The sequence below is a fragment of the Budorcas taxicolor genome, chromosome 3 (assembly GCF_023091745.1).
Source record: "Budorcas taxicolor isolate Tak-1 chromosome 3, Takin1.1, whole genome shotgun sequence".
NCBI lineage: Eukaryota > Metazoa > Chordata > Mammalia > Artiodactyla > Bovidae > Budorcas > Budorcas taxicolor.
The window spans coordinates 26416762-26560940 of NC_068912.1; the positions used below are offsets into that span (position 1 = coordinate 26416762).

General features: G+C 42.9%; 2 protein-coding genes across 2 annotated transcripts in view; both read left to right on the forward strand.

Moving 5' to 3' along the window:
• Window positions 1-40658: 40658 nt before the first annotated feature.
• On the forward strand, window positions 40659-103749 carry VTCN1 (V-set domain containing T cell activation inhibitor 1). The gene is made up of 7 exons (XM_052638027.1): window positions 40659-40773; window positions 74851-74893; window positions 76559-76623; window positions 88545-88892; window positions 93889-94167; window positions 97292-97460; window positions 103648-103749. The coding sequence occupies exons 1-6, from the start codon at window positions 40659-40661 to the stop codon at window positions 97414-97416; spliced, it is 975 nt and encodes a 324-aa protein (XP_052493987.1). The 3' UTR covers window positions 97417-97460; window positions 103648-103749.
• Window positions 103750-135200: 31451 nt separating this feature from the next.
• The window catches only part of TRIM45 (tripartite motif containing 45), a 9506-nt gene continuing 527 nt past the window's right edge, over window positions 135201-144179 (forward strand). The window contains exons 1-6 of the mRNA XM_052637184.1: window positions 135201-136018; window positions 137627-138360; window positions 140042-140171; window positions 140786-140900; window positions 142922-143048; window positions 143924-144179. The exon at window positions 143924-144179 is cut by the window's right edge and continues 527 nt beyond it. Of these exons, the coding sequence (XP_052493144.1) occupies window positions 135531-136018; window positions 137627-138360; window positions 140042-140171; window positions 140786-140900; window positions 142922-143048; window positions 143924-144072 (1743 nt within the window). The 5' untranslated portion in view covers window positions 135201-135530 and the 3' untranslated portion in view covers window positions 144073-144179. The remainder of the gene's footprint in view (window positions 136019-137626; window positions 138361-140041; window positions 140172-140785; window positions 140901-142921; window positions 143049-143923) is intronic.

The following is a 144179-nucleotide window of genomic DNA, read 5'->3' on the forward strand; positions in this document are numbered from 1 at the left end:
AAGAGCTCCTCCAACCTTGTGAGTTTATGATTTCTGGGCAGGCAGACAAGAACAGCAGCATAGGTTTGGAGTGAGCTGTGTGAGAAATGAATTGTTCTTTGCACAAATGAATAGAGTATAATAGCAATAAATCTCAGAAAGAACATTTCAAAATTATCTTCAATGTGTCATTGTCTGTACAGTTTCATTTTTGTATTGTTTTTTCTTACTTTTTAAGTAATGCCTCTTGTAGGGGGTTTATAGTGTTCAGTGTTCAGTGTTCAGTTGAAAGTGGTTCAGCAAATGTTATGTCCATTTGTGCTATCTCCCATACCCCAGGACAAGTCATTAGAGGCAAGGACCTAAGGACATTTGGCAAGGTCAACATGACTAAATGAGGAAAGGAGAGGATTTTTTCTAACTGCTAAAAATGCAGAAAGAGGGTGTTTCAAAAGTTGGTCTGTTGATAAGAATTTAATGTGTATTTGTCCAAACCATTAAAGTTATATGGTTAGGTTACCAGGCTAGATCCCAACCTAAAATATGAGAGAACATTAAAAAACTTTATTTTTATGTAGGTAACCTCATCTATAACATCATTTTCTTGGGGGAAAAAAGTCCATTTTGGGTTCTCTGCTGCAATGCTGTGGACCTGTCTCCCTCAGCTTAGCATTAGAAGAAACCTGCAGTGATGGGGACAAATGTGGGAAGTTGTCTTCAGACACCCACAGTTCATCCAAGCTGTATATCTGCCTTCTCTTAGAAGGAACACTTATTCCAAACTGGGGAACAAGGGAAAATTACCTTGAAGGGTGGAGTTCTGAATATCGACTCTCACCATTCTTATGTTTAAATTACTTTACAAATTGAATACTCACAACAGGCTGCCTGTCTTTGCATTTAGTTTACAATTCTGTTTTGTGACTATGATTGAGTACTCAAGGGTTTTTTGCTCTGTTTTACAATTAGTAAATGATTTTATGTTCCTTGATGATGATAAATTTGTTTTTGAATTTCATTATAATATCTGAATTGATTATCATCATAGACAAATAGGTACTGACAAATAGATGTCAGTATTTTTCTTATGGTAGAAATGAATGATACAAATTTTTTGAATTACTATGTTGTGGGTTTCTTTTTAACTTACAGGAAGAAAACAAAACAAAACAAAACACAGAATGACAAAGTGTATTTTGAACCAAACAGGAGTTCAGTCATTCATACTACAAACATTTATTGAGCATTCTGTCCTCTGGATTGAAGATGAATAATTCACATTTCCTGCACTCATAGAACTCATGAATTACAGGAAATAAAACAGATAAATAATTCTACTCAAGGCAAAATGAGTAAGTACCATAAAGAAATATTAATAGCAGAGTTCTTTGGGCAACATAAAAGGAGGAAAAAGCATTTCAGCTGAGACAAGAGAAGTTTCCTGGAGAAACTGGTGCAGAAACTGGTCCTTCTTAAAGAAGAATCTAAAAAGTAATGGGCAGAGAGCCCACCAGGGGGAGAACGGAAAACCATTGGTGGTTTTTGGAAGGGGAAGTGGCATAGTTTAGCTGAGTGGTTTAGAAGGCAAACATATACAAGTCCAATGATGATTGTAGTGATTCAGATGAAGTCAAGATGCTTGAACAGTACTAACGGGTGTGTACAGAGCACACAGATTTAAGATATGCTAAGGAATCAGGGCTTCCCAGGTGGCGCTAGTGGTAAAGAACCCCCTGCCAATACCAGATATGTAAGAGATGCAGGTTCGATCCCTGGGTCAGGAAGATCCCCTGGAAGAGGGCATGACAACCCACTCCAATATTCTTGTCTAGAGAATCCCATGGACAGAGGAGCCTGGTGGGCATGACTGAAGCGACTTAGCACACATGCACATATGCAAGGAAACAGAATCAACAAAATTTGGGGATCCTTTAGAAACACAGATTTGAAAATCAGGAAAGGCAATTACTGAAATTACAAAAGAGTGGTTTTCAAGCTTATCAAGCAAGAGAGTTACCTAGAGAGCTTAAATATCAACACAGGTTTCAGGCTCTACCTTGCGGACGTAAAGATTCAGTGAGATTTAGGTTTGGTCCTAGGAATCTGCCTGTTTAAGCAGCATCCCAGAGGATCTGGATGCACTGGGGCACTGATCACACTTCGAGAAACATCTCTATGGAAACAGAGGTCACCAAGAGGGTAAGCAAAGCCCAAAAAGGGGCTGACCTGGCTTTTTGGAAAATGAGGAAGAGAATCTGAGACATGGAGTTCCTCCCTTTTCCCCTCTGATTCTCCAAGACCTGAGATTAAAGTCACCTTCTGGGAGCTCACTCTTCTAACGTAAAATAACGCATACGATAGACACACACAAAAATAAAATGGTTTTAAACAGTGCCATGGAGAAAATGAAGCAGAGTAAGGGCTTGAGAATGGTGGGGTTTGCGGGGAGAGGGAAAGGAGGGGGAAGGAGAGTAGGGGCATCACTTCTGGACTGAATCATAAGGAGAGGCTTTCAGAAAACGACAGGAGTCGAGGTCTGAGAAGAGGACGTGGCCAAAGGAGATGCGCGTTGCAGGCATGGGAGCAAGATGGGCAAAGATGACGAGTGAGGAAACCACCTTGTGTGTTCAGGGAATGACTGCAGGGCCAGGGTGCTGGAGCAGAGTGAGGAAGGGGGCAAGTAGTGAGAGCTGAGGGCAGAGGAGAAAGCCGTAGTCAGGCCACAGAATAAGACCCTGTTGGATTCGGGAGTTAACTCTAAGGTGTGGGAGGACCTCCTTGGAGGCTTTGAGTAGGAGAGTGTCATGATGTGATTTACTTTTTGGAAGAGTCACTTTGCCTGCTTTAGCCATAGAGTGTGGCTATGCGGGATGAGCTGGAGGCACTGAGATGGTTTCAGATAGACGCTGCGGCAGCTGGGACATGGATGGTAGAAGTGGAGAGATGGGGGCAAACCTGTGTTCTGAAAGGAAAAATGACGTAACTTGCCAATGCATTAGCTATGCGGTAGCTTTTGGAGTTTTTTGCTTGGTGGAAGGAACAACTGGACACATGAGATGAAGCTTATGTCATATGGCGGAAGCTCAGGGAAAGGAAACCACAGGGGCTAGTATCTCAGCATTGCTAATGCCTCAAACCATGATGGCACGTGGTAAGCTCGTAATAAATATTTCTTGACTGAATTATTGAAAGACTCGATGCTAGAGAATAGCTAAGAAGATCAGTTCAGTTCAGTTGCTCAGTTGTGTCCGACTCTGCAACCCCATGAACTGCAGCAGGCCAGGCCTCCCTGTCCATCACCAACTCCCGGAGCTCACCCAAACTCACGTAAGGAGTGGGAAAAAATCCCTTGGTGGGATTTCGAAGTGTGTCGGGGCAGCTGGTGGGGGTTGGAAGTGTGTCCGGGCACCTGGTGGGGGTTGGAAGTGTGTCGGGGCAGCTGGTGGGGGTTGGAAGTGTGTCGGGGCACCTGGTGGGATTTCGAAGTGTGTCGGGGCACCTGGTGGGGGTTGGAAGTGTGTCCGGGCACCTGGTGGGGGTTGGAAGTGTGTCGGGGCAGCTGGTGGGGGCTGGAATTGTGTCCAGGCACCTGGTGGGGGTTGGAAGTGTGTCCGGGCACCTGGTGGGGGTTGGAAGTGTGTCCGGGCACCTGGTGGGGGTTGGAAGTGGGTCGGGGCTCCTTTGGTGTCACAGTGACCAGCACCAGTCACACCTAAACTCCTGAAGTCACCACCAGGCGGTTTCAGATCCACTTACATCTGTGCGTGCCTGCCTCATCCTGCAGGTTTTTCCGCATCCTTGGGTCAACTGTGTGCATTTCAATTGGTATTATCGCAGCAAACGCCTATATAACAAAATTTACCATTTTAATCGTCTAAGTGTATAATCCAGTGACATTTTGTACATTCAGTATTGTACATTGACAGTTTGTACATTCACACTATTTCCAGAATACTTTTATCATCCCCAAGGAAATCCATGAAGCAGTTTCTTCCCATTTCTGCCTACCCCCTCCCCTTCCCTGGCAACCACTAATCTGCTCTCTGTCTCTATGGATTTACTTATTCTAGACTTTTCATATACACCAACTCACGAAGTCTGTGGCCTTTGTGCCTCGCTTCATTTACTTAGCATAATGTTTTCCAGGCTCATCCATGTTGTAGCACGTATCAGCACATCATTTCATTCTGTGGATGAATAATATTCAGTTGTATGGATAGATCATATTTTGTTTATCCATTAGTCCATTGATGGATATTTGACTTGTTTCTATCTTTTGGCTACTGTGAATGGGGCTGCTATCAACATTTGTGTATAAGACGTTTTTATGCCTGTTTTCAGTATGTGTGTTGGGAGGGTTGTTGAGTTATATGGTAATATTTTTTTAATTTTGTTTATTTATTTTGGTTTCAGTAGGTCTTTGTTGCTGCATGTGGGCTTCCTCTAGTTGTGGCGAGCAGGGGCTAATCTTCATTGCAGTCGCACAAGCTTCTCATTGCCGTGGCTTCTCTTGCTGCGGAGCACTGGCTCTAGACAGGGGGGCTTCAGTAGTTGCCTCACATGGCCTTAGTAGTTGAGCCTCAGGCTTAGTTGCTCAGCAGCATGTAGGATCCTCCCTGACCAGGGATCAAACTCTTGTCCCCTGCCTCGGCAGGCAGACTCCTAACCACTGCACCACCAGGGAAGCCCTTTGTGTTTAACTTATTGAGGAAATGTCCATCAACTGAGCATCTTTTAAGACATACTTTCTGATGTCTTTCTTGACGTGTCCTTTCTCCTCCCATTCGAGCTTTCGGTTTTTTCTGTGTATTGCCACTGTTTCTGATGTACACATGTCTCCTGGCACCTGAACTTGAGTTTAGCTACCTTGTGCTAACATTACCCGTCTTCTGTTTAGTGGATTATAAACTCTTTGAGGGAAGAACTCAAGTCTTATTTTTCTCTGTATGGTTTACTGCAACTCCATTTACCTTTAGTAAATTTACAAACTCTCAATAAATCTTTGCTGGGAAAATGACAGTTCTCAGTGCAGAAAAGAGTTTCAAGCAGGGTGACTTTTCATTTGGGTAATGAAGAACTTTAGATGCTACAAAGTGGTAATTGCTGTTTTTAACTGTAATTGCTGGGGCTGTAATGGCACACCCAGGTTGCTATTACGTTTATACAGACATATAAAGAGTGGGTATGTGTGTATATGTGTGGGGAAGAGGAGGCTGTGTTGTTTATGTTGAAGCTTTTTGACAGTTCACCTACATCTGCAAAATCCCTGCAAAATCTCCCTACCAGCCAAGTGACCTCAATCAAGGTAGAAGAAACTTCTCCGAACTTCATCTTTAAAAAAGCCTGAGTTGTTGGACTTCTCTACCGCTATGCTGATATCTGAAAATGCCGCCTTTGATAAGCCATAGCTCTGCCTAGAGAGACTGAATTTTTGGCAATCTTGCAAAATCCCAGGGTTTAATTAAATTGCTTTCAAAGTAGCTTTACTTAATGGGTCATAGGACAAAACATTGAATTAACACAAAGCATTTCCTAATGGAGTGAAAACAAATGGGAGGTGGCTTTTCGTGTGAGCTTCCTGTAATTGGAACTACCAATCAGATGTGCCGCATGAAGGCTCCCTGATGGAATGCTTTTTGTCTCTGAGTCAGCACACAAAATCAAATGCTGAAAAAGTGTTGACTTTCCAAGTCCAAAAGCAGATCAGATAGAGCCGCATAAGGCATGGCTTCCACTCACAAGGAGCTTATAATCTAACTGAGGAGGTGAGAAACAGACATATAAATGACAAACATCAATTTCAGACATGTAAGAGCTAAAGGTGTAATATAAACAATTGGTAGTATTAGATAGGGCAGGGGGTCGGTGTTAGGGGGCAGGGAGAGATGCTACTTGAGAGTGTGGAGAAGTAGATTACAAGGTTGTATATTTCAAGTGACAAGCATGACATGTGTCAGGAGCATGTGATGGTTAAGGGCTTTTTAATTAATTATTAATAGTCTAAATGGAGCAGTATATTCAGGTAAGGGAATATGGGGATACTCAAGCGGCAAGGAGAGTTTGGAACTCAGATTGAAAAGAGCATGGAAAATAAAAATAAGTTTAGACTTTATCCGGTAGGGCATGAGAAGACATAAATGGCTCCTTAAGGCTTGGGAGAGGGAGAGTGACAGACACATTGACAGTTATATTTATGGAAACGTAATCTAATGAGGTTTTATAGGCTGGCGTAAAGAGAGAAAATAATGGAAAAGAGAAATAAGTTAATAGGCTATTAAAATAGTCCAGCAGCGAACTGAGAGCTTGAACTAGACAGAGCAGGGGCAATGGGGATATAAAGAAGCGTGGGAGTAGGAGGTGGATTTGCAAATAAAGTTGGCTTTTCTATAGTTTTAGACAGACATTAAAAACTGTGAGATTTTATGTTTAATTTTTTATTTCTGCTTCATATTTTCCAGCACTACTCTGTTGGAAATCAGAACTTCCTTAGCTGATTTAAGGGGATCATAGTAAGCCACCCCCAAACATACCACTTTGGCTTACAGGTTATTTTGAGCTGAAGGCAATTAAGAAATAGCATATACAGGAGAAACTCTGACCTCCCATTTTTGCCTGAAAACAGGGCATAAATTTCCCCTTGGAAGGGTAACAAATTTACATTTATAAAGATTTCTCCCTCTCCAGCACCAGAAAGAGGAGAAAAATTTTAATCACCAGAGATGACTCATCGCTGGAGACAGCACTGACTGTCTGCATAACAAGCCTGACTCAATAACCTTTACTACCATACTTTTACTAGTCACCTTCCCATAGTTCACTAAAAGCCCAAACACCCCCTTTCCTTTGTCTAGTCACTTCTCCACAATTTACTGTTGTTCAGTTGCTCAGTCATGTCTGACTCTTTGACATGGACTGCAGCACGCCAGGCCTCCCTGCCTGTCACAGTCTCCAAGAGCTTGTTCAAACTCATGTCCATTGAGTCAATGATGCCATCCAACCATCTCATCCTCTGTCATCCCCTTCTCCTGCCTTCAATCTTTCCCAGCATCAGGGTCTTTCCAATGAGTTGGTTCCACGCATCAGGTGGCCAAAGCATTGGAGTTTCAGCATTACTCCTTCCAAAGAATATTCAGGACTGATTTCCTTTAGGATTGACTGGTTTGATCTCCTTGCAGTCCAAGGGGTCTCAAAAGTCCACAAATTATTACCCTTTCTTAAGGTGCTATGTGAGAAGGCAATGGAACCCCACTCCAGTACTCTTGCCTGGAAAATCCCACGGATGGAGGAGCCGGGAAGGCTGCAGTCCATGGGGTCGCTGAGGGTCAGACACAACTGAGCGACTTCACTTTGACTTTTCACTTTCATGCATTGGAGAAGGAAATGGCAACCCACTCCAGTGTTCTTGCCTGGAGAACCCCAGGGACGGGGGAGCCTGGTGGGCTACCGTCTATGGGGTCGCAGAGTCGGACACGACTGAAGCGACTTAGCAGCAGCAGCAAGGTGCTATGTAGGCACCTCGGTCTAACTTCTTTGGGTTTTCCCTTATTTTCTGTGAAGCCCTCATGTACATGCAAAAGAAAACTTTTCCCTGTTACTCTGTCTTTTGTTGTTCAATTTGCTGGCTTCAGGTACTGAATCTAAGAGGACAGAGGAAGAGTTTTTCTTCCTCTATAACGAACATTCAAAAATGCCCTCAAGCAACTGATCACTGCTAAATCATGTGACCACTTTCATGTATAGACTTGAGTCTTAATCTCAAGTGGGTCCTAAGTGCTGCCTGGCAAACTGAATACACTTCTTTAGTAAATTCACTGGAATGTGAAATCTGCATGGGCAGGGATCTTTGTTCAGTTTACTGGCATATCCCAAGAGCCTTGAATACTGCCTGGCACAGAGCATGTGTAGGACAATGTTATGGACAGGTGTTTTATACTTTTTCTTCTTTCCTTAAACCTCAAACCCCCAAATCCTCAGACCTCAATACTCAGCTATTGGCCTTGCTACTTACTTCACTGAGAAAATGCAATTAATCTGAGAAGAACATGCACATACTCCCACACCTAAGTCAACCACCCCCTTGCAAACTTACCCATATTTTTCCCTTCCCACTTATCACAAAGGACAGTTTGTCCCTGCTCCTATCTAAGCCTGACTCTCCCAACTGTACACGGCATCCCACTCTCTTCTGCCTACTCAAGAGTTTGTTCCTGCAGTCAACTCTTCTCTTTCTTACATCATCAGTTTTTCCTCTCAACTGGATAATTCCCATCAGGATACAGATGGATTTAGGAGAAAACCCTGATGCAGAAAGTAAAGAGGTGTTCCAGTGTGTGCTTGGGTGCTGGCAGCCTACAGCTCTGTCAAGCAGAGCTGCCTTTATGTGTCCTTGGGCACTCAGAGCGTCTGCTAAGGGGTTTTTCCCAAGGTATAATATTGTGCCTGACAATTAGTAGGTGCTCGGGAGGGATTGAGGGCAGGAGGAGAAGGGGAAGACAGAGGATGAGATGGCTGGATGACATCACTGACTCAATGGACATGAATCTGAGTGAACTCCGGGAGTTGGTGATAGACCCGTAGGCCTGGCGTGCTGCAATTCATGGGGTCGCAAAGAGTCGGACACGACTGAGCGACTGAACTGAACTGAACTGAATAAATATTCACTGAAGAATGAATAATAACCCTCATCTTAAACTATCCCTCTCTTGACTATGCAGCCCTCCAGCTACCATCTCATCCTTCTGCACACCTTTTATAGAAAATTCCACAAGAGCGTTATTTATATAATTGCTGTTTTCACTTTTGAGCCTCTTAGTCTCTCTTGATCTCACTCCAATTGTGCTTTCATCTCTAGGACCCTACTAAAAACTTTGAGATCATCAATGACCTCCATTTTGACAAGTCCAATTCCTAGACCTCATTTACTTGACCCTTCAAGCAATCATTTGACCCAGGGGATAACCTCTCCTTTTTCCCTCACTGACCTCTCTTTCTCAGTCACATTTGCTGGTTTCTACTCCACTCTCCAACTTCTTAATGTTGTAATGTTCCCATTTCTGCCCTCAGACATTTTCTCCATCACATTTATTCCCATGCTTTACTTCCTAATCTAGATGCTGATGATTCTCAAATTTATCTCCAGGCTCTGAATTTAGGACTTATCCCACATCTCCTCCTGGATTTTGAATAAGCATCTCTCTCTGTTTCTTCCTTTAAATTTCAGATGTATAGAAACAAATGAATTATAATCTTTTGTTGATGCCATATTCATTTTTTTGTTTGTTTTTAGTCAATGCTTGGCCTTCTTTTCCATTTATTTATTTATTGCTTAATATACTATAATAAATATCTGTGAAAATATTACATGATAAAGAAACTAGAATGTCTATAATAATGTAAGTCATCCTCTATGATCTTTCCCTACCCCATCGCTGTACTTCTCCCCACCCAGTTAACACCCTGGTACCATCTCCATTACCACAACTGCCCAAACCACCATCGACTCTCTCCTAGACTGATGCAATAGTCTTCTAACTGGTCTTTCTGCTTCTTTTTTTGCATCAACAACCTCCCTTCCCCATCCATCCCCACCTCCTCCTCCACCCCTAGCCAATCTATTCTCTTCACTGCATCCGGAGTGATGCTTTAAGATCAGCTCATATAAATTCTATGTGACTAACCAAAATCTTCAATGGCTTCCCATTCTCATGCCAGATAAAATTCAAAATCCTTATGATGGATTACAAAGCCCTCCACGATCTGACTCTCTGAGTCCTCATCCGCTACCATCATGCCCGCTAGTCCTTTGGCCTAACATCTTTGAAGCAGCTATTCCAGCTGCCTACAATACTCTTTCCCAAAACACCTCCCCGTCACTCTTCCTTATTTTATTCAGGTTGTTACTCATCAGTGAAGCCTTCTCAGCTAATCATTAAGAATAGCATTCCTCCTCCACTTCCTGAGTCACTTCCCAATTTCCTTATTCTGTCCACTTGTACTTACCCTATGTGTATTTGTTTATTTTCTGTCTCTTCCCAGTAGAAGGAATGTTCCAGGGGGCTGGGACTTGCTTGTTCACCACTCTAACCCCCAGTGAAACATGTCTGGTGCTGGGCAGGCACTTGTTCCCTGGAAGCAGACTCCGAGACTGGGTTAGTGTGCGTGACTTCCCTTAGGGAGGGCTCTATCAAAGGGAAGGGAAGGAAAAAGAACTGAGCACCGGGAGAAGCCGGGTGATGATACAGTCTTAATAAAGGACTCGGTTAATCCCATAGGAAGCTCTGAAGCTGGGATGGTCCTTCAGAGTTGTACCAAACACCTGGGTTTTTATGATCCAGGCATTCATGGGGCTTGCTCGAGAAAGTGGCCATGACCTTGGAGGAAGGGCTCTCTTTAGCTCTGCAGGGTATCATGGGCTAACAACTGAGCGCTTACTGCCAGCAGCACTCCTGGGACCTGGGGAAATAATTCCTTCATTTCCAGAGAGATCTAGGTGGCCTGCCACAGCAGTCAATAAAGTGGTTGACAGGTGAACTTTTTGAGCTCCAAGAACACCAGAAATGGGTGAGGGTTCATGACATGCAACAGAGGGAGGAATTGGGAACCAGGTCAGTGAATCTTCACACCCACAGTCCTCCGGTTGCCTCCCGTGCCCAGGACCATGTGCAGGCGCTCTGTGATGGGCCCCAGTGGTTACAATGTGACCCTGCCTGGGAGAGAGAAATGAAACATAGGCACAAACATCCAAGATACAAAGCAGTGTATTATAACCAAGTAGTGCTTATGAAGAGAAAAGAGGAGGGGAGTGAGGGGAAGGATTGAGGAAGGCAGCATGGGGGGGACTTTTGAAGTCTTGGAAGGTGGATAGGTGTTGCTGAGCATGATCAGAGGGAAGACAGCCAGCAGGCTAAGAGCGGGTTGACCAAGAGCTCCAATGCAGGAAATCCTGTGCCATGGCATCTCCCCTCTCTCTCCTTCGATACTTGGAGGCTTTATTGTACACAAATCCCTCCAATGCCAACATCACATGCATGTTCAAGTTCAATCCTGAAAGAGGAAAATGCTGCCTCTTTGCTACCAATTCTATCAGCCTCAGGGAGATAATCTGTAGAATTTTATGTGACCTGTTCTATTTTTAAAACTGTAATGAGCCAGTAAATCCCATCAGGCACACTATAAAACTGTCCCTTGTATTTAGGAAACAGAATCTAGCAGCTACAGAAAAGACCATGTCTTTTGAAGAGAAGCCAGTGCAGCGGTAGCTGTCTCTGGTTTAAAAAAGTTAGACTCGGGCTTCCCTGGCAGCTCAGCCATAAGATCTCCTGCCGACGCAGGAGACACGGATTCGATCCCTGGTCTGGGAAGATGCCACATGCTGCAAATCAATGAAGTCCGTGCGCCACAACTATTGAGCCTGTGCTCTAGAGCTGGGCACCACAGCTGCTGAGGCCACATGCCCTAGAGAACCTGCTCCACAACAAGAGAGGCCACCGCAACGATAAGCCCACGCGCTGCAACTAGAGAGCAAACTCCACTTACCACAACTAGAGAAAAGCCCGTGGAGCAACAGAGACCCAACACAGCCAAAAATAAACAAAGGGAAAATTTAGACTCAAATAAACACGCGTAGAGATCATCACTGAGGTAACCTTACCATTGAAGAACTTGAGCCCAGAAAGGTGATAGGACTTTGTCAAAGTGACACAGCAGATCAGTGTCAGGTGAAGCCCAACAATACGCACATGGCCCCCAGACCCCTTCTAAAGGACTGTCTAGATCTTTGGCCAGGGCTCCTTAAAGGATGCCTGCCTCCCTCCTTCTTAAACGAACAGCAGCAGGAGCCACTGGCCAACCCAGTTGCTGGGTCAAGTGGCAGCTCCCACCTAATTGTACCAGTCCAAACAGGAGTGACACAGTGAGTCAGCTTGGAGTCTGGTTTCCTGTAGCTCAAGAATGGCAAGATGGGGAACAAACCATGGGCTTTATTGTTGGGGTAAGAGAATGATTTACAAGGCCCTGGCCCTTGGCTGGGATAGAGAATAGAAAATCCTCTAAGGATGTGATTTCAAAAATAATCACTTGAAACCATGGTTTCAGCTTGAGGGTCCAGTATGGCTTTGTGTTTTCCTGCCAGTGAACTGATTTCTGTTTGCCTAAGCTAATCACCCTGAATAGCGCCTTCCTGATCTGCTTTAGAAATGAGCCTCTCCCTCTCCCTCCTTCCACTATAAATGGATCCATTTCTCAAGGCCCTAGATCTCTTTGATTGTTTGGTGGCAACCTCTGGCTTTAGCTTGGAATGTGTGGGATATCTCATGACCAAACAAGGGACCAGGATGAAGACTGAATGTCAACAGTGATTACTGCAGTGTTTGACTCCTTGGAATCAGCAATCTGATGGGAAATGACTTGCTTACAAATTAGACCTGGAAGACACAACAAGCCCATGTATGAAATTATACAGAGTCTGATCACAGGCCTCAGAAACTTAGAAGCAGGTAGAGGAAATAAGAGAGAGAAGCCCCAAAACTCTAAAAATAAATATTATTTATTCCCATGTGGCAGCTTTAACTAATGCTTAGTTTTTTTCAGTAGCGAGCCATACGACCACAAATCCTTGGGTGTGGGCCATGTGAATCTTTTATTCATAATTATCAGAATTCAAACAATCCATGCTTAGACTAAAAGTTTCAGCAGGGACCAAGTTCACGTAAACACTTTGTTGATCTTTATTATCCTATTTGTCAGGATTCTCATAACATTCTATTTCAAGATGAAATTTTGGTAACAATTATATTTTATCAAATTATATTGTTTCTATTATTATTTTAATGGATAAATGCCAGGTGGGGATAATCCAGGCAAAAACAGTTATATACCTGTTATGGGCGTGGGATGGAACTTGTTAGACACTAGTGGCCTACTGGCTTGAATGTGAGACAATTAGTAAAAATGTTTTTGTTCATCTAAAAATCTCAGCCTCTCCTTATGGGTCACATTTTGCAGGCTTGAGTTCAAGATGTCAATCATTCCATCCCTCGATTTTCCATCCTCCACTCTTATTCATTTAGTAGTGGGTTAACCAGGCCAGTAGACATCCCCGGTGGCTCAGATGGTAAAGCGTCTGCCACCTCGTGGCTATAAAAGTACTCAGTTCAATCACTTTCTATTATTCAGATTTAACCAAGATGTGTCGTGGTGGTGGTGGTGCTGATAGTGTATGTCTTTATACACTGATCACTATCAAATTGATGCCAAGTTTTCTCACCTGTAAATTGGGGATGATTATTCTAAACTCAAGGCTTGATGGGAAGATTAAGTTAGAAGACACCATGCCTGAGAATCTTTGACACACAGTTGGTCACCTTCAATGTTTGTGAACCTGAATTCATGGGGATCTTTCCACACTCACTGGGCCACACCTGCTATCAGTTATTTGGGTTAAGTCCATGTGGCCTCAGGCATCTGTACTAAGAGTGCACCTTGGGAGTTTGGTACATGGCTTGTTATGGAAGGTCAGGGCAGAGTAGGGAACCAGGCTTTCCGGTCAGGCCATGAGCTCTGGAGCTGATTACATTGGGCCAGTACTTCTGAATCCATCTAACACCAGACTCTTCCATGACATTTGCCTTCTCTCAGTAAGATTTTCCTCTTTTGTGTGTCTCCTGGTCCCTCAAAATGACTACATTTTCAATCAGCAATCATTTGTTGAGCAGATGCCAGGCACAAGGCACTGTGTCAGATGTTGTGAGGGAGGCCCAGGGAATCACTTTTGTTGAGTATTTGCTATGCAGCAAACTCTGAGCTGGGCTTCCCTCATGGCTCAGACAGTAAAGAATCTGCCTGCAATGCAGGAGACTGGGTTTGATCCCTGGATTAGAAAGATCCCCTGGAGAAGGGAATAACTGCTCATTCTAGTATTCTTGCCTGGAGAATCCCATGGACAGAGGAACCTGGCCAGCAACAGTCCATGGGGTTGCAAAGAGTTAGACATGACTGAGTGACTAATACTTTCACTTTTGAAGCCCTGAGCTGGCCTTTTACATACTTTATCTCATTTACAAAGATGAATAAGACAGTCTCCGGCCATAAGGAATGAAACATCATTAAAGGAAAATAAGACATATACACACAAAAAATAACTATTCCAAGTGTATAAAACTGAAAATCAAGACATTAAGAGAACTGAGAATTTAGAGAAAATAAAGGTTACTGCTAAGGGATGGGGCCATGACTGTATTCAGAAGGAAGGATGGGTTTGATTGGGTCTTGAAGGATGGGCAACATTTGGGCAGGGAAAGAGAAGAAAATGAGGCTGCCCACTTGGAGAACTGCACAAGCAAATCTAAAAATGGGGATGAATCCCAGCTGTGCCCATCAGACAGTGAGTAGCCCATTCCTGAGGTTGGGGTAGGACAATTTCCCTCCCCTCTCTGTACCTGCCCCCCCCCCACACACAGACAGACACAATCATTGAGAGGCAATCACTTCAGCATCAAACAGACTCAAATCCCACTTGTGTTCCATGCCAGCTAAATTAATAAACCTGTCTGAGTCTCAATAAGTCCATCTCTGAAATGGGAATAAAACACTTTATCTCCAGGTTTGTTATGAAGATTAGATGAAATGATGATATGCGTAAACTGTCCAGTTCTCCGTTCTGGCAATAGTGAGACCAGAATAAAAGGCTGTATCTCAGCAAGCACGTGTATATTGATTGAGTGTCTGTGGTTAGAGCCGTCCGTGGTTTGCAAAGTACCTTCACCCACACAGGCTCATCAGGGTGGGCCTCCCCTTTGCTCTGTGTGTAGGCAGGGCTGGTGTCACTGGGGTCCCATTTTACAGCTGGGAAAATGGAAGTTTAGAGAAGCCTGGACTTTCCCAAGCTCTTAACTTTATGGTCAGATAGACCCATGCTCAGACACTGGCTCTGCTGCCATCTGCTAGCTGGGGCACCTCTCTGAGCCTCAGCTTTGCATTCTGCGGTCAGCTTAACACATCCATACCTGCATCCTTTACTAAACATTTAATTTGGTCATTTAACTTTTTAAATGTATAAGAAGTTTCAAAACTTAAAAACTGCAAGAAGCTATGTGATGACAAGTCTCCTCCTCACCCCGTCCACTATCCGTCATGTTGCACCACATTCCGTAAGTAACCTGCACATACTTCAGCCAATCACTGTGTGTCCTTTCCTGAGTCTCTGCACATATAGAAGCAACTCCAAATGCATGTATATGTGCTTCTGCATCTTGCTTTATTTTTTAAAGCGCATCTAGGAATTCTTTCACATCAGCACATACCAGCTTCCTTATTTTCTTTGGCCATCGGTATTTCATTACCTGGATGTGCTGTAATTCATTCAACTAGTCTCCTACTGACTGACACTGAGGTTGTTGCCAGTCCTTTGCTATTACAAACAATACTGCAGTGGATAACCTTGTACATACACCACTTTGTTGTTTTCATACGATAAATTCTTAGAAGCACATTACTGGATCAAACTTGGGCAATGTTGTGTTCATAGCTATTGTTAAGTTGCCCTCCATCAGGTTATACACCCACCTGCAGTATACAAGTGCCAGGGCAGTGTGTTGTCAAACTTTGGTCCTGTTACCAATCTGATAGGTGAAAATAGCATCTCAGTGTAGTTTTAATTTGAATTTATCTTGTTATGAATGAGATTGAGCATATTTTCAAAAGGCTCTTTGTATTTCCCTTACTGTGAACTGTATGTTCACGTCCTTTGCTCATTTTTCCATTGGTTTGTTGGTCTTCTATATTTTATAATAAGAACTTTATACAAGGAAAATTTAATCTTAGAAATGTAAACCCTTTGTGATATGAGTTGCGAATAACTTTTTTCTTTCTTCATTGGTTGTTTGCCTTTTCATATGGCTTATTGTATCCATTATTTGCACGTATTTGTATGTTAGAAACCATCCCCAAACTTATCAGCTCATCACAACAGCCATTGTGATGCTATGCTCTGGGCTTAGCTAAGAGTCTATCTCTGTTCCACAAGGTGTCAGCTGGGCTCACGGACGCTTTAAAGTCAGCGAGTGGTTAATGTCCTCATTCATGGGCCTGGTGGTTGGCTGGCTGTCAATAGAAGGTCACTTGTCATCCAGTAGGCTAGTCTGGTGTTCTTCTCATGATGGTCACAGGTTCCAAAAACAGCAAGACAACAAGTACCTACCGAAGCCCAGGTGTTTTTAAGCCTCTACTTGAGTCACATTTGTTACTGCCTCAGTGGCCAAAGCAAGTAAGGCTGGATTCAGGGTAGGAAGGGAACATCTGAGGGTATAAATAAAGGGAAGAGATTTGGGGCCATTTTTTAAAACAATCTACATTTATGGGATTTGTTTGGGATTTTAGTTCTTTTCCTTGGTGTTACTATTGTTTATTTTCCTATGTAGTGTTTTATTTTTATAGTAATGTAATTTGTCAGTCTTTTCTGTCATAGTGTCTAGATTTTAAGTTATAAGTAGGACACCGTTCTTCTACTCTGAGGTTATAAAGGTAATTCTTACTATCTTCTTGTACTTTTACGGCTTCATGGATTACATTTAAGCTTTTATCCATTTGGAATTTATCCTTGTGTTCACTCCACATTTATATTCTTAAGTAAAACATAATCTTTCTCTATTGTCAGGGTAAGCAGTTATACTCAGTAACAAACAACTCCTAAATTTTAGTGGCTTTTAACAAGAAAAATTTATTATGTGCTCACGCCGCATGTCCACCATGGTCTGGGGTAAGCTCTGCACCCCATCAGCTTTACTCTGGGACCCAAGGTGACAGCCCACCCTCCCCCTAGGACACTGCCCATCTTGTACAGAAGAGAGACCAAGACCACATACACAGTACTTCTTACAGCTTCCTCTCAGAAATAGCACTTGCTTTTCATGGGCTAAAATGAGTCACCCAGCCAATCCTGATGCCAACGGAACAGCGAAGTATAATCCTCCCCTGAGGAGGGACAACAAATAACCAAGAACATTTCAGTCTTTCACAACTGTCGTTTCTGTTAACTTGCAGCTCAGGGAAAGGATACACACAGGGCTGAAGCTGCTGGTGACTGCATCTTACCAGCTAGGTCAGGAACACCATCGCTGGTCTGGGGTTAGGCATGCCAGAAGCAAATGACCCTCACACCTGACCTTTCTCCCTCAGATCTTGTACCCTGTTCAGAGCAAGGGATGTGTGTGTAGTCTGGAGGAGCAGAGCATATAAAAGAGAGGAACAGTGAGCCTCACCTAGGAAACTGGTATAAGTTGAGTGGTGTCACCTTAAAAAGATACACTGCAGTATGAACCCCACCCCAGTACCTCAGAATGTTACCTTTTTTAGAGATAGGGTCTTACAGAGGTAATCAAATTAAAATGAGTTTATTAGGATGAGTCCTAATATGACTCATATCCTTAAATAAAGGGGAAACTGGGATACAGAGGGAAGATGATATTGAAACAGTTTACCTCAGATTGAGACTTGAACCCATGTCCTGGGACTCCATCCCGGCTAAAACCCACAGTCTTCCAACTGAGACCACAGACCTGGTTTTAGGACCTAATGATGCTCTGGCTCTTGATGTCTCATCACAGAAAAAACTCAGTGAGAGACAAAGTGATAGGTGAGAGTGGATTTATTTAGAGAGAAACCCTCCCACAGACGGACTGCGGGCCATCTCAGAAGGTGAGAACGATCTCAGAATGTGGCGTGGTTCCCTTTTATGGGCTGGATAGTTTCCCTGGCTGATGAGTGGGAGGATTATTCCAAACATGTCAGGGACGGGGCAGAGATTTCCAGGAACTGGGCCACCACCCTTTTTTGGTCCGTGACGGTCAGCCTTGGAACGGTCTTGGCGCCTCTGGGTGTGTCATTTAGCTTGCTGGTGTGTTACAATGAGCGTATACTGAGGATCTAGACCTAGTCAAAGTTGACTTGTCTGCCGTCTTGGACCCATTTGATTCCAATCAGTTTATGTTGTGTCCTTGGGCTATGCCCTCCTTTCAAAAGTTGTGCCCTGCCCCCTCCCCTCCTGTTTCAATATGAATACACTGGAAAAAGACAGCCATCCTCTAGTGAAGGAGGGGCTGGAACAGATCCTTCGCTCACAGGCCTCCAAAGGAACCAATTCTGTCATCAGACTTCCAGCCGCTGGGACGGTAAGGAAATAAATGTCTGCTGTTTAAGTCACCCAGTTTATGGTGCTTTTTCATGGCAGCTAGCAAAGGAATACAGGGACCATATCCCAGAGCTTGGGAAGGGCTGCTTTGATGCTAATTTGAAGCATTTCCGATGTCACAGGCTAACAGAAAAGAAGCCCATGGTCAACCAGCAATGTCTTCCTTGAATGCGAGGTGGGAAGTGGCAGTGAATTTGGGGACAGCTGGCCAGGGAATCCACTCAGGTTCCAGTACATGGTGACTCTGTGATGACAGCAAGGGTCACACCAACTTGTAAATGGGTGAACTTCGGGGCAGGACTGCCAGGAATCCATGACTGAGGGCTTCACTGAGGATGAGGGAGAGGGGACAGAGAGTAAGCCTGCCATCTGCCTAAATGTGGGTCCCTAGCCTGTCTGGTGATGGAGCAGCCAGCACTTCACTGATGAGAGGGCACCAGCAACCAGCAAGAGAAAGTCAGGGTCTCAAACGAAATGATAGCTCCTTAATATTTTACTAGATGTCAGCATTCCTTTCAATTAGCCTTTTTGAAATTTGCTATATTAAGACCACAAAGTCGGCCCTTCTCAGCTCTGCTAAGTACCATGAGATCTCTGCCTCTAGCAGAGTAGAGTAAGATTCCACAGCCCTGAAAAGCACAAAGTATTTCTCAGAGCAGGTTGTAGAGGGTACTAGTGTGTAGGAAAAGTCCTGAAATATTGATGAAAAGGTCCAGAGATGTGGATGTAGTGGTTACACTTGCAGCAAGTATTTCCTTCCTGAAGGCAGATTCAACACCAAAAAAAAGCAACAAAAAAATTGTTTTTAATGTTAATCTCTGAGGTGTGTGTGTGTGCACATGTGTGTGTGTGTGTGTGTGTAATATGCCATAGCTTGCTGGGTGCTCCATGGGACACCATTGTAATGTGGGAGCCAGACAACACTTTGGATGTAGATATTAAGTTTGACTCAGCAGAAGTGGGAGTGATGAGATGTCTTCGGAAGTGACTTCAGAGGTAGAGCCCACCAGAGAGAGAGATGGAGCAGAATAAGATGAAAGAACAGTGTATCTTTTGCTTATGAAACAAACTACCCCAAAAATAATGACTTAAGGCAACATTTTATTTGTTGGTGTTTATGCAGGTCAGCAATTTGGGCTGGGCTCAGCTGGGCGATTCTTGTATTCCCCTAAGGTCACTCATGGGCTGCAGCCAGCAGGCAGTTCAGCTAGAGGCTGGTTGACTGGGGCTCTCAACTGGGGTGGCTCATCTCTGTGCCACAGGCTTTATCACAAGGCAGCAGGAGAGCCTTCAGCAGCCAGAGAGGGCAAATCTGAAGACACACACACCCTTCAGGCCTCTGCCTGTATCACATTTGCTGACATCCCAGAGTCCAGCCCAGGGTCAGCGCAGGAGGGGACTGCACAGAGGTTTAGATATATGAAGGCATGAGTCCTTGGTGCCTTCAGTGTAAGACTCTTCCATGGTTTGCCTTTCTGCGGACCTCTGTAACATGTCCTGAAACTCTCCGAGGTAAAAGCCTGTAGTCTGCCAGAGATTAGACGGTGGAGTCCAGGAGGCAGTGAAAGTTTTATTGTATTCATTTCTGTGATCCCTTCTATACACACAGGCAAGTAGGCCTGGGAAGGTTCACATTATTGACCTTGAACAAATCCCTTAATCTCTAAGATTCAGTTTCCTGTTGGCAAAGCTCACCCCACAGGGTTACGGTCAGGGTCATGTGAGCTCATGGCCTTTTGCGACACATGTTAAGTCGGCGCCTCCCTGTCAGCCAGGATAGGCTATGAAGGAAACGTTAAACTGGCGCACAGGGAAATGTAGAGTATTCAGTGAGAAAACAGAGCTCCAATGACTAAGCTGCTTAAATAATTTTAAAAAATTCAGAAGATCTTTCAGTTCTAGATACATTGTTAGTCTTGATCTTTGTCTACTCAAATCTGACAAGGAGAAAACAGATCAGCTTTGCCTTTTGTCCTAATCCTAAACTATTCTTCTATCTCAAAGGCAACTCATTCTCTCTTGCTTCTAACAGCATCAATCCAGCTCACAAAACATCTCCTCTAGAAAGTGTTTGATGAATCACACCCGATTTGATCCCTGCTCACCTATCCATCAAATATTACCAACTCCTCTTTAAGTGTCTGGTGTGGTGCTAGGACCTGTGACACAAAGATGAATGAGGCCTTGTTTTTATCCCCTAGTTGCTCACAGATGTGATAGATGCTTAAACAGGAAATAGTACTGTCATTGTGTGCTGTGAGAGAAAAGCATACATTTACTCAACAAACATGTAACACCCCTTACTCTCTGTATGCCTTATGCTGGTGTGAAATATAAAAATGAATAAAGGGGACCAGGGGTTAAGAATCCACCTGCCAATGCAGGGGACATGGGTTCCATCTCTGGTCTGGGAAGATCCCAAGTGCCACAGAGCAACTAAGCCTGTGTGCCAACAGCTACTGAGCCCACGCTCTAGATACCATGCGCAATAACTACTGAAGCCCGTGAATCCTGGAATCCGTGATTTGCAACAAGAGAAGCCACCACAATGAGAAGCCCTTGTACTGCAAACCGTGAAAACCCGTGACCAGCAACCAGCAATGAAGACCGACTGCAGCCAAATAAATGAGAAAATAAAATATGAACAAGATGCCTTTGTATTCTCAAGGAGTGTCTAGTGAAGGAGTCAGAGAAGTGTCCAGTCATAATTTAGGAACTCAAAAGTAGGCATGAGGTTCTCATGGAAGCACAGAGCATGGCACCTGCCGGGTGGAAGTGGTCAAGAGTAGTTTCCTATAGCGTTGATCACAGACAAGGAAAAGGCAGACACAGCAGCATGTTACAAAGGCAGTTTGGAGCAGTTTGAGAGTGCAACATCTGGGGGAACCCAAAGCAGCTCAGCATGCCTGGTACACAGATCTAGAGCAGGGGTGTGAGAGCAGAGTCTGGAGAAGTTGGTAGAGGCCAGACCATGGACGCTGAGGAACCATAGATCATTGCAATCCAGAACGTGGTCTGATCAGAAATGCATTTTAGAAAAGTCATTCCAGTGGAAGTAGGTAGATTGGCACTTACAGGGGCAGACTCAGAGGTACAGTGAAACAGGAGGCTGTTTAACAATCCACGTAAAGTGAGAAGTGATGAGGATCAAATTTAAGAGATACTAATAGGGACAGTATTAGGGATAGATAGAACTAACACCCCCAAAAGATGTCCTTTTCATTATAGGGGACTGGAATGCAAAAGAAGGAAGTCAAGAAACACCTGGAGTAACAGGCAAATTTGGCCTTGGAATACAGAATGTAGCAGGGCAAAAGCTAATAGAGTTTTGCCAAGAGAACGCACTGATCATAGCAAACACCCTCTTCCAACAACACAAGAGAAGACTCTACACATGGACATCACCAGATGGTCAACACTGAAATCAGATTGACTATATTCTTTGCAGCCAAAGACAGAGAAGCTCTATAGAGTCAGCAAAAACAAGACCGGGAGCTGACTGTGGCTCAGATCATCAACTCCTTATTGCCAAATTCAGACTGAAATTGAAGAAAGTAGGGGAAACCACTAGACCATTCAGGTATGACCTAAATCAAATTCCTTATGATTATACAGTGGAAATGAGAAATATATTTAAGGGCCTAGATCTGATAGATAGAGTGCCTGATGTACTATGGACGGAGATTCGTGACATTGTACAGGAGACAGGGATCAAGACCATCCCCATGGAAAAGAAATGCAAAAAAGCAAAATGGCTGTCTGAGGAGGCCTTACAAATAGCTGTGAAAAGAAGAGAAGCAAAAAGCAAAGGAGAAAAGGAAAGATATAAGCATCTGAATGCCGAGTTCCAAAGAATAGCAAGGAGAGATAAGAAACCCTTCCTCAGCGATCAATGCAAAGAAATCAGAGAAAAGAACAGAATGGGAAAGACTAGAGATCTCTTCAAGAAAATTAGAGATACCAAGGGAAGATTTCATGCAAAGATGGGCTTGATAAAGGACAGAAATGGTATGGACATAACAGAAGCAGAAGATATTAAGAAGTGGCAAGAATACACAGAAGAATTGTACAAAAAAAGATCTTCACGACCAAGATAATCACGATGATGTGATCACTAATCTAGAGCCAGACATCCTGGAATGTGAAGTCAAGTGGGCCTTAAGAAAGCATCACTATGAACAAAGCTAGTGGAGATGATGGAATCCCAGTTGAGCTATTTCAAATCCTGAAAGATGATGCTGTGAAAGTGCTGCACTCAATATGCCAGCAAATTTGGAAAACTCAGCATGGCCACAGGACTGGAAAAGGTCAGTTTTCATTCCAATCCCAAAAAAAGGCAATGCCAAAGAATGCTCAAACTACTGCACAGTTGTACTCATCTCACATGCTAGTAAAGTAATACATGAAATTCTCAAAGCCAGGCTTCAGCAATACATGAATCGTGAACTTCCATATGTTCAAGCTGGTTTTTAAAAAGGCAGAGGAACCAGAGATCAAATTGCCAACATCTGCTGGATCATGGAAAAAGCAAGAGAGTTCCAGAAAAACATCTATTTCTGCTTTATTGACTATGCCAAAGCCTTTGACTGTGTGGATCACAACAAACTGGGGAAAATTCTGAGAGAGATGGGAATACCTGACCACCTGACCTGCCTCTTGAGAACCCTGTCTGCAGGTCAGGAAGCAACAGTTAGAACTGGACATGGAACAACAGACTGGTTCCAAATAGGAAAAGCAGTACGTCAAGGCTGTATATTGTCACCCTGCTTATTTAACTTATATGCAGAGTACATCATGAGAAATGCTGAGCTGGAAGAAGCACAAGCTGGAATCAAGATTGCCGGGAGAAATATCAAGAACCTCAGATATGCAGATAACACCACCCTTAAGGCAGAAAGTGAAGAGGAACTGAAAAGCCTCTTGATGAAAGTGAAAGAGGAGAGTGAAAATGTTAGCTTAAAGCTCAACATTCAGAAACTGAAGATCATGGCATCTGGTCCCATCACTTCATGGCAGATAGATGGGGAAACAGTGGAAACAGTTTTTTGGGGGCTCCAAAATCACTGCAGATGGTGACTGCAGCCATGAAATTAAAAGATGCTTACTCCTTGGAAGAAAAATTATGACCAACATAGATACCATATTGAAAAGCAGAGATATTACTTTGCCAACAAAGGTCTGTCTAGTCAAGGCTATGGTTTTTCCAGTGGTCATGTATGGATGTGAGAGTTGGACTGTGAAGAAAGCTGAGCACCGAAGAATTGATGCTTTTGAACTGTGGTGTTGGAGAAGACTCTTGAGAGTCTCTTCGACTGCAAGCAGATCCAACCAGTCCATCCTAAAGGAGTTCAGTCCTGGGTGTTCACTGGAAGGACTGATGCTGAAGCTGAAACTCCAGTACTTTGGCCACCTCATGTGAAGAGTTGACTCATTGGTAAAGACTCTGATGCTGGGAGGGATTGGGGGCAGGAGGAGAAGGGGACGACAGAGGATGAGATGGCTGGATGGCATCACTGACTCAATGGACATGAGTTTGAGTGAACTCCGGGAGTTGGTGATGGACAGGGAGGCCTGGCATGCTGCAATTCATGGGGTCGCAAAGAGTCAGACACGACTGAGCAACTGAACTGAACTGAACTGAACTGAATCCTATATGACTGCTGTGCTTATAAGATAGAAGAACAATTTAGGATTAGGACAAAAGGTAAAGCAGGTGTGTGAAGCAAACACAAAATCTCTTTTCTGTTTTCCCCCCGTCAGCCTTGGGGAGAGATGAAGAGAGATGCAGAGACATTCAGAAGAAGGGCCCTGTGAGAGAACAGGGGAAAGCAGCCATCTTTACATCAAGGAGAGAGGCTTCCAAAGAACCCTGCTGGAACCACAGTCTTGGACTTTGGCCTCCAGAGCTGTGGGGTAATGGCATTTCCATTATTTAAACCATCCAGTCTGTGGTACTTTGTGATGGCGACCAGAGCAAGCTAAAAGAAGCAAGATGGACATGTACACAGTATAAAACTGGTAACCAATATGGGCCTGCTGTATAGCACAGGGAACTCTGCTCAATGTTACCTGGCAGCCTGGATTGGAGGGGAGTTTGAGGGGAGAATGGATACATTTATATGTATGGCTGAGACCCTTTGATGTCCACCAGAAGCTATTACAACATTGTTAACCAGCTATACTCCAATACAAAATTAAAAGTTTACGAAAAAATAAAAAAGAGAGAAAGAAATCTTGTGCCTTTGGGGAGGGTCAGATGTATAGGAATTATTGAAATTGCTGCTCCACTTCCTTTATCCTCCCCAGACCCAGAAAGGATCCAGTTAGCATGGGTACCACATAAGTCCCTGGCATGACCCTTTTACTTACCAGAGGAAGGGAAGGCATGTCAGATACTCCACACCCTAGTCAGGGAAGAGGTGCCTTGGAGAAAGTTAAACAAATGTTCCCAAAGTCACATGAGGGATGATTCGAAAGATCTTCCCATAACTCTCCTACCCTGTTGGTGGGAATGTAAATTGGTGTAGCCACTATGGAAAACAGTATGGAGGTTCCTTACAAAACTAAAAATCCAGCAACCCCACTGGGCATATATCCGGAGAAAACTCTAATTCAAAAACATACATGCACCTCAATGTTCACAGCAGCACTAACCACAATAGCCAAGACATGGAAGCAACTTAAATGTCCATTGACAGAGGAATGGATAAAGAAGATGCGGGCACCTATATACTCTGAATACTACTCAGATGTAAAAAGAATGAAATAATGCCATTTGCAGCAACATGGATGGACCTAGAGATTATCATACGAAGTGAAGCAAGTCAGACTGAGAAAGACTAATATTAATATCATATGATAGCACTTATTTGTGGAATCTTTTTTTTAAAAAATGATACAAATGACTTTATTTACAAAACAGATACTCACAGACATAAAAAACAAACCTATGGTTACAAAAGAGGGCAGAGTGAAGTGAAGTCGCTCAGTCATGTCCGACTCTTTGCGACCCCATGGACCATAGCCTACCAGGCTCCTCCCTCCATGGGATTCTCCAGGCAGAGTACTGGAGAGGGGAAGGCTAAATTAGGAATTTGGGATGAACTGATATGCACTGCTGTATATAAAATAGATAACCAGTAAGGCCCTGCTATATAGCTGCTGCTGCCATTCAGTTGCTGAGATATGTCTGATTCTTTTCGACCCCGTGAACTGTAGCCCACCAGGCTCCTCTGTCCATGGGATTCTCCGGGCAAGAATACTGGAGTGGGTTGCCATTTCCTCCTCCAGGGGATCTTCTCAACCCAGGGATTGAACCCACATCTCCTGCTTGGCAGGTGGATTCTTTACCACTGAGCCACCAGGGAAGCCCAACACTATATAGCACAGGAAACTATTTAATATCTTGTAACAACCTTTAATGAAAAAAAAAATGTATATATATATATATATAACTGAATCACCTTGCTGTACACCAGAAATTAACAAGACAATGTAAATCAACTATACTTCAATTTTTTTTTAAGCCTAGAGAGGAAAAAATATATAAGAAATGAAAACAAAAAAAAAGAAAACAAAGCTCTTCCCACTGTTGAATTGCCCTCTCCTCTGCTGTCTTCTCTCCACTACCAGTTTCCTTCTTCCTTTCCCAGCTGTGCTCCATGCTTATTCTGGCAGACTCTGCACCAACCCTGGAGTCATTCTGCTGAAGTCCTGGGGAATCTTTACCCTGAAATAAACACAGTCAGCCAGCCTGTAGTTGGTGAACCAGCTGGTCCGTGGATGCTTCCTATCCAGGGTGCCCCTCCGGGGGGGATGGAAGGGGTGCAGGAAGCAATACAGAGAGAGCAAGCTTTGGGCCTTAGACTTCTGTCTTGTTGGAAATCTGAGCGCTGGATGAAAGGTCAGAGACCAGATTTTCTTTTTTTTATATAAATTTATTTATTTTAATTGGAGGCTAATTACTTTACAATATTATATTGGTTTTGCCATACATTGACATGAATCCGCCACGGGTGTATGTGTGTTCCCCATCCTGACCGTCCCTCCCACCTCCTTCCCCCCCATCCCATCCCTCTGGGTCATCCCAGTGCAGCAGCCCCGAGCATCCTGTATCATGCATCGAACCTGGACTGGCAGTTTGTTTCACATATGATAATATACATGTTTCAATGCCATTCTCCCAAATCATCCCACCCTGGCCCTATCCCACAGAGTCCAAAAGACCGTTCTATACGTCTGTGTCTCTTTTGCTATCTCGTGTACAGGGTTATCATTACCATCTTTCTAAATTCCATATATATGTGTTATTATACTGTACTGGTATTTTTCTTTCTGGCTTACTTCACTCTGTATAAAAGGCTCCAGTTTCATTGACCTCATTAGAACTGATTCAAAAGTATTCTTTTTAATGGCTGGGTAATATTCCATTGTATATATGTACCAGAGCTTTCTTATCCATTCGTCTGGTGATGGACATCTAGGTTGCTTCCATGTCCTGGTTATTATAAACAGTGCTGCAATGAACATTGGGGTACATGTGTTTCTTTCAGTTCTGGTTTCCTCGGTGTGCATGCCCGGCAGTGGGATTGCTGGGTCATAAGGCAGTTCTATTTCCAGTTTTTTAAGGAATCTCCACACTGTTCTCCATAGTGGCTGTACTAGTTTGCATTCCCACCAACAGTGTAAGAGGGTTCCCTTTTCTGCACACCCTCTCCAGCATTTATTGCTTGTAGACTTTTGGATCGCAGCCATTCTGACTAGCGTGAAATGGTACCTCATTGTGGTTTTGATTTGCATTTCTCTGATAATGAGTGATGTTGAACATCTTTTCATGTGTATGTTAGCCATCTGTAAGATATAAACATCTGAATGCAGAATTCCAAAGAATAGCAAGAAGAGATAAGAAAGCCTTCTTCAGCGATCAATGCAAAGAAATAGAGGAAAAGAACAGAATGGGGAAGACTAGAGATCTCTTCAAGAAAATTAGAGATACCAAGGGAAGATTTCATGTAAAGATGGGCTCGATAAAGGACAGAAATGGTATGGACCTAACAGAAGCAGAAGATATTAAGAAGAAGTGGCAAGAATACACAGAAGAACTGTACAAAAAAGATCTTCATGACCAAGATAATCACGATGGTGTGATCACTCATCTAGAGCCAGATATCCTGGAATGCGAAGTCAAGTGGGCCTTAGAAAGCATCACTACAAACAAAGCTAGTGGAGGTGATGGAATTCCAGTTGAGCTGTTTCAAATCCTGAAAGATGATGCCGTGAAAGTGCTGCACTCAATATGCCAGCAAATTTGGAAAACTCAGCAGTGGCCACAGGACTGGAAAAGGTCAGTTCTCATTCCAATCCCAAAGAAAGGCAATGCCAAAGAATGCTCAGACTACCACACAATTGTACTCATCTCACATGCTAGCAAAGAAATGCTCAAAACTCTCCAAGCCAGGCTTCAGCAATACGTGAACCATGAACTTCCTGATGTTCAAGCTGGCTTTAGAAAAGGCAGAGGAACCAGAAATCAAATTGCCAACATCCGCTGGATCATGGAAATAGGAAGAGAGTTCCAGGGAAACATCTATTTTTGCTTTATTGACTATGCCAAAGCCTTTGACTGTGTGGATCACAATAAACTGTGGAAAATTCTGAAAGAGATGGGAATACCAGACCACCTGACCTGCCTCTTGAGAAATCTGTATGCAGGTCAGGAAGCAACAGTTAGAACTGGACATGGAACAACAGACTGGTTCCAAATAGGAAAAGGAGTACATCAAGGCTGTATATTGTCACCCTGCTTATTTAACTTCTATGCAGAGTACATCATGAGAAACACTGGACTGGAAGAAACACAAGCTGGAATCCAGATTGCCAGGAGAAATATCAAGAACCTCAGATATGCAGATGACACCACCCTTATGGCAGAAAGTGAAGAGGAACTAAAAAGCCTCTTAACGAAAGTGAAAGAGGAGAGCGAAAAAGTTGGCTTAAAGCTCAACATTCAAAAACTGAAGATCATGGCATCCGGTCCCATCACTTCATGGGAAATAGATGGGGAAACAGTGGAAACAGTGTCAGACTTTATTTGGGGGGCTCCAAAATCACTGCAGATGGTGATTGCAGCCATGAAATTAAAAGACGCTTACTCCTTGGAAGAAAAGTTATACCAACCTAGATACCATATTCAAAAGCAGAGACATTACTTTGCCGACTGAGGTCCGTCTAGTCAAGGCTATGGTTTTTCCTGTGGTCATGTATGGATGTGAGAGTTGGACTGTGAAGAAGGCTGAGCACCAAAGAACTGATGCGTTTGAACTGTGGTGTTGGAGAAGACTCTTGAGAGTCCCTTGGACTGCAAGGAGATCCAACCAGTCCATTCTGAAGGAGATCAACCCTGGGGTTTCTTTGGAAGGAATGATGCTAAAACTGAAACTCCAGTACTTTGGCCACCTCATGTGAAGAGTTGACTCATTGGAAAAGACTCTGATGCTGGGAGGGATTGAGGGCAGGAGGAGAAGGGGACGACAGAGGATGAGATGGCTGGATGGCATCACCGACTTGATGGATGTGAGTCTGAGTGAACTCTGGGAGTTGGTGATGGACAGGGAGGCCTGGCGTGCTGCAATTCATGGGGTCGCAAAGAGTCAGACACAACTGAGTGACTAAACTGAACTGAACTGATGTCTTCTTTGGAGAAATGTCTGTTTAGTTCTTTGGCCCATTTTTTTGATTGGGTCATTTATGTTTCTGGAATTGAGCTGCAGGAGTTGCTTGTATATTTTTGAGATTAATTCTTTTCAGTTGCTTCATTTGCTATTATTTTCTCCCATTCCGAAGGCTGTCTTTTCATCTTGCTTATAGTTTCCTTTGTTGTGCAGAAGCTTTTAATTTTAATTAGGTCCCATTTGTTTATTTTTGCTTTGATTTCCAATATTCTGGGAGGTGGGTCATAGAGAATCCTGCTGTGATTTATGTTGGAGAGTGTTTTGCCTATGTTCTCCTCTAGGAGTTTTATAATTTCTGGTCTTACATTTAGATCTTTAATCCATTTTGAGTTTATTTCTGTGTATGGTGTTAGAAAGTGTTCCCTGGTTTCGTTCTTTTACAGTGGTTGACCAGTTTTCCCAGCACCACTTGTTAAAGAGATTGTCTTTTCTCCATTGTATATTCTTGCCTCCTTTGTCAAAGATAAGGTGTTCATAGGTGAGTGGATTTATCTCTGGGCTTTCTATTTGGTTCCATGGAGTGGGTTGCCATTTCCTTCTCCAGTTGCTGTCAGGTGAGTGGGTTAGAAAATCTGGTCTCTTTTGAGAAATGGCAACTCACTCCAGTATGCTTGCCTGGAGAAACCCATGGACAGAGGAGCCTGGTGGGCTACAGGCCATGGGGTCACAAAGAGTCCAATGCATCTGAGCGACTATCACTCACCCAACAATAATGTCTAGGGAGCATAAATTCCCTGTCATTTTGGAGTCTCAAACTAGTTGTGACAGTGGTGGGGCAGGACCTCTCACCATTTAACTGAGGGATCTGCTCACCCAGCAGTGCAGTCTCAGGGCCCCCAAGGTGAACTCCGTCTTGAGTGACAGACTTGCACTTTGTCATCTGGGCTCACAGCCTTCTGAGGTCCCTCGGCATGAGCCCCATCCATGAGAGATCCCACCAGGAATGACCCAGCCTCTGTCTGAGCATCAGCCACACGGGAAGTGCTCCCAGCCTCCCGCTTCCTGGCACAGACCTGCCACTCTGAGCCATTCCCATCTGTTCTTGGGTGGAGACGCACTCTCCCTCCGGAGAGCTCCCTCTGCAGACTCAGAAGAGATGTGTGTGAAGCAGCGGGCCTGGGAAGCTTTTCCTTCCCACTCTCTCCCCTGGGTCAAGGCTTGGCAAGGTGGCTCTGCGTGCGCCAGCCCTCCCTGGCTGGGATGGGCAGCCTCTTGCCTGCAGGCACTTCTGCAGAGCAGCGCTGTTTCCTCATACCTGAGCTGTGCACGGCAGCACCAACCACTCCCGGCTGAACCCACTATTTAAGGCCAGCACACCCCAGCTGGCTGTGAGTCACGGCCCTAGGAGGGCAGCGGCAGCTCCACTCACCCCAGCACCCAGCACCCTGCAGGAAGGGCCCCTTCCCCCGCCATGGCTTCCCTGGGGCAGCTCATCTTCTGGAGGTAGTGCTCTCTTCTCTATCTTTACAGGTGCAGGGAACCGGGGTGAGGTCTTGCGGGGCTACTGAAGACTGCTGGGCCATCCCATAAGTCCCCACTATACCCTTATCTGATCCAGCATTGGGCTGGCATGAGCCTGGCCAGATAAGAGCTTAAGAGAATTGGATTTAGCATCACACCCCAGCCACTTAAAGCCCCCATTCCGGGTCAGATTGGTTTTCTGCCATGGAGGGCGGGCTGGCACCTGACAGCTCTAAACCAAGGAGTGTGGTGCCAGCTGGGACAGTAAGGCTCTTGAGGGGGTGCTAAGTAGGATGGCGTGGGGCTGCTTGATGGGGCGGGAGGGAATCTATGACTGACGATGGCTGGGGTGCAGGGGGACCCTCTATAAGCCCCCAGGATGGAGGAGGTGAGCATGCTTTGACTTTTCTGTGTGTGTGACTTCTCAGTACTGCTGAGTATCTCACACCAACACCCATCCTCAACTCTGGCTCCAGGGTGGGGTCCCTAGTTTTCCTGGGGGCTCTTTGGAGAGGAGACCCCTGCTGCTGCTGCTGAGAAAACAAAACTTTGTGGAAGGCCAAAGTCAGCCCACCCTAGGGCCTGGGATGGGACAGGGGAAGGACATAAAGAAACAGCAGCAAGGGGAGCTTGTGGCCCTGGAAACTGCGGTTGGGCAGGTCCATCAGCAGAGCTGAGAGGATGGAGGAGGAGGATTGACAGAATGAGCCCAGCTCCCCAGAGATGAAGGAAGCCCCATCTCTTAGCTTCTGCTCCTCTCACAGAGCTCCCTTTAGTTGCTTGTTTATCCATCAGGCCGTTGCTTACCTTTCCAGAAGGAAAGAGATGGAAAGTGAAGGAAAAGTTTTCCCGAAATGGTTGGTGATTGACCTTTGGTCACAATTTGTGATGATGTTTAAGAGAACTGGTGGATGTTGGTCCTAGGGGTTGTTTGTGTCTTTTCCAGTGAAAGGAAAAGCAGAGAGGGAGGAAGGGTTAACCTCAGATTAACCTCAGATGAAGTTTCTGAAAAGACTGAGAGAATGTTACTTCTTAGAGGCAGCCTAGAAAACTCTCTTCCTTAAAACAAAACATCAGCTCCCTCACGGGTGTCCTCCTGAAGCCGCCAGCCCTGAGTTAGGGTCTGGGGGCGCTCAGGGTGGCCGCATGGCTGTTGGGCCGCGTTCCCCTTCCTGTGTCTGCGAGGACACCCTGCTCCCTTCCATTTGGATTTTTCTGCCCAGTGAGGATGTCCCAAGAAGCACCTATGTCAGAGGACCTAGTGTTTTGCCAGCACCTTCTTTCTCTGTACCCTGGGCGAGGTGCCTCACAGTGGCCTCCTGTAGTCCTCACCACAGCCTGTGAGGGTTCATGATCACCTCAGAGGGGTTAAGTCACGTTCTCAAGGCCACACAGCCTGAAGGGGCAGGGCAGCGTTGGAATCCACCCTACCCAACTCCGAACCCCAGTTCTGTCCCCAGTGCCCCGCTTGACTCCACTCCCTCCCCAGTGCCCCCCTTCTCCTCCCCCCACCCCCCCTTCCTTGCTTCCACTGAAACACTCCTCATGCAACAAGTGGGTCTGTTGTTCCCAGGAAGGATGTGTGGGCTTTCTAATAATACATTACAACCAGCCTGACTGGTTTTTCAGGAGGATTAGCAGGAGGTGGGTGTTCAAAATGCAGATCCCACCCTTCAGAGACCCACTGGAATCCACAGAGGCTCCTCTTGTTGACCCCAGCATGCCTTGGGAGTTCTTTGTGCTCTGCGGTTGCAGAAGCAGTGAGGGGCCAGGAGCAGAGGTGGCCAAATCTTTGTGGAAAGAGGCCCCTGGGAAGACGGTTGATGGCAGGCTGGGTGGGGAGCAGGGGTCTGGAGGGCTCTGCCCTAACAAGCCTCTTTCTTTGCCATAATTTCCTTAATTCATACTCACACTTTTACTGAGATTGGTGGTATGGGAGAGTTCATGAGAGGATCTGCCATCCTCTGTGGACCCAGTGGATTATTTCCTTAAATAATTACCAGAGAGCTTACTACCTTCAAAACTCCTGCTCAGGATGCAGGGGCATGGAATGCTGGTGTGCAGGCTCTACTGGGCCTGGCCTCCATGGTACATTTAGAAGCTCTGTGGTCAGAATTCTCTTCTCCCTTTTCCTTCACGGTTGTCAGTGGGAGCAGACCTCACCCAAGGAACATTTTGTTTCGGCTTTTTTAAAGTAAAGTATAATCCATGTACAATATTACATGTTACAGATGCACAATATGGTGACTCACAATTTTTAAAGATCATATATGAGCTTTCCTGGTAGCTCAAATGGTAAAGACTCTGCCCACAGTGTGGGAGATCCCAGTTCAGACCCTGAGTCAGGAAGATTCCCTGGAGAAAAGAATGGCAACCCACTCCAATATTCTTGCCTGGAGAATCTCATGGACAGAGGAGCCTGGCAGGCTACAGTCCATGGGGTTGCAAAGAATCCGACATGACTGAGCGACTTATACACACACACATACTCATACTCAATTTATAGTTACTATAAAATATTGCATATATTCTCCATGTGGTACAATATACCCTTGTGGTTTATTCATTTCGGGCATAATAGTTTGCACCTCTTAGGATCCGACCCCTCTATTTCCCCTCCTCCGTACCCTCTCCCTATTGGTAACCACTAGTTTGTTCTCTAGATCTGTGAGTCTGACTCTTCGTTTTATTCACTAGTTCATTGTATTTCTTAGATTCCACACATAAGTGGTATCAGGAAGTATTTGTTTTTCTCTGTCTGACTTATTTCACTTGGCATAATGTCCAGTAAGTCTGTCCTTGTTCCTGCATATGGCAAAAGTGCCATTCTTTCTCATTGCTGAGTAGTGTTCCACTGTATCTCAACACCACCTCTTCTTTATCCGTTCATCTATAGATGGACATTTCGGTTGTTTCCATGTCTTGGCTATTGTGAATAGTGCTGCTACAAACACAGGGGTGCATGTATCTTTTTGAATTACAGTTTTGTCCAGATACGCCTAGGAGTGGATTGCTCGATCATACAGCTACTTTATTTTTAGTTTCTTGAGGAACCTCCATACTGTTTCCCATGGTGATTTCACCAATTTGCATTTTCACCAACAATGTAGGAGGGTTCCCTTTTCTCCATGTCCTCTCTAGCACTTGTTATGTGTAGACTTATTAACAATGGCCATTCTGACCAGTGTGAAGTGGTACCTCATTGTAGTTTTGATTTGCATTTCTCATAATTAGTGATGTTGATCATCTTTTTATGTGCCTATTGGCCATCTGTATATCTTCTTTGGAGAAATGTCTGTTTAGTTCCGCCTATTTTTCAATTGGGTTGTCTGTTTTTTTGATGTTGAATTGTATGAGCTGTTTATCTATGTTAGATAGTAATCCCTTACCCATCATATCATTTGCAAATATTTTCTCCAGTTCAGTAGACTGTCTTTTCATTTTGCCGATGGTTTCCTTTGCTACGCAAAAGCTTTTAAATTTATTTAGGTCCCATTTGTTTACTTTTGCTTTTATTTCCTTTGCTTTAGGACACAGATCTAAAAAAATATTGCTGTAATGTATTTCAAAAGCTGTTCTGCCTATATTTTCCTCTAGAAGTTGTATAGTATTTGGTCTTACATTTAGGTCTTTTAATTCATTTTAAGTTTATTTTTGTGTATGGTATTAGAGAATGTTCTAATTTCATTCTTTGACATGTAGCTTGTCCAGTTTTTCCAGCACCACTTATTGAAGAGATTGTCTTTTCTCCATTGTATATTCTTGGCTCTTTGTTGCAGATTAATTGACCATAAGTTCAACCCATAGCAGAGAAGGCAATGGCACCCCATTGCAGTACTCTTGCCTGGAAAATCCCATGGACAGAGGAGCCTGGTGGGCTGCAGTCCATGGGGTTGCACAGAGTCGGACACAACTGAAGTGACTTAGCAGCAGCAGCAGCAGCAGCAGCAACCCATGGAGGCTCTTCCCTGGTGGCTCAACAGTAAAGAATCTGGCTGCAATGCAGGAGACATGTAGGAGTTCGGGTTCGATCCCTGGGTCAGGAAGATCCCCTGGAGTAGGAAATGTTAACCTGCTCCAGTATTTTTGCTTGGAAAATTCCATGGACAGAGGAGCCATGGGGTCACAAAGAGTCAGACACGATTGAGCACGCATGCACCCCCCTTAGGAATCCATGGATGGAGAAGTAGTGACCCCTTCTCTATAGGGCTTACATTCAGTTGACAGTATTAAGAGAGCACCTACTATGTGCCAAGCACTGCATGAGGCACTAGGTCAAGGGCAGTTGAAACACTGAAAAGATTTTAGGTTAATGGGAAAGAAAGACTCCCAAACAGACAATTACAACCTTCTGTTGATAAGCCATGAGACAATAGAGCAGAATGAAACTGGAGCACTTCCCTAACTTAAGAATTTGGAAGCTGTTTCCTGAGCCAGGTGATGGCTGGGCTAAGTGCTGAGGATTGATTAGCATGATCCAGGTGGAGAAGGATGGGAAGGGCCCTCTAGGCAGAGGGGATAGAGCCAGACAGGATAGGATAGGATGATAGACTAAAGCTCATGAAGCAGTGTGCAAGCTACTCTGTATCATCAACAGAGCCTGAAGTGTGAGGCAGGGAGTGCTGTGACGAGGCTGGAGAGGCTGAGTCAGGCCATGCTGGGCCTTCATCTAGCAGACTCAGCTGGGAATTTGGTGTGGGTGTTGAGGAGCCATCATGGGTCTCTAGCAGGGGAAACTTGATGTTTTTCATCTTAGGCAGGTTATTCCAAAGGCAGCGTAGAGGATGAATATGAGGACAGATTGGTAGGGAAATAGGTAAGGAAGATAAAGACCTGAAATTGAGAATGGTAACTGAGGTCCAGAGAAAGGAAACCTTTCTCTAGTCAAGATGCACGTAGGACTTCAAATTGGTGGCATTTGGTAAATGAATGGAGGATGGCACAGAATAGGAATGGATGAGAAGGTTGGAGCCTGGAATGACCCCCCGTGTTCTTGGATTAGGTACAGTGAGGTGGGAAACAGAGACAAGAGATGAGAATTAGTTAACTTTGGCACGTGTAGAATTTAAGGTTCCCCTGGGCACCTTAGGTGGTGATGCTCAGTGGACAGTGGAAGCCTTGAGGCTGAAACTGGGAGAAGCCAGGGCAGGAGATGTCAGTGTGAGATTCAAAAGTGAGAGGCAGGGAGTACTCACCTGGAATGTCTTCTAAAGAGAGCCCGTAGAAGGATAGGAGCCAGGGGCTGGGCATGGGAAGCTGAAGAACACCCATGTTTAAGGGAGGGCAGAGGAAGGTGAGTCAGAAAGATCTGGGAGCAAATGGTGGGAGAGGCAGGATAAAGACCAGGACTGAGGGTCTCGTGGATGTCAACAGAGCAGTTTCATGGAGCACCCAGGGCTGGTGGAGGTGTCACACAGGCCTGGTGCTGGTCGGAAGATCCAATCCAGACAAGAATATGGTCTAAGTAGCATTTAGCAGAACTCATGTGGCTTTGCACAGAAAATGAGGAGGACACACTGTCAAGCAGCTCCTGAGTCCAAATGAGACCAGAAAGAGGCAAGGATCCTTTGAGTCTGTTTTCGTGGGTGCATTGAGCATGAGCAGTGAACGGAGAAGATCAAACAGCTCTACCATCTGATTGCTCTCCTTCCAGAAAGCAGAGACGCGAGCTGAAGTCCAAGTGAGGCCCAGTTAGCATGGATTTCAAACTGTCCCTCTGCTCTCCTTCCCTCCTCTCTCCCATCCTTTCCTTCTCTTCTTCCTCCTGCCCTCTCTTCCTTCCTTCTCCCTGGAACCGTCATCTATCCCATTCTGTCTCTTCTATCTGAAGGGAGTTCTTTGAAGCATCTAAGATTGGGGAAAATCACCAGCCTCAATGGGATTGATGAAGACAAGTCAAAGGAAGGAGGACATGTCAGACATGTCTTTCTCCCAGAGGAAGGTGGACAAAACCGAGAATGAGGGAGGCTAGAACAAGGAGGCTCAGGGAACTTTGTTCCAAAAGCTTGGTTCCCCATTCCCCACAAGTTTTCAAGCTGGTGGCTGGCTCAGACATACCAGACTTTGATGGCCAGACAAAGTAGTGCTTGGCAACATAACAAGTTTGCCTACTGAGAAAATCTTACCAAGGCCTGGACTGGGGAGGATCTCATCACAGGCCATGATGACACTTGAGACCCATCAAGATATGAAAAGAGGGGCCCAAGTTTCAGACCCTCTGAACCTAAAAAACCTGAGGCTTCAGGGCTCCGAGGGCCCATCTTCTTGAGCCAAATAGAGAGCTGGAGAAAGAGATGAATGGCACACTGAGGATTTAAACAGGAGGTGCCTGTGTTCCCCCAACACCAGATGTAGGTTTTCCCCCCATCTCCACCTGCGACCAGGCTCCCCCTTTCTTTCAGCATTCAGCTCAATGCCACAGCCACTGTGAAGCCTTCCTGGACTTTCTTGTTGTTCATTTAGTCGTGTTCAGCTCTTTATAACCCCATGGACTGTAGCACGCCAGGCTTCCTGTCCTCCACCATCTTCCAGAGTTTGCTTTCCCAGGCCTTTCTAGTTGCAATGAATTGCTCCTTATATGTTCGTGGTCGGCCGTGTTGATAAATGTCTGTTCCTGTGCCCATTTCCTTCCCTCTGTGGGGTTGGCTTCTCAAAGGCCTGGCCTTGGTCTTGTCTCTTGTTGTAGGGAGGCAGTGTAGCGCCACGGGTACCCCTCTAGGTTCTGGAATCACACTGCCTGAGTTCAGATCTGTGTGCCACCTTGAGTTCCGTGGGCCTCAATTTACCTACCTATGAAATGGGCTGATAATAGAACCTAACTCCTAGAGTTGTGTGAATGACATGTGACAGTTCTGTGCCTGCACATCCTGAGAGCTATTGCTAGAGTCTTTATCTGCAAATCCCTCTACAGTGCTGATACATGGCTATGACATATGCATTCTAGCATACTTTGGATAAGTTGCTACTGGGGTTTCTTAAAGACAGGTCACTCTAGCAACACTCTGGGAATATTCAGCTTCTTGTTTGGGAAAAAAAAAAAGTCCACCCTACTTCTGTTATCTGTGAGTCTGAGACAACTCTTATGCAAACATGAGGATGGCCAGGGTTTAGAATAACTGTCTGACTCTGCCAGTATTAAGTATTAAGGTAGCTGAGGTGAGTCTGGAAGGTCCTTGTGTGTACAAGTTCAGTGTCTAAGTCTTCCCATGAGGCACTGCTCAGGCATTGAGCCACAGCCTTCGCTGGGCCACTGGAGCTCCACAGCTATGACCAAGCACCAGATAATGGTTAATTAACTAAACCACCCCATACTCCTAATTATCTCCATTTCAAAGATGCAAATGTTGAATTAAGATGAATGCACAATGTGCCCCTGGTCAGCCAATGGCAGAACCAACAAGTTCCTTCCTAGACCTCTATACTGACTTTGATTAGAAAATTATCTTTGTAATCAGTTCTGCCTCATCTCCTGCCACTAGAAGCAGAACTCAGCTCATCACCCGCAAAACTCCTCAGAGACCAGAGACCACCAGAGTGCTAGAGTTCTCAACCAGCCGAGGAGGGTGCTGGGCCCAGAATAGCCTGGGGCCTTTGGTTTATCAGCCTGGGGTCTGTGTTCTTCCAGGTGGCTACTCTAGATGAGCGAGTGCAGGAGTAAGAAATGGTTGAAACTCGGTAAAAATTATATCCTTTCAAAGGCTGAAAATTTAGAAAGTCAGTACACCCCCTCATTTTATTGCTGGGTTAACAAAAATAAACTGGCAACTTGCCTTAAGGTTGTGCAGTTAAAAATGGGTAGAACGATGCTCTTTCAATGATTCCGTATCGCCCCATGACCCTAGCTAAAAACTGTTAGATTCCCAACTGACCACAATCTACCCAGACATCAAGGATCTAAGAGACCAAAGCTTCACCCATAATTACCTTTGACGTAGGAAGAAGTGGAAATAATGTTGGTGCTAGAGTTAGCCTCACCTGTGTTCATATTCCAGCTTTCCTCTAGGTGAGTGACCCCAAGTAAGTTACTTAACCTCTCTGTGTCTTCATTCCCTCAGTAAATTGGAGCTGATAATCGTATCAACCTCAGTTGTTGTGAAGACTAAATGAGTTAGTACATAAAAAGAGTTCAGAGCAGCACCTTGCTCATAGTAGACAGTGATGTATGTGTTAGACACCCTGATTCAATGATCCCCTCTTACTGTTTTTACAGAATGACAAAGTGACTCAGAGGGAGGCAGAGAAATAACCAGTCCTAAAGTAGCAGCTTGCCTAAGGGTCCTCTGTGTCCAGATTCTTCTGGGATTTCAGTGGACTTGAGACACCGTCTTCTCTATCCTTGCTCCGTGAGATTCAGGAAAGCGCTTGGCTGCCGGGGGTGGGCACTCTGGCTCCACAGTCAGTGTGCTATCTTGGCAGGGGCGGGCTGCTGCAGGTAAGAAAGCCAGGTCATATTTCTCTTTAGGCTGGCTTTCCACAGTCCCCAGCCCTCTGCCTGGAGTGTTTCAGATTTACTATCACATCACTTTCAAATGTATTCCTGCCACTCCCTGCACAGCAGTAATGGGAGCAAGGGCCGGCAGTTTCCTCTCTTTCTCCGAGGGTTTAGAATGAGAAATTCCATAGAAGAAAAAGCATGAAAGACTGGGGAAACGGAGCATCCGTAAAGTGCGGGGGTATTGAATTGTCTCTTTTTGCTTCCTGTCTTGGCTCTTCATCGCATTCTCCTCGCTCCTCACCTCCCAAAAGGCCATTTCATACCTCTCTCCTCCCCTCAGGCCTCCTGCAAGCCTCCTCCACCCGGCCTCCGTCCCCAGTCTCAGATGATGATCTTGCTTTATCGTTTACCAGGAAAATGGGACCCGTCAGACTTCTGACTCCTCCACCTTTTCTCTTCTCCAGCTGCCTGCCGCACTCATCCGCACCCTTTCTCTCTTCCTCCCCTGCTGGTACCAGAGGATGAGCCCAGCTCCAGGCAAAGGGCTAGGCCGCTGCTGCCTGGGTCTGTCTCCTCTCTCCTTGTCTGGCCAGCACCCTCACTTCTCCTCTGCTCCTGCAGTATGCATATCAGCATGCCGCCTGCACATCAGTGTTTCTAGCTTAAAAGTCCTGAGAGTCAGCCCTATGACCTTTCCAGCTCCCATCCCCTCTCTTTTCCCTTCACAGAAAACTTGTTGAAAGATGCTCAAAGTTAGTGATCTTATGATTTGCAGGTGTTATAGAGGCAGCGTCAGGGGGCGGCTCCCAGACTGGACCCTGGCCCGGGAGGCTGGGATGCAATCCCAGCTCCCCCACTTTCCAGCTGTGTGGCCCTGGGCAGGTTTTCTATCCTTTATGGGCATGAGGTGTTCACTTGTAAAATGGGCATGACGTTAGAATCTACACTGTAAGATGGTGAGAAATTTCTGAGTTGATGCCTGTAAAGCACTTGGCAGAGAGTGTAAACCATGGGTTCTACTACTGTTCTCTCGTCCACTTACTCCATTGGGGTTTTGTCCCCACTGTGCTGAGACATTGCTACTGTCAGTGTCTCTAGTGACCTCCACATTGCCAAATCTAATGTCAGCTTCTCTGATCTGATCTTGTCTTCACATCAGTATTCAACACACAATGTCTCCTGACCTCCTTCTTGAAATGCTTTGTTCTGTGCTTTCCACGATGCTACCCTCTCCCTCTCCCCCAGAGACACTGGTCCCACCTCCTAGGGTTGTCCTCTGCCTCTCTATGCCTGGCCTGGTGGTAGCTGCTCTCCTCTGCTGCCCACACAACTCAAAACCACCGCACTCTGCGTCCAGGGAACCCACCTCTGGAATGAGGAGAAAGCCTTTCACTCATTTTACGCAGTTTATGATTGACTGTACTCTTTGCCAAAAAGCCTTGGGGTTCAGGAACAGAATATAAAATTGTGGGGACAATTACCCTTTAGAACTTCAGGGTCAGGATAAAGTCCTGTGAGACGAGGAGGTTAAGCTGTGTACTACCAAGTGCCCTGTGGGAGGGAGCTTTCAGACCCCGGAGGAGCCTGGACTGGAAGCCCTGAAGCCTGGGGTTAGGTTTCCAGACAGGTCCTGGTGGGAAGCCCCAAGGCAGGATAGGTGTGAAAGAGGAATTATTTCAGTCAAGAAGTTGACCTGTCCAAGGAAGCAGCATCCTATCCTCTTCCTCTGTCTCCACTCTTTTTGACGAGGATCCAAGTCTTGGTGACTCTCTTCACAGCTAAGAGAGAAGTCAGTTGATGGGAAAGCTGTGATGTTACCCTGATGGCTGTAGGTCAGGGGGTCTTTGTCCAAAGACCTTAACATATGGTCATGGCAACTCAGCAGGAGCTATCCAAGTCTGAAGCCCCTGCCACAGCCACCTTTGACGTGGCCCCGCTCCGTGGACACTCCCCTGTGGAGGGGCTCTGCCTCCTGGCAATTACTCGTACCATATCCTCCAGGATGGCATCCAGGGGGTGCTGGGGGTGGGCTTGCTATGGCTTCTTACCTAGAGTCGGAGTGGGATGGGGAGAGGAAGCAGGACTTCTGAATGTCCCTTACTTAGAAGTGTTCCCTGCCAAGCCCTGGGGATGCCCCGAAAGTCTCTCCCACAGGCCTGAAGACCTGAACAGAGGAGCTCCTTGGCACCGACAACTGCTTGTGTGCGTGCTCAGTCCCTCAGCTGTGTCTGACTCTTTGTGACCCTATGGGCTATACATAGCCTGCCAGGCTCCTCTGTCCGCGGGATTTCTCAGGCAAGAATACTGGAGCGTGTTACCCATTTCCTTCTCCAGAGGCTTTTCCTGATCCAGGGATCGAACCCATGTCTCCTGCAGCACAGGTAAATTCTTTACCACTGAGCTGTGGGGAAAGCCCTCAGCAACAACCTTACCCTCTCACCAACAAGTAGCTGAGGGGGTGTTAGGGCAGCATCCTAAGCAAGACTAGAAAGACATTGTCCCATGGACACAGCTCAAGAATGAGAGCTAGGTTCTCAGTCCACAAAATCCATGCACTCCATGCTGTAGCAATAACTGTGTGCTTACGGTAGGAATGTTTTCGGCTGTTTTCCTTTCTCACTATAAATGTACCATATTTCTGAAACCTGGAGATTCAACAGGGTTTTGAGGCCCTGCTGAGAAAGCTCATCATCATTTATAAAGAGTGTTGCTAATAGGATCCTGTCAAAAACAATTTAAATGCAGATGGTAGAAAATAGCCATTGGGTATTAGAATGCTTGTAGACTTGGGGATCTGCGTGGGCGGGCTGATTCTTGGTCTGGATGTGGAGGCAGAAGGGCTGCTAAGGTGAGTGATGGAGCCAGTGGGACATGACTGACTGCAGTTCTGGCTGGAAGGTCCTCTCCTTGATACCACCTTCCCATCTGGAAAGAATGGAGAGGGGGTGTGTTGGGACTTTCTCAGAAGACATTCTGGTGTTGACTCAAAGCCTAAGGAGTAACTGGTATAATTTTTGTTTAGGTTGGGTTTTTTTTTTTTTTTTCTTCTGTGAAACAGTAGAATAATATTGAGGAATTATTTTAAAAAAGGAAGCGAAAGATCATCCACAGTCCTATCACTATAAATGACTATTTTCTTTTTTTGTTCTTGCCCTTTGTAAGCCCAACAGTAAATCATTTTTACATAGTAATACAGTGTGTACCCTTTCATATTCTACTTCTTCCATTGAGCCTTTATGTATTAAAGCTAAATGTTTTAAAGCACTTTTACAGGTAAAAAAAAATATATCCTTGTACCTTAATACAGCAGCGGTTGTGACTCTATACAGTAATGGGCATTTCTGCAAGTTTATTGGGTTGGGAAGTGCCATCTGGGCCACCTTCCCAAAAACTCAACCCCAAGGCCTGACAGGATTCCCACATTTGCTTGCTTCCCATTCTGCTCAATCCATTATCCTGTTACACGTGAGCATATTGGGGTCCAAGCAACATGCACCATTCAAGCACCTAACACTCTCTATATTAAGTACTTAAAACAGTGGCTCCCAAAGGGAGTCCTGAGGACAATGATATTGCAGAAATTTCCCCACAAGATTTCTGTAGTCAAACAAGATCGGAAGTGCTGAATACTCTTAGGTTGGGCTACATGCAATTGCCAGTGTTCAGTTGTACTTGACCTCTGAAAGAGGGATTTCAAATAGTTCAGCCTAATACACACACACACCCATACTCCTCTGGGACACTCACCATGCATATTAGCATATTAAGAGCTTTAGCGGGATCTCCCCGGTGGTCCAGTGGTTACGACTCCCTTCTTCCACTGCAGGAGGCCCAGGTGCCTGCCATGCTGCCAAAAAAATAAAAACGCAAGTAACAACCAACAATAAGAGCTTTTGAAAAGTCCTATAAAGAAATCTATTTGATTGTGATTGACTTAACATAATCCTTTTAAAAATAATACTTATTAATATACACCAGGACATGCTTTGGGAAACTAGGGCCTGGAGTAATTGCAAAAGAATACAAACATGTACATAAATGAGGAAGCCCAGGGCAGCAGGGAGGGCTGAGCAAATAAACGCTCAGAGGGGAAAGAGCAGGTGGGCATCTTCCTTCCTGGGACTGCCCACCCATCTTTGAGACCCCAAATCATCACATTTTCAGCCCTCCTCCTTCTACAGTGATTCTTCCTGAGTGACCTCTACTTTTTTCTCCCTCATAAACATGTAGGGAGGATTCATGAAGTGACAGCAACGGCTCACCCCATATTCTTCAGATGACAGATACTAAATAAACATGGGTATTATTTTGACAGCTCTCTCATTATAATAATTAGTTCATCTTTTTAGGATGTTATTATCATCCCAGTTCATAAGTGATCATTTAATTTGCTTACAACTAGGAGGTGAGTTAAGCTGATCTGTCTGCAGGAAGGAGGCTCTGACCTGGCTACGGTCCCCGGGGGGGAGTCCCTCACACGTGCTCTATAAAGAACGTGGGCATGTGGCCAGCTCTGACTATCTTGTTCTCCAGGCACCAGAGCCAAATGTCCAAGACAGAGACTGGAATTGTCGGCTGGGGTAGATCCAAGTGGCAGATGATGGCTTAGCCAGGACTTAGTCCTCAGGGTCTCTAATCCCTATATGCCCCCCGCTGTCCCACTGTCTGGAATTCTTCCCAGGAGAGAGCCTCTAATAGACCTGTCCATCATTCACACACTACCACGGGACATCAGTGTGACTGACTTGGGGAGCGATGGCATTTTGGTCCCTCTGGTCATCTAGCAGAATGTTAGGTGTGGATAGGAATTATCTGATACTCCAGGGACGCGGAAGGTGAGAGTTGAAAGGTAGGGTGTCACTTCCCTGTGAGAGCCCACAGTTTATTTAAAGTTCTTAATTGTAGCACAGAGATTTATTTTTTTAATATTTATTTATTGGGCTGTGCTGGGTCTTAGTGGCAGCACATGGGATCTTTGATCATCTCTGTAGCATGTGAGATCATTTGGGACCTAGTTCCCTGACCAGGGACTGAACCTGGGCCCCCTGCATTGGGAGCAAGGAATCTTAGCCACTGGACCACCAAGGAAGTCCCCATGGTGGCATTTAAATGACATTAAGTGGGACCCTAAGAGTTTTGTACCCTACAGTGGAAGGCACTGCCCAGAGGGAGCATGCTTACAGAGGAAATTATTGGCCTCTCAAGGGCATTGCTACAGACATGCAATTACCAAGAAAGGATAGAACAAGGTTATTTGATTTCTCATGATGTGAGTGAAAACAAAGCCTTTAACTTCAGCTGACTGAAACAGCAAACACAGATAAGCTTTGAATGGGCCACACCATCTTTCAGATCCTCACGTCTCATTTGTCATCTATCTGTCAAAGTCAAATAATCTTTATAATGTCTGCTGTGAGAGCTCTGAGAGCAGAGGAAAACGGAAGGGGCGGAGTGTTGCTGTTTCTCTTCAGCTGTACAGTAGATGGGAAAAGATGGATTTAGAACCAGTGGAGCCTGACTTGAGCTTCTTTTCCAAATTTATCCTGTGGGGTCCTGTGCCAGTCACTTCATTTTTATTAAGGACAATCAATGGGCCTCCCAGAACCACCTTGAGGATCAAAGGTGATAAGGTACAAAAGATGGTCTCACAGCGACACGGAAGGCAGCACATAGCTCTCTTGCATTATCTGACACATCTACGTCTTCCATCGAGAAACTGCCTTGCTCACTGGAGGAAGATAACCTTTTTAAAAAAACCAAGACCCATACACCTTTTTAAAATTTTTATTTATTTATGTTTCGGTTGTGCTATGTGTTTGTTGCCACGTGGGCTTGTCTCTGGCTGTGGCAAGCAGGGGCTGCTCTCTAGCTGCGGGCTTCTCATTGCAGTGGCCCCTCTTACCGAGGAGCACAGGCTCTAGGGCCCGCGGGCTTCAGCCTGGCAGCTCTAGGACTCTAGAGCACAGGCTCCATAGCTGTGGCACATGGGCTTAGTTGCTCCTCGGCATGTGAGGTCTTCTCAGACCAGGGGTCAAACCCATGTTTCCTGCATTGGCAGGCAGATTCTTTACCACTGAGGCACCAGGGAAGCCCCCACACACCCTTTAAAACAGGCAGAAATGTGAAAAAGCAATGGTCCTTTTTTTCCCACTGCTCATTTCCTCTTTGGGTTCAGCTTCCAAAGAGTCTGTCTATGTCAGGGAGATAGCCTGACAATTTGGATCTCTCAGCCAAGGAGTTATGTCAACTGTGGAATTTTTTTATAGATCATCTACCTTGTAGCTGGCACCATAGATCCTAGAGCTACAGTAATGTACAAAATAGAGGACTTACCATCATTTAGAAGATAGAATGTGGGAGACGGGTAGACAAACAGAATACTGTATGCTCAGTGCCACCACAGGCTAGCTGCAGAGGCTTGAAAATCAACTTCCAGTCCAGTCATGGTAATGGTGATTGTAGGGGGTTGTTCCAGAGATTTTTCTGAAGGAGGTGGTTTTTAATCTGAGTGGGAGTTAGCCAAGCAAGAGAAGTGGTGAGAACATCCAGGCAAAGGCAAGACCTATGAGGTGGAGTGGGAAGAGGAAGAGGAAGGGAGAGTGGTAGCTGGAGAGATGAGCGTGAGCCACATTTAATCTTCTCAACAACTGAATAAGGTGGGTTTTTGTCTTCCCACCCAGTACCTGAGTAAACCAAGGCTAAGAGTGATGTGAGAAAGTGTATGGGGATGTTTGGGAGAATGATTCGGAGATAGGCAAAACCAGAAGATGAAATCAAATCATTTTTTGAGAATGATTTTCAAATGGCAAGGAGAGATGGTGAGGTCAGGAACTCATGAATTAATGACTGGACTCTGCTGGCCCCATGGTGCGGCCCTTACTGATGCTTTTCTCCCAGGGATCATCACTTTCACTGCTGATCCATGATCACAACTAATACAATATAAGCAAAGGGAATAAAATGTAGAGTCTAGATCTATCTGCCTCCAAAGTTTGTGCCCTTTTCTAGTCTGGAAAAAATTATTTTATTTTTGATACTAAGATTAAGCGTGTGGAGACAGTCAGGGTGGCTAAGCTGGTGAAGATCCCCTTAGGTCCAAGTTTATGGTAGCTGCAATTTATCAAGAAGCCCAGCTTCCCAGGAGTCTCAGAGACAAACCCCCAAATGCCAGGTTCCACTGCCTTTCTTAGAAAGCCTTTAGAAGTAAAACTCTGAAGTGTTAGCAGAGAGGAATATTGGTATGAGAAAGAAGTGTTTTGATATTACAAAGCTATCAAGATCTTGGCTCCTTTGAAACACTAGAAGGATTTTTCCCTTAAAAAGATCTTCCACACTACCATGTGTAAAATAGATAGGTAGTGGGTAGCTGCTATACAACACAGGGACCTCCATGACCATCTAGAAGAGTGAGATGTGGGCGTGTAGGGGGCGGCACGGAGAGGAGAGGGGATATAATGTGTACATACAGCCGATTCTTGAGAGTTCTTTGCACTGCAAGGAGATCAACACAGTCAATCCTAAAGGAAATCAACCTGAATAATGAATATTGGAAGGACTGATGCTGAAGCTCCAATACTTTGGTCACCTGATGTGACTCATTGGAAAAGATCTTGATGCTGGGAAAGACAGAAGGCAAAATGAGAAGGGGGCAGCAGAGGATGAGATGGTTGGGATGGCATCACCAACTCAATGGACATGAAGTTGAGCAAACTCCAGGAGATAGTGGAGGACAAAGAAGCCTGGTGTGCTTCAGTCCATAAAGTTGCAAAGAGCTAGACATGACTTAGCAACTGAATTTTAAGAGTCAAGCTGTTGTATAGTAGATACCAATACAACATTGTAAAGCAATTATACTCCAATTAAGAATAAATTTAAAAAACAGGTCTTTGGGCTTCCCTGGTGGCTCAGTGGTAAAGAATCTGCCTACCAATGCAGGAGATACGGGTTTGATCCCTGATCTGGGAAGATCCCACATACAGTGGAACAACTAAGCCTGTGTGTCACAACTACTGGGCCTGGGCTCAAGAGCCTGGGAGCCATAACTTCCGAAGCCTGCAAGCCCTAGAGCTTGGTTCTGAAACAAAAGAAGTCACTGCAATGAGAAGCTCGCGCGCCTGAACGAAGTGTAGCCCCCGTCCACCTCAACTAGAGAAAATCCTGCGCAGCAACAAAGACCCAGCACAGCCAAAAATAAATAAATAAATAATAGTAATAAAAGAGGTCTCCTAAAACTTCTGTGTTTAAATTGTAGGAGAAAAATCTTGAAAAATTTTGAACATCCTCAAAACTTTCAGTCAGTCCAGTCACACAGTTGTGTCCGACTCTTTATAACCCCATGGACTTCAGCATGCCAGGCTTCCCTGTCCATCACCAACTCCCAGAGCCTACTCAAATTCATGGCCTACTCAAAAGCATGTCATGGCTTTTCTTCCAAGGAGCAAGAGTCTTTTAATTTCATGGCTGCAGTCACCATCTGCAGTGATTTTGGAGCCCAAAAAAATAGTCTGTCATTGTTTCCATTGTTTCTCCATCTATTTGCCACAAAGTGATGGGACCGGATGCCATGATCTTAGTTTTCTGAATGTTGAGTTTTAAGCCAACTTTTTCACTATCCTCTTGCACTTTCATCAAGAGGTTCTTTCAGTTCAGTCCAGTTCAGTCGCTCAGTCATGTCTGACTCTTTGCAACCCCATGAATCGCAGCACGCCAGGCCTCCCTGTCCATCACCAACTTCCAGAGTTCACTCAGACTCACGTCCATCAAGTCTGTGATGCCATCCAGCCATCTCATCCTCTCGTCCCCTTCTCCTCTGCCCCCAATCCCTCCCAGCATCAGTCTTTTCCAGTGAATCCACTCTTTGCATGAGGTGGCCAAAGTACTGGAGTTTCAGCTTTAGCATCATTCCTTCCAAAGAAACCCCAGGGCTGATCTCCTTCAGAATGGACTGGTTGGATCTCTCAAGAGTCTTCTCCAACACCACAGTTCAAAAGCATCAATTCTTCAGCACTCAGCTTTCTTCACAGTCCAACTCTCACATCCATACATGACTATTGGAAAAACCATAGCCTTGACTAGATGGACCTTTGTTGGCAAAGTAATGTCTCTGCTTTTCAATGTTCTATCTAGGTTGGTCATAACTTTTCTTCCAAGGAGTAAGCATCTTTTAATTTCATGGCTGCAGTCACCATCTGCAGTGATTTTGGAGCCCCAGAAAATGAAGTCTGACACTGTTTCCACTGTTTAGTTCTTCGCTTTCTGCCATGAGTGGTGTCATCTGCATATCTGAGGTTATTGATATTTCTCCTGGCAATCTTGATTCCAGCTTGTGCTTCAAAGAAGCACAAGAAAGCAAGAAAGCTCAAAACTTAAAAAAAAAAAGATAAATCTGGCTATTTTCTCCTTTTCTAGGTTGACATTTCTCATAGACAATGTTCTAGATTAATGAAATGCTCAACTTTTATAGGTTCAGCAGATAAGCATTTTCACTAAGAGTGATCCCAACATGGTCCATTTATTCTTATCAATGTGTTATCTGTTTGTAAATGCTAATTACCTGAGGCAGAAAATGTGGGGCCTGTGAGATAATCTGTTTAATACATGTAAGGGATTCTACCCTTAAGGTAAAATTGTAAAGCAGTGAAGTACAGGATGGTGGCTTTCATCAGCATTTCCCAAAGTTGTCCAAATATGAAGGAAATACTGTTTACTGGGGCTCCTGGTGCTGTTCACCTGGACCCCCCAAACTGAATCTGGTCTCCATCACCTCATCTTATAAATCACCTATTGAGCTATGAAGAACATGCCTGCTAACTTAAAGGAAGAAAAATCAGTTATGGGTAACTTCTAGCATGCATTCACTGGGTTCTGGCTTTTCCTGTGGGAGCTCTATGATAAGTACAAACCATTGATCCAGGAAATTGTTGTAAGTGAACAACTTTGTGGGAGCATCTCGTTGAAAGATGCCTGTTCATACATTGTCTCAAAGAAAGTTCAAACCTAGGGAAAATAGAGCAATGTTTTCTTTTTTAAAATATGTTCTTATTTGTTTTACAAAAGTAATATGGGGACAGTGGGTAGAACTTGGAAAATACAGAAAAGCCCAAAAGAAAAAATATATAAATCTATACCATCCTGAACCTGGAGATAACCACCTTTAACATATCCTTTCAGCCTTTTTTCTCTGTATTTATATTTAATAAATGGTAGCATACAGTATATATTATTTTAGAAGCTACTTTCTACTTACCAATTTTGTGACCATTTCTCACATAAATAAACATTCTTTTATAATGTGATTCTTTACAACTACATAGCATCACCTCTAGGATGAACCTTAATTTACTCAATCAGCTCCCGATTCTCAGAAATGTAGGTGCTTCCAATTATTTGCCCACAACTATTATGCTAATTTTAACCAACACTATAGTTAATGTCCTTAGAAATGCATCCTGCTGTTTCTTTACTGTAGACTCCTAGAAGCAGAATCGCTGGATCAAGACTCACTATGCATACTGAAGCATTATGGTACCTATGGCCAAACTCCTTCTGTCCCTACCCTAAGTGAAGTGAAAGTCGCCCAGTCATGTCTGACTCTTTGCAGCCCCATGGACTATACAGTCCACGGAATTCCCCAGGCCAGAATAGTGAAGTGGGTAGCCTTTCCCTTCTCCAGCAGATCTTCCCAACCCAGGGATCGAACCCAGGTCTCCCACATTGCAGGTGGATTCTTTACCAGCTGAGCCACAAGGGAAGCCCCATCCCTACCCTAAAGTTTGCTCCAATTCACACTCCTACCAGACAACTAGCCTCCCCAAGATAATAATTTTTACATAAGCCTTTTTCCAGGACCAGAACAAACCCTGCCAATGTTTTGAAAAAGAAATGGCAAATTTTGTATCTAATGTTTCCACCCTTCCTCATTATTGAGATGTTCTTTCTTATATCTTAGTCTCTTCCTTCTTAATTTACCATCCAAGCCTAGTGTAAAGTAACTAATACACTCACTTACAACCAAGTATCAATGATTCATGGGGTCGCAAAGAGTCGGACACAACTGAGCGACTGAACTGAACTGAACTGAACTGATCAATGACTAAGGGGCTTGCCTGGTAGCTCAGATGATAAAGAATCTGCCTGCAAAGCAGGAGACCCAGGTTCAATCTCTGGGTTGGGAAGATCCCCTGGAGAAGAGAATGGCTACCCACTCCAGTATTCTTGCCTGGATAATTCCATGGACAGAGGAGCCTGATGGGCTACAGTCCATGGGGTCACAAAGAGTTGGACATGACTGAGAGACTAATACTTTCACATCAATGACTACTGAGATAAAATATTATATTATATATTTTAATTAGAAACAAAAACCAAAGCAATACATCTCTTATAAGGTTTCACTTCATAGTCAAGCTAAAGATGAGTTACTATGAGGTGGAGAAAGTCCCAGAGGTAGTAAAAGAGAGGCCAGGTTTTCTTTGATGCCCATTTTTGTTTATTGAAGCACAGTTGATTTACAATGTGTTAGTTTCTGGCATACAGCAAAGTGATTCACTCATATATATATTTCAGATTCTTCTCCATTACAGTTTATTGCCATACTCTTCCTTCTAATGCTGCCCTTTGGCAAGTCTCCCTTTTAGAGGAAAATGAAGCTCACAGCCTCTTTCTTCTCCCCACAACTCCTCAGGAAAATCTTGGTGTTTTCTGCTAAGTCTGCTCACCCAACCACTCATGATTATGAAGTCAGTGGAGTAAGCCAGGCAGAGCAGTCTGGATGTGGTCTAAGAGAAAGGGAAGAGCAGAGTGGATTTGCAGCTGAGAGTGGATTTGAAGCTATGAGGAAGAAAAGACAAGCGAGTGGATTTCAGAGGAAATCTGGTGAAATTTTTGAGAAGGGAAAAGTTTGGGGAGCTAATAAGAATAGAAGTTGAGGAAGAGGATTTTTTTGAAGTTTTTTTTTTCTGTTCAGTTTCCATGTAATGCCTTTGGATACTTTCCTACATGTCCATTGGTTTCAGTTAAACTTTTCTATTGGATTCATAATTCTTTGTAACATTGTCAAAAACCAGACCACAAGATGTTTGGGGTTTATAGAATTTGCAATAGCAATGAGTCTCTAGAGCTTGACTATATTTACATATAATAAATAAGGGCTGATATCTAAATCTATATTTGTATTTAGAAGGTAATTTTAATTGTTTCCATAAAATCTTCCCCAAAGTGTAACTTAAATAGACATAACCCTGAAATAAAAATATGGGCTGCCATCCATTTGGGCTGCCTCATGGACATGTTTTGATTCATAGAAGAGTATGTGCCAAAATCAGTCAGCTCAGTTTGGCATTCGTCAAATGTCTAGGATGAGTCAGGCACTATGTCTGACACTTAGGGGAATAAATGTGACTGATATATTGATCCAACATGACCAGTGGGTTATAATCAAAGCAAGATTTTATTTTTATCTTCCTCTGACCTTTTAAAGTACATTCAGTAGAGAAATACATGCTGAAACTTCTGAAGCCTCTGATGAAAATGTCCTACTCATCATCTGGCTGATGGCCCCTCAGTCCTTCGTTCCCCAAAAGTCTACATCACACATGACTCTCAATGCTCAGGTCTCATCTCCCAGGTAATCCTATTGGTGGGAACTCATTACGGCTCCAGGATATCTGGTCTGTTGGACAAACTCATCTATTCCGTATTTTAGGAAAAGAGTTGTTGTTGTTGTTTAGTCACTACATTGGGTCCTGCTCTTTTGAGACCCCATGGACTGCAGTGCACCAAGCTCCTCTGTCCATGGAATTTCCCAGACAAGAATGTTGGAGTCAGTTGCCATTTCCTTCTCCAGGGGATCTTCCCAACCCAGGAATCAAACCCATGCCTCCTACACTGCAGGTGGATTCTTCACCACTGAGTCACCTGGGAAGCCCTGTGAAGGAGTGGCGACCTCCAAATGCATATTCTCTTTCTGTTTCTTTCTCTCTAGCTCATTGACCTGTTCTGTGCTATACATGCTGGGCTAAGTCGTTTCAGTCATGTCCAACTCTTTGTGACTCCATGGACTGTAGCCCGCTAAGCCCCTCTGTTCATGGGGTTCTCCAGGCAAGAATACTGGAGTGAGTTGCCATGCCCTTCTCCAGGGCATCTTCCCAACCCAGGGATCAAACTCATGTCCCTCGTGTCTTCTGCATTGGCAGGCAGGCTCTTAACCAGTAGCACAGTCTGGGAAGCCCCTATATTCTAGATCACATTAAATTTCTTAAGTACGAGTTTGCCTATAGTCCATGGTGTCCCCACCACACCACAACTTCGTGCTTTGTGTTTTGGGAGGGGGAAGAGTATGTGCTCATAGCAGAGGAAAAAGTTTTTTTCTCCTAAGAAATAGCATCACAAATCTTCTCTTTCTACTTTGATTCCTTTTTATAGTCCTTCATCTGATTGGGGTAGCTAAGAATCATGGAACTGGTTGTCAAAGATTCCGTTTTTAAACTCTAGAGTGATGTGGTGTCTCAGTTTGGTATGCAGCCTCTATTGTATCTTGAATCTCAGCTGAAGCTTTAAATTTAACATTCTATTTTTACACAAAAACAAAAAGGTGCAGTTCCTGTTCTTGAGAAATTGAGAGGAGATTAAAGAAGACACAAATGTATAAATAGATCATTCTAATACAATATGAAAAGTGTCAGACAGAGAAATGTACAGGGTTGATAAGGGCAAGGAGACAGCTTCTAATACACATTGCCACTATTGAGGGAGGCCATACACAAAAGAATAAGGAGTCTGTGTAGCTTGCAAGTGAGCTGAAGGAATGTGATATCTTTTTAGGAACTTCAGAACAAATGCTATTGATTTGTCCCCCAGTTACTCAAGTGCCTGGAAAAAATGATTAAATTATGGGTCTGGGGTCATACTGCATAATTGGTTAAAGTGGAGAGAAAAGGGATCCTTTTTTAAGGGTTTGAAAGGAAGCCCAGAAATCTTGGCAGACAAATGTGAAAATAGTTATGCTCTCTGAATCTGCCTTGAGGTATTGTGGAAACAGGGCTGTTTCTGGAGCCTGGACTACTCAGATGTGCCTCATGTACCCCTTGGCTCCATGGCATCAGTGACCATACAGAGGGCATCTGGACACGCCCAGCCCCAGGCAGAAGCGGAGAGGGAGTGCGAGGGGCCCATCGCCCACACCTGCCTTCTCACTCTCTGCATTCTGCATGCTACCCAGTTCTTCCTTTGCCTTTGGAATGAATAGTTCATTGCATGTTCCCAGCCCCTAATCCCAGCATAAAAGATGACATTATAAAATTGCTTGGAAAATAGCAGAAAAATCTAGGAATGAATCTGTTCCTCTAATGTTTTTTCTTCTTTCGTTTTTCCTTTTCTGATTTGATGGTTTTCTTTTGTATTATAACATGCTTGAGATCCTTTCTTTTTGTTTTTTTTTTGTGAATCTATTGTATGTTTTTGATTTGTGGTTACCCTGGAGTTCAAATATGTTGACCCATAACTATAGCTACTTTCTTTAAACTGATGGTCACAAAAATCCAAACACATTCTAAAAGGTACACATTTTTATACTCTCCTCACCCACAGTTTGTGATTTTGATGTCCTATTTTACATCTTCATAGTTATCCTTTTGCTGATAATTATAGTTATAGTCACTTTTACAAAAATTTTTGATTGTTTTTCAATCTATATACTGGTTTATTTAAGTGATCTTCAATACTTCTATATATTTACCTTTCCTATTATGATTTTTCCTTTTCCTATGGATTTTTGCTTCTTTTCTCTTCAGAGAAGACCTTTGAATATTTCTTCTAGGGTAGATTCAGTATTGTTGAATTCTTTTAGTTTTTGCTTGTGTGAGAAAGTCTTTCTCTCTCCTATTTTAAGTGATTATCTTGCTGGGTAGAGTATTCTAAGTTGCAGGTTTTTCCCTTTGCTTTTCATGACTTTGAATATATCATGCCACTCCCTTTTGGCCTGCAAAGTTTCTGCAGAGAAATCAGCTGATAACCTAATGGGGTTCCTTTGTAACTGACCCTTTGTTTTTCTCTTGTGGCCTCTAGAATCCTCTCTTTAATTTTTGCCATTTTAATTATGGTGTCTTGGCATGCGTTTGTTTGGGTTCATCTTGTTTGGGACTTTCTGTGCTTCTTGTACCAGGATATCTCTACAGGATATCCTTCTACAGGTTTGGGAATTTTTCAGCCATAATTTATTCAAATACTTTTTCAATCCCCTTTGCTTTTTATTCTCCTTCTGAAACCCCTATTATGTGTAGGTTGGAATGCTTCATATTACTATATTATCCCATAGATCGTGTATATTGCTTTCATTTGTCTGTTTGCTGTTCTGATTGGATGGTTTCCATTATTCTATCTTCCAGATCACTCTCTTTTTTTCAAATTTTTTTTTCTTCTGTGTCATTTAGTCTGATATTCATTGCTTCTAGATTGATTTTTATCTTGGCAATTGAATTGTCTAATTTTGATTGGTACACCTAGACTTTCTCACACTAGATTGGTTTCTAGTTCCTTATCACAGTTATCTGCATTTCTGTTGATAATCTTGCTTAATTCCTTTAACATTTTTATAACCTCCTGTTTGAACTGAGGTCCTGGTAGACTGGTGAGCTCTGTTTCATTCTTTGTTCTTTCAGGGTATTTATCTTGTTCTTTTCATTGAGAGTAGTTCCTCTGCTTTTCCATTTTACTTAACTTTCTCTGTCTCTGTGAATTTAGGAGAAAAAGTTACCTACTGTGGTCTTGAAGGGTTGTTTTTCTGTGGGAGTATCCCTGTGTAGACTGTGTGAGTCCGGTGTCTTTGGTTCAAGGCCTGGTTTGGGTGTACATTCCAGCCATGTCTTTCCTCAGTGGCTGACTGTCATCTTCTTGGTAGGGGTCACAACCAAGAGCCTGGCTAGATGTGGGGGCAGGGCGCCCTCTCTGCTCTGTGACCGTCACCACCCTGTTGGGAGGCAGGGTCTGCTCCCCAGTTGTTGCAGTAGAAGCCCCAAGTTCAGTCAAACTCCATTGCCCTTGCGTATATGCCTAGTTCTAAAGGAAGTGGCCACTGAAGCAAGTCAAGCCTGCACGGTCACAGTGAACCCATACACAGAAGGAGCCCAACGTCATCTCCCTTTCTTTGTTGTCTTCATCCCAGACCTAGTGCTGGGCTGTGGTGTGATGGGTCTGGGGACGCAGGTGCTGTGCCTGCAGGAACTGAGGTGCTATGTTGCCACTAGGGACCTGGGCTTCCTCTGTGGCAGACCTCTCCCAGGATGCGTCTGCCCCAGATCCAGCACCAAGCTGCAGAGTAGGGTGAGTGGAGCCTGAGCAATCCCACTGGGAAATGAACTACTTCCTACTCCTGCCCAGGGCCTATCTGCCTGAGACTCCATCCCCAGCCACTGTGCATTGCTGTGGTGCCAATGTCTGCTGTGACCAGGCCCTCCCCCGCCATGCATGCTAACAATGGGCTCCACGGCTCCCCCTGGGCCAGGCCCTCCTGGCTGTCTCCACACAGCTAAGTCAAGTCCTCTCCCAGGGCTTGTCTGCCTAAGATTCAGCATTCAGCTGCTGTGTTTTCTTGTGGTACTGCCCATGATATCTGCCAGGTGCGTGCACTGACAAGGTCTGGCTGGCTCACCTTGCTGCCCACTGTGTGTACTGACACCCCTCTCTGCTGTTCAGTTCCATCACACCGCAGGTGCCCTGGTTTGTCTCTGCATAGGTAGACCGGATCTTTGCTCGCATCTCCTGCCAGACTGGGGTGTGGAGCGAGCCGAACCAGGAAGTTCTCCTCTTCGGATTGGGAAGTGCAGCAAGGAGGCTCTCTCCCTGGTGGTTCTCCCACAAAAAAGAAAAAAAAAGAAGGAAGGAAAAAAGCGAAATGCATTCTCAACCCAGGCCATAACAAATTTCAGCAAACAGAATTCCCTGACCTGACCACTAGCTCAGGTCTCTCTCTGCCCTGATTGTTAGCAAACCTGCACGGCCTTTCCACGCAATTAGAGTCTAGGTTTCTCCAGAGCCTCTGTCTGAGGGAATTTCCCAGCATGCGAGCAGTCTCCCCTGGTGGGGTCTGCCCCTGGGAATTTTATCTTCCTTAGAGATCCCTCAGGGGCACCAGTCCCATACTGAGGTTTTTTTTTTGTTTTTTTTTTTTTTCTATCTTACACTGTTACTTGGAGATCTATCTTGCAGCTTTGTTTGTACAGGAAATGTGCGGCTTTTCTCTGAGAATTGTTCCACACGGGGAGTATAGTTTTGATATATTTGTGAGCTCCCCCTTCTCTATCCTCTTGATCCTCCATCCCCTCTTTTATATTTTTAACCTCTTGTTTCTCTGTACTATACCATGTGTAACTCTTCCACTCTTGCTTTGGATTAACTATTTCTCTCTTCCAGTTGTATTCAATCTACTACTTAACCTGTTCAGTAAGTTTGAACTCAATTATTTATTCTTCATTTCTATATATTCTGCCTGGTTCTTTTTCAAATTTTTCTATTCAGCTTTTTTAGTCTCTTGTTCCTTATTCGGGCTTGCTTTCCCTCTTTCATTTATTTTAACAAATTTGAAAGGCTTATTTTATAATCTGTATCTAGCAGTTTCAATATTCAAAGTCTTTTCATTCCCAATCTGTGGCTTGTTTCTACCAACTTTTGTTCATGTTAGTTTTTTCTTTGTGTACTTAATAATTTTTTTATTATGAACTGATTTGAGGGAATTTCATTTGCAGAAATTTGTTGGAGCCTGGGTTGAGGGTGCATTTCTTTATCTTCTTTTTTTCTTTTTTGAGGTGGGAAAATGATTTATTTTTTAATTTTTAAAATATTTTCATTGAAATATAGTTGATTTACAATGTTGTTAGTTTCAGTTGTACAGATATATATATATCTGTACAGATATGTATATACATATATCTCTACAACTGAAATTTGTACAGGTCTATATATATATAGGCTTCCCTAGTGGCTCAATGGTAAAGAATCCACCTGCAATGCACGAGACATGGGTTTGATCCCTGGGTAGGGAGGATTCCGCAGAGGAGAGTATGGCAACCCACTTCAGTATTCTTGCCTAGAGAATCCTACGGACAGAGGAGCCTGGCAGGCTACAGTCCATGGGGTCATAAACAGCTGGACATGACTGAAGCAACTTGGCACACATGCATATATCCTTTTAAAAATTATTTTCCATTATAGATTATTGCACGATATTGAGGATAGTTTCTGGTGCTATACAATAGATCTTTGTTGGTTATCTACTCCCTATATGTTAGTGTGTATATGTGAACCCCAAACTCCTAATTTATCCCCCCACTTTCTGATAACCATAAGTTTGTTTTCTGTGTCTGTGAGTCTGTTTCTGTTTTGTAATTAAGTTTACTTGTGTTATATTTTAGATTCCACATACAATAGATATCAAAGGATATTTGTCTTTCTCTGTCTGACTTCACTTAATACAATCACCTCTAGGTCTATCCCTGTTGCTGCAAGTGGCATTTTTTCATTCTTTTCTATGATTGAGTAGGACTCCACTGTGGATATATGCCATATTTTCTTTATCCATTCATCTGTTGGAGAGTATATTTCCTCTGAAATATTTCCTTCAACTTCTATCAAGCATCAAAACTTTACCTGCTAGGAACTCTTTAAACTTGATTCTTGGTTTAGGATTCTTTCGGGCTGGATGTGTTGTGAATTCAGTCTTCTAAACTCCATGATGACTGAAATGATATATACCCAGACTCAGGGGAGTAATTTTTTTCTCTTCACTCAAAATTAAGACCAGATGAGGCTATTGTTCTTTGGGGAAGTAGGGATCCTAGCTTACCTGAGTCTCCAATTGGAGCCCCTAGCTTGTGTGGCCTCTTAGCATTGTCTCTGTGTTCTGCATGACTCTTAAGACAGAAGCTTTGGGTCACCGGGAAACACAGCTAGCCGCTGTTCAGCACTCTCTTACCTCCTTGGATTCATGTGTCTCCTTCATTTTCAGCCTCTGTACATCTCACTTCTTTTTCTTGCTAGCAAAAGCAAATGTTCAAAAATAATATGCATGTGGTTTTGCTTTGTTTTATTCAGTGTTTTAAACACTTATAAAGTAAGATGGTTATTTTTAATATATCTATATTCACTGTTGCTAGAAAGTTAAATTTTCATTCTCTGCAAAGCTCCTTTAAGGACTCCTCTATTTCATAAGTCATTCATGGAGAGAAATTATATTGGAGTATAATTGATTAACAATGTTGTGTTAGTTTTAGGTGTACAGCAAAGTGATTTGGTTATACATATGTGTATATATATGTGTGTGTGTGTGTGTGTGTGTGTGTGTGTATGAGCGTATCTATTGTTTTTCAAATTCTTTTCCCATTTAGGTTATTACAGAATATTGAACAGAGTACCCTGGGCTATACAGTAGGTCCTTGTTGGTTATCTATTTTAAATATGGTAGTGTGTACATGTCAACCCCAAATTCCCAATATTTTCTTTTACAAAGGGAAGATAAACGATAATTTCTGCCATAATTGGATGTTCAAAAGTTAAGAATGCGTTAGTTTCCCTTAGTAACACAGTACTGATATTTAATTTAACCATTACTTCAACAAGTTTTAAATACTATGTGCTAGACATTCTGAGGGAAATGTTTTCTAAGGTGGAGCATTTATTCAACGAACATTAACTGCCTACAATATTCCAAGAACTGGAAAGACAGCACGAACAAAGCACAGAGATGAGAAACAGCCTGGCCTATTTAGAGGCCCAAAGTAATGTAGAATAGATGGAACATGGAGGTAGGGGCCAGAGTGGGGCAAGAAATGGGATAAAGTATCCACAGATTTAGATAAACTCTTCTTGAGCTTATATTTGTGTTCAAACTTTAAACTTTCAGAATTTATATGCATGCCTCACTTTTCATTCTCAAATCAATACTTGAGATTTCAGTCTTAAGCTTTTACTAGAATATGGTATCTGAATGTGTTCTGAGAAGTCTTACTCAGAAGATTAAAAGAAATCCTGTGTCTCCTTGTAGCCCTGTAATCATCTCCGGGTCTGTGCCAGATCCTGGGTCTCAGTGGGTTAGGGTGGCTCACAGGGTCTGGGATGGGAGTTGGGGGTGGGTTTTGGAGAACACAGTAGGTTCTTATTGCATGTAGTACCAGGAGACTGCGGAAACCATCAATCTACAGGAGAAAGTAGAGACCAAGGCGCCAGAACTCAGGCTGGACCAGAAGGGAAAGACCAAGAGCAGAGTCTGAAATCATCACGAGAAGGTCTGGGTTCAAACCCAGCTCCAGGGCAGAGGCAGGGTGCAGAGTCCCGGAAGGCCAGGGAACTTCATGTCTATAGCAGACAGGTCCACAGGGGAGTTCAACCTGAGGATGGCTGTGGTTCCTAGGACAGGGAGCGCCTCCCCTGCATTGGGTTTCAGAATCATCCTTGATATGGAGAACCGAGGCTTGTTATAGAGCACACGGCAGCACCAGGGCAGCTGAAGAGTGCAGCTCGGACAGGCCGACCAGGTCCTGAGAGAATGGGCCTGGCAGCCCGATTGCCACATCTCCATCCTTAAAACCTTCCCAATGGCCACACTTGGAGAACTGTGCCCGTGGCTAAAAGATGAGAATGTGAGTCCTAGCAGGTGAAGATTTGCAGCAGATCTGTAGTCCTGGTAGGACTTTTGGAAGACTGAACACCATATCCCTACTGATTTCCAAGACACAGTGGCCTGTTTTTCTCTGGGATATTTTCTAGGGTTACTGAAATAGAGAGTGAATGATGGAAGCATCAGAGTCAACTGATATGACATGGTATCCCATTTCAGGATGCAGAGACTTCAGACTGCCTGGGACAGATATATGTGCTCAGCTAGAGAAAAGCTCTGAGGAAGACAGATGTACTTGTTTCTGGTTTTCTTAATGAATAAGCAGTGAACTAATCCCAGGGTTAGGTGTTCTGAGAGGATACAGCCCAAGCAGTTATCTGAATTTCTTCAGTGACAGTGCGTTATCCTGAAGGCAGGTCAAGGAATACAACACCAAACAGTCACTGTGGCTTTAGGGTATGGCAGAGGTGATGGGTTTCTCTGGTGGCTCAGGAGTAAAGAATTTGCTGGCCAGTGCAGTAGACACAGGACATGGCTTTGATCCCTGGGCCAAGAAGATCCCCTGGAGAAGGAAATGGCAACCCACTCCAGTATTCTTGCCTGGGAAATCCCAGGGACAGAGGAGCCTGGTGGGCTGCAGTCCATAGGGTCACAAATAGTCAGACATGACTTAGTAACTAATCCGCCACCACCAAAGGATGAATGGCATCATTCTTAACACCAGCCCCTGTTCCCATCGAGACTTCCTCAGATCATGAGTGCTGAGCTCTGTGAGGAATTGATAAGGAGCAAGGATGACACAGTGCTTTCTCTCAGTGTCGTCCATTCCAGAAACGATCTGACTGAGGCGATGTGGGCCAAGCCAGGGAGAAGGCAGTGGCGAAAGAAGAGCAGCCCAAACAACAACTGTGATCATGAAAACGAAGTGCTTGTTAGCAGCCAAACCTCACCCTGGGTGCTGTGAGCGTCTCCTCAAGGCTGGTTTGAGAGACTCACAGTTAAGCTGTTACAGTGCAGGCCACAGAGACCACTTAGAGGACACCTGCTTCTCTAACAGTACAGACACTTCACGGGAGGTTTGGAAAAGGTTTGAAGTGTGTTTGTTGTTAAACACAATGAGATCAGTTATGCTGCTGAAGGAATCTTCTGGAAATGTTTTTTTTCCTCCGGGGTGAGAATAAGGAGGAACGGGAAATACAGGTATGATTAGCAAAAGGACTTGTGTTGACTTTCGTCTCACTCTGCTTGTGTACCCAGCTGATGAAATGCTAATGTGGGCTTTGTGGGCAATCAGGGGACAGTTATAAATAGAGCCGGCTTAAGAATAAAATAAAATGGATTTGCCGCAAACCCAACATTGTCTGGGGAAAGGTGGTGTCTAGTTATGAACATTCTATATTTTTCCACCTGACACTCCTCCTCCTTGTTTTCCTTTCAGGATTTCAGACAAAAGATAGAGGGAGACTCCTTCAGTCCATGTAAAACTGGCCGTGTAGTCCTTCCACCAGTTACAACTGTATGAAACATGAGCCTCAGCACAGATCTGAACACTGGGGTTTACAAAACTTTCCATGTACAGTTCTAACTGTTGCTTCTTGACCTGCACACAGATTTCTCAGGAGGCAGGTCAGGTGGTCTGGTATTCCCATCTCTTTCAGAATTTTCCACAGTTTATTGTGATCCATACGGTCAAAGGCTTTGGCAGAATCAATAAACAAAAGCAGATGTTTTTCTGAAAAAAAAACAAAAAAAAACTTGGATTTATATAAAATAGAGTACAATAATGAAGGCCATGGATGATGGAGTCTACTTTCCCAGGGATGAGCCCTTGGATGAGATCCTTGATAGTGGGCCTTGGTTTCCCCATCTATGAAACACAGATATTATTACCTCCCTCAGAGGGCTGTTGTGGGGATTAAATGAGGTCATACACTCAGTATCAATTATCATTGTTACGTGATTAACAAAAGTTTTAGGAGGCAGGTACAGAATACAGAACTCTGGCAATGGCAAGGCCAGAGCAAATGCCAGGGAGTATCAGATTACAGAATCGTTTAACTACTGTATTTGAAAGGGACTTCAGGGATTGTTCCAACCCTTGTTTAGTGCCAGAAGCTCCTCCCTTCCCTCTTCTCTCCTTAAGTGGTTGCTCAACCCCAGTGTGCATACCCACACACAGTGATGCGGGGCTGCAGGCTCAGGCCAGTGTGACAGAGTTCTGTTGGAAAGTTTCTCTCTGTGGCAAATCTAAACCTAACCTCTAGCACTTTCACCTACTGGCTTTGCTGCTTCCAGGGGGATGGAGAACAGGCCCATATAGCCTATTTCGTTTTGAACGATCACCACTACAGTTAGTCCTCTCTGCTAACTATTCTTCAAAAGGCTTCTCTTCTAATCACACCACCACCCTGATCCTGTTTTTCCTGGACCCATGATTATCAACCTGGGTGACACACCTGGAGATGGTATTAGGTTGTCACGAGAAGGGCAGGGGTGCTACTGGCATCCCGGCTAGTGGCCAGGGATGCTGCTAAACAAAATACAATGAACAGGACAGCCCCACAGCCAAAAATTATCTGGTTCCACTCGTCAGCAAGGCTAAGCTTGAGAAACACTGTCCTAAATATATACATGAATCAGTATTCTTCTTAAAATATGGGCATATTTATGCCAAAATATGCAGTCAGCTAACATTGCCATTGGACTGGCATTACTTTGCTATTAAATTAGCCTTGGTTTGTTATTAAATTAGCCTCAATTTGCTACTAAACTAGCCTCGACTCGATGGACACAAGTTTGAGCAAGCTCCGGGAGTTGGTGATGGACATGGAAGCCTGGCATGCTGCAGTCCATGGGGTTGCAAAGAGTCAGACACGACTGAATGACTGAAGTGAACTGAACTAAATTAGCCTGAGACTCAGGTAGTTGGTACTGATCAGCCAATTAAAGCCCCCTTTCATGTGTTGCTGCTAACTCAGGGATGAGGCCCATGTGGTCACTTAGAAATCATTTATCAATAGTGGTCCTCTCTCTCGCTGAATCTGGAGGCAGCCTTGCAGTCTTTTCCAACATGATATCCTAAGCCACCGCCATCAGTCATAGAAAAGAAGCTGGTGTGCGAGATGAAATCCATTCGCTGGTCATGTCTCTCTGGTTTTGTGGCATCGGGGCCCAGGTATGATGTAATCCCTGTGCCCAGACTTTGGAGTACCCCACAATCCTGCGTCATGACCCCTAGTGGCAGCTTGAAAGAAGAGAGGATTCCTCAACTTGACTCTAAAAAGCACCCAAGCTTCTCATACACAGTTTCCTAAAATCCCTTTCCCCAACACAAAGCCATGCTGTCCACTGTCATTAAGGCAGTATGGGCAGAGCGGAGCTGCCCAGAAAGGATGCCCCCTCTTCTACACTCTCCTCAAGCTCCCAGGAACAGCTCTTTGCCAATTTTCTTCCTCACTCTCCACTCCCCACTCCCCACTCTTGCTGCTCATTCTCTGATCCACTCTGTGATCTCATTTCCTGAATCCACACTGGCCTGGATTTCTCCAAAATGAAGAGGTGAAGGAGAGGAATGTAGAGGTAGGGAAACATACTCTGGATTCTTCAGGGAATGAAAGAACTTGAGTACTCAGCAATCTAAGCTTCTCACAAACCTAAAACCTACACTAATCAATATCTAGAGAATGGTACATAGTTTTGCCTTGAAGCCCAATGCTTCACACAGAAAGAAAAAGTGAAAGAAAGTGAAGTTGCTCAGTCATGTCCGACTTTTTGCGACCCCATGAACTGTAGCCTACCAGCTTCTATGTCCATGGGATTTTCCAAGCAAGGGTACTGGAGTGGGTTGCCATTTCCTTCTCCAGGGGATCTTCCCAACCCAGGAATCAAACCCGGGTTTCCCACACTGCAGGCTGACGCTTTACCCTCTGAGCCACAAATAATTTCTTTTCTCCTTTTCTGGGGGAGAAAAAAAAAAAAGCAGAGAGAGAGAACCTTTTTGGATAGGCTGTAATAAATGTCTTCAATTTCAGCATCCCTTTATAAACCTAGTTACTTTATTAGTTTATAAACAAAGTAATATGTTTGATTTATTCAAATATTTACTTGATTTACTCAAATATTCTGCTTGTAATGTTTATAAGTAGAATTTATTCAGATTAATCCCATATTTGCTAACTTAATTTAGTTTTCAGAATATTAATCATTTATCAGTGGCACAAGTAGTGGTAAGCTTATAATCTATAAGAAATACAGTCTCTCTCAGTTTTCTAGATATTTGAGGAGGAAGAAACTGGACAACAGAGAAACCATTAATGTCTGAATAAAACAAAGAGCATTTGATGCCTTCCCAGATGACTGCTCTACATAACGGCATAGCAAATCTGGGAAGTCCTTGTTTTCAGAAATAGAGCTAGAGAAGATATTCATGGGTGGGGCTGAGAGGGCCTTCCAAACTTGCAGCCTCCTGCCATATGGCAGTTTTTCTACAAGTATGGCTCTTAGGAGAACAGGCTCACAAACTGGACTTCCTGGGTTTGAGACCTGGCTTTCCCACTTTCTAGCTGTAAGAGTTTGGTCATTTACTTAAGTTAAGCCTCAGTCTCCCCACATGTACGAAGGTAAAGATAGCGACACTTGCTTCAAGGCATTACTGTAAGGAGTGAACGAGACTCTGGATGCATAGCACTGGCACACAGAACAGGACCGATAAGCATTAGCTATTGTTTAATCATCCTTATGGATCTCTGATACAATGAGAGTTGGTCCTTAAAAGGTAGGTATCTCATCCCAGTTTTCTTTTCTTTTTTTTTAAAGACCTGATGAGAGTTCACTTCAATGCAATTGACAAGGAAATTTGATTGTTTCAGTGAGATAACATTTTAAGATAATAACTGGAATTATGACTAATTACACTATAACCAGATGTATAATGGATAGCAAAGACCTTGAATTGATAAACTTCTAGGAATTTCATACAATTTTGGAAGCACATATTAATAACACATTCCATAAAAATATAAACTAAAGAAGATTAAACATTTCTTCTTTTTCAACAAGGAATTGCAAATAAAATTTATTAGGGTCTCACATGCTAGTAAAGTAATGCTCAAAATTCTCCAAGCCAGGCTTCAGCAATATGTGAACCGTGAACTTCCTGATGTTCAAGCTGGCTTTAGAAAAGGCAGAGGAACCAGAGATCAAATTGCCAACATCTGCTGGATCATGGAAAAAGCAAGAGAGTTCCAGAAAAACATCTATTTCTGCTTTATTGACTATGCCAAAGTCTTTGACTGTGTGGATCACAATAAACTGGAAAATTCTGAAAGAGATGGGAATACCAGACCACCTGACCTGCCTCTTGAGAAATCTGTATGCAGGTCAGGAAGCAACAGTTAGAACTGGACATGGAACAACAGACTGGTTCCAAATAGGAAAAGCAGTACGTCAAGGCTGTAAATTTTCACCCTGCTTATCTAACTTATATGCAGAGTACATTATGAGAAATGCTGGGTTGGAAGAAACACAAGCTGGAATCCAGATTGCCAGGAGAAATATCAAGAACCTCACATATGCAGATGACACCACCCTTATGGCAGAAAGTGAAGAGGAACTAAAAAGCCTCTTGATGAAAGTAAAAGAGGAGAGTGAAAAAGTTGGCTTAAAGCTCAACATTCAGAAAACGAAGATCATGGCATCCGGTCCCATCACTTCATGGGAAATAGATGAGGAAACAGTGGAAACAGTGTCAGATTTTATTTTTTTGGGCTCCAAAATCACTGCAGATGGTGATTGCAGCCATGAAATTAAAAGACGCTAACTCCTTGGAAGTAAAGTTATGACCAACCTAGATAGTATATTCAAAAGCAGAGACATTACTTTGCCAACTAAGGTCCGTCTGGTCAAGGATATGGTTTTTCCTGTGGTCATGTATGGATGTGAGATTTGGACTGTGAAGAAACCTGAGTGCCGAAGAATTGATGCTTTTGAACTGTGGTGTTGGAGAAGACTCTTGAGAGTCCCTTGGACTGCAAGGAGATCCAACCAGTCCATTCTGAAGGAGATCAACCCTGGGATTTCTTTGGAAGGAATGATGCTAAAGCTGAAACTCCAGTACTTTGGCCACCTCATGCAAAGAGTTGACTCATTGGGAAAGACTCTGATGCTGGGAGGGATTGGGGGCAGGAGGAGAAGGGGACGACAGGATGAGATGGCTGGATGGCATCACTGACTCGATGGACGTGAGTCTGAGTGAACTCTGGGAGTTGGTGATGGACAGGGAGGCCTGGCATGCTGCGATTCATGGGGTCGCAAAGAGTCAGACACGACTGAGAGACTGAACTGAACTGAACTGATAGCCAGAAGGAGGTGGTACTCCATTTAATGGGGTGATCGTTAGGTCAAAGGGATTGCCTATTTGGAACTTCTGAAACTGCAGGGTTAGAGAATCATCAATTTTGTTTCTTGGTAACTCATTACTATAGTCTGCCTGCTGCAATATAGATATCTATAAAGTCAATTAGCTCATATGTGGTCGGAAAAAAGGGGACTGATACAGTTTAACATGGACGTAGTATTGAGTCACATGCAAATTTTTCCAAGGTGAGAGGAGCTGAAACAGCAGAGAAGAATGACAGTGTTGGTGGGGAGGGCTGAGTATGGTTTTCTGTTCTATTTTTCTTTTAAATTTAAATGAACCCATGCACTTGGGGCTCCCACCCCAGAGGCCCACATCTGGCCGTGCACCCCCAGGTTCCACTTCCCGCCACTGTACCCACCTTTACCACAACCTCACTGCCCCATATCACCTTAAGTTGGAGTTTCCACTCAATGGTTTCTGTGCATTTAAAATTTTCCATGCAGCAGCTTCTGGGCCTACTAAGCTGCCTGCTTTGGCTGCCAAGTCATCTCCCAAGGTACCAATTACTATGTCTCTTAAGAGACCGATCATAGAGTCACATGGGTTTTGAATGGTCTTCCCTTAACCCTATTTTTTCCCCCACAAGCCCTCGGGAACACAGCATGTCTTAACAGAAATGCCTCATTTTTTTCAAGTGCCACAGAAAGGGCCAGCAGCTGAAGCAAAGACAAATGAGAGGAGCGGGCGAGGCCATCCTGAGGTTGTGTGGTTGTTTTATGCTGATCCCCAGCCTGCAAGGTGGGGCCCCTCTCCTGAAAGGCTGAGGTCTGCAGCCCCTGAAACTCCCCTCTGCGGGCCCAGAGCCCTGTGCTATGATGCTCGGGCCCTGACCCCGTGCAGTGCAGCAGAAACAACTTTTCTTTTTGGTTCTGCCTTGGAGACAGAGTATATATTAGCATGAATTAGCTAAACATATTTTTGGATGAAGCCTTTCTCTTTATTTTCTTTGAAATTTGTCCATGAAAATGTACTTTGATTCTCCCTATTTCTCTCAGATTTAAATCAGTTCCTGAAATGAAGTGAAGTGAAAGTCGCTCAGTCGTGTCTGACTCTTTGCGACCCCATGGAATATACAGTCCCTGGAATTCTCCATGGCAGAATACCGGAGTGGGTAGCCTTTCCCTTCTCCAGGGGATCCTCTCAACCCAGGGATCGAATCCAAGTGTCCCATATTGCAGGTGGATTCTTTACCAGCTGAGCCACCAGGAAAGCCCTGAAAATAACTTCCTACCTTCCTAGAATTCCTGTGAGAACTTGCTCCTCTCTTCACTGAAACCCTCACCACATTATGTCTTATTACAGTGGCATGTATATGTGCCTGTGTGTGCAATGTATGTTTGTGTATGTTTTATGTGTGTGTGTGTGTGTGTGTGTGTCTTACCTCAATTTACTGTAAGGTTCTTGAGGGCAGGCATTTGGTTTACTTCATCTGTCTACTTCCTCCATAGTGCCCAGAACAATGTCCTGCACTTAGGAAGTACTTAGTAAATGTTTATTAAGTGAACAAATCCTCCAAAGACACTGGCTGTCATCTGGGGTTTTTTGTTAGGAGAGTCTAACAAACATGCACTGTGAGTTCCAATGCAGTTGGTTAGAAGACACAGTTTTGCATTAAAATTTTCCTGTAGCATAGTTATTAGAAATTATTCTTGGGAAGTAAAAACCAAAAAGCGATGTAAGAACACCTTATGTGAAATATTTTATTCATCTTTTTAAAAAATTAACAAGCAGCAGACAGGAGTTATTTCATTTGGCTGCTCTGATAGTTCCTGCTTCTCTTTCCAAGGCTCTGGAGGTTGAGCTGTTTCCCAAGGGAAAACCAGCTCAGAACAAACCTCAAGGTGATTTCTGCTTAGAGAGGGAACCTGCTGACAGACAGCAGGGCTCTGCTTCCGCTGCAGAGGAAGCATGTGGGCCTGGGGGTGAGGGAGATGGGCTCAGCTGCTCTGACTATGACGTACAATCTCCACTGTCCCCTCCCTGCTGGTGAGTGTCCAGGTATCTATTCAGTGTCTCTGTCGTCTACTCCCCTCGTTAGAGAGGGTAGGCCTGCGGCAGGGAGGTCTGTGATGGCCCAGCGGGCTGAAAGGGTGGTCTGGAGTGCAGGATGCCAGGGGCAGTGTGGGAAGCAGCAAGGCTGGAGAGAGGGTTAAGGCTCCCTTTGGAAGGCCATGTTGTCTATATGACAAAGTGGATTTTTACCATGAGGGAGATGGAAAGGCACTTGAAGTTTTAAGCACAGGACTAGTATGATTAATTTTGTAGTCATTCTGACCAGTAGCTCTGTAGCTAAGCAACAGGTGGTCCTCACAAGCATTTCCACTGGCACCATCAAGGAAATGTATACTTAGTTAGAAACCTGTGCTTGTTATATAACCACAGAAGGAAAACAAGAATGGTAATAGCTAATATGACTTAAAGCTTCCTGTGTGGAGCTGTTCTAGGTGATCTTTTAAAATGTGTCAACTCGCTCTTCACAAGAAGGAATGGAAACAAGGTCCGCAGTTAGTACCTAGTGGTGCTGGGATGTGAACCTGTTCAGGCTGGACCCAGAAACCGTGCCGTGATTACAGCATTATACTGCCTCAGAATCACCCTCAGCCCTACTTCGACTAGGTCATCTCCCCTAAGCCACACTCATATAGAAATTCTGGGACTTCCCTGGTGGTCCAGTGGTTAAGAATCCACCTGCCAACACAGGTCCCTGGTCTGAGGACTAAGATCCCACGTGCTGTGGAGCGGCTAAGCCTGAGCACCACAGCTCCTAAGCCTGCGTGCCTCGAGCCCGCGCTCTGCAACAGGAGAAGCCATGGCACCACAGTGAGAAGCCTGTGTGCTGCAACTGGAGAGGAGCCCCCACTTGCCCCAACTGGAAGAAGTCTGTGCGCAGCAACAGACTCCGTGCAGCCAGAAATAGATACAGAAATAAAAACATAATAAAAAAATTCTGAAGTCACCACTGATTCTGGCCAGGTGAAGCATGGGTTAGCAAGGTTTAGTCTAAAAGCAGTGCTGTCAGGAGAGTGTTGCAATGATGCCACTGAGGCATGGTGGTGACCAGGAGCAGTGGGGACAGAAATGGAGGAATATGAGAGAAATTAAGGAGACCAGGACCTGATCATTCAAACAAATGAGAAAATGTACACTGAATGCTTAGCACCAAGCCTACTACATGCTCTTTTTGATATATCGAAATACTTATGATATTTTTGTTATTACCAGTTGGGTTATTCTCCAGATTTAAGTCATAGCTTTTAATAATAAGCATACAGCAAATAGCCAGAGGTAAATTTTTTTTTACAGTAAAAAAGAAACATATGAATAGCCCTGTATGGAATATGCAACAATCATTGCCCATTTTGATCTTAAAACAAGATCAAAGCTAGGGCTGCTGTAACAAAATACCACAAATTGGGTAGCAGCAGAAAAAAAATATTGTCTCACTGTTTTGGAGACTAGCAGTCTGGGTGGTTCCTCCTAAGGGCCATGAGAAGAATCTGTTCAGGCTTCACCCCTAGCTTCTGGTATTAGTTGGCAATCTTTGGTGTTCCTTGGCTTCTAGATCTCCGCTTTCATCTTCACATGCTGTTTTCCTTGTGAGTGTCTGTGTCCAAATATCCCCTTTATATAAGGACACCAGTCATGTTGAATTAGGGCCCACCCTACTCCAGGGGTTTCCCTGGTAGCTCAGCTGGTAAAGAATCTGCCTACAATGCAGGAGACCCCAGTTCAATTCCTGGGTCAGGAAGATCCACTGGAGAAGGGATTACCCAAGTCATATGGAATTAGGGCCTACCCTATTCCAGTGCGGGTTTCCCTGGTGGCTCAGACAGTAAAGAATCCACCTACAATGCGGGAGACCTGGCTTCGATCTCTGGGTTGGGAAGATTCCCTGAAGAAGGGCATGACAACCCACTTAGTATTCTCGCCTGGAGAATCACCATGGACAGAGGAGCCTGGCAGACTACAGTCCATGGGGTTGCAAAGGGTTGGACATGACTTAGCAACTAAGCACAGCACTACTCCAGTATGATTTCATCTTAACTAATCACATCTGCAATGACTATTGCCAAATAAAATCATATTCTTAGGTCCTGGGGGTTAGGACTTCAAAATATGAAGGGGCACACTTCAACTTGTAATATTTTTATAACAGATGGAACAGGAATTACTCCTACTCCCATTGTATTATTAGTTTTTAATATAAATGTATTTATTTTAATTGGAGGTTAATTACTTTACAATATTGTATTGGTTTTGCCATACATCAACATGAATCCACCACAGGTATACACGTGTTCCCTATCCTGAACCCCCCTTCCTCCTCCCTCCCCGTACCATCCCTCTGGGTCATCCGAGTGCACCAGCCCCAAGCATCCTGTATCATGCATCGAACCTGGACTGCCAATTCGTTTCATATGATATTATACATGTTTCCATGCCATTCTCCCAAATCATCCCACCCTCTCCCTCTCCCACAGAGTCCAAAAGACCGTTCTATACATCTGTGTCTCTTTTGCTGCCTCGCATACAGGGTTATCGTTACCATCTTTCTAACTTCCATATATATGTGTTAGTATACTGTATTGGTGTTTTTCTTTCTGGCTTACTTCACTCTGTATAATAGGCTCCAGTTTCATCCACCTCATCAGAACTGATTGAAACGTATTCTTTTTAATGGCTGGGTAATACTCCATTGTGTATATGTACCACAGCTTTCTTATCCATTCATCTGCTGATGGACATCTAGGTTGCTTCCATGTCCTGGCTATTATAAACAGTGCTGCGATGAACACTGGGGTACACGTGTCTCTCAATTCTGGTTTCCTCGGTGTGTGTGCCCAGCAGTGGGATTGCCGGGTCATATGGCAGTGCTATTTCCAGTTTTTTAAGGAATCTCTACATTGTTCTCCAAGTGGCTGTACTAGTTTGCATTCCCACCAACAGTGTAAGAGGGTTCCCTTTTCTCCACACCCTCTCCAGCATTTATTGCTTGTAGACTTTTGGATCGCAGCCATTCTGACTGGCATGAAATGGTACCTCATTGTGGCTTTGATTTGCATTTCTCTGATAATGAGTGATGTTGAGCATCTTTTCATGTGTTTGTTAGCCATCTGTATGTCTTCTTTGGAGAAATGTCTGTTTAGTTCTTTGGCCCATTTTTTGATTGGGTCGTTTATTTTTCTGGAATTGAGCTGCAGGAGTTGCTTGTATATTTTTGAGATTAATTCTTTGTCAGTTGCTTCATTTGCTATTATTTTCTCCCATTCTGAAGGCTGTCTTTTCACCTTGCTTATAGTTTCCTTTGTTGTGCAGAAACTTTTAAGTTTAATTAGGTCCCATTTGTTTATTTTTGCTTTTATTTCCAATATTCTGGGAGGTGGGTCATAGAGGATCCTGCTGTGATGTATGTCAGAGAGTGTTTTGCCTATGTTCTCCTCTAGGAGTTTTATAGTTTCTGGTCTTATGTTTAGATCTTTAATCCATTTTGAGTTTATTTTTGTGTATGGTGTTAGAAAGTGTTCTAGTTTCATTCTTTTACAAGTGGTTGACCAGTTTTCCCAGCACCACTTGTTAAAGAGATTGTCTTTTCTCCATTGTATATTCTTGCCTCCTTTGTCAAAGATAAGGTGTCCATAGATTTGTGGATTTATCTCTGGGCTTTCTATTTTGTTCCATTGATCTATATTTCTCTTTTTGTGCCAGTACCATACTGTCTTGATGACTGTGGCTTTGTAGTAGAGCCTGAAGTCAGGCAGGTTGATTCCTCCAGTTCCATTCTTCTTTCTCAAGATTGCTTTGGCTATTCAAGGTTTTTTGTATTTCCATACAAATTGTGAAATTATTTGTTCTAGCTCTGTGAAAAATACCGTTGGTAGCTTGATAGGGATTTCATTGAATCTATAGATTGCTTTGGGTAGTATAGTCATTTTCACTATATTGATTCTTCTGATCCATGAACATGGTAATCTTTCTCCATCTGTTAGTGTCCTCTTTGATTTCTTTCACCAGTGTTTTATAGTTTTATATATATATAGATCTTTTGTTTCTTTAGATAGATATATTCCTAAGTATTTTATTCTTTTCATTGCAATGGTGAATGGAATTGTTTCCTTAATTTCTCTTTCTATTTTCTCATTATTAGTGTATAGGAATGCAAGGGATTTCTGTGTGTTGATTTTATATCCTGCCACTTTACTATATTCATTGATTAGCTCTAGTAATTTTCTGGTGGAGTCTTTAGGGTTTTCTATGTAGAGGATCATGTCATATGCAAACAGTGAGAGTTTTACTCCTTCTTTTCCAATTTGGATTCCTTTTCTTTCTTTTTCTGCTCTGATTGCTGTGGCCAAAACTTCCAGAACTATGTTGAATAGTAGTGGTGAAAGTGGGCACCCTTGTCTTGTTCCTGACTTTAGGGAAAATGCTTTCAATTTTTCACCATTGAGGATAATGTTTGCTGTTGGTTTGTCATATACAGCTTTTATTATGTTGAGGTATGTTCCTTCTATTCCTGCTTTCTGGAGAGTTTTTATCATAAATGGATGTTGAATTTTGTCAAAGGCATTTTCTGCATCTATTGAGATAATCATATGGCTTTTATTTTTCAATTTGTTAATGTGGTGTATTACACTGATTGATTTGCAGATATTGAAGAATCTTTGCATCCCTGGGATAAAGCCCACTTGGTCATGGTGTATGATCTTTTTAATGTGTTGTTGGATTCTGACTGCTAGAATTTTGTTAAGGATTTTTGCATCTATGTTCATCAGTGATATTGGCCTGTAGCTTTCTTTTTTTGTGGCATCTTTGTCAGGTTTTGGTATTAGGGTGATGTAGATAGAATGAGTTTGGAAGTTTACCTTCCTCTGCAGTTTTCTGGAAGAGTTTGAGTAGGATAGGTGTTAGCTCTTCTCAAAATTTTTGGTAGACTTCAGCTGTGAAGACGTCTGGACCTGGGCTTTTGTTTGCTGGAAGATTTCTGATTACAGTTTCAATTTCCATGCTTGTGATGGGTCTGTTAAGATTTTCTATTTCTTCCTGGTTCAGTTTTGGAAAGTTGTAGTTTTCTAAGAATTTGTCCATTTCTTCCACGATGTCCATTTTATTGGCATATAATTGCTGATAGTAGTCTCTTATGATCCTTTGTATTTCTGTGTTGTCTGTTGTGATCTCTCCATTTTCATTTCTAATTTTATTGATTTGATTTTTCTCCCTTTGTTTCTTGATGAGTCTGTCTAATGGTTTGTCAGTTTTATTTATCCTTTCAAAGAACCAGCTTTTGGCTTTGTTGACTTTTGCTATGGTCTCTTTTCTTTTGCATTTATTTCTGCCCTAATATTTAAGATGTCTTTCCTTCTACTAACCCTGGGGTTATCCATTTCTTCCTTTTCTAGTTGCTTTAGGTGTAGAGTTAGGTTATTTATTTGACTTTTTTCTTGTTTCTTGAGGTATGCCTGTATTGCTATGAACTTTCCCCTCAGCACTGCTTTTATAGTGTCCCACAGGTTTTGGGTTGTTGTGTTTTCATTTTCATTCATTTCTATGCATATTTTGGTTTCTTTTTTATTTCTTCTGTGATTTGTTGGTTATTCAGCAGCGTGTTGTTCAGCCTCCATATGTTGGAATTTTTAATAGTTTTTCTTCTGTAATTGAGATCTAATCTTAATGCATTATGGTCAGAAAAGATGCTTGGAATGATTTCAATTTTTTTGAATTTACCAAGGCTAGATTTACGGCCCAGGATATGATCTATCCTGGAGAAGGTTCCGTGTGCACTTGAGAAAAAGGTGAAATTCATTGTTTTGGGGTGAAATGTCCTACAGATATCAATTAGGTCTAACTGGTCTATTGTATCATTTAAAGTTTGTGTTTCCTTGTTAATTTTCTGTATAGTTGATCTATCCTTAGGTGTGAGTGGGGTATTAAAGTCTCCCACTATTATTGTGTTATTGTTAATTTCCCCTTTCATACTTGTTAGCATTTCTCTTACATATTGCAGTGCTCCTATGTTGGGTGCATATATATTTATAATTGTTATATCTTCTTCTTGGATTGATCCTTTGATCATTATGTAGTGTCCTTCTTTGTCTCTTTTCACAGCCTTTGTTTTAAAGTCTATTTTATCTGATATGAGTATTGCTAGTCCTGCTTTCTTTTGGTCTCTATTTGCATGGAATATCTTTTTCCAGCCCTTCACTTTCAGTTTGTATGTGTCCCCTGTTTTGAGGTGGGTCTCTTGTAGACAACATATATAGGGGTCTTATTTTTGTATCCATTCAGCCAGTCTTTCTCTTTTGGTTGGGGCATTCAACCCATTTACGTTTAAGGTAATTATTGATAAGTATGATCCTATTGCCATTTACTTTATTGTTTGGGGTTTGGGTTTATACACCCTATTTGTGTTTCCTGTCTAGAGAATATCCTTTACAATATGTTGGAGAGCTGGTTTGGTGGTGTTGAATTCTCTCAGCTTTCTCTTGTCTGTAAAGCTTTTGATATCTCCTTCATATTTGAATGAGATCCTTGCTGGGTACAGTAATCTGGGCTGTAGGTTATTTTCTTTCATCACTTTAAGTATGTCTTGGCATTCCCTCCTGGCCTGAAGAGTTTCTATTGAAAGATCAGCTGTTATCCTTATGGGAATCCCCTTGTGTGTTATTTGTTGTTTTTCCCTTGCTGCTTTTAATATTTGTTCTTTGTGTTTGACCTTTGTTAATTTCATTAATATGTGTCTTGGGGTGTTTCACCTTGGGTTTATCCTGTTTGGGACTCTCTGGGTTTCTTGGACTTGGGTGATAATTTCCTTCCCCATTTTAGGGAAGTTTTCAACTATTATCTCCTCAAGGATTTTCTCATGGTCTTTCTTTTTGTCTTCTTCTTCTGGGACTCCTATGATTCAAATGTTGGGGCATTTAACACTGTCCTGGACGTCTCTGAGATTGTCCTCATTTCTTTTAATTCATTTTTTTTTCTCTCTGATTCATTCATTTCTACCATTCTATCTTCTAATTCACTAATCCTACTCCCATTTTAAAGATAAAGAAACTGAGTCTCAGCGAGACAAAGTAATTCACCCAAGGTAAGTGATTCAGGTCACAAATGCAAGTCCTCTCTGTCCAGCTCAGTAGTCAGAAAGCCGGACAGTACCTCTTGCTATGAGTTTGTTGAGCTGTTCTCACACACTTGGACCAATAATATCTGAGGCCACACCTAGGTGTGTAAAGAAAGGGGGCAGTGGTCAAATGTGGTCTCTTCTTGGAATCAACTGCAGATACCTTGTCAGTCCTAGTGATCATTTTGCTTATTCAATTGTTGTCCCTATGGCTATACCTCATGAGGGCTTAACCTCTAGGGGAACTGTTTACTCAAATTGTTCCTTGTGAGTCTATCGTTTCTCTCTGGTGGGCCCATCCCTGAGCTGAGGGGAGCTGAGTACAATGAGCCTATTCGGGGCAGCAAGTAAAATGCCCTGTGCTTCCCTTCTCTCTCTATAGCATCATTCTTTGCCTCCCTGTGCCTCTCTTTTGTCCTGCCTATTGCATAATATCAGTGTGGGTGCAGGGAATGTGTGAGTTGGCAGCAATGAGACTGTGGCGGAGGACACCTGCCTGATGACTTGTGCACCGGAGCAGGCAGCACTGGGCAAGCTTCCCAGGGACTGCTTTGCCACCACGCCAGCTCTGACCTGCACCTTCTGTTCTGTCTGAGTCACTCTCAGCAGCTCAAGCTGGTATCCCCTAATGGGTTCCTCTGGGCAAAGAGGAGGGACACACCCCATCTTGAACCCCCATCCCTGGCAGTGTAGGAAGTAGTCAAGTGCAGATTCTCGAGACAGAGTCTAATCCAAGCTCTGCCACTTACCAACCATGTGAATTTAGGGAAGAAGCTTACTATCCCTATGTCATGTCTTCATCTGTAAAACGGAGACACGTTTGTTTACCTCATAAGGTTATCACATGATAACCTTATGGATAAATGACATAGTCCATAAATGGTGCCTACAACAACATGTCTGTGACATAATTCTAGCACTCAGTAAATGTAAGTAGTATTTCTTTATTTGTTTACTTCCTAAACATCATTTATTAATCTGCTCATTGAAAACTGGCAAGATACATATCAAGAAGTTACCAGTTGTTATGTCTGGATGGTGGAGTTTCAAGTGACTTTATTGTCTTATTTTTGCTTATCTGTATTTCCTAAGCTCTCTGTAATAAACTTCTTACTGTTTTAATAAAACAAAGTCTCAGTGAGGATCTACAGAGTGAAGTGGACTGGTGGGTACAAAGCAAAGATATGACCGCTGTCCTTAGTGGAGTTTAAAGTCTATGGAGGGAGACAGATAGATTAATGATGTAATAAGGGATGCAGTAATGCTCAGGGTGGGCTAAGGATTGAACTAGTCTCCCTCAAGTGGCACCTGGCATTACAGAAATGCCACTGGGTTTTCCCCAGCAGTCTCTGTGTCTGATCTTCACTGATCTGGAAATAGGAAAGCAAGATGATGCACATAGTCAGACAAAAGAGCCACTCCTTTAATCTATCCCAGCACCCAGGGGGCCGAGGATGGAGTTGTGGAGATCCCTTTCTAAGGCACCTATTTCTAGGAAAGGACATATTCTGAAGAAAAAGTTGAGAGTCTTTATATGGTACCTCTTACAAAGGGCAGGTATGAGCCCAGGTTGCAAAGCAGCATGTTAAGTGGAATAAAGAAGTAATTTCCTGTTTCTTTCTCTCTCCATAGCATTATTAGCATCATCATTATTCTGGCTGGAGCAATTGCATTTATCATCGGTTTTGGTATTTCAGGTATGTGATTTCCTGCATTACCACAATCCATCTGCTGCTCATCAGTAAGTCCCTAATCATTTAATGTGTAGAATGGCAAGAACACAGGGCCTGAACCCAGAAAACCTCAGAGGAGAGCCCTGGTTCTTCTACTTATTGACGGTGTTCTCTGTCCTTTAGTCATTTAACTCCCCAGACCTCGGTTCCCTCACATATGATGTGGAAGAAATAACATCTTCATCACCAGGTAGTTGAGAGAATCGAATGGAATGTCTCTCAGACTGTTCTCTTCACCAGACAGTGCTGAAGATATCATTCTGGGATCATAGCTAAGTGCCTTGGCTGAGCCATTCTATCAACAGTTGACCTGAGTAGATGATTCCTTTGCAGTGGGGCTTCAGCTGAAGTGTTGAAGAATATCAAGTCTTCAAACACAGTTTTCTTAAACAGAATACTTAGTGGTCATAACTGCTGTTCCATGTGGTAAACAGACGTCATTGTGGCATGGATGGTGACTTTCCAAAGGCAGTCAAATGATCTCAGTTGCAGGAACAGTCCTCTCTTCTGTGTAGGCCACGTCTCAGGAGCATCTATTATGGATGCCAGATTAAGACATTGAGTGAGTTAGACCAGCAGCTGTCCTCTCTGAAGCAAGTCATTTGCTTCATTTCCCTTGAAGCGCCTGACTCAGGCCAACACATTTATTTTAACTTAGACTGTGGCCAAAGCTGTCAATTGATAACTTTAGTTCTTATAGTTCCAGCTGTCTTTTCTCTCTGTCACTCTCCTCCATTGTGTGTGCTGCCACTAAACAGTAATCACAAGGCCTAAATGAATAAAACTCATTCATTTGTAGATGTGTTTGCCTAGAGAAGATATTAACATCTTTCTCCATTTTCTTTATCAATAAAAATGTGTGTTTTGTCTTTCATCTATTTTTCTATTGGGTTATCTTTTTCTTTTTATTATGTAGGAATTATATGCTGAGTGCAATTTTGTTATATGTATTGAGAAATCTCTTTTACTCTCTGGCTTGCTTTTTCACTGTCTTGTTGATGTCTTTCAATGAGTGAAGTTCCTAATTTTAACACAGTCCAATTTATCTTTTTCTTTATACCAGTAACTTTTTGTAAGCAATTTGTTTAAGATGTCTACCTATTCCAGGGTCATAAATATTTTCTTCTAGGTTATCTTGTGGAAGCTTTAATATTTAACCTCTCACATTTATATCTACAACCATCTAGAAAAATTTTGTGCACGGGCAAATACGGTGGTTAAGATGGGTCAAGACACTATCCTTCCCTCACTTCTCATTAGTGTTATTTTTATCATAAATCAAGTATCCAAATGTGTATGGATCTGTTTCTGAGCTCACTAGCCTGTTTTATTCTAATATTCTTTTATAATTTATTTTCTCTTTATCTTATCTCTTCCTATTCCTAATCTTGGGTGCTCTTTCTCCCCAAACCCTCTGTCATCTTAAAATAGATTTATAAGGTGTTAATTAGCTTTATAGTAGTTTTGAAGGAACCAGGTTTTGGTTTTGGTTTTATTTTTACTTTCTCTGATTTCCTTATTTAATTAATTCTAGCTTTTATCTTTATTAATGTTCTTCTTCCTGCTTTGTTTTGCTGTCTTTTAATTCTTTCTTAAAAAGTAATGATCCATTTAAGTTTTTTTATTTAAAAAATCTTTGTTGAAGTACAGTTGATTTATAATGTTGTACTAATGTCTGCTGCATAGTAAAGTGACTCAGCTATACACGTATGTACATTCTTTTTTAAAAAAAATATTTTCCACTATGGTTCAAACCAGTAGACTGGATATAATTCCCTTTGCTATACAGTAGGACCTAGCTGTTGCTAACTTTTAATTCTTTTTCTAGTATCTTAAAATAAGCACTTCACAAAACAGTATGTCCAGAAAGCCAATAAATAGATCCTAGTAGATACTGCCATTTTGTTTTCCAAAGTGATTTACCAAGTTATTCTTAACCAGAGGTGTATGAGGGACCCAGTGTGTCACGTCCTCACCAACACTGGATATTGTGGAATACTGCTGTGATTTCAACTTTTATTTCCTGGTGGCTGAGAGACGTATGTTTTCCAATGAGAAACATAGTGTTGAGCGACAGAGCAAGGCACAGAACAGTACATTCTATATGAAAGACGGGGACTTCCCCGGTGGTCCAGTGGCTAAGACTCTGAGTTTCCAGTGCAGAGGGGGCTGGGTTTGATCCCTGGTCAGGGAACCAGATCTCAAACGTGTAGCGACAGTTCCTTGAATACAAAGAAAACTCTTTAAGTGTTTTTTGAATAGACAAATGGACAGAGGCATGGAGGGGTAAATACATAGATAGAAGTTACAGTTCACTCAGTTCAGCCATGAGCTACCAATTGTATTAAAACACTACCACCAATGAAAGGTTTTCTGCCTTCTTTCTACTTCATAAAGTAAAAGCCGGTTATTTTGGATTAAAGGGACTGTTTATTAGTTTAACACTATTTAGTTGGCTTTTTCTCAATTGCCTATATTAAAAGAACCAAAACTGGTGCCTGAGAGCATGACATTACCACACTTTAAATGAGTTAGATAAAATGTTAGCTGGATTAATATACTAGACAATGAAATTAAGCAAACAGCATTAGGTAGATGATGGTGGTGGTGGTGGTGATATTTTTCAAATCTTTTTTGTGTTCGCCTCATGGTGCCAAATAACTTTGCATATATTATCTGATTTACAACTCACAACAAATAGATAAATATTACTATGTACTGATTAGAAATTTGTGTAAAGTTGCACACAGCTAGCAACCAGGCACAAACACATAATTGCATTTCAAATCCTGACATTTGCTTCCAGAACCCACACTCCCACCCATTGCCCTATACCCATGATACTCATGCAAAGCTGTAACACAGAAGGATGTTTTCTGGTGTACCTTGCAGGCATTATTCCTGAGACCACAGATGATAAAGATATTTCTAAATACAGAAAAAAAATCCATTTCTTTGTAACTTTCCTGAGGCTGTATAGGCCACCTTCTCATAGGAATTCCAGCATTCCACTCCTTCTAAACTCTAAATATGGACCCCAAATGCATTTGAGGTGGTTGGTTGGGAAGAGAGGCTGAGCAGCTTCCATTAGGCTGGTTTTAGGGCAGCCTTCATGGATGACCCTTTAAGAAGGAGGGAGATGCAGTGGAAAGGCCCCTGACTATACTCTGCTAGTTCTGTGCTATCACTCACCCCCTGGGTAACTTTGAACAGCTCTGTGTGGTAGAAACACTTAGAGATCGGAGTTGCTTTAATCGCAAGGATAACACTGTGTATCCTTTGGGATGTAACTTAACTTTCTAGAACCTCACTGGGAAAATAGTGAGAGTCATTGTGGGAATTACATGAGAAAGTGTTTATAAAGTGCCAGACACATATATGTGTAATAAATGGCTGCTATTATTGTTTACATTGATACCATCAGTGCCATTAATAATTTGCTATTATTAATGCATTCACACAGCCCCTCCTAAAACTTGAACAATTTCCTGGCCACACCAGGCAATTCCTCTGAAGTTAGGAAATCCTGGACAGGAAGTCACAGGACACTCCCTCCTAATGATGCTCCATCTTTGGTCACTGGATAAAACAATAAGGCATGTGCTTCTGGCACCAAAACACAAACACTGAAGTGGTTTAGAAAGAAATTGATACATATTATTTTTTTCACTGGAGTTATCTGGGAAATTAAATAGATGTTGACCTTTCTTATACTTCTTTTAAGGTTTTTAATTGTTTTTATTTTTACATGAGGAAGGGATACTGTTTTTGTGGGTAGGCTCTCCACATATCTCAATCTGGCCCTGGATATCAGCAAAATGTGATAGAAGGAATACAGACTTAGAGCTTCCCTGGTAGCTCAGCTGGTAAAGAATCCACCTGCAATGCAGGAGACCCCGGTTTGATTCCTGGGTCGAGAAGATCTGCTGGAGACAGGAACGGCTTCCCGCTCCAGTATTCTGGCCTACAGAATTCCATGGACTGGAAAGAGTTGGACACCACTGAACAACTTTCACTTTCAGGCTTAGGAAAAACTCAGACAAGACTGAGTTTGATGCTGGCTCCACTACTAGCTAGATATAGGGCTTTAGGCAAGCCATTTAATCCCACAGAGCTTCTTTACCCTATCCATAAAATGGGTAGAACAATATAATTCCTATATCTCATGGTTGTTATCCGGCTTAAACTGAGTCACTGCAAGCATTTAGTAAAATATTTCTTTCCTCCTGGTGTACTGATCTGCAATCTTTCTAAATGATTCTAACTAATAATGGTCATCAATATCATTGATTTAAGGTTCAACATGTGGCAAGTCAGGTACCATGCTAAGCTGTTTACTTACACTGTATCATTTAGTCCTTTCAGGGACCCTCTGAGGGAGCTACTACTATTAGCATCCCCATTTTACAGATGAAAAGAATTATGGAATAGAGAAAATAGAAAACTTGCCCAGGTCTCATATCCAATAAGTGGCAGAGCTGGGACTTGATCACCCACAGCTTGATACCTGTTTTTACACGCCAGGCTCTGCTGCTGCTTCTCTATTGTTCAGTTCCTAAGTCATGTTTGACTCTGTGACCCCATGGACTGCAGCACACCAGGCTTCCCTGTCCTTCACTCTCTCCTGGAGTTTGCTCAGATTCATGTCCATTGAGTCAGTGATGCTATCTACCCATCTCATCCTCTGCCACTCCCTTCTCCTTTGGCCTTCCATCTTTGCCAGCATCAGGGTCTTTTCCAGTGAGTCCGTTCTTTGCATCAGGTAGCCAAAGTATTGGAGCTTCAGCTTCAGCACCAGTCCTTGAAATGAATGTTCAGGACTGATTTCCTTTAGGATTGACTGGTTTGATCTCCTTGCAGTCCAAGAGTCTGTCAAGAGTCTTCTCCAACACCACAGTTCAAAAACATCAATTCTTCAGCACTCAGCCTTCTTTATGGTCCAGCTCTCACAGCCATACATGACTACTGAAAAAAACCAGTCTTGACCATACGGACCTTTGTGGGCAAAGTGATCTCTTTGCTTCTTAATACACTATCTAGGTTTGTCATAGCTTTTCTTCCAAGGAGCAAGCATCTTTTAATTTCATGGCTGCAGTCACCATCTGCAGTGATTTTTGGAGCCCAACCTGCTTCCCTACATTGCTCCTTTCACTAGCCTGGCCCAGCATCCTTTCTAATGTTTTCTCACAAAGCAGCTGTTCTCCTCCACCCTGCCCTTTTCTCTGGCGAGAGTGGCACTGACAGGTGCTTCCCCAGGTGCCAGCAGTACAGGCTTAAGCCTATGTGTTTCCACATTTCCACCATGTGCTATGGTGCCCATCCAGACAGCTGGCTGCAGTGGATGCTGAGATGCTCTCTATGCTATTGGAAGTCACAGAACTTACTGAGTCATTTCAAAGGAAAGTTCATTTTCCGAGGTTTCATCCAGTGGTATTGGGCATCCCAGAATCATAATTTCTATAAAGAATCCTTGCCTTGAGCTCAGCCTGGTGCTCTGTGACAACCTAGAAGGGTGGGATTCGGGGTGTGGGGTGGGCAGGTGGCAGGCACAAGAGGGACGGGATTATATGTATACTTATGGCTGATTCAAGGTTTCCCTGATGGCTCAAATGGTAAAGAATCTGCCTGCAGTGGAGGAGTCTTGGGTTCAATCCCTGGGGCAGGAAGATTCCCCTGGAGAATGGAATGGCTACCCATTCCAGTATTCTTGGCTGGAGAATTCCATGGCCAGAGGAGCCTGGTGGGCTACAGTCCATAGGGTTGCAAAAGAGTTGGACACGACTGAACGATTAACACTTAATGGGTGATTCACCTTGCTGTGCGACAGAAACCAACACAACACTGTAAAGCAATTATCCTCCAATTGAAAAAAAAAAAAAGAATCCCTACCTTGTGTTACCTATATCCCCACTTTCCAAGAGATTCCTGCTCCTACTGCAGATGGCAGTTAAATAGTGCCCATCCATGTGAAAACAGAAAGACCCCAATTTCAGCTTGCTGCCCTCTGACAATTCTCATTTTGCATGCAGACCAGAGCTGTGGTAGTAATTAGCCCCCAGGAGCTAGAGAATTCATTTTCAGTGAGTGGTTGGGGCTTCTGACTTTAAAGAGGTTTGATGGAATCTTAAGAGACCAGTGGAATTCTTAAAACCCATGCCTGTATTCTACTGATACAAAACTCTAACCGTCTCTTAAAGTCATTTTACCCTCAACCAGCCACACAAGAGCGCCTAGTGTTTAAGAGACCTGGAGAGTCACATTAGACCAGACTGTGGTTCCTAGAACATAGCTCCTTGAACCAATATTTGTTGGCCAAATTGAAAACAGATTTCTTTTTGAGAGAAGCAATATTTGTATGGTATTGCTTGCAAATTAAATTTCATTTTATCACTTGTAACCATCGTTTATTCACCTAACAAATAAGTATTTATTGATTGCTTTCTGGGTGCAAAAGCAATGCCTAGGTCCTCAGGGTTTTTAAAATTCTCACTGGCTTTTATTCCTCCTTGATTTGCTACAAGGAGGGGGGGATTTAATCAACACTGCATCATTTCATCTGCCACATCTTTAATGCAACCTTAAATGAGCTAGAGCTGGCGGTGAGTCCCTGGGGCACTCCACAGCTGCCTAGTTTTAATCATTACGTTTTCTAAGAGATATTTCAACAAATTCTCCACCTGTGGGCTCAAGGCCAACACATTAAAATTAATTTGGTAACATAATTACTGAACTACGATAAGTCATTACCATTTCATTCTCTCCATAAATTGTGCTAATCATGTACTTTTTCTAAAAAGTAATTTTTCAATTCAACTTTAATGGGACTTTATAAACTGCAACCAAATTTACCCTTGCTCTAAAATAGTTACATTTGCTTTATGATTTTATTGAGAATCATGGTGTATTTTCATTGCTTTTTCTTTTTTTCACTGACTCATATTTCCCCAAAATTTAGATGGGATAATCTTGCCAAATGTTCCCTACTCCTACAGTCACTTTGGATAGAATCATTATTTCAAACAGTGTCTTGATTTCAACTGATTTTCATTCATTCCTTTATTCGTTCACTCAACAAAGATTATTTTTCTCTGTAGAAATAGCACTAGGCACTTGTCCTAGGTTGCTCAGGTTGCCATGACGAAATACCATATGCTGAGTAGTTCCAAGAGAGGTCCCCTGGCCTGTTGAAGCATACAGCTGAATAGCACTGTGGTCTGGTCTTACAGTAGGATCCAAGAAGTCTGGCAGCCTTTCTTCATGTTATCTCACTTTTCTATACCCTTTGGTTTTTTCTGTACCAAGCTGGCAATATATAATCCTATCTCTATTCCTGGCTTCTGTTGTGGTGGCTATTAAAATCCATGAGTCATACATATCATCTCCTTATCAAATGGATGTTCACCCACGTCCTGAGTGCTCTCTTCAGAACAGTCTTCTCATTTTTTGCAATACTGATAGGCTGAGAATTTTCTAAATCTCAGTTATGGATCCTTTTTGCTTAACAATTTCTTCTTCAATTCATCTTTCTCCTTTCCCATATTTTAGTATAAGCAGTCAGGAATAACCAAGCCACTCTTTCAACAGTTTGCTTAGAAATCTCCTCAGCTAAGTATTCAATTTTACGGCTCACAAGTTTTACCTTCTACAAAACACTAGAACACAGTTCAGCCAAGTTCTGTGCCACCTTCTAACAAGGACTGCTTTTCCTCCAGTTTCCAATAATGTGTTCCTCATTTCCCATCTGAGACGTCACCACATGGACCTTAATATTCACATTTCTAGCACACACCTTAAAGCTCTTTTAGCCTCCACCCATTACCTAGTTTCAAAACTTCCTCCATATGCTTATTAGGTACTTATTATAGCAGCACCCCCACTTCTCTACCAAAATTTATCAGTCAGGGTTCTCCAGAGAAACAGAACCATCAGGGTAGGTGTGGGTATGTGTGTGTGATGGGGGGATATAGGGAAGAGGCGAGAGAGAGAGACAGGAGAGAGAGACAGGAGAGAGGAGTGATATTTAGAAAGAATTGGCTCACATGATTGTGGACTTTAAGAAGTCCTAAGATCTGTGGTTAGCAAGCTGGCTGCTAAGTTGCTTCAGTCGTGTCTGACTCTGTGCAACCCCATAGATGGCAGCCCACCAGGCTCCCCTGTCCCTGGGATTCTCCAGGCAAGAACACTGGAGTGGGTTGCCATTTCCTTCTCCAATGCAGGAAAGTGAAAAGTGAAAGTGAAGTCGCTCAGTCGTGTCCAACTCTTAGCGACCCCATGCACTGCAGCCCGCCAGGCTCCTCCATCCATGGGATTTTCCAGGCAAGTACTGGAGTGGGATGCCATTGCCTTCTCCGTAGCAAGCTGGAGACCCAGATAATTCAGTTCCAGTCTGAGTCCAAAAGTGTGAGACCCAGAAGAGCGGACGGTGTAGTTCTAGCCTAAAGATAGGCAGGCTCGAAATCTGAAAAAGCACAATGCTTCAGTTCAAGTCTGAAGGAACCAACTGGCAGGGAAAGACTGATGTCCCAGCTCAAAGGCAGCATGAGGCCCCTCTTGCTCTGCCTTTTTGTTCTATGAGATCTTTAATTGATTGGGTGAGGCCCACTCACTTTAAGGAAAGTGATCTGCTTTACTGATTCAAATACTTATCTCCCCCAGAAACATCCTCACAGACATACCCAGAAAGTGAAAGTGAAGTCGCTTAGTCGTGTCCGACTCTTTGTGAGCCCACAGACTATAGCCTACTAGGCTCCTCCATCCCTGGAATTTTCCAGGCAAGAGTACTGGACTGGGTTGCCATTTCCTTCTCCAGGGGTTCTTCCCGACCCAGGGATCAAACCCGGGTCTCCCGCATTGCAGGCAGATGCTTTACTGTCTGAGCCACGAGGGAAGCCCAGAATATCTGACCAAATGGCTGGGTACTGTGTGACCCAGTCAAGCTGACACATAAAAGTAACCATCAAAGCGTTTACAGGACTTACAAATATGATTATGACAGTTTTTCCTTTGAAAAGCTTACTAATTAGTGCCAGAGACAGACTAGAGACAAAGTAAAGGGAGATAGATGCTACAATAAAGGCAAAGAAAAGCATTCAGGGAGAGTCAAGAGAATCTATTAACTCTGCTTTGGCAGATCAAAAAGAGTTTCATGTGAACCCCTCAATCTGAATAGCCTTGAATATAAGTAGAATTTGGACAACTGGTGATAAAGGAGAAGAAGGAATTCTAAACTGTAGGTGCAAGATGAATAAGTGTGTGTGTCAAGATGCACAGTACAATTATAACCAGTACTAGCTTGCAATATCTTGGATATCAATCTGTCAAGTAAAAACAAATAAAAAGCAAATTAAATCTTTAAAGCAATGTTCAAGAAAATACGAAAGCAAGGGACTTCCCTGGTGATCCAGAGGCTAAGACTCCATTCTTCCAGTGCAGAGGGCCTGGATGTGACCCATGATCAGGGAACTATATCCCACATGCCACAACTAAAGATCTCATGTGCCGTAAGGCCTGGCACAGGCAAATAAATAAAAAGAATAAAAAGAAAACGCCAAGGCAGAGCAAACTCTTTTCTCATGATGAGGTCCTCTGTTAGAGCCCATATGTGAGCCCCACTGTTCTAGGATTCTGTTCAGGAAGAGATGTGTCAAATTTGTTATTACACTGAATTTTTTATGTTCTTTCTTTTATTGAAAAAAATCAAGTACATCTTTGCAAAAATAAAAATAGAATTTTATTAGAGCAGCACAAAAGGGAGAGAAAGAAAAGGCAGGGGATGGGGTATGTTGCACTCATATTACACAGCTAAACTGCATACTGCCTTCTTTCATATTTTTTCTCCCAAATCTCCCACATGAATGGCCATTCATGGCAGTTACTCCAAAGCCTCTCATTTCCCATACTCTAAAGCCTCCAAAACATCCTTCCAACTCAGCCTATGCACGTGTTTTTGTTTCCTCTGTTTCCTTTTTACTGATAATTTTTCTTCCATTAGTAGCTCTCTGTTCTTTATAATATAAATTCATCTAGCTTGCTTCTCCAGTTCTGTCCCACATCCATTACCTTCATCTGTTTATAAAGGCCTAGGAGCTAATGAGACATTGGCAACCCCTTATGGGCTGGAAGACACAAGAGGCCAAAGATATCCCTATGTTCATAATGTCAACCTCTTTAATTTGAAAAATAGCAAGTATCCTTTGCTTATGTATTTTTCCATTGAAGGCAGCAAATAAATAAATTGCTTGATATGCAAACTACAGTAGTAGAAAGTACGGCTGGAAAGGCAGCAATAAGGGCTAATATATATGGGCATTCCCTATGTGGCCCGCAGTACTTCACTTTGAAGGCCATGTTGTTAGTCTGAAGTTTACTCCACAGCCCTTGGCAATCATGGAAGGTCAGTGATTAGAAAACTGACATGGGGGACTTCCTTGGTGGTCCAGTGGTTAAGAACCTGCCTTTCAGTACAGGGGATGTGGGTTCCATCCCTGGTTGGGGAACTAAGATCCTACATGCCACAGGGCAACTAAGCCCATGTGCTGCAATGAAGATCCAATGCAGCCAAAACAAAAATTCAGAACTAAAAAATAACAAACAGTATTTTTTTTTAAAAATTGAGATGTTCAGATTGTTCTTTAAAGTCTACCTGGATGCAAAGATGAGTGGCAGGAACACCAGTAAGGAAGCTGAGAAGTCCAACTGAGAAGTCCAACTGAGAAGTCCAGCTGAGAAGTGCTCAGTACCCATCATATGTAGGACTTTCTTGGTTGTAAGAAAGAGATGTTTGTGCAGACCATTATAATCAGCTTAACTGTTTAAAGGATACTCAGAAGGTGCACAGAAACTAGACCTGAAAACCTTCAGGATCTAAGACAGCACTGAGATGGGGGGACTCCCTTCATTTTTTCCTCTCATGGTCTCCCCCACACTTCTTTGGGTCTGTACCACTCTCTTCTTGAGCTCAAAGACCCATCCTTCTCCCTAGCTTCACATCCAAATCACAGGAGGCTCTCAAGAATATTCAGTTAATTAAATCACCCCATAGACATCCTCAATCAGCAGCCTCCAGTACAGCAAAAAGAGTTGGTCAGTCCTTTACAGACTGAGTGGGCAACTGTAGAAGAGACAGTGGACATGGCTGTCACCATAATTAATACTTCCACTTGGGATATGTTTGGAGAGGAGGGTGTGATTTCCATCTTCGGCCCCAAATCAACTGAGTACCATTCTTCATTATACCATAGCTAGCACTCTAACCTTGATCAAGTCACTTCTATTCTCCATGCCTTAGTCTCCTATCATTCAGGTGGAGATAAAAGTAAGAGCACTTTAGAACTTGGCATTCTTCAGAATTATTAGCCACATTTAGTTAACCTGAGATTTCATTTCTATGCCACTTCTGGTTAACTAAGAATAACAACTACCTTATATGGGTAATTACAGTTTGCAAATCAAGTTCACATCCATTTGATTTTGATTCTCACAAGAGCTCTTTAAGGTCGGTAAGACATATATCCTTACCTCCAATTTTTTGAAATCCAGAGGTGTAGCCAAGTTCACAAAACTCGTAACTGACCAAACCAGAATTGGAATCCTCATCTTCAAAACTCAAGTCCAATATATTCTCCTCTCGTTTGGTCTCAAGGTTTTGGTTGCTTGCTCTCAGAAAGCTATAGAATAGCTTTTTTTATCAGCTGTTGGCAGATCTGCTGTAGGTATCAAAACTATTGTCTTAATGCTCTATTATGCCTTCTTTTTTCCTGACTCTCCTGTTCTGTATATTTCTAATTTATTACAGAAGTCACTGTTTGGCTTTTTAATGATGAAGGATTTGGTGGTAGCTGTTCCAAAGCTTCCCTTGGCATTGACCCTTGTTTCCTGAATTTTAGGAAGACACTCCATCGCAGTCACTACTCTCACCTCAGCTGGGAACATCGGGGAAGATGGCATCCTGAGTTGTACTTTTGAACCTGACATCAGACTTGCTGATATCGTGATACAGTGGCTGAAGGAAGGTGTCATGGGGTTGGTCCACGAGTTCAAAGAAGGCAAAGATGTCCTGTCAAACCAGGATGAAATGTTCAGAGGCAGGACAGCAGTGTTTTCTGATCAAGTAATAGTTGGTAATGCCTCTCTGAGGCTGAAAAATGTACAACTCATGGATGCTGGCACCTATAAATGTAACATCATCACTTCTAAGGGCAAGGGGAATGCTAACCTTGAATATAAAACTGGAGGTAAGTTACTTTTGAAAAGTGGGAAAGAAGGGGCCAGGAGATATTTGAGACTAGAGAGTCTGAATAGCTCCTGAGTGACTAATATCCAACAAAGACCATCTGAAGCCTGTTAGCCGCCATCCTTGCTGTCTAAGACCCACATCAACTCCAGGAGTAACCCACTATAATACTAAGTCTTAAAATCTTCTGTTCAGGACTCTAGCCTCTTCTGAATTTCCTCATATATCCCCTGAAATATTTTTCCAAAATACTTTTTCTCCCTCAGTAGCTCTCTGTTCTTTCTCTTTTATGGTAGCCTTCAGTCTTGCTAGTGAGAGAAGACTATATATAATCTGGTCTGAGACTTTCCTGTTCTAAGTGGGCTCTGAAATCAGTGCCTCCAGGGACTCACAGCAGTGGAAACCATTATAGGAGAAGTTCAAAGGTAACTGACCAAAACAATATTATCCTATAAACTCACTAATCCTTCTCCACTAAAATCCACACTTCCTTACCAACTAAATTTAACATTTTCTGAATTTATGTACAAGGGACTCAGATACTGTAAGAGTATAAAGATGATTAAGAAAACAAAGATAATTTTCTTCCCTTCTAGAGCCAGAGCTTATAGTGTAGAGCTCATACAGTTGAGGGTCAGGGCAGAGATAAGAAATATGTGTAAAATCTATAATAATTGGTAAAGTGTATTAAATGCTTGAAGAGAAGATATAGAATGATTTGGGGATTCAGAGATCATATCCAAATGCATAGGGAGTAAAGGAATGGGAAGGCCCCCATGGCGAGAATTTGACATTTAGTAGGAGCCTTGAAAGATAGAAAGTATTCTGAGACTTCCCAGCCTAAGTTAGTCTGCACAGGTCTTTCTTGGAACTCTTATGACATGTATATATAATGGTCTGAAGCACAGATCTAGAGACAGACCTGGGCACGTAACAGTGGCCTGGGCAAGGGAATCTCACTGAGACTTAGCTCCTCCATATTAAAACAGAGATTAAGAGAGTCACATCAAAGGTACACTGGAGCCAACTGAAAGGACTTCCAGTGGCAAAGCTGGAATGATCTGAGCAATAACATAAACAACATAGTATTAAATTATAACTAAGTATAAAATAAAGATACAAGTCCATTCTTACATGAGTGAGATGAAATGAATTTTCTTTACAGATGAATCCCAAATAATATTTTTAGATCTCGCCTCTTCTGAGAGGTGGAACTTAGAACTTCCTTGCTCCCCCAACCACCACACTTAGGGTGTGTTAGTAAAGTCCAACTTCCAAAGAAACCTAGCAAACACAGCCTCAGCCAGGTGATCAAAGTTAACGTCCTTATGATTAAGTCTTGCTGACTGCATATACTCTCTGATGTGACATAATGAGAACGGCACTTTAACTTCTAGTGTTTTCCTCTCCAAAATCCAAGATCTCAGTCTAATCATGAGGAAATCATCAGACAAATTCCAATAGAGGACATCCTACAAAATATCTAGTCAGTACTCCTCAATAGAATGGTAAAGGAGAGATCTCTTCAAGAAAATTAGAGATACCAAGGGAACATTTCATACAGAGATGGGCACAATAAAGCACAAAATGGTATGGACCTAACAGAAGCAGAAGATATTAAGAAGAGGTGGCAACAATACACAGAAGAACTATACAAAAAAGATCTTCATGACCCAGATAACCACGATGGTGTGATCACTCACCTAGAGCCAGACATCCTGGAATGTGAAGTCAAGTGGGCCTTAGGAAGCATTACCACAAACAAAGCTAGTGGAGGTGATGGAATTCCAGTTGAGCCATTTCAAATCCTAAAAGATGATGCTGTGAAAGTGCTGCACTCAATATGTCAGCAAATTTGGAAAACTCAGCAGCGGCCACAGGACTGGAAAAGGTCAGTTTTCATTCCAATCCCAAAGAAAGGCAATGCCAAAGAATGTTTAAATCACCATACAATTGCACTCATCTCACATGCTAGAAAGTAATGCTCAAAATCCTCCAAGCCAGGCTTCAACAGTACGTGAACCGTGAACTTCCTGATATTCAAGCTGGATTTAGAAAAGGCGGAGGAAACAGAGATCATATTGTCAACATCTGTTGGATCATTGAAAAAGCAAGAGAGTTCCAGAAAAACATCTACTTCTGCTTTATGACTACACCAAAGCCTTTGACTGTGTGGACCACAACAAACTGGAAAATTCTTCAAGAGATAGGAATACCACACCACCTAACCTGCCTCCTGAGAAATCTGCATGCAGGTCAAGGAGCAACATTTAGAACTGGACATGGAACAGACTGGTTCCAAATAGGAAAAGGAGTAGGTCAAGGCTGTATACTGTCACCCTGCTTATTTAACTTATATGCAGAGTACATCATGAGAAATGCTGGGCTGGATGAACCACAAGCTGGAATCAAGATTGCTGGGAGAAACATCAAAAACCTCAGACATGAAGATGACACCATGCTAATGGCAGAAAGTGAAGAGGAACTAAAGAGCCTCTTGAAGAAGGTGAAAGAAGAGAGTGAAAATGTTGGCTTAAAACTCAACATTCAGAAAATGAAGACCATGGCATCTGGTCCCATCACTTCATGGCAAATAGACAGGGAAACAATGGAAACAGTGACAGACTTTATTTTGTGGGGGGGCTCCAAAATCACTGCAGATGGTGACTGCAGCCATGAAATTAAAAGACTCTTGCTACTTGGAAGAAAAGCTATGACCAACATAGATAGCATATTAAAAAGCAGAGACATTACTTTGCCAACAAAGGTCTGTCTAATCAAAGCTATGGTTTTTCCAGTAATCTTGTATGGATGTGAGAGTTGGACCATAAAGAAAGCTGAGCACCAAAGAATCGATGCTTTTGAACTGTGGTGTTGGAGAAGATGCTTGAGAGTCCCTTAGTCAGCAAGGAGATCCAACCAGTTCATCCTAAAGGAAATCAGTCCTGAATATTCATTGGAAGGACTGATGCTGAAGCTGAAACTCCAATACTTTGGCCACCTGATGCGAAGAACTGACTCATTTGAAAAGACCCAGATGACAGGAAAGATTGAAGGTGGGAGAAGAAGGGGAAGACAGGGGATGAGACGATTGGATGGCATCACCGACTCAATGGACAAGAGTTTGAGTAAGCTCCAGGAGTTGGTGATGGACAGGGAAGTTTGGCAGGCTGCAGTCCATGGGGTCACAAAGAGTCAGACACAACAGAGCGAGTGAACTGAACTGAACTGAGTACTCCTCAAAACTGTCAAGGTCATGAAAAACATGGAAAAACTGAGAACATGTCACAGACCAGAGGAATCTAAAAAGACATGACAAATAAGGGCAATGTGACATTCTGATTAGGATCCTCCAATAGGAAATGGACATAGTGGAAAAACTGATAAAATTCAAATGAAGCCTGGAGTTAATAGTAATATATAAACAATATTAATAGTTTCTCAGTTTTGACAAATGTGTCATGTTAGCGGAATATTAGCAGAAACTGAGTAAGGAGTATACAAGAACCCTCTGTACTATCTTTGCAACTTTTCTATAAATCTAAAATTGGACTGCAAGGAGATCCAACCAGTCCATTCTGAAGGAGATCAGCCCTGGGATTTCTTTGGAAGGAATGATGCTAAAGCTGAAATTCCAGTACTTTGGCCACCTCATGCTAAGAGTTGACTCATTGGAAAAGACTCTGATGCTGGGAGGGATTGGGGGCAGAAGGAGAAGGGGACAACAGAGGATGAGATGGCTGGATGGCATCACGGACTCGATGGACGTGAGTCTGAGTGAACTTCGGGAGTTGGTGATGGCCAGGGAGGCCTGGCGTGCTGCGATTCATGGGGTCGCAAAGAGTCAGACACGACTGAGCGACTGAACTGAATTGAAAATTATTCCATGTACTTCCCTGGCAGTCCAGTGGTTTAGACTCCACGCTTTCAATGCAGGGGGCACCGGTTCGATCCCTGGTTGGGGAATTAAGATTCCAATGCTGCAGTGCATGGCCAAAAGATAAACAAAATCATTCCAGAATTAAAAACTTATTTTTTAAAGTGGTCACAATAATAGATACACCTGAGACTGTTTTGACAAACAAATGAAATAATGTCTAGAATTTGGTCCACAGCCCAGAGCACACCCTCAATAAATGGTGGTTCATTGTCATGTACACTCAGGTTCCCACATCATCTCCCAGGAACTCATTCCTAACCTGTTCCAAGTGTGTGAGTCTAGTCTCCCCTGCTATGCTGCAGGCTCTTTAAGGGTAGGTCAAAACTGTCCTTCCACTTCTCACTCAACACTAGCACAGTCCTGGGCAAAGGAAGATGCTAAACATATTAATAATGTGTGTCCTGTCTTTTTGGCATGATAAACATTTACTGGCCGAAGACTACAACTTAACATTTTTTACAAGTGTCTCTCTGCCTAGATAGATGAGGAAGTTGGTTTTAATTTCAAAATGTACTTGCCAGCCCAGGGAGAATTATCTTAGAAGAAAACAAATGCCTGTCTTTATTCATGGATACCAGGGCAATCCCTACCCAAGCCAACTTCAAATCTCCATGATGACAAGTCCTGTGTGTGGAATTTCTGTGGGTGATAGGTGAATGCTCTTTGTTTCTTCCTTCTCCCTTCCCACCCTAACTTTACCCTCCAGGCTGAAAAATACATAAAATTCAGGAGGCTTCACAGGTGCCTGGGAAAATAAACACCCAACTTCCCTAGCTAATAAAATTTTTTGTATGATCACTCCTCTTATGTGGAGAAATTTATCTGTGTAACATTACATCTAGAACATAGGTCCTCAGAGTTTGTGATATTGGCCAGAATGTTGTGATATATAGCAATACTATGAGCAAATCACTTTTTGCATCTATAATACAATGAGCCATACACAGCCCACTGGGAAAGTACTGAGTCACTTCAGTGTCTTTGTTGTAAGACCTAGCACCTCAAAGGCTATATTGTCTTATCGTCCAGCCTTGACATCTGTCCTTTTGACCTGCAGCCTTCAGCATCCCAGAGGTGAATGTGGACTATAACGCCAGCTCCGAGAGCTTACGCTGTGAGGCTCCCAGATGGTTTCCCCAGCCCACAGTGGTCTGGGCATCCCAAGTTGACCAGGGAGCCAACTTCTCAGAAGTCTCCAACACTAGCTTTGAGCTGAACTCTGAGAATGTGACCATGAAGGTAGTGTCTGTACTCTACAACGTCACAATCAACAACACTTACTCCTGTATGATTGAAAACAACATCGCCAAAGCCACAGGGGATATCAAAGTGACAGGTGGGCTCCTTCACACTTGTGCTATGAGTTTATTGTGGTTATAATCAAGCATAAATTAAAATTTGATTTCTTTAACAGATATATTATGTACCAGGGCACAGAAAGTTTCACTGAGACCTCAATTACAATTCCAGTTGAGACTGCATTATGTAAGAACAAAACTAATACAAAACAGTATTTATGGCCTACAGAGCAAAGCTGACAATTAGTTTTCATTTGTATGCCTTCTTACTGCCTGGAGAGCAGTGTTTAGGATTCTGAGGTCCTGTCTAACTCAGAAGGATTGCTTTGGTAAAGCAGTATCTAGTAAAAAAAATCATCTACATGAGAAAAAGAGAGTTCTTCCACTATCCTGTGGAAAAAACTGATGACTGTACCAATTAGAACACATTTAGTTGCCTATAACACAGAACAAAATCAACTCAGGCCTAAGCTAAAAGTGTATTAGGATATCTCATGAAACCAAGGTCAGGAAGTACAGTATGACTTTAGGAACAGCTGGAACCAAGAACTTAAATTCCATTGGTATTCTTTGTCTCTCATTTCTAGTTTATTTTCTAGTAAATTCTGTCTAATTTACTCTCCTTTTGTTTTAGTCAACAGGGAAAAATATGGTTGCCAAGAGCTCTTACCTTTAAAAGTCTCTTTCACTCAAGAGAGAGACTAGACTGAAGCTCAGTCCCTCAGTCTGACTTGACATTCCCAGGAAGGCTCAACTTCGGTCAGCTACCTGTGCTTAGACCAATGAGACAGTACTTGCATGAAAGGCCTTCCCAGAAGAGAAGGGAGAATAAAGTGTTAGCCATTTAAAACAATGAGTGTTAACAAGAGTATCTCAGTTTAGATCTCAATTAAATGCTCCAAACTATATAACGGATGCTCCTAATAGAAATGGCAATAACTGAACAAACCACAGAAATTGAGCACAGCTTTTATTCAGTGAGCAGTTTCTTTTTCAGTGCATGCTTGTCGGATACATTAGAACGAGTGTTCCATATACCAGCAGGAGGACTATATACAACTTTTAGAAGTGTGACATAGCTCAAAAATCAACATAAACTAACATAACTCCTTTTTACCATGTGCAGGGTAAGTTTTTAAACAACTGAAAGAAACTGTGAGGTTTATATCCTGTGTTCTCTTATTGCTAACTGGGGTCACTCACTCAACAAGTATCTATTGAGTGCCAAACACATGAAAAGCAATTTGTAAGTCCTACGAAACACTAAGATGAATAGTGCAGTTGTCATAAGAGAAGTTAATCAGGGTGAATACGGTGTCTAGGGGAAAGAGTTATTATGAGTACAGTGGCTCAATAGATGAGAAAGTTCAAGCTGGGTTTTGAAGGGGGAAAAATGACTTTAATAGACTAGAAAGGCATGAAGCCAGGAGCCTATATCAGTGTCTGGGGGAGAAATTACAAGGATCTGAACTTGGGCAGTGACAATGGGAAGGAAAGCGGGAAGAATCAAAGGTTAATGAAGAAAATAATCTACAAGCCTTGGTGACACAAATGTGCAGGACAAGAGAAGGAATAACTTGAAAGGGGTCTGATATTTCTACCCAGATTTCTTAGGAGGTTAGTAATGCTACCAAAATCAACAATAATGAAAATGCAGGAAGAGCAACGTGTTTGGTAAGAAATTAAAGATTTTAGAGATGCTGTGTTGAAAGTGTCCACTGTGAACAAATGCAGAGATGTCCAGTGCTTAGCACATGACCCAGCACATGACAAGCCTGGGGGAGGCTGCTTCATCCCTACGCCACAGACTTCTTCCACGGGAAGAGTCCCATACTACCAGTGTAACCCTTCTAGTCTCTCTCTTCTCCCCTCTTTCCCTCTTTCTCAGAGGAGGAGGAATTAACTTCACCCCATCAGTGAGTTTATTAGGGGAAGCATAAGTAGCTCAACACAAGAGCTGAGCTGCTTGTGTTATTCTATAACACAAGGAATTATGTTCCTTTCTCTCTAGCTAACCAGAAATTAGCTCCTCTGAGTCATCAGTTTTCAGGGGCAGGATTTGCCCTTGCAGGAGAAAGCAGGCCCCGGTCTTAAGATGCCTGCAGCCTACTTCCCTGCAGACAAAGCATAATTCTTTATTATCAGCTTTATCAGGAATAAAGGTGATTTTAGTCTTCCGGTTGCCTCACTTTTTTCATCTTACTCTTTAACTGGTTCAGAGCTCAGTGGGGGAGAGGGTGTTTATTGGACTCCTTTGAATTCAAACAACAAGCACTCAAAAATATTTGCTGAATATTACATTTTTAAACTGACATACAGTAGTAGTAATTATAAATACAGATGTGGAATTTAGGACAGAATTGGGGCTAAGGAGGTGGATTTAGAAATGATCAACTTAATGGAAGCAATGTTTATTAGGCTTGAGTGGGGTTACTGTTATTTTTATAGCTAATACTTATTGAGTGCTTACTATGGGGCTAGGTTCTATTCTAAGTGTTTATACATATTAACTTATTAATCCTCATAAGAACCCTAAGAAGTTGATTATTATTTTAGCCTTATCTTATAGATGAAGAAACCGAGGCACATATAGATTAACTTGCCTAAACTTGCCTGAAGTCACACAGCTATTAAGTGTCAGCGTGAAATGAACTAAATGACACTGGACTGTCTAGGGAGAAAATAGAGTAAAGAATAATTTAATTCTTCACTTTGGCCTTTCTCTACTTCAAAATGAGAACAATATTTTCTCATTACTTGGTAGTGCTGTGATGAAAGCAAATGACACAGAACCTGTAAAGGTCACTGTCTAGAGGGAAAAAAATGTGTCTGAAACCAAGGACTGGCAGTGGCTGTTGGTTTAGCCTATTTTTTATTTGGTAACCAATAGCAATCTGTTTATTGGCATCATTTTTCATTTGGCTGAGTGCTCACTGGACTGGAAGAGAGAATGGAACATCTCTCAAGAAAGGGAAAGCTCTGCTTTTAAGACAGTTACAGAAAGGTGGAGAATGGGTTACAAAATTCCCCCCAAATTAGGGCACAAGTTATATTAGGAACAACTCGTTCTTCTTTGGGGGTACTTTTCTTTGTTAACCAGCCATGTGAAGAAGACATCACCTTTTCCTCCTTGATCCTGAACTTTTTTCTCTTCCTTTACAGACTCGGAGATTAAAAGGCGAAGTCACCTACAGCTGCTGAACTCAAAGGCTTCCCTGCGTGTCTCTGCTTCTTCTGCCATCGACTGGGTACTCTTGCCGCTCTGCTTTTATCTGATGCTAAAATAACATACCTTGGTTACACAGAAACATGCAAAGTCATTGTATGACAGGTGAGATGAATCACAAATGGTGTTGGGGATCCTCTGTGTATGATTGTGCTCATGTCCCTAACAAGAATCAAGCAGCCCCCAGCATCAGCCTCAGAGAGAAACATTAATAATGTCAGGGCAGTAGGCACTATTCCCACTGCAATTGTAAAAGGTAAGCACTTGTTAACAAAGAGTATAGACCTCCCTGACAGACTTACAGGAAAACCAACTCTATACAATTCAAGTATTTGTATAAATCCAAACACCTTTTCGTTTATTGAGTCATCCTTGAAGGAAAACAGCTTACTGAAAGTGAAAGAGCTACTTGGCCCTGATTCATTTCTCTGAATTTCACAAAGAAGCATGACATGAGCATAATCACATAAGCAGCTTCTCCCCACCCAGCAGCGCCCACCCCCCAACAACAAAGCCCCTGTTGACTAGAGACTGGACAAAGCACTCACCAACTGGCCTTCCTGCTGAGACTTCCCGCTGTCCCTTTAGTCCTTCGGCTCTAATTATTGGCAGGGCATTTCTTTCTAAAGATTCTTCTGTATGCAGGATTTGCATACCACTGAGCTTATGAAGTTACAGTCAACACTACCACTTTACTCAGTGGACTGCCACCATGCGCCAGGCTCACAATCTTAGAGCTATTTTTGTCCCCCATCTGTCCTCAGGTCAATTTGATACCAAGCTGTTCAGTATTTGCCCATATCTTTCAGACTACCCTAATCCAGCTTCATCATTTTATGCCCCAACTAGTTCTAAAATCTTGTACTTATCTTTCCTCTCTTTCGGGTGATAGGAAACAAGGAGCCGGAATTAAAAAAATTCAAATGCTATTTTCATCATAGCATTCCTTTACTCTGCAACCTAAAGTGACTCTCAGGGCACTGTCACATCAGAGTTAAGTCCTCAGCTCTGCAGTCACACTTCTCTAACTTTTTCTTCTTAAGTCTCCTCCTTCTCTCGGCTATCTACCACTGCTCTCTGTCCTTGCTCCCTCTCTGTCCTTGCTCCCTCTCTCTCCCTTCTTGGAAATCTCCTCTACTCTATGGTAACTCAGGTCCACACTTCCTTCACCCATTTCCTAATGGTCCTTTTATTTCACATCCCTTCGGTGAGTCTGTATAATTTGTAGTATCTTACACTCTCTAAGGCACATATATTCTTTGCCTAGATAAGTCCTCAAAGGCAGGCAAAAATCTGTTAGCTGCTTTGCTTTTGTGAGTATGGTAAAAAAAAAAAATTATGTATTTTTTAAAAATAGTGATTTAATTAAAAATATAATGTTATATATGTGGATAAAGGTAGTACATGAATATTATAAAAATTGCAAAGATTACAAAAATTGCAAATAATTAAATTAGAGGAAACTCTTTCTTTTGGGGCTGCTGTGGTGATCAGGTCAGATCATGTTTCCTGAGTTAAGCTTGTTTTGCTATAAACAACATGCGTTTGTTGTATAGATTTTTGTTTGCACAGATTTTTGGATTGTGTTTTCATTTTCATTTATCTCCAGGCATTTTAAAAATTTCCTCTTTGATTTCTTTATTGACTCATTGGTTGGTTAGTAGCATGCTCTTTGGGCTCCACATGGTGGGTTTTGTTCTTTTTTTTTTTTTTTTGGCAGTCTTTTTTCCTTATAGTTGACTTTTAGTTTCATAGCATTGTGATTGGAAAAGATGTTTTTACATGATTTCAATTTTTTTTTAATTTACCAAGGCTTGCTTTGCTGCACAGCAGCATGTGATTTACCCTGGAGAATGTTTTATGTATACTTGAAAAGAATATGTATTCTGATGCTTTCAAATGAAATGTTAGGTAAATATATATAAAATCAGTAAGGAAACACTAGCCTTAAATGACACATTAGACCAACCGGAGACTTTATACTGTCTGGATGACCTGTCCATTAACGTAAGTGAGGTTTTAAAGTCCCCTACTATTATTGAGTTACTGTTGATTTCTCCCTTTACATCCATTAATATTTGCTTTATGTATTTAAGTGCTACTATAGTAGGTGCATATATATTCGCAATTGTTATATCTTCATCTTGGATTGATTCTTTGATCATTATATAGTGTCCTTGTTTCTTATAACAGTCTTTATTTTAAAGTTAATCTCATCTGATGTAAGTTTTGCTACCCTAGTTTTCTTTTGATTCCAACTTATGTGGAATATCTTTTCCCCCCTCACTTTCAGTCCCTGTGTGTCTTTAGATCTGAAGTGAGTCTCTTGTAGGCAACATACATACAGGTCTATCCATCCAGCCACTATTGATTGAAGCATTTAGCCGATTTAAATTTAAAGTAATTATTGATATGTATATTCTTATTGTCATTTTTGTTAATTGTCTGGGGGGTTCCTTTTGTTAAGGCTTTTTTGCCCCTTTCTTCTTTTGTCCTCTTGTGATTTGAGGACCACCTTTACTATTATGTTTGGACTCCTTTTACTTTTCTGTGCACCTAGCGTAAGTTTTTGGTTTGTGGTTACCATGAGGCTTTTAAATAGCAATAAAATATACACATGATTGTATTAAGTTGCTCATCTCTTAATTTCAACGTACAACTCTGCATTTGGGCTCTCCTCCCGTCTTGATTACTGTTTTCGATATCACATTTCGCATCTCATTGTTTTACCTATCCCTTAGCTGCTTACTAAAAATAGAGATGATTTTTACCGCTTTTGTCTTTCAGCCTTCCTACTAGCTTTGTGCATGACATGATTCCCTACCTTTATGTCTGCCTTTACCTATGAGCTTTTTCCTATCATAATTTTCATGGTTCTAGATTTGGCCTTTTCTTTTTAAATTAGACAAGTTCCTTTAACATTTCTTGTAAAGCTGGTTTGGTGGTGCTGAACTTTTGCTTGCCTGTGAAGTTGCTGATATCTCCATGGAATCTGAATGGGAGAGTCTTACTGGCTAGAAATTTCTTGCTTGTAGGTTTTTCCCTTTCACCACTTTAAACATATTGTGCAATTCCCTTCTGAACTGCAGAGTTTCTGCTGAAGAGTCAGCTGATAGCCTTCTGGGAGTTTGCTAGTATGTTATTTGTTGCTTTCCCCTTGCTGCTTTTCATATTTTTTTACCTTTAGATTTTGCCATTTTAATGACAATGTGTCTTCATATGTTCCTCTTTGGCTCCCATGTGGGACTCTCTGCACTTCCTGGAGTTGGATGTCTACTTCGTTTTCCAGAGGGAAGAAGTTTTCAGCTATTATGTCTTCAAATATGTTCTCAGTCCTTTTCTCTCTCTCTTTTCCTTCTGGGACCCCTGTAACATGAATATTAGTGCACTTGATGTTGCCCCAGAGGTCTCTTAAACTCTCATTTCATTTTTTTTTTTCTGTTCAGCATCAGTGATTCCACTACTGTCTTTCAGTTCACTCATCCATCATTTGCTCTAATGTTGATTCCTTCTGGTATATTTTTCATTTCAGCTATTCTATTCTTCATCTCTGTTTGGTTGTTCTATATATTTTCTCTTTATTAAAAACGTTTAACTTCTCACTCTTTGTGTCTCCCTATTTCTTTGATCATCTTTACAGTCACTGCCCTGAACTCTTTCCCAGGTAGACTGCCTAGCTCCACTCAGTTGTTCTCTGAGGTTTTATCTTGTTCTTTTGTCTGGAACACCTTGCTCTGTCACCTCATTTTGCTAAGCTGTTTGTATTTTTATGTATCTGGTAGGTTGGTTACATTTTCCCACCTTGCTGCTAAGTCACTTCAGTCGTGTCCGACTCTGTGCGACCCCATAGACGGCAGCCCACCAGGCTCCCCTGTCCCTGGGATTCTCCAGGCAAGAACACTGGAGTGGGTTGCCATTTCCTTTCCAGTGCATGAAAGTGAAAGGTGAAAGTGAAGTCGCTCAGTCGTGTCCGACTTCCACCTTGGAGAAGTGCTGTTTTGTAGGAGACCTCTTAGGTGTCCCAACAGCACACTCCCCTCTCATCACCCAAACTATACGCTCTTGAGTACTTTATATGAGGGTTGCATGGGTCCTCCTGTTGTTTCAGGTTGTCTATGTGGGAGGTCTAGTAGGTTTGGTTGACCCCTAGTCCAATTGGTATCCAGGCCATCCACATGAGTTGAGGCTGTGAGCTACAGGGGCAGCTGACTATGGAACCTTAGGGGGACTCAGGGCTAGTGCTGGGTCATGGATGGCTGGAGTCAGGGTCCAAGGAACTCTAATGCTGTCTGGTGAGTGACAGCAAGCATGTCAGTGCCAATCTGCTGGTGGGCAAATCTATGTCCTGGAATCTGGTTGCAGGGCCCAGAGCTGGTCTTGGATTGTTGAGGGAGGGGGAAGGGGCACTCCTGATACAGTGGAGACCAGGGTCTGGGCGTTTCAAAGTTTGTGTTGGCCTGCTAGAGGGCAGGGCTGGGGCCCATCTGGTTCTCAGGGCAGGGTCTGACTTGCTGGTAGGCAGGCTAGGTCTGCAGGCTCTGGGATTGCGGTTTTTTGCATGTAGTGTCTGCCCCCTTGTGGCTGAAGCTGGCCCAGAGGCTAGAACAGGCTTCCTGAAGGGCAGCATCCAGGCCCAGGGGATTCTAGGGCTGGTACCTGCCCACTGGAGGATGGAGTTAGGTCCTGGGCCCTCTGGTGGGTAAGGCCACATCCAGAGGCAGCTATGGTCTCAGGTAATCTTAAGGCAGCCAGTATGCTGATGGGCAGAGCTGTGTCCCTGCCCAGTTAGTTGCCTGGCCAGAGACATCCGAGCACTGGTGACTCATACTGTTGAGTGGGGCCAGGTCTTGGTGCTAATGAGCTACAGGCAGAATTACACACTGGTGTTTGTCAGTGTCCACATGGTAGAAGCTCCCCAGAATGGCTGCCATCAGCAGTTGTATTCCCAGGGTGACGTGCAGTTGCTTCCTGCCTTTCTGGGAGACTCTCCAGGATCAGTAGGTAGGTCTGACCCAGGCTCCTATCAGATTACTAGTTCTGCCTGGGTTCCAGAGCATGTGAGACTTTATGTGCACCCTTTAACAGTGAAGTCTTTCTTCCCCAGCTCTTTTGCTCTCCTAATAGTAAGCCCCGCTGGCCTTCAAAGCCAAGTGTTCTGGAAGCTTATCTTCCTGGTGCAGGACCCCTGGGCTGGGGAGCCTGATGTGGAGCTCAGATCTCTCACTCTTTGGGGAGTACCTCTGCAAGGTAATTATCCTCCCGTTTGTGGGTCACGCACCTTAGAGTAGGGGACTTGATTACATCACGAGTCTGCCTCTCCTACCTGTTTCACGGTAGTTCCTTCTTTACATCTTTAGTTGCAGATCTTTTCTGGTAGACCCCAGTCTGTTTCATCGATGGCTGTTCTGCAAATGGCTGTGCTTTGGTGTGCCCATGAGAGAAAATGAGCTCAGGGCCTTTCTACACCACCATCTTGGCTGGGGATCTCTTGACCTGCTTTTCATTTTTTCTCTTGTTCCCCAAACACTATGGTGCAGTGTACAGAAGAGATTTTTTTGTAAGGAAATCTACCAATTTCCATCATTTCCAAACTCTGTGGTTGTCATTGGAAGGAGGTTTCTCTGAGGAAACCATCTTTTGAGGATCTCATTAGAAGGAACCCTTTCTTCTTTCCTTGATTCTCATAACACTGTAAATGAGTTTTTAATATACTACAGCTAGATAATCTGACCTATAAAGTATAGCCTATTCATCTTTATTTGTATTCCCTTATAGCAGTGATTTACAATCTTTTTTTTAATAAAATAAGACATACAAGAATATATGTTCACATGCAGTATGCAAAGAGTTATATACTGTCACCTGGTTAGCTATAGCTTCATTTTTTTCTCTCTAGAACTATAGGGGGGTAACCTTAAATCATTTTTTTAAAAACAAATGAAGAGATCATTACTTGAGATACACATTATAACTTACCATGACACTTTAGGTCACACACATTCCTTGGCTGAGAACTCAGAAGTCATCTTTCTACTTCCATCTAGAAGCTCGCCCATAGCTCCCCTCTCAGTTCCTGTTTGCTGTGAGGATGATCCCCTTATTAAGGGGAGACTCAAGTCATCTCCTTTCCCCTAGCGACCCATGACACCATGTGGCCTCAATAGAATATCATCAAAATACAGAAAGACAAATCCATTTCTGAACAAGAAATATACAGTGGAAGGGAGACTTTCAGTGTTTGATAAGTGTTTGCTGAATGGCTGTAATGGTATCTTATTGCTATTATTTTCAGAATCCCAGGAATCTGTAGAACTATTTCACCACAAGATATGACCTAGTTTTATATTTCTGGGGGGGAAATGAATTCACATCTAGAACCCAGGAGTGAACAAATAAGATCAAGAAGCAGAAAGAAGCCAAAAGCAACCCACGGAAGACTTCAATATGAACAAGATAAATTTATCTTCAAAGACATATATTAAAAGTTGCGAAATAATTCATCTGAACCAGAGAAGTGTATTAATACTGCCAAGTAAAATGCATGTGGGACAAGTGTATCCCCATATCTCAGGGACCTCACCATTCCCACACAAGGAGATAATGGGATATTGCATCTCTTTTGTCTCTGAATCTTTAGCTATATTTCAGTGATGTTGCTCTGAGGAAGTTTCTAGAAAGTTCTGATTGCACTATATCCATAATTTATAATCCACAAATTAAACTGTAGTGGATTGAGTTAGAAGTTGATAATGTGCTGCCACTTCACAATTTAGAGGCGGCTGCATTTTAGTGGGCTTGCCTAGTGGCTCAGACTGTAAAGAATCCGCCTGCAGTGTAGGAGACCAGGTATGATCCCTGGGTTGGGAAGATCCTGTGGAGAAGGAAATGGCAACCCACTCTAGTATTCTTGCCTGGAGAATGCCATGGACAGGGGAACCTGGAGGGCTACAGTCCATGGGGTTGCAAAGAGCTGGACACGACTGAGTGACTAAGCATGCGCGCACACATTTTAATGATGGGTCGAATGATTCACTTTTCATTAAAATGCAAAAATGCCCTGGCATCTCCTCCCACCTGACAAATGTCAAGAAAAAATGTAGAAAATGATCATAATTTTAACATTAAATATGTAGTTGGGTGACACTGATTTTCTAAACTATGTCAGCATCTTATTTTTAAAACAAACTAATGCTATTTTACTTCTCAGATGATGCTTATCCTTGAATGGTCCAGGGAAAGGACCTCTCATCTTGACCATGTGTAATATTATGTCATCACAAGCTTTGAGGCTGCTCCTTTATATCCTGATCAGACAGTGATCACCTCAGTTTTCACCAGCATCTAGAGCAGTGGGACTCAAACAGGTGATTCTGTGCCACCTCCAGAGACAGTCAAAAATTTTGGAGACAGCTTTGTGGTCACAACTTGGGGGCGCTGCTGGCATCTCGTGGAGAGAACCCAGGCCGCTGCTCAACATCCTGCAATGTACAGGCCGTCCATCTACAGCAAAGAATTATCCAGCCCCAACAGGCAGCGGTGCTGAGATTAAGAAACTCTGATGTAGAGTAGAAAAGTATCTAGAAAAGAGGGGAGCAAACAAACCTGTTTGCTTCCTAAAATCAGGCATTAGCTGGTGTCTCTCTGGCTGCTGCCTCAGCAGAGCGAGCCAGAACTCAGTTTCAGGCAACCAGGAATGCCTGATGGGATTACCCTCAGCTGGTTGGAGCTCCCACTTGCCTTTCCCTTTTTTCCTACTCTACAAACCAAGTCCGGTGAGACAGCTGCCTGAATTTCACCCCAAGTTCTCTCACTCTGAATTTAGATCTCAGGACTCTGCCTAGTCAAAATTCAAATTAAGGCAACAAAAACATGTAACTTCCTTGAAGCAGAGACTTCCAAAAGCAAGAGCAATGAACCTTTGAAATGAGGCCCTCAGAACTGAAGCCCTGCTAGAAAAGAGGTTTTGTTTCTAACTCCCTCCCTGTATTTTTCACGTGGTGCCTACTGCCCTCCCTGGCACTTTGGACCAATTGTGCTTATATTACATTTTATTATAGAAAACTTGACTTTAGAGTTCTGACCATTCAAGAGAAGGATTAAATATACATTTCCTATGCTGCTGTCTGCCTATTTTGTCAAAGAACATGAGTTTAAGGGAAAATGGATAAAAAGCCATAGATCAGGTTCTAAAGATTAGTACTCAGCACATAGCAGACCTTCAATAAATGTTTGTTGAATGATGAATTAATGAATGAGTGGAAATGATAGGAGCCTATGGCAAGGTGGCTTGGTCTAGTTTCTAGTTTTCTTAAGGAAACTGCATTCGGCTTTACCAGCCTGCCAAGTCTCCACCTGGGAACATACAGTAGGCTTGAGGCAAATCTCCCATTTGAGGGAGAATACATATCAGTGCACAAACCCATTACCCTAGGATCAAAAAAAAAAATCTGACTTTGACTACTCAGGAATTATTAAATTCTCAAATCTTAGGAGGTGGAAGGACTTCAGAATCCTCGTTCCTGGTCCTTCCACTTTTCAGATGAAGATTCCGAGGCCCAGGGTAAAGTGTGAGTAATTAGCTATCGTCAGGCTATATAATTTGCCCAAAATCATACTAGTAGTTGGTGGAGGAGTAAAATATAAAAAAAAATTTTAATTGCCAAAGGGCAAATTCCCAGGGGACTTTGAAATACCTCTGTTCTCAAAGGTCTTCTGCAAGAAGAGAATGACGCTAACCCTTGTGGCTCAGCTGGTAAAGAATCTGCCCGCAATGCGGGAGACCTGGGTTCGATCCCTGGGTTGGGAAGATCCCCGGGAGAAGGGAAAGGCTACCCACTCCAGTATTCTGGCCTGGAGAATTCCATAGACTATATAGTCCATGGGGTCGCAAAGAGTCAGACGTGACTGAGCAACTTTCACTTTCAAACTCAGAGAGTAAACCGTGAAAGCACAGCCACTCCCAACCCATGTTGTTTCTTTGGCCTCGTCTCTGAGGACACAGTGGTGTGCAGATGCATTAGACAACAGATGCATCATATTACCTGAAGTACAAAGGCGAGAGCACGATGTACGCCGCATCTAAGGAAGCGCAACTCTGGATGCCAAAAGCTAGAATATTTCTGAAGTATAACAGTTTGAGGGAACAAGTCAAGCTTTGAGGAGAAGTACTGGCTACCAGCTATGCCCAGATTTGTTGTAAGTGTATACTGACTTCAATCTCTACATTGTTAATTGGGAGATGGGATATGCAGGGGGTCGTTACTGCATAATAAGGCTTCTATTAATGAAATTTGTAATTCCTAATCTCCCTTCAGCTGGTAAGTCTCCTAACAGCCAATTGGCTGCTCTAATTCATACTGTCCCAGTATATGCCCAAGCGCCTTTCTCCTTCTAACCTTGCCTTATTTCTTTTTTGACATCAATCATCCAGGAGTTTCAGTATGCAAGCCATGAGTAAAAACTAACAGTCACAAAAACAGAACCTGAGAAATGCTCTCTTTTATCTTTCCTTAAATTCTACTTCCCTAAAGCAAAACTTTTATTTACGCTGTCTCTGAGTGGTCCTCTGCACTATGACTTCACTCTTCTCTTCTGTCTACAAATGCAGCTTAACACAAACTCACACATTGTTTTGTTTATTGTTTTTCATTGCTGAGTACTTGGACACTATTAAGACGATGACAAAATAAGGATGGGGCCTAGGTAGTCCTTGGAAGTTTGCTCTTAGAAAAGGATCAAGCAGACACTCCTAGGAAGCTTTATTTACTGATAGCACCTGCCAAAGAGGCCAAAGAGGTTAAGTCACCACTTAGAAGGGGGGGTCTGGAGTTGTCACTCGAGGAGCCTCTGTGTCTGTGAGTGGCACGGCTCCCCCAGATAATGATATGCCTGTCTCTTCTCAAAGTCATAATTTGACCTGCAGCATTATCTTATCTCTTCAGTTCAAATCTAACTGTCTGGCCTAAGAAGTATTCTTAGCACTTTCAATTTTAAGATCCCTTGTGAACAAAGCTAGTGGAAGTGATGGAATTCCAGTTGAGCCTTTTCAAATCCTAAAAGATGATGCTATGAAAGTGCTGCACTCAATATGCCAGCAAATTTGGAAAACTCAACAGCGGCCACAGGACGGGAAAATGTCAGTTTTCATTTCAATCCCAAAGAAAGGCAATGCCAAAGAATGCTCAAACTACTGGACAACTGCACTCATCTTGCACATTAGCAAAGTAATGCTCAAAATCCTCCAAGCCAGCCTTCAGCAGTACATGAACCATGAGCTTCCAGATGTTCAAGCTGGATTTAGAAAAGGCAGAGGAACCAGAGATCAAATTGCCAACATCCACTGGATCATTGAAAAAGCAAGAGAGTTGCAGAAAAACATCTACTTCTGCTTTATTGACTATACCAAAGCCTCTGACTGTGTGGACCACAACAAACTGTGGAAAATTCTTCAAGAGATGGGAATACCACACCACCTGACCTGCCTCCTGAGAAATCTGTATGCAGGTCAGGAAGCAACAGTTAGAACAGGACATGAAACAACAGACCGGTTCCAAGTAGTGAAAGGAATACATCAAGGCTGTATATTGTCACCCTGCTTATTTAACTTATATGCAGAGTACATCATGAGAAATTGAGAAATGCTGCGCTGGATGAAGCACAAGCTGGAATCAAAATTGCCGGGAAAAATATCAGTAACCTCAGTATGCAGATGACACCACCCTTATGGCAGAAAGTGAAGAGGAACTAAAGAGCCTCTTGATGAAAGTGAAAGAGGAAAGTGAAAAAAAACTAAGATCATGGCATCTGGTCCCATCACTTCATGGCAAGTAGATGGGGAAACAATGGAAACAGTGTCAGACTTTATTTTTGGGGGCTCCAAAATCACTGCAGATGGTGACCGCAATCATGAAATTAAAAGACGCTTGCTCCTTGGAAGAAAAGCTATGACCAACCTAGGCAGCATATTAAAAAGCAGAGACATTACTTTGCCAACAAAGGTCCATCTAGTCAAAGCTTTGGTTTTTCCAATAGTCATTTATGGATGTGAGAGTTGGACTATAAAGAAAGCTGAATGCCGAAGAACTGATGCTTTTGAATTGTGGTGTTGGAGAAGACGCTTGAGAGTCCCTTGGGCTGCAAGGAGATCCAACCAGTCCAGCCTAAAGGAAATCAGTCCTGAATATTCATTGGAAGGACTGATGCTGAAGCTGAAACTCCAATATTCTGGCCACCTGATGTGAAGAACTGCCTCATCTGAAAAGACCCTGATTACAGGAAAGATTGCAGGTAGGAGGAGAAAGGAACTAGAGAGGATGAGATGGTTGGATGGCACCACCAACTCAATGGACATGAGTTTGAGAAAGCTCCGGGAGCTGGTGATGGACAGGGACAGGGTGCTGCAGTCCAGGGGCTGCAAAGAGTTGAACATGACTGAGCAACTGAACTGAACTGAACCCAAAACTCTAAAAAATACTTCAAATAAGAACTTTATGGATATCTTGGTCCTGTATCACACTCTTTAAACAAAAGTAACACTTAGTTCATCTATCCTGTGAGTGAGTCACAGCAAACTGTAACCATTTCCCGTCTCTTTGCCTTCCATATTTGCAGCTGCCAAAATTTATTTGTAACTATTTATGTATCATAAGAACTACTAGGTTTTCACAGATAAAATTCCAGGACCTTATGGTACTTAATATGACTTTGATGAGTTGGCTCAGATAGCCCTATATGACTCAAGTGGTGGGGCCAGGTCTCATAACAAGGGGAGATGAGACTGGAAACGTGACAAGTTTACAGCATAAACACAGCAGTTTCTATTAACAGCCAGCAGGCGGCCCCAGAAGAAGCCAAGTCACAGCCTGCTAAATGTGGATCCATGAGAAAAATAGTGATTGTCTTCAGCTCCACTCATCTTCCCTTTAATCCATTTTCTCCCATACCGCCCAATCACCTCTCCTCTAGGCTCTGAGGACTCTGTCTTTTCACCACTCTTTTCATCAAAAGCCCCCATGCACCCCCACGCCAAGAAAAAAATGCTCCCTGGCATCTAGCTACTCATGAGAAGGTAATTTCTCAACCACCACTTTCATTTGCTTAAGGCATTATCTTCCCATGAAGGCAAATCCTCACTTTATTGAAATAATGCGATGAGTAAAAATACCAAACAAAAAATATCAAAGTAGTAAGAGATCCCTGGGGTATATCAAAGTAGACCAAAGATTCTCACTGAGGATGTGGGGGTGCTTTTTAATAATACATAAATCACCACCTCATACATAAATCACCACCTCCACCCTCATTGTTAGAATTAAGAATCACTGTGTAACATGAGATATATGAAGAGAATGTTACCTTTATAATCATTACTATTGTAGAAATATGAGATCCCCTGACACAAATTACAATCTTTAGAGAAGGAAAGAAATGGAGTGCCGCTTATGTCTCAAACATCATACTAGGTATTTGTCTCTTCAGTCCTTATAAGATGGGTATCACCTTGACCCAAGCACAGTCACCATTTTTCAGAGGAGAAAATAGGTTCTGAGAGGTTAAGTCACTTACCAAAGACTATACAGACAAGAGTTTGAAAAAGCATTCAAATTCAAATCTCTCATCCCAACCACACCATTTCCGAAAAAGCATGGGCATTTGTAAAAGTGCCATAAAAAGTGTAATACTGTGTGTGTGAGGGGCTTCCCTGATAGCTCAGTTGGTAAAAAATCCGCCTGCAATGCAGGAGACCTCAGTTCAATTCCTGGGTCAGGAAGATCCGCTGGAGAAGGGATAGGCTACCCACTCCAGTATTCTCGGGCTTCCCTTGCGGCTCAGCTGGTAAAGAATCTGCCTGCATATGTTATATAAATATTGGCTATCATGTTATTATATGTATTAAACTATGAGGACTCATTGGCGCTTTCAGCTTCACTGCTCAGGATGGTCTGCAGCCATCTGTAAGGAAGATGGACCCTCTCCCTGGAAGAGAGTCAGTGCTTCCTCAATTACACTTGGGCATTTTCCACCACAGCCCTTCCCTAATTCGAAAAGCAGCTGGCAGTGAAATTTCAAGCCTCCTACAAATTCACTCTAACTTCACCTTGATGTGCTCCCAAAAGTCCCTTGGGGACGATCTCTAAGACTTCAGAAGATGGCTGTAACCCGCTGAGGTGCAGTCTTTACCAGATGATCCAAAATGTCTCTTGAGACCGGTTTATGTGTTCCGTGTTGTTGGGCCTCAAAATACCTGAAGGATAGGTTTAATTGTTATAAACATTTCCTTGAGTTCACAAATGTTGAGCACAGAAACACAGATGGTCCTGTCCACTCTGTCAGGACCAAACATACTGCTTATATATAATCAAATCTATTAGTTTTTTGTTTTGTTTCTTCTTTAAGTACTTATGCTTACATGCCTTCAGGACCCCTAGATGATATAAAAATGATCATCTTTATATTTTAATATTCCATGTTTACCATTTAAATCTTTATTTCATCTGAAGCTAAATTTTAGTATAATCTGTGAGGTAAGGGAGTTAACTATTGTGTTTTTAAGTGATTCTCCAAAACTACTCATTAATTCATCCTTACCCCCACTGAATTTTTATAATATTTTACTCTATTGCATGTTCTTATATGTATATTTGTATCTGTTTCTGAACTTTTGATAACCTTTGAGACCCACAATGTTAACCAGTGTATAAAGGAAAGGGAAAAGAATAGTGATTTGCAAATACATTTACCCAGCTATTCCCTGGAGATGGCTGTGAGTGGCTCAAGAAAGTAAACTCACTTTCTTTTAGCTGTGGCTGCTAGAAATCCAAGATCCAAGAGTCAGTGGGTTTGGTTCATCTTAAGGCCCCTCTCCTTGGCTTGCAGATGGCCACCTTTTCAGTGAGTCCTTACATGGCATCTTGTCTGTGGACACACATCTCTGATGCCTGCTCCTCTTCTTATAAGGACACCTGCAATATTGGATTAGGGTCCACCCATATTATCCCACGTAACCTTAATCACGTCTTTAAAGGCCCTATCTCCAAATACAGTCACATTCTGAGGTACTGGGGGGTAGGACTTCAACACAGGAATTCAGGAGAACACAATTCATAACACTAACATATAAGGAATAATTAATAAAATTAGTTATTATTAAGTATTCAATATGTGTTGGAAAGGGCAAATGAATATCAAAGCAACCATAACAGGAAAAGATACGACCAACTTAGCTTTTTTCCCCTTATTTGACCAAGAATAGATATTTAATATTTGAACAGTTGGGACACAAGAGAAAGCCTTGTCCAAATAGCTACTGCTTCAAACCAGGTCAGAGGACACTTGAAGACTAGAGCACAATGGCTCAGCAGGTGGATGCTGTTAAAGGAACTGAATTGACTAATGGCCTTCTCAAACCACAGGTTACTATTTTAAATGTCACAAAAGACCAGAGAGCATGAAAAGATGAAAAATAAAACCAGTGTGGATCCAATCTTCAAACAAGTAGAACTGAGTGATAGGGGCAGTTCTGGCTCCATGTGACTAAACTAAATTGCCAAGTACTAAGGCTGTCTTTGGGCTAGAGGTAGATTACAATCTTTTTTGTCCTGGGGCTCTCAAAATAGAAAACAGCTTTTTTTCTTTTTTCTGTCCTTCTCACTAAAATCCTTTTTGCAGTCCTTGTAGAGTAAAACATCTGTGTTGGTCAAAATCATGCAAAAGGGACAGTAACCCTAGTGCTACATAATGTAAATATAAAAGAGGATGTATCTGACCCCATATACAAAAATAAACTCAAATTAGAGACCTAAGTGTAAGACCAGATGTTATAAAATTCCTAGAGGAAAACAGAGGCAGACACTTTTTGACATAAATCACAGCAAGATCTTTTTGGGTTGGGAAGCTCCCTGGGTCCGGAAGATCCCCTGGAGAAGGAAATGGCAACCCACTCCAGTACTCTTGCCTGGAAAATCCCATGGACAGAGGAGCCTGATAGGCTACAGTTCATGGGGTCACAAAGAGTCTGACAGGACTGAGCAACTTCACTTTTCACTTTGCTAATGTAAAGGAAACAAAAGCAAAGATAAATAAATGGTACGTAATTAAACGAAAACACTTTTGCACATCAAAGGAAACCATCGACAAAAATGCAGACAACCCACTGAATGGGAGAAAATATTTACAAGTGATCTGACCAATATGGGATGGATATCCAACAACTCAACATCAAGAAAAACAAACAACCCAACTAAAAAATGGGCAGAAGAATTTGCAGCAAGGTGGGCAGACCTAGGGATTATCATACTAAGTGAAATCAGAAAGGGAAAGACGAACAGCATACAAAATCACTCACACCTGGAATCTAAAATGTGACGCCAGTGGACATACTTACCGAAACGGAAACAGACGCACAGCCAGAGCAAGCAAAGTGAAGGCGCCCAAAGGGGAAACGGAGAGAAGGGAGAGGGGCAAACAGGAGCTTGGGATTAGCACACACAGACTACTATATACAGAATAAACAACAAGGCCAGTCCTGCTGTATAGCACAAGGTACTACACTCAATATCCGGCAATAAATCATGATGGAAAATATGAGAAAGAATGTGTATACATGTATAACTGAATCACTTTTCTGTACAGCAAAAACCAACACAACATTGTAAATCAACTACATTTCATTTTTTTAAAATGGTCAGAAGACCTAAATAGATATTTTTCTAAAGAGGAAATGCAGACAACCCACAAGCACATGAGAAGATGCTCAACATCACTAATCATGAGGGAAATGCAAGTTAAAACTACAGTGAGATATTACCTCACACCCGTCAGAATGGCTATCATCAAAAAGAACACAAATAACAAATGTTGATGAGAATGTGGAGAAAAGGAAACCCTTGGTACACTGTTGGTGGGAATGTAAATTGGTGTGGCCACTGTGGAAAATGGCAAGAAGTTTCACAAAAAAAAATGACAAATAGAAATACCATATGATCTAGCAATTCCACTCTTGGGCATGTAGCCCCAAAAAACCAAAAACACTAATTTGAAAAGACACACGCACCACAACATTCATAGCAGCGTTATTTATAATAACCAAGATATAGATGCAATCTAAGTGTTCATCAACAGATGAATGGACAAAGAGGATGTGGTATGTGTGTATATGTATATAGTATATACACAACAGAATGCTGCTCAGTCATAAAAAAGAACGAAAGTTTGCCATTTGTAGCAACATGGATGGACTTAGAGGACATTATGCTCTGAGAAATAAGCTGGAGAAAGACAACTTAAAGAAAGACAGAAAGACTGTATAATTATATATCACTTATATACAGAATCTAAAAAAATAACAAAATAGTGGATATAACAAAAAGTAGACATACAGACACAGAGAACAAACCAGTGGGTACCAGAGGGGAGGTGGGGAGGGGCAATATAGGTGTGGGGAAGTGGGAGGCACAAACAACTGGGTGTAAGATAGGCTCAAGGATATATTGTGCAACATGAGGAATACAGCCAGTTATTTTGTAATAACTGTAAATGGAAAGTAACCTTTAAAAATGTGTTTTAATTTTCAAATTAAAAAAAGAAGGCTTATTTGGGGAAAAAACTTCCAAGCAAATATGAAAGAGCAGAGCAATCCTCTGAGCTCATTAGGATGGAATGCTTAGGCTGGGTATAGCTGCACTGGACTCATCAGGCCAAGTGTTCAAGTAGAGAGTAGTCACCCATTCTCATTACAGTAGAGACTGACCCTTCTATACATTAATGCTCTATGTATTTGCAGGAAAAGAAAGAGCAGGGAACTATAATGCTATGGAAGATCCCAACTGAGGAAATGGCCTTGTTAGAAAGGGTGCCCCCCAAAGCTCAGGAGCTTGTACTAGGTTATTCTCCTGTCAAGGGCTTCCAGGGCCTTCCAGAGATGTATCCTGCTCAGTTAAGGAAACCTATCTACCAGCTATTGTAAAGGTCAGGCAACCCTCCAGTACGTATGCTGTTGCTGTCCAGTCACTAAGTCGTGCCCAACTCTTTGTGACCCAATGGACTGTGGCACACCAGGCTTCCCCATCCTTCACTATCTTCCGGAGTTTGCTCAAACTCATGTCCATTGAGTTGGTGATGCCATCCAACCATCTCATCCTCTGTCATCCCCTTCTCCTCTTGCCGTCAGTCTTTCCCAGCACCAGGGTCTTTTCCAGTGAGCTGTCTCTTCACATCAGGTGGCCAAGGTATTGGAGCTTCAGCTTCAGCATCAGTCTTTCCAATGAATATTCAGGGTTGATTGATTTCCTTTAAGATTGACTGGTTGGATCTCCATGCTATCTGAGGGACTCTCAAGAGTCTTCTCCACTGCAAAAGCATCAATTCTTTGACACTCAGCCTTATTTATACATATACACATACATATATGTATATAGTACACACACGTCATTGAACCACTGGTCAGTTGAAATGGCAGCACAAAGGGCGCCCAATTTTGTTTAAGAGCTTTTACATGATTGTGCCAGCTCTGAGCCAGCTCTCTACCAGGTGGAAAGAAGAGGCCTATAGGTCTCTGGCTCAGATTCACATTAGGACCCAAGCTGTGCTTCAAAACAAAAACAAAATAATCCTCTGGAGTTACACTGCCAGAAAGTGCCATGAAAATTCTCTTTTGTCATTTGAAGACCACCCACAATCTGTTATATGCAGAGCACAGACAGTTTCTGAGTTCACTAAATGATCAATTCTTTCCCTTTGACCTTCCTCTTTGTTTCAGGTACTCAGCTGCTCCCTGGGCAAATGACGGTCCAGAATCCTTTCATTAACAGTGTGAAAATAGTAAAAATGTCTCAAATATATATTATGGAGCAGATGGTAATTTGAACTAAAGGAAGAGGGTCACTTTAACTGAAAGATCACATGTATTTTTGGTAGTTACAAAAAAAAGAAATCTAATAATTCTCAAATTTTTATCTCCAGTCTTCATCCCCTTCTCCTGATACAGACATGTTTCCAACTACTGACTGAGCTGCTGCTGTTGCTAAGTCATTTCAGTCATGTCTGACTCTATGCAACCCCATAGACGGCAGCCCACCAGGCTCCACCTTCATCCAAAGTTATCTCATTTTAAACATATCCAAAACAAACTCATTTTTGTGAGTTGTAGTATCTACATAAGTCATCCAAGCTAGAGGTCTGAGAGTCTTCTTTGATCCCTAACACATCCTAATTAATTGGTCTGTTAAAATGCCTCTATAATCCATCTACTTCCTCTTCATCCTTATGGTTCCTAATTCAGCATCTTCTCTCAAGTGAACAATTGCCCAGCCTCTAAATTAATTTTCCTGCTCCCAGTTTCATTTTAATTTTTGATCCATGCCCCTTTGAGGCATAGTAGAAATTCAAGATTTCTACTTGAACAAAGTAATTTGCTTTAGGAGGGGAAAAGCAAGAATTCATTAGGCCTGATTCTCAAGAGGAATGACAAGGTCATGAAATAGAGAAACAAATCTTTCCAGATCAATGTGGTATGATGCTGTGGTTTGAGCCAATGACTCTAACAGAGTACTATCATGCTACTGAGAGGAGAGGGTGGGAGATTTCTTGATGGGAGGTGGAAAGACAGAGGAAATGGCTGTTCAACAACTGAGTTAAATTAGCTAAGTATCTAATAAGATTTAAAGTGGATGACTATTAGCTTTCCTTAATTAATGTGCAAAAACTTGGGTATGTACTTACTCTAAAAATTATATACAATTTTTAACATATATAGAGAAAAAATTACTTCTAAATCCACCACCCTAATGATTACCATGTCTGTGCAGGCCCTTCCAGTCTTTGTCCACTGTACATACAGCTGCAATCATAGCCTTTGTCTTGGGTAAATATATAGGATTACATATAAAAAGATTTGATAACTCAGAAAAGCAACTGACCTAACTTAATCTCATGCACTTCACTTGAGAAATTGTCAGTGTGGAGTACATCATTCATTAGAGAGTAGTTCCTGCTGCTGAAGAGTGAAGCTGCAGCCTGAGTTGTACCTACACAATATTACACAAAAGGAAAGTGCAGAATTTGGTAATGTGCTACAGATTTAAAACTGGTGGACCTCAGATTTGGGGGAAATACCTAAAGTCTAGAAAATAATAATAAAAAAAGACTCTCTTACCTTCATAACATATTCTGGCTTTTATTAGCAGCATCCTTAAAATGCAGTTGATAATATCTACTTTGCAGGACTTTGGTGAAGAATAAGTGTACTGTAAACTATAATAAATGATACAAATGTAAGGAAAAATGATTATTATCATTCATGAATCTGTACCTCTCACCAACCTCCAAACTTCTGAAAAACACCACCCTTGCTTCCTATCTTGGTATCTCCCCAACCCACCCCTCCACCCCCAGCTGAGAGGAATAGCTAATCTGTTTCTCCTGGGATTGTCAGGTACATTTCACCAAGTTTTACAGGGGTAATAACAGGTACCCAGGAGCTGTACTTAATATTTATAAATGCCCATCTGAAATTATACTGTTATCAGCAATAAAGCTTTACAAGCTAAATAAAACATCAAGGCTTTATTTTTTGTTTCTTTTTCCTTTTAAATGGAATTATATAAAACAAATATCTCATAGAAAAATTGTTGCTTTATTTAATAAATACTGTATGAGGCCCATAATAACCAAAGAGGACAAAAAGATGAATAAAATGTCCTAATTCTTGCCCTTAAAGAACTCCCAGTGCAATGAAGACAGCTAAGTTTAATGTACAGGTATAATATTATATGGCAAGAGCAATAGTAAGGACAATCACAATAAAGGATTATGATCACAATCTAAGCTTGAATGGGACTGGGTGGTCAGGGAGGAAGTTAAACCTTCAAAGGCTTCTGGGAGTTATCCAGGGCAAAGCTGTGTATGAAGGAAGGGGAGGGGCTGCAGATGGTATGTCCAGGCAGAAGGAGCAACATATGAAAAAGACCGAAGAGAAAAATGTTACAAGAAACTGGTTCAGTAGGGGGCCCATGTGCGGCTTCCCTGGTGGCTCAGCAGTAAAGAATACACCTGCAATGTGGGAGACCTGGATTAGATCCCGGAGTTGGGAAGATCCCCTGCAGGAGGGCATGGCAACCCACTCCAGTATTCTTGCCTGGAGAATCCCATGGACAGAGGAGCCTGGCGGACTACAGTCCACTGGGTTGCAAAGAGTCAGATACAACTGAAACAACTCAGCATATGCATTATACACTAAAGAGTAAGATTTTTGTCGTACTCCAAGAACCAATTTTGGCCCATTTACAGGCAATCTCACTATCACTGAGAACACAAAAGAGAAATGAATTAGATTATGAACTCCTATTTCAATTAGTTTTTAGAAACATTGTATGAATCACATATAAAGATAAATTCTAAGAGTTCAAACAAAAAAAGTTGACTCCTAATGTTTTAAATTTCTTTCTTTTTAATTTACAACATTGTGTTGATCTCTGCCATACATCAACATGAATCAGCCACAGGTATACATATGTCCCCTCCCCGCCCCCACCCTCTCACCTCTCTAGGCAGTCACAGACCAGGTTTGAACTTGCTGCGTCAGACAGCAAATCCTGATATTTTGCATAAGGCAGTGTGTGCGCTTCCGTGCTGCTCGTCACCCCACCTTCTCCTCTCCCCTCCCACCGCGCCCACAAGTCTGTTCATGTCCGCGTCGCCACTGCTGCTCTGCGAATATATGTGGAGTCTAGAAAGATGGTACTGACCAACTCTTAATGTTTTATTTCGGTTCTTCTAAGAAAATGCTTTTTATTTTAAGCCACTTGGCCACAGACCCCATACTCATATGCCCCAGAGAACCTAGTATGGTAGTAGAAGACCTAGTCATTTATCATCTGGTCTTTGACGAAGTTAATTCAATAACATAAGTCTCTGTTGGAAGGGGCTGGGGGAGGAGCACGGCAATCCCAAGTAGTTTGAGGGCAAGAACCCAGGCAAGTACTAGAGAAGAATCTTCTTTGTCAGAGGCAGCAAAACTTTCACAGGTGTTTGAATAAGAAGGTTGTATTAAAGATTAACTCTACCAGTAACACTGTTTTACCAAGATATAAAGCAGTTCTATCCAGCAGAAATTTAATTAAACAGTCGGTGTAATTTTTTTAGAAGCCACATTCAAAAAGTAAAAAAGAAACAACTGAAAATAATTTTAACAAAGGGTTTTATTTAATAGACTTTAATTAAAATGTTGTCACTTTTAGACAAGCAAACTGCAGTATATTCATACATTGGAATGCTATTCAGTGCTAAAAAGAAATGAACTATCAAGCCATGAAGACATGGAAAATTCTTAAATGCATATTATTAAGTGAAAGGACACAATCTGAAAAGACTACATACTGTACGGAAAAGGGCAAGACTGTAAACAGTAAAAAGATCAGAGGCTGCCAAGGGTTTGGGGAGAAGAGATAAATAAATGCAGCATGGTGAAACTATCCTGTATGATATATAATGGTGGACATATGTCATTATAAATTTGTCAAAATCTATAGAATGAACAAAACCAAGAGTGAATCCTAATGTAAAATATGGACTTTGAATGATAATTTGTATCAGTGATGGTTTTCAAGTTATAACAAAGGTAATTCCCTAGTGCAGGATATTGATGGTGAGGGAGGCTGTGTGTACTCGGCTGGGGCGGGCAGGAAATGCATATATAAAAACTTTGTATTTTTTGCTCAATGTTGCTGTAAATCTAAAATTACTCTAAAAAGTCTATATGTAAAATGTATATCATTTTAACATGCAATCAAGATAAACTGAGACAGTTTGCATTTTTCCATAATAAATATTTTGAAAACCTGCATGCATGTTACATTTACACCAGTTCTAATTTGTATTAACCACACTTCAAGTGCTCAAAGGCCACTTAACAACTAGTGGTTCCCACACTGGACAGTGTAAGTCTGGAATAGCAGCAGCACGAAGCCACACTGGATACATAAATGAGGAAAAAGTGTTCTGCTCTGCAAATGCAGCTTCCAAAAAAGCCTTTGAATCTTCTTTCTACCCAGCCTGCTGGCTCTCAGCTCCTCTCACACAGATATTCAGGAGGATCTTCCCTGCAAGGCCCCTCCCCAGTCCAGCCCTCCAGATGGTATCACTCTGAAGATTTTTTCTTGATGGAATTCTGTCTAAAAGAGAGGCATGGAACACTGAAGACAGAAGGTATTTATCACACCAGAGGTTCCTGAAAACACCTCATTAATATTATGTGTATTCCTCATTAATAACAGGAGAAAAAGCTTTCAGGTCCTGTACACTGTACAAAAAAATGAAGAATGAATTAAAATGCAGAGCAGATTTAAATGCTACCTAGAAAACAAGTACTTAAGAAAAAAATAGTTTGCTGTCATTATAGAAATAAATAACTAGGCTTTGCCTCAGTCGGTGGGGATTATTTATATTTCCTTGCAACTAGAAACATTATTTATTTATATTTCCTAGCAACATTCCTGGAAATAATGTATAGACGTCTCTGCATGCCATGAAATGTTATAATCTACTTATGCTCTAAAGGCTGTTACCAAGATGTGGGTGCACTTTAGCTCAGAAAAGTTAGCTGTCATTTGAACTAGAAAAGCCACTATGTTAAATCAGAGTCTGCCTTTACATACTCATCACTTTCAAGTTCTATCACTCACAGAAATGATAAAAAAAAAAAAGGCATTTATTTGCTTATCATTTTCAACAGCTCTTCAAAATGAAGGGAGATAAAAAAAAAGCAGAAAGTAAACCAATTATAACAAAGTAAAATTGCAGTCTCACAGAATCCAGCAAAGATGAAGCAGAATGCATACATATCAAGTAAGTTGTATTTATTGTTATAAAAACATTATTAAATATCTAACTCTCATCTGAGTCCTCTTTGAAATAAAGGAAGAAATGTAAAAATAAATATATAAAATTGGTATTTATGTATGGCATTTTTAAAAATAAAAAATTTACATAAAAAGTTAAAATTTTCCACCTTTAGATCTAAACTTTTTCAAATAAGTTGTTGTTGTTCAGTCACTAAATCGCGTCCCATGAAATGCAATACGCCAGGCTTTCCTGTTCTTCACTCTCTCTCAGAGCTTGCTCAAACTCGTGTCCATTGAGTCAGTGATGCCATCCAACCACCTCATTCAGCATCAGAGTCTTTTCCAATGAGCTGGCTCTTCGCATCAGGTGGCCAAAGTACTGGAGCTTCAGCTCTAGCATCAGTCCTTTCAGTGAATATTCAGGGTTGATTTCCTTTAGGATCAACTGGTTTGATCTCCTTACTCTCAAGAGTCTTCTCCAACACCACAGTTCAAAAACATCAGTCCTTCAGCATTCAGCTTTCTTTACGGTCCAACTCGGACATGCGTACATGACTACTGGAAAAATCATACTTTTGACTATATGAACCTTTATTGACAAAGTAATATCTCTGCTTTTTAATATGCTGTCTAGGTTTGTCATACCTTTTCTTACAAGGAGCAAGTGTTTTTTATTTCATGGCTGCTGTCACCGTCTGCAGTGATTTTGGAGCCCTGAAAATAAAAATAAATCTGTCACAGTGATGGAACCAGGTGCCATGGTGTTAGTTTTTTGAATGTTGAGTTCTAAGTCAGTTTTTTCACTCTCCTCTTCTCAACCTCATCAAGAGGCTCTTTAATTCTTCTTCACTTTCTGCCATTAGAGTGGTATCATCTGCATATCTGAGGTTGTTCTAACTGTTGCTTCCTGACCTGTATACAGATTTCTCAAGAGGCAGGTCAGGTGGTCTGGTATTCCCATCTCTTTCAGAATTTTCCACAGTTTATTGTGATCCAAGTAGTCAAAGTCTTTGGCATAGTCAATAAAGCAGAAATAGATTTTTTTCTGGAACTCTCTATACTTTTCTCTCCACTTGTACACAACTTATATTTAAAGTCATCCAGATTAAAAAAAGTTCAAAATCACTGGTGGAAAGTTTAAAATATATGAGTATCTTTAACAACCAAAAATGACTACAACAACTATAGAATGTTTGGCTGTCTCTGACTCAAGGCTTGGCATTTGAGATTTACTATTTATTCACACTCTTTTAAATTGTTCATGTGTTTTTAATAAAACATTATTTTATCAGTACAAAGATCTATATACATATGTACATATGTAACACAAACATCTACCCCACAGATATATACATACACATGGATATATATAATATTAATTATACATTTTTATATAACATATATAATATATAAACGACACATATAGCTATATATACAATTGCATTATATATACATAGTTTTATATGTGTGTATGTTTTGGCAAGTGTAGAATACTTAACACTTCCTGAGGATGCACCTCCTGAGAACGCATTTAGCTTGGCACCTTATCAGCTGTGGGTCCTTAAGCAAGTCACTTCTGAGTCTTCTTAGGTTAACACATAAATGAGAAAACACATTTGAAAATGCCAACCACAAGGTCTGGTCTAATACAGATATTCACTAAGTGTTCCTTTAAATGACATTTAATATGTGAGGAGAACCAGATTTATTATGTAAGTAGGACTGTCCCTAACATTGAGGGACCATAGCAAGAGGAGAAACAGAGGCATCCAGTCCAAGATCTGTTTTTCTCCTTCCACCCTATAGAGGGGAGTCACACAAGTATATGGAGAAGGTGATGGCACCCCACTCCAGTACTCTTGCCTGGAAAATCCCATGGATGGAGGAGCCTGGTGGGCTGCAGTCCATGGGGTCCCTAGGAGTCGGACACAACTTAGGACTTCACTTTCACTTTTCACTTTCATGCATTGGAGAAGGAAATGGCAACCCACTCCAGTGTTCTTGCCTGGAGAATCCCAGGGACGGGGGAGCCTGGTGGGCCGCCATCTATGAGGTCGCACAGAGTCGGACACGACTGAAGCGACTTAGCAGCAGCAGCAGCAGCAGCACACACGTGTATGGATATCTCAACAAACTTGGTCAAGCTCCATCACCTATAATAGCGGTCCTTTGACAACTCGGAAGGTTTAGGTGTGGGCACACTAATCCTGTTTACAATCAAAGAAGAGCTAGCAGAGGCCCTGAAAGTAGGCTTCCAGTTATTTGTCAGGGAATTTCAAAGGTCCCTGGTAGTAAGAATTTCGCTGGAATGTGTGTGTGTCATGGGGCGTCTGGGGAGGCAGAGTGGGCAGAGTAGTAGGGAGATGTACTCTTAGAATTTCTTGGCCCCTGGGATAGGATGTGACTGGAGAAGGGCCACCACAGTCGGTTCTTTCAAAGCAAAGGGCACAGGGCAGGGGACCCAGTACTGATCAGAGACAAGGTGTTGTACTGAATCACTCAACAGAGTAGGAGTCAGAAAACATGAATTCCTACCCAGTTCTGCCAGTAACTTCTTGTGTGACCTTAGACCACTGTCTTTACCTAGCTATGCCTCAATTTTCTCATACATCCATTCAATAAATAATTATTGGGCTCCAAATATGGACTAGGCATGCATCCAGACACTATGGATAGACATAGAATTTAACAGACAATAGTCCTTGCCGTCAAAGACTTACCATTTTGATAGGGAATAAGCCATAAACTATGAAGATATCGAGGGCAAACATATTCCAAACAAAGGGTCTCCTCTAAATAAAAATTTTCATGTTAATCTTGGAAGTTAGCATGTTCATTAAATATAAACCACAAAAGAATCCTAAGAGGAAAAAATAGCATATTTTAAATCATAAAGCAACATGATAAAGAGTGCAAAGCAAGACTTTCATGATCCATTTTCTAAAATAACAGAATAAGCATTCCACAACTGCTGCTCTAATCTGAATCACAAGAATCATCACCATATGCAGCACAGCACCCAATCTCTAAATGTGCCGTTTTCTTTATATTATTACTAATTTAACTGTATATATATTTAGATAGAAGATAAATCTATGTGAAAGACATGATCACAAAGCATTTATCCACATTAACTTGTTTAATATAATGTATCAGATGCTTTTTAAAAGGTTAATGAGCTTTAAAGTATAGCAAAGGAATTCACACAGAGAGATGAATAGTGTGTGCCTGAATCTACAAACAGTCTAAGAATAGCTTATATTTATACCAAACCAATAACAATTAGGTGCAGCTTCCTGATACAACAACTACAGAATGTTTGGGGTCATAGCAAATAATTTGATCAGACAATTAGGAGTCAGGTGAGAACTAGAAGATCTTGAATTACACGATGGAAAAAATTTTTTTCTGAAAAGGTAGGCAGTTAAGTATTAATAATAATGGGACTTAAGTCTTATTTAGTTCCACTCTGACCTAAAAGCAGTTACACAAGCAGAGCGTCAAAGCTCAGATCATTCTAGCCATTGCATCATACACCTCAAAGTTGAAGAGTTTCCCATTTATCACAAAATATCCCTTATAAAGGAATATTTATCCTTGTTACATCTCACAATTAGAATCACCTGAGGGTATAGTGAATTTATAGACAGAAATAAAAGCACCAATAATGCAACCAACCAAGTTCTCCCTTCTATGCCTCTGTTCAAAATAAACAGAACAGCGTGCACTGTCCAAGTTTTACATAGTATAGCTTTTTGTGCTCTTGGAGGGCACAAACAAAACCTCGTGCGCACCACAAGCCAGGAGAACGGAGCGGTGACCCCACAAGTGACCCGGACTTGCCTGTGAGTGTCCAGGAGTCTCCGGCGGAGGCGTGGGCTGGTGGGGGCCAGCTGCAGGGTCGGGGGCACTGAGTGCAGCCGTGCATGCACTGCACTGCGGCCCTTCTGAAGGAGGCCACCATTATCCTCATTACCTCCACCATAGTTTGGTCTCAGGTGGAACACCAGGGAGGGCACATGCCCCACCCATAGACAGAAACTTGGACTAGAGAGTTACTGAGCGTGGCCCCGCCAATCAGAACAAGACCCAGTTTCCCCCTCAGTCAGTCTCTCCCATCAGGAAGCTTCCAGAGGCCTCTTATCCTTTTCCATCACAGGGCAGACAGACTGAAAACCACAATCACAGAAAACTAACCGAACTCATCACATGGACCACAGCCTTTTCTAACTCAGTGAAACTATGAGCATGCCATATAGGGCCACCAAGATGGATGGGTCATAGTGGAGAGTTCTGACAAAATGTGGTCCATTGGAGAAGGGAATGGCAAACCACTTCAGTATTCTTGCCTTGAGAACCCCATGAACAACATGAAAAGGCAAAAAGGACACTGAAACATGAACTCCCCAGGTGGGTAGGTGCCCAGTACACTACTGGAGATCAGTGGAGAAATAACTCCAGAAAGAATGAAGAGATGGAGCCAAAGCAAAAACAGCACCCAGCTGTGGATGTGACTGGTGATGGAAGTAAAATCCAATGCTGCAAAGAGCAATATTGCATAGGAACCTGGAATGTTAGGTCCATGAATCAAGGCAAATTGGAAGTGGTCAAACAGGAGATGGCAAGAGTGAAGGTCAACATTCTAGGAATCAGCGAACTAAAATGAACTGGGAAAGGGTGAATTTAACTCAGATGACCATTATATCTACTACTGTGGGCAGGAATCCCTTAGAAGAAATGGAGCTGCCCTCATAGTCAACAGAAGAGTCCAAAATGCAGTACCCGGATGCAATCTCAAAAATGACAAAATGATCTGTTTGTTTCCAAGGCAAACCATTCAACATCACAGTAATCCAAGTCTATGCCCTGATGAGTAATGCTGAAGAAGCTGAAGGTGAACAGTTCTATGAAGACCTATAAGACCTTCTAGAACTAACACCCCAAAAAGATGTCCTTTTCATTATAGGGGACTGGAATGCAAAACTAGGACATCAAAAGATACCTTGACTAATGGGCAAATTTGGCCTTGGAGTACAAAATGAAGCAGGGCAAAGGCTAACAGTTTTGCCAAGAGAATGCACTGGTCATAGCAACTACCCTCTTTCAACAACACAAAAGAAGACTCTACAAATGGACATCACCAGATGGTCAACACCGAAATCAGACTGATTATATTCTTTGTAGCCAAAGATGAAGAAGCTCTATACAGTCAGCAAAAACAAGACTGGGAGCTGACTGTGGCTCAGATCATCAACTCCTTATTGCCAAATTCACTTAAATTGAAGAAAGTAGGGAAAACCACCAGACCATTCAGGTATGACCTAAATCAAATCCCTTATGATTATACAGTGCAAGTGAGAAATAGATTCAAGGGACTAGATCTGATAGACAGAGTGCCTGAAGATCTATGGATGGAGGTTCATGACATTGTATGGAGGCAGGGATCAAGACCATCTCTAAGAAAAAGAAATGCAAAAAGGCAAAATGGTTGTCTGAAGAGGCATTACAAATAGCTGAGAAAAGAAGAGAAGTGAAAGCCAAAGAAGAAAAGGAAAGATATACCCATTTGAATGCAGAGTTCCAAAGAATAACAAGGAGAGATGAAAAAGATCTCCATGACCCAGATAACCACGATGGTGTGATTACTCACACAGAATCAGACATCCTGGAATGCAAAGTAAAGTGGGCCTTAGGAAACATCACTATGAACAAAGCTAGTGGAGGTGATGGAATTCCAGATGAGCTATTTCAAATCCCAAAAGATGATGCTGTGAAAGTGCTGCACTCAATATCTCAGCAAATTTGGAAAACTCAGCCGTGGCCACAGGACTGGAAAATGTCAGTTTTCATTCCAATCCCAAAGAAAGGCAATAACAAAGAATGCTCAAACTACTGCACAATTGCACTCATCTCACATGCTAGCCAAATAATGTTCAAAATTCTCCAAGCCAAGCTTCAACAGTATGTGAAACGTGAACTTCCAGATGTTCAAGCTGGATTTAGAAAAGGCAGAGGAACCAGAGATCAAATTGCCAACACCTGCTGGATCACTGAAAAACCAAGACAGTTTCAGGAAAAAAAAAAAGTAGGACAGTTTCAGCAGAAAAACATCTACTTCTGCTTTATTGACTACACCAAAGCCTTTGACTGTGTGGATCACAACAAACTGTAAAATCCTTTAAGAGATGGGAATACCAGACCACCTGACCTGCCTCCCAAGAAATCTGTATGCAGGTCAAGAAGCAACAGTTAGAACCGGACATGGAACAACAGACGGTTCCAAATTGGGAAAGGAGTACATCAAGGCTGTATATTGTCACCCTGCTTATTTAACTTATATGCAGAGTACATTATACGAAATGCTGGGCTGGATGAAGCACAAGCTGGAATCAAGATGGCCAGCAGAAATATCAACAGCCTCAGATATGCAGATATGCCACCTTTACGGCAGAAAGCGAAGAAGAACTAGAGTCTCGTGATGAAAGAGGAGAGTGAAAAAGTTGGTATAAAACTCATCATTCAGAAAACTAAGATCATGGCATCCGGTCCCATCTACTGTTGTCACTCCAGTAGTGTCCGACTCTGTGCGACCCTGTAGATGGCAGCCCACCAGGCTCCCCTGTCCCCGGGATTCTCCAGGCAAGAACACTGGAGTAGGTTGCCATTTCCTTCTCCAATGCATGAAAGTGAAAAGTGAAAGTGAAGTCGTTCAGTCGTGTCCGACTCCTAGCGACCCCATGGACTGCAGCCACCAGGCTCCTCCATCCATGGGATTTTCCAGGCAAGAGTATTGGAGTGGGGTGCCATTGCCTTCTCCGCCGGTCCCATCAATTCATGGCAAATAGATGGGGAAACAATAGAAACAGTGAAAGACTTTATTTTGGGGGGGCTCCAAAATCACTGCAGATGGTGACTGCAGCCATGAAATTAAAAGACGCTTACTCCTTGGAAGAAAAGTTATGACCAACCTAGACAGCATATTAAAAAGCAGAGACATTACTTTGCCAACAAAGGTCCATCTACTCAAAGCTATGGTTTTTCCAGTAGTCATGTATGGGTGTGAGAGTTGGACTATAAAGAAAGCTGAGTGCCAAAGAATTGATGCTTTTGAACTGTGGTGTTGGAGAAGATGCTTGAGAGTCCTTTGGACTGCAAGGAGATCCAACCAGTCCATCCTAAAGGAAATCAAACCTGAATATTCTTTAGAAGGGTTGACGCTGATGCTGAAACTCCAATACTTTGGCCATCTGATGCGATGAACTAACTCACTAGAAAAGACCCTGATGCTGGGAATGATTGAAGGTGGGAGAAGGGGACAACTGAGGATGAGACGGTTGGATGGCATCACTGAGTCGATGGACATGAGTTTGAGCAAGCTCCAGGAGTTGGTGATGGACAGGGAAGCCTGGCGGGTTGCAGTCCATGGGGTCGCAAAGAGTGGGACACGACTGAGCGACTGAAATGAAGTGATAGCTTTTTATTGCAGCTACTTCCACTAGATGGCACTAAAGACTCAGACTCTGGGGGGAAAATAAATCTGAACAGCAAAAGTGATCTACAATAAACAAGAAATTTCTTCAGTCATCTGTCCTTCCATTATGATCAGTTCCTTAGAAATTAAACATGAATCTTGGCCATTAAATTCGTGCATAGTACATTTATTAAAGCATACTATGTTTGAGACTTGCCCAATGTTAGGAATGCAGAAATAAAACATTGCATCTTGTTCTTAGTGTGGGAGGAATTGGGCGTAGTGAGAAAGAAGTATAAAATTGAAATAAGAATGTTAAAAACATCACAGAGTACCATGGGTAGCACAAAGAGGAACACCTAATAAAAGGCTTGTTGAAAGAAGGATTTCTAGAGAAGCTGATATCTGAAAACTGAGCTTTGAAGAATGGATAGGAATTAACTAGACAAGAGAATGGGCAGGGTGTCCTAGGCAGAGCAAGAAGTTTGTACAACTATACAAGAGGCTGAAGCTCAGGGTGCATGCTAGGATGAGGGTGAAACAGTGCAAGAAATGAGGTTAGCTAGAATGGCAGAAGTCAAGCCTTCAGTTCAGTTCAGTTCAGTCGCTCAGTCGTGTCCGACTCTGCGACCCCATGAATCGCAGCACACGAGGACTCCCTGTCCAACACCAACTCCCAGAGTTTACCCAAACTCATGTCCATCGAGTCGGTGATGCCATCCAGCCATCTCATCCTCTGTCGTCCCCTTCTCCTCCTGCCCCCAATCCCTCCCAGCATCAGGGTCTTTTCCAATGAGTCAACTCTTCGCATGAGGTGGACAAAGTACTGGAATTTCAGCTTTAGCATCATTCCTTCCAAAGAACATCCAGGACTGATCTCCTTTAGGATGGACTGGTTGGATCTCCTTGCAGTCCAAGGGACTCTCAAGAGTCTTCTCCAACACCACAGTTCAAAAGCATCAATTCTTTGGCACTCAGCTTTCTTCACAGTCCAACTCTCACATCCAGACATGAGCACTGGAAAAACCATAACCTTGACTAGATGGACCTATCTAGGTTGGTCACAACTTTCCTTCAAAGGAGTAAGCGTGTTTTAATTTCATGGCTGCAATCACCATCTGCAGTGATGTTGAGCCCCCCAAAATAAAGTCTGACACTGTTTCCACTGTTTCCCCATCTATTTCCCATGAAGTGATGGGACCAGATGCCATGATCTTAGTTTTCTGAATGTTGAGCTTTAAGCCAACTTTTTCACTCTCCTCTTTCACTCTCATCTAGAGGCTTTTTAGTTCCTCTTCACTTTCTGCCATAAGTGTGGTGTCATCTGCATATCTGAGGTTATTGATATTTCTCCCGGCAATCTTGATTCCAGCTTGTGCTTCTCCCAGCCCAGCATTTCTCATGACGTACTCTGCATATAAGTTAAATAAGCAGGGTGACAATATACAGCCTTGATGTACTCCTTTTCCTATTAGAAGATAATTTGCATGAGAACAGAATTTTAGCTTGTTCCACACAATAAGCTATATCCCGGCACAGTCAGGAGTCCCTCTCTTCATGGAAATTATTATTCTAGTGGGGAACAAGCCATGAAGATATTTGGGGAAAACATATTCCAGGTGCTTAAGTGATATCTGATGAATAAATGAAGGTATTCAATAGCCACTGAAGATTGTGATCAAACTTCAGGGGGTAAAAAAAAAAGATCTCTAACAGGATTATGGTGAATGAATTGGAAATAGAGACACTACTCAGTGATCCAAACAAAATATGATAGGAATTTGAACTAAAGCAGGAAAAGCAGGGAGGGAGTAGATTCAGAGCTATGATACAAACAAGAATGGTATCAGCCAAAACAGCCCCTATATAAAGTGGGCTGGTGCTTTATCTATATCACCTCCAAGCCCCACAACAGGAGAGCTCTCTTTAAAAAAAAAAAAAAAGTTTTGCTAAAAGACCCTAGGAAATAGCAGTGTTTAAGAGCCAGGGGCAAAAAATAGTGCACTGCAAGGAGAAGAAAAGTAGTGGTTAGAAGGGCTGAAAGAGGAAGAAAAATCAAACACAGTGCTAGAGAAACCAAGGAGGAGAAAGTTTCAAGAAGAAACTGTCAATGTCAAAAGCTATAACAAATTCTGTTAGATAATAACTGAAACGTATCCACTGGACAGAGCAAGGGGGAAGTTACCAGGGACTGTGGCAAAAGCAATTTCAGGGGATGGTGAGAACATAAGCCAGATTATACTATGTTTAGGAGTAAAATGTGAGGAGGATTACAGAAGCAAACATAGACTACTGTTTTTAAGAGGGAAAGTGAAATCAAGAGCTAAAGATGGGTTGTAAGGTAGAAGAGACTTAAACATGGGTATGTATGAGTTGAAAGAAAAATCCATCAGAAAAGAAAGGATGAAAACAGAGGAGGAAGTAGATGAGACTGGGCTTTAAAGCACAGATTTTAGAAGAAAGGATTCTCCTTGCTTTTCGAAGGAGGAAGGCTGGTGAATGACAGAAACAGGGATAATGGTGAAAGGGAAGCCTGACATAGCTCTCTAGTTCACTTCTGTACATTCACCCCATGTCTGGTGGTGCTAATAAGGCAAACTGTCCAATCCAGATATGCCTGATTTCCTGATGGGTCATCCTCTGTTCCTGGCCTTCTTGCTTTCGGTACTTTCCCTATCTTGGGCTACACGTTTAGTTGCTTAATCGCTCAGTCGTGTCTGCCTCTTGTGCCCCTGTGGACTGTAGCCCGCCAGGCTCCTCTGTCCATGGGATTTTCCAGGCAAGGATACTGGACTGAGTTGCCATTTCCTCCTCCAGGGGATCTTCCTGACTCAGGGACTGAACACTTGTCCCCTGTGTCTCCTGCACTGCAGGCATATTCTTTACCCGTTAAGCCACAGGAGTGCAGTGAAACTCCTTAGACACTTTGACAGACCGAGCCCTTTCCTCAGTCCTATTCCTCTGATCCCAAGACTTTTGCACTTCCCTGTAACTATTTGCTTCCCGGGGTCCCCAAAAAGATGAAGTAGTATGTGAACATGAACTAAAACACTAACTAATCCTAAGAAAGGAGACTCCTTGAATAATTCTCTCCCATAATCTTATCCCATATCACTTGTGGTCTGTATGATCCACAAAACTCTTGGCTGCAAGTATTCCCATTCTACTTTGGGATCATTCACTTGCCTCATCAATAACAAGTCTTTATTAGACGTCTACTATGTAGACACAGACTTGGTTGCCAGGGGTTTTTCATCTTAACAAAGAGACAAAAAATACGTGTGTGTGTGTATGCACACATATATACATATATATACATAATAAATTAAAAACAATACCAGAATGCAGCACAACTGAAAAATTAAAAGTATAGGCAAGTTGCCATCTGACCCAGTAATCCCACCTCTGGGTATATATCCAGGCAACACTGTAATTCAAAAAGATAAACGCACCTTTATATTTGCAGCAGCACTATTCACAACAGCCAAGACATGGAAACAACCTAAATGTCCACCGACAGATGAACAATGAAAAGGATTTGGTACATATGATGGAATACTACTTGGCCATAAAAAAGAATGAAATGATGCCATTTCTGGCAACATAGATAGAACTAGAGGTTAGCATACTAAGTGAAGTAAATCAGAAATGCAAATACCATGTGATATCACTTATATATGGAATCTAAAACATGACACAAATGAACTTACCTATGAGATAGAAACAGGCTCACAGATATGGAGAATAGATTTGTGGTTACCAAGAAGGAGGGTGAGCAAAGGAAGAGATGGCTTGGAAGTTTAGCATTAGCAGACACAAGCTATTATATAGAATGGACAAACCACAAGGTTCTACTGTATAGCACAGGGAACTATATTCAATATCCTGTGATAAGTCAGAATGAAAAAAGAACATGAAAAACAATGTCTATTTAACTGAATCACTATGTTGTATGCAATACTGTAAATCAACTATACTTTAATAAATTTGTTTAAAAATCTCTCACTCTCTCTCTTTAGTCACTCAGTCGTGTCTGACTCTTTGCGACCCCATGGACTATAGCCCACAGGCTCCTCTGTCCATGGGATTCTCCAGGCAAGAATACTGGAGTGGGTTGCCATTTCCTTCTCCTAGCCATTGGAGCTCAAATCTGGAGTGCTCAAACAACAGGGAAAGTTTCAAGAAAGTAGTGTGAAGGGTATGTTTAAATAATAAAGGTGGAAGAATTCTGAAGAGAAAATTGGATAAGACTAAGAAATGTGCTTGGCAATATTTAAGTCCAACTAAAAAGCCAGTTTCACGAATCTATTAAGGAATCCAGATTTCATCCTATAGAGGGAGCCTGGGAGCTACTGAAGCTTTTAGAAATGCTGATTTGAGCCATATTTTTACAATTAATTTGGAAAAACTGTGTAGAGAAAAAAAACAGAAGACAGGAATCATTCAGAAACTATTCTAATCCTTGAAGTAAGTCCTTATCATCTGAAAGTTCTCCACAGTAAGCTGTTGACTGTAGGGATGGAAAGAAATTGGTACCTGCTTGGATAAGGAAAAAGAAAAAGGAAGCCAAGAACACTATAAAGTTTCATTCTGGAGGCAAGAGAATGATACCCTTGAGAGAATAAAACAGAAAAATTCAGAGAACACAGTTCAGTGAACAAAGAAGTTCACTGAAGTTTAAGATACGTGGGGCCTAAGGTGATGGGGCCACATCTGGGCACAGGTTTATAATAAATGGCTATGACCAAAGCACAAGAGAGAGGTCAGTACTGAAAGTGTGAATCTGAGGATCATTTGCATAAGAAGTAAAGGTAAGGGATAAAGTGGAGCAAGCCGAACCAGTGACAAAAGAGAATGTGAGAAGCTGTCTAAGAAATCAGGAGAGTAGAATATTTCAAAAGGCAAAGGGGAAGCAAGGTTTAAGGATGAAAAAGTACATAACAATGGTGAATACTAAAGAGACTTGACTGAGAAAAAGGCAGTGACTGGTCATTTGTGATCCACAAGAGCAAAGTCTCAATAGGGAGAGGGAAAAAATGGGTGAAAGCATAAAGCGGGACTAGTCTTTTGAGAAATGTAATGGTGAGGGTCACAAAGGTAAGTTGAAAGGCAGCCTAGTCAAGGGAGAATGTGGTAGAAGAATGTGTTAGTTAAGGACTGACTGAAAATGTAGGGACACAATGTTTTGAGAAGGCAGGAAAGGTTGGGATAAAGAGCAAAAGTCTTATGGGGTTAACCTTGGAATAGAAAAAGAGAAGTCAGAAGTCTGAGAGGAGTCGTGATGAATCATAGATTTTTTTTTTTTTTTTAGCCAAAAGTGAGTGACTTGCTTTTCTTACTCAATTAAAGGCAGATACCTGCTGAGTTTATAAGAGATTCAATGCTTAAGAAGCTGGGGAAGAAAAGGCTACAGGTGATTGGGCTAGACTCTTATTAAACATGGCATCATAAGATAAGAGTTCAAGTCTCATTTGTTCTACCTACCTTGGGCTTGACACCAAATTTGAGACTTTCCTCATATAGCTGAGTTTAAAGGAGATAATATACAGGTAAATTCAAAAACACTTCTTAAACAAGAGAAGCTTGGAACACCTACCATGGGAAACATGATAGAGCACCAATAAGAGATGAAGTAAAGCATCTCCAGACATCAAGGAGAGTTGAGGTGAAGTTCAGAGTAAGAATAAATGGCAAACCCAAGTCTGCAGTTTCTGTGACTTCCTCCAGCATACTGGAGTGAAGAAAGCAGAATCTGAATCTCTAGGTATGGAGAAGGACAAGAAGCTGAAGAAAACCAGGTAAGGACTATTTTAAGACCTTCCTAGATGTGCTTACTTTTGGAAATTCTATGTAATTCACATATAAATGTAGCATATGACTCATTGACATATTTTGGAAATGGCTGAACATTTCGACTTTCATTCTATAGTTTTCTTTTCATATTTCAAAGTCAAATTTCTGTTCGTTTGTTTCAGATTCCATATTTTTTAAAGCTTAGGCTCCAGGCTGTGCCTATAGCATTAAATGGATAATGAAGACATCACTGAGACAGTTGTCCACTGGGTCCAAATCAAGTAGGGAAAGTCATGAACAAAGCAAGCAGTGAGATAATCAGGCATCCTAGTCGGTCTTAAGATAACAGGAACAAATGGAGCATAAGGAGCCAGAGTGTTATTATTTCTGGAATTGTGGAGATACAGGTCCTAGATGCCGAATTCCCCATACAACCAAATCAGGAGACTCCTTCTAAGATCACTTAAAGAAGACAGAGAAATTGTGAAGTAAAGGATGTCCGACTTGTTCATCTTACCACTACTCTGTGAGCCCACAGAGGACTTATCCTTCTTTGACATCTTCCACTATACCATTGTGACCAGTCACTATACCATTGGGACCAGTCATGGGCCCTCTCTAAAAAAAAAAAAAAAAAAAAAAACCCCACAGCGAGACAAACTTGCCCTCTTTCTCTTACACAAAACTGTAGAACTCTGGTTGACAAATAACTCCTAAGTCATCGGCACCTCTAGCCCCGACGGACGAAACAACAGCTTCTCAAGCCCCAGGGAACTGGGATTCGAGCTTCCCGGCGAGCGCCACACGAAGGCAAAGCTAGACCTTGGTCCAACAGCTCCCTGATGGGTGCCCAGAAAATGCCAGGACCCAGCGAGCCGCTTCCAGAAGCTCTGGTGACCCGCATGCATGGCCTCAAGGACTCCTGAATTAAAATAAGCTGGGAGGCCCAGAGGGGAACTCGCAGGTTCACAGTACAGCCAAGGATAAAACACCATTCGCCGCTTCTGAGGGCTCCGGAACCAAGAAAACACCTCCCCCTTCAACTTCCCTTCGACAAACCCTGGGCGGAGCTTGGGGCAACTGACAGCGCCAGCCACCAATGGGAGGCCCCATGGTGGGTTCGTGGGACCAATCCGAGGGCGCAAAGGAAGCCTTCCCCGTGGCGCATCAGCGCAGCTTTCTAAGTTGTCCTCTGACCTCTCTGGTCGCCAGAGCCATAGAGAGGGAGACAGTCGCCGTAAAGTGGTGACGCTGGCTATACTATGCCGCTCACTCACAGCCTTACCCTTTTTCTCTTCCGAGGCCCAAGCCCTGAGGCCGCCCCGCCCCCGGCCCTTTGCTTGATACCGCCTCTCCCTGGAGAGGACCCGCGAAGATGTGGAATTTCCAAAGCTTATTGGATGCTGGTGGTGTCACTCTGGAGGGCGGCGGGGCTCGCAGCGGCGACGGCCGCCCCTCTCTGACGGTGATTGGAGTCGTCTGAGTAGCCCCCGGGATTGGTGCGAGGCGGGGCCAGAGCCGTCGGGCACCTTGGACCGAAGGGTGGGGAGGTGGTGGCAACCGAGAAGCCGGCGGGGGCTCTCAACTCCCTTGTCCGCCGCGTGCCTCCCGCGGAGGACCGGGTGGAAAGAAGGAGCGGAGGACCCCCAAGTGCATCACGCGGGGGCGGGAGTGGCAGTTGTCGCGTGTCGGGCGTGGGACCAGTGGGGCCGGCGGTGGGGTGGGTGGTAGTAGAGGGTGATAGAGGTGCAGGGGTCCAAGAGTCGACAGCAGGATTAGCTGGAGACCTAGACCTGGAAGCGCTTCCGGGGAGGAGGACTTGGGGGGCAGAGGAGGGCGTGGGCGTGTCTGGTATGGGATGCCTTGCAAAGGAGGGGGCCTTGCTGAGTAGATCTGTGGGTGGCTCTTTTGAGGAATACTCTTTTTCCTTTCTGCCCTTTGATTTGCCGAAGAGAGAGTCCCCATGGTCTCTGTACAAGTTTTGGAAACTGTCTCTTTGGGTGGGCCTAATCACCTGCTACTTCATTATAGAACTGCCCAGGGCCTTTTCTGATACTGAGCACAAACGTGGGGAATATGGCAGAAAAGAAGAGGCCGCTGCTGGGCTTCGTGGGCAAACTCCCCAGTGGAACCACAGCTGGAAACTCAGGCAAAACTCACTGCCCTTTGTGCATGGGGCTTTTCAAAGCCCCCAGGCTCTTGCCTTGTTTGCACACAGTTTGCACCACCTGTCTGGAGCAGCTGGAACCCTTCTCAGTAGTGGACATCCGAGGGGGAGAATCTGACACAAGCTCTGAGGGGTCCATATTCCAGAAACTCAAGCCGCGCGCTCTGCAGCCGCAGATTGGCATCCTCTGTCCGGTATGTGATGCTCAGGTGGACCTGCCCATGGGTGGAGTGAAGGCTTTAACCATAGACCACCTGGCCATGAATGACGTGATGCTGGAGAGTCTGCGTGGGGAAGGCCAGGGCCTGGTGTGTGACCTGTGCAGCGACAGGGAAGTGGAGAAGAGGTGTCAGACCTGCAAAGCCAATCTCTGCCACTTTTGCTGCCAGGCTCATAGGTAAAGATGGGAAACCCTCCTGGTGAGGCTTAAGAGCAGAGTATAAAGAGGTGTCAAGGCAGAGAAATCCCTTGGTGAGCAGATGGAAAGGAATGCTCAAATGCCATGGAAGGTCAGAGAACAGTATACAGTGTGATTACAGATGTTCCAGAACAGTAGTTAAATTTTGCAGCCTTTATATAATACCCATGGTAATAATAGCATCACAGGTTTGCAGGGTCCATTTCACTTTTCAAAGCTCTTCAGTTTCCTTGGCTCATCAATCATTTGTACAGGGTGCTAGAGAAAGAGTATGATAGCAGATCCCCTGCCCTCAATCTCATTTGATCCTTGGAACTCAGAAAAGCAGGCACTGTTTTCACCCCTATTTATTATTGGAGGAAACTGAAGCTCAGCAGTATGTGGTATGCCAAGGTCCCATAACTGGTAAGTGATACATAACCATTGAATTTAAAATCCAAATCTTCTACCTGCCTGCTGTGTTTTTTCTACTCGTCTCTGTTGCCTTCCCAGTATAAAGTGCTGATTGGTGGGATACCACCTCAACCTTTGCCCTGTACCCTAGAGGTACTCTGGAACTTGGTGAGATGGACTTGGGGTAGGGATTATGTCTTTTGTGGTGTTTGGTGAACAGTTTGTCACAGGAAATCACTTTGTGCCTTCAGACCACCTCCCCCCATTCCAGAACATCACAATATGAAATGGCCAATGTTTCAGGATTAGCTACAGTGGTTTTTAAGTTCTGCCTTCCGGGTGTTTTCTGGCCTCACCAACAGAACAAGTTAGCAGTCTTCAGTCCTTCTATTTTTACCATGTAATGATGACTACTTTGCTGCCAGCTAAACAGCTGACCCTGTTTTGTCCACAGCCACTCTGCTGGTGCCAGAACAGGCATGTAAGCTTGACATTGCTAAAACACTAAACACATGGTGTAACTCTGAACAGTCACCGAGGTTTCTGGGGATTTCCCTGAATCTCTAGAGGGCTGTAAAAAGAGGGAATTAAAAGAGAGCTTTGATTCTACTGACCACTGATTTTACTCTTTCTAATAATGTTGATGACTTTCCTCTAGAAAATTCTAGCCTGCTGCTTTAGGTGGTAGAGGCATTGGTCAAAGGAAATGCTTTCCCAGAGAGTTTGATGAAAGCTGAGGGAGACTCTTTTGTGCCCAGCTAGCTGGTTTTTAACTGCCTGAAGTTTATTGCTAAGCCATCTGGCACAGGTCTCATCTCAATGCTGGGTCTCCACCAAACTCTCCCCTCTAGCTTGCTGTAGCACTAGGCTGTGGCTCTCACCTAAACTTGACAAATGAACTCTTTGGGGAAAGTTCCAGGAGGTAGCTTTAGTGTTGCAAAAGTCATGCACCAAGCCAGAGAGCCCTAGCCTACTATCATTTTGTCCCATAGAGCAGCCTTTTCACATAGGTATTAGCCCAGTGTACAGAGGAGGAACTGGAATCCTAGAGACTCATGTGATTAGTAAGAGGTTAGAACGAGGAACTGAACCCAGGTGTGTTGGACTTCAGAACCCATGCCCTTAAAATTGCCGGAATGTTTCCCTGCTAGACTCGTCCCCTCATTTTCTGTTCCTGCCTCTGTTTGCCTCTAGGCGGCAGAAGAAGACGACCTACCATACCATGGTTGACCTGAAAGACTTAAAAGGCTACAGCCAGATTGGGAAGCCCATTCTGTGTCCTGCTCACCCTGCAGAGGAGCTGAGGCTGTTCTGCGAGCTCTGCGACCAGCCTGTGTGCCGGGACTGTGTGGTGGGGGAGCACCGGGAGCACCCCTGTGACTTCACTAGCAACGTTATTCACAAGCATGGGGACTCCGTGCGGGAGCTGCTCAGGGGTACCCAGCCCCACGTGGAGGCCCTGGAGGAGGCCCTGGCACAGATCAAAGGGACCAACAGCGCCCTACAGGAGCGGGTGAAGGCCGTAGCCGCTGACATCCGCACCTTCTCCGAGGGCTATATCAAGGCCATCGAGGAGCATCGGGACAAGCTGCTGAAGCAGCTGGAAGACATCCGAGTCCAGAAGGAAAACTCTCTGCAGCTGCAAAAGGCACAACTGGAGCAGCTGCTGGCAGACATGCGGACGGGAGTGGAGTTCACCGAGCACCTGCTGACCAGCGGCTCCGACCTGGAGATCCTCATCACCAAGGGGGTGGTGGTGGAACGGCTCACCAAGCTGAACAAAGTGGAATACAGTGCCCATCCCGGAGTCAATGAGAAGATAACCTTCTCTCCCAAGGAGAAAGCAGGCCTGTGCCGTGGCTATGAAGTTTATGGGGCCATCAACACCAAAGAGGTCGATCCAGCCAAATGTGTCCTCCAAGGGGAAGGTAGGGCGACATCTCCCATTGGCATGGAAAGGGCAGCGGCAGGACATGGTGTCAAAGACGTGTGGCATTTTCAGCTACGGCCTTCATTCAGCTAGGGAGAGTCATACCCATCCAATGGATGGTGATCCCTCCCTTGTCCTTTTCTTTCTGGTTTGTTCTGGTCAGGTTGCACCTAAGATCCCAGACAGGGGAGAGGCTTGACCCTTTTCCAGTTGAGAAAAGTAGTAACAACCAAGGAACTCAAGGATCAGACCACTTCTCTCAGGTGACAGAACCGAGGCAGTACCATAAGACACATCAGCATAGACCTCCAAGTGCGTGAAATCCTGCCTGTTCAGAGAGGATGGTTCTGAAGAGAATTTCTGAGGAGTGAGGAAGAAGCGATAATGGTTTGCTTTCTTTGATGCCCTTTCTGGTTCATGGAAGCCAGATACTGGCATTGAAAAGAATATGGTAGGCATTTCTGTCAGGAGGGGGAGAAACAATTTCTTTTGACCATGGTGTTCTCTTCCTAAAGGAAGCACCTTATTCAAACCTATTTCACAGATCAGTTCTCACAGGAAGATTGTATTCTAGAGCCATCCTGACCCAGGTAAGGAATTCTTACCTCCTTGGCGGTCACAGATCCCTTTGAGAATGATCTTTCCACCAGAAAATTTCCACTCATTTGAGCATAAGATTTCAGGAGATTCTTTGCCCCTCAGAAGGCCTCATAATAGTTCACAGACCCCAGGTAAAAAAGCCTATTTCATCTGTCTTCTGAACCAGAAATGGAGTGAAAGTGTTAGTTACTCAGTCATGTCCGATTCTTTATGACCTCATGGACTGTAGCGCACCAGGCTCCTCTGTCCATGGGATTTTCCAGGCAAAATACTGGAATGGGTAGCCATTCCCTTCTCCAGGGGGTCTTCCCAATCCAGGGATTAAACCCGGGTCTCCTGCATTGCAGGCAGATTCTTTACCATCTGAGCTATCAGAGAAACCCTGGACCAGAGGCTGTAGCTGTTGAATATGCCCCCCAGTGCCTAGGCACAGCTACCATGCTGTAGAGGATTTCAGGCATGAAGAGTCTGAACTGGTTACCTGTACCTCCTGCCTCTTCTAGCAGGATCTGTCACTTTGAGAGGGTAGTTTGGGGTTACCAGCTTCTCTTTGGGGGCTTCCCTGGTGGCCCAGACTGTAAAGGGTCCGCCTGCAATGTGGAAGACCTGGATTTGATTCCTGGGTTGGGAAGATCCCCTGGAGGAGGGCATGGCAACCCGCTCCAGTATTCTTGCCTGGAGAATCCCCATGGACAGAGGAGCCTGGTGGGCTACAGTCCATGGGGTTGCAAAGAGTTGGACACGACTAAGCAACTAAGCACAACACAACACAGCCTCTCTTTTATTCTCTGAATACATATGTTAAGCCTGAGTTTTCTCAAAGCTTTCTTAAGGCTGAAATTAAGATCCAGGATCCTTTACAATCCAAGAGCTGCTGCTGGCTGAGAGAGAACCAGGCTCACCAGAAGTGACTCCCAAGAAGTATGCTCCAGTAAACAGACAGGAAGAGAAAAGAAAGGGAGGAAACCGGAAACACAACCTTTTGTACTAAACGGAAAAAGCGAGATGGTGTCTCATCTGGGGATGCAGTCACTATGGTTGCCCTTTGAGATTGAGGACTGAGTGTTTATCTTCCACAGATCTTCACAGAGCCCGTGAGAAACAGCCAGCCTCTTTCATCGTGCTTTGTAAAGATGCAACAGGAGAGAGCATGGGCAGGGGAGGAGACAACGTTCAAGTCACAGTAATCCCTAAAGATAAGAAAGACAGGTTTGTATCATGCACCCAGGCATCATGGACCTGGAAATCCAATGTTCTTTGCAGTCATGGGGCTGTAACTGCAGTAGTTCCAGCCTACCTCCCCATGATGGCATTGAAAAGTGCCATAGGACCACGTGGACCAGATGCAATTCCTTGTGTGGGTTTTAGGCTCGTATTTGATTCTCTCCCAAAGGTCTTATCTGCCCCCGCAGACTGTCTTTATTCCAAGCTTTGAATAGACTGCAGAATATTCTGTGTTAGACTGAATGGTGCCCTTCTCAAAGTTCAGCCCCACGTTTACTGTTTGTGCTGGGAGCAAAGTTATAAGCAAAGTCTTCAGGGTTGGAGGATGGAGGAGGGAGGAAGAAGAGCAGGAGGTACAACAGAAGCTGATTAGAGAGAACGCTGATGTTTTCAGGAATTCTGAATGTCAGATTAAATGAGGATTGATGTTACCTTCTATTCTAAAGTTACTTTCTGAGACACAGAGAAGACACATCCTGCTTGGGGGACACTTAAAATTAATATTGGCTGTATGGTAGAGTTTACATCCTAAATCAGCAGGCAACTGAAGCAGGCTTTGTGAGAATAAGTGGTATTTTTGAACTCCCGTTTCTATACAGTCCCGTGAAAACGATGGTCCATGATAACAAGGATGGGACATACTATGTTTCCTATACGCCCAAGGAACCTGGCACCTATACTGTGTTGGTCTGTGTCAAGGAGCAGCACGTGCAGGTGAGTGAGGCCTTGCCTACACTTCCCTGACCTTTCACCCCGCCCCCGCCCCGGTTTTGTCATCTTAGGATGTGGAGACATTTCACACAGGACCAGCTGTGTAGAGGGACTGACCAGGATTCTCTTCTTTCTTACTTCACCTCACTTGAGAAAGGGCCCAAATTTTGCATCTCTTATTCTTACTAGAGGATACTGGTGACCCTAAAACCTCTTTATCCCAACTTCACCTCTTAGCAGTTATGCCTGTATGTTATCATTCTCCCAGTTAGTTTACTGGAGTTCTTAATTTGGGAAAGATGCCTTGATCACAGTGGGCAATCTACCAGCAGATGAGTATGTACACATACAAGAAATATAACCTCACTCAGGATTTTCCAGCTTTGTTCAGACTATGACCAGACATGGACTTACTGAAATACCACTGGGAGAGTTATGCCCTCTCCTGTAACTTATCAGTCAACTATCTGCCTAACCATTTGCCCAGATAATTCTCTACTCTGTTTATATGTATATGTGTGTGTATATATATATACATATATATATGCTTCTCTGTTACCATGGTTACTACATCACCTCCACAGACATATGTAACACTTTTCTGGTTTAGAGATTATGAATTTTTAAAAATTGAGTAATACTCAACATGTCCAGCAGAATCTCTCTGCTGACATACAAGCTGCCAGAGGGTTTCCCCCAACCGGAAATTAACACTGACAGGGACAAGAAAACACCATAGAGCATCAGGATGTGTTAGGCTTGTGGCCTGTGCCCTAGGAAGACCCATAGTAGCCACTTGCTGCTTGCCTACTTACAGGATGCCAGATAGGTTAGATATTTTTTCAGACATTGTTCCACTTTTCTAACAAACCACTCAAACATAAGGATCATCCAGTTAGACCAAGAAAACAAACTTGCTGCAATACAGAGTACCTGGGTAGAAAAATCAGAATTTGAAAGCACATGTTTGAACTCCCAAGTTGTTTTTAAAACAGATTGTAGGGACTTCCCTGGCCATCCCATGGTTAAGACTCTGCACTCCCAATGCAGGGAATATGGGTTTGATCCCTGGTCAGGGAACTAAAATCCCACATACCATGTAGCCAAAAAAAAAAAGACAACTCTTTAAAGGAAGAGAGATTTAACATCTGAAAGGCTTCTAAGGAGCCAGCCTCTCTGCTTTGTGCTTTTGCATGGTATGGGATTCTCATATAGGAAGAGGCAGATAGCAACACTCATTAAATATTTATTGTTTAGCATAGGGTAGAAATTCAAGAAGGAAAATTATCCTTAAAGGAAAGAAGGCAGGTGGGAGAATTTCTAAGCCGAGAATTATTAACCACATGCCTAATCTTCCTCCATTTCATCTAATTTCACCGACCTAGAATGAGTGGATGGGTAAACAGTTGTGTCCAGGATGGAGAGATGAAAGGAAAGGAATTGGCTTAGGATGTGAGGGATGGGAGTGTGTGGCTGAGAAATTGGAGAAGAGACCACAGATGTTCTTAGACTGCTCAGGAGTGGAGGAGATGGAGACCAAAGTCAGTGACTTGAAAGCACAGTTGAGTTTACTAGTGCTTGCCTGGTGGCTCAGATGGTAAAGCATCTGCCGGTGATGCAGGAGACCCAGGTTCGATCCCCGGTCGGGAAGGTCCCCGGAGGAGGGCACAGCAATCCGCTCCAGTATTCTTGCCTGGAGAATTCCACGGACAGAGCAGCTTTGCGGGCTGCAGTCCATAGGGTTGCAAACAGTCGGACATGACTGAGCAGCTAACAGTTTCAGTGTGTCAGGCGGTCTGCGTGCCGGGGCAGCAGCACAGACTCCCTGATGCCCCTCACTGCATTTGTATCTGGCCCTGTCCAGCTGAGCACCCAGCTGACCCCCAGTCACTGTTTGCCTCTACTGTCCTCATCCCTCCAGGGGCAGGGCCTGTGACTTATGCTCTGTTTAGTCTGTGTGATGCTCAGCACACGCCTGTTGACTCATGAGGCGCTGTTCTTTGCTCTTGGTCTGAACACTGAAGGGCTCGCCATTCACTGTGACCGTGAGGAAAAGGCACCGCTCACACCCAGGCGTGTTTCACTGTTGCACATTCTGCTCCAGTGGAGGCCAGAAAACTGCTCGCTGCGCGTGTGGAGGCACCATGCCAGGTAAGGGGAACCAGCCTCTCGGGAAAGCGCTTGCTCTCCCTCTGTGCCTGTCTCCCAGCAGTGGTTTCAGCCACCACCATGACCAGGGTCAGGATATTCAGACTCAGGCTTTGTTCCTAGGAATGTAGTCTGTGCATGTTAAATGTATCACAGTTCTAAAAGTTTCATTTAAAGCCTCTTGGTTATGGAAATGGAAACAGCAAGGATGAAAAGTTCTGAGTGCTTCTAGTTTTGATACAGTTCACTGATTCTAGAAGCCCTGTGCTTCCCCTGGGATGGTCAGTTTCAGCCTGTACCCTTTCCAACAGCCTGAGCGCTGTCAAAAACATAAACCCATCCTATTCCTTTTGAAACCTTGAAGAAATTCCAGGGATGGGAGAACAGATGAATAAATCAGCTGAACCAAGTCTGGCTCTTTTCTTGGGGGGAGGAAACGTGGGCAGAAAGTTCAGCATCCAGGCAAGAAATCTAATTATTTTCGGTGTTCTGTCCTGTCCTAACTCTTACGGTGAGCCTTAACATAGGCTCTTGTAAACCTGCATAGAAACACTTCAGGATCTATTCTGTTTATTTCTAGCATTCTGCCCTTCTCTTTTATTTAGATTTTGTTACGTTAAAATCCAAACCAATTCTTCTCCTTAAGAGTGTTAAAATAACACTGTTCTTACAATTCCAGCTAACCTTAATTGATTTGCTGTCATCTGTCTTGAGAGTCTTCCCAACTACAGAGGCATCCGAGAGCTTGTTCCTCTTGCTGGGTTGTTTTTAGATGTGAAAATATCCATGAGTCTGAATATAGCCAGGAGTGTTAATTTCCACGGTAACTACTGGACTTCCTTCTAATGGTTTTTCCCTCTTCTCTTTGGACCATGCAGGTGGGTACCTAGGCTGTGGCCACGGACACAAAGGCCACCCAGGACGTCCCCACTGGTCGTGCTGTGGGAAGTTTACGGAGAAGTCGGAATGCACGTGGGCAGGTGGGCAGAGCGCACCGAGGAGTCTACTGAAGACGGTGGCCCTCTGATGGCTTCCTGCGTCCATGGTCACAGCTGTGGCCAGCATGGCTTCAGATCACCAGAGGACCACAGACCTTAATTCTGAAGAAACTGATAGAATTAAAAACAAAGTGCC

Bases quoted from the DNA above. Each gene is read 5' to 3' on its own strand.
- VTCN1 (XM_052638027.1), top strand. From the start codon at position 40,659: ATGGCAACTCAGCAGGAGCTATCCAAGTCTGAAGCCCCTGCCACAGCC. The intron at 40,774-74,850 runs GTACCATATCCT...CCCATTTTAAAG, and splicing joins CTGCCTCCTGGCAATTACTC to ATAAAGAAACTGAGTCTCAG. The intron at 94,168-97,291 runs GTGGGCTCCTTC...CTTCCTTTACAG, and splicing joins AGGGGATATCAAAGTGACAG to ACTCGGAGATTAAAAGGCGA.